The sequence below is a fragment of the Haemorhous mexicanus genome, chromosome 5, assembly GCF_027477595.1.
Source record: "Haemorhous mexicanus isolate bHaeMex1 chromosome 5, bHaeMex1.pri, whole genome shotgun sequence".
NCBI lineage: Eukaryota > Metazoa > Chordata > Aves > Passeriformes > Fringillidae > Haemorhous > Haemorhous mexicanus.
Genome location: NC_082345.1, coordinates 44,620,180 through 44,764,358, shown reverse-complemented (window position 1 = coordinate 44,764,358; position 144,179 = coordinate 44,620,180). Strand labels below are relative to the sequence as shown.

The following is a 144,179-nucleotide window of genomic DNA, read 5'->3' as shown; positions in this document are numbered from 1 at the left end:
AACTGGCAGTGTAAATTGAAATAGCAGGAGGTAATGCTATGAGAATAAATATTGGAAAAACAACTAGGAAACTGGATGCAGGCAACTGATTTTAAATCCTTTCTCCTCTGCAAATATAAAAGCCTGGAGTCACCCATCTCTAATGCACATAGGTTAAACCTTCCCAGTTACTCGATACAGGTGCTGTTGGAAATGCACTGTGAAAAACCAAGTGATTCAGAAAGTAAATGTGAGAAATAATGAAAAATGTTTTGAGACAGACATGTTTTAGCAGGTCAAATGTCAATGCTAGTAACTGGCTTTATCCCAGTAATCTAGCGAAGTTTGAAGTTCCCAATCTCTCTAAAAGCTACCATCCCTGGGATCTGCTGAGATTCTTTGAGGCACCACAACCACATAATTTCCTAGGCTATATGTCTGTTGCAGTGGGCTGAATGGAATTAATGGGGAAGGAGTGTCAATAACAAGTTTTACACCATACTACCTGCCATACTAAAGATGCTGTAATAAGCCACAGTGATGAAAGTACGTTTTAGTTTCATTCCCAACAGATTGCAAAGATTCATGTAACTAACATTGTCTTCAGATGTATTCAAAATCCCTATCCCAAAAAATTAGGTACTCTGAATTTATGGACAGCAAAAATGTCGAGTAGAACTCCACTCACATGGGAAGAATCCTTTGTGAATTGGTGGAATTTCTAATTGTAATGGCTTAATGGCTCTTCTGTCACTCTTATAAGTAAAACTGATTGTAAATAAAAAAAAAAAGAAAAATAAAACAAAGATATTCAACAATATCTGTAGCTCCCCCTCCCCAAATTGGTAAGACTTCTGCTGCTCTGGAATCCAGCGTATTCATTCATAAGGAGTCATTACAAAGATGTATCTTATTGTCTGAAAGTATTTCACAGACATCTGCTAATACCACTCCCTCCTAATACATATCAGGTACGTTTTATGCTGTGTGAGATCTCCATTGGTGAAATCTTTCACCTGAGATCAATCCAACTGAGAAGAAACCCCACATTAAAAACTGAAATTCAGGTTTAAATACTGAATGTTTGAACCAACTTTAATTATAAGGAGAAAAAAGTGTGAAAAGAGAAGTTATGCTTCAACAGCTGATGTTATTTCTGCTTGAAAGCTTAGGGTAAAAATGCAAAGCAAAGGGAAAAAAAACCCAAACAGTTTTTAAGTCAAAGTCTGATTCTCTAGATTACAATGAAATGTTGCACACTACCATTCTTGAGTTCAAGGAGAAAAGGATCCCAGCTTTGTAAATTAATCCAGTGGTATGATCAGACATGCAGTAGAATCATATGATTGGAAAGATTAGATGATACAAATAGCAAATGAGGTAAAGCATAGCAGAAATGGAAGAAAAAAATCCAATATATATCTCCTTTGAAAATTCATCATTTATGAGTAATGAACTAATAGCCTCCGACCCATAATAAGCAGGCAAAACAATGATGAAGGAAGAGAAGAAGATGACAAGAATCAGAAATAGTTAGAAATGTGCTGAATGAAAGTTTTGCAACTGGAAGGCCAAAAAGTGTCTTTAGCTATGACATCATCCAGCCCCTCAGACAATCCATAGTTACTCAGTGTAAAAGCTTTTGTACAAAACTGTAGTGTACACATTCCTAGACAGAGAGAGGTGCCTATACCAGTATGCCATAAGTGCTGCTAGACACAACATGAATGGGAGCACTTCAGCAGTGACACTCAGGGACTGCATTCATGAGCTGGGAAAAACTACAGCTGAAGGCAAATTACAATTTGAAGGCATGCCCATTGCTCCCTTGGCTCCAGCTCCATGATCCAAGCTGTGAGGGAGGATTGAAATTAAATAAAAGACCCACAAGCCAAAGGTACAAATGCTTCATTAGTTTTTCAGGCAAACCCAAGTCTCATACTAATCTCAAACACTTTCTGTGAGAGAAAGGATCTTGACCTGGCTAGGGAATTAAGAATTACAATGATGTGGGTTTTTTTGAAGCCTGCACTTATTACCCACAGAAAGGATGCATAATCAAGATCAGTAAAGTGCAGGGCTGAAAGAGTCAGTGCGCTGCAGGAAGTAGTACAACATTAAACAGAAATCTGCCATGAAGACAAACACCTACCAGAGATATCTAGCACACAAGGAGCTGCGTAAGCTGCCAGCTTTTCGAATGGATGGAATTTTCTTTTTCCCACCTACAGTGCCTTCCGTAAATAACTTCCTCATGATGTTAAAGCTGCCATGGAGCTGCACACTGGGAATCTCTGCCAGAAGAAAGGATAACTTGAAGTGATTCTGTACACTTTTAGTACCTGTTTTAACACTGGCATTTGATACACGTCTTTTCCTTTTGACCTTCAGACTAGCCGAACGGGTGCAGGGCTCAGCAAGGGATGGCTGCTCCCTCAAGGCTGAGAAGCCAGAGTCACATCACTCCCAGTGGTTGCTCTGCTCTGTGTTGGGGTTGCAAATAGAGCCTTCAGACAGTCACAGGCAAAGCACGTGATGAACTAGGAAACTCTTGGGCTGGAGCCTGTATAGGGGATCCAGCCAGGAGACAAAGCCAGAAGAAGGTCGTAACACAAGCAAACTATGTCATACCTTAAATCAGGATTGCCAGCCTGAACTGAAATGGGACTCCTGGGCAAGGCCCTAGCTGAGGATGGGTAGGGCATCTTAGTGCTCTCGGGGGCCTGGCAGCACCTATAGAATGCAGTGGGGTTAATAATAACTTTCCAGAGGAAACAAAGATTCCTAGCAGATTTGAATTTTTCACAGCTTCCGACCAGCCAGGGAAGGTGTCAGATCTGTGGGGCAGCTTACTGTGCTCAGTCCCTTCATACCTTCAGAGTGACATGAAGTGATAGATAGAGTGATAAATAGACCATATGTTCTTTCATAGCTTCTGCAGTGAGTCATGGGCTCAGCAATGGGCTCATATAACCTAAATGTAAACTAAAGTGATGGAATCACTAAATGAAAAGTCAGATTTTCCATTTAGCAAATTTCACCATCAGGAAAGTAGGAGTGGGATTGCACAGATGCTAGAACTAGAAAAAATAAAAGGGAATCTGCCTCTTCAGAGGCTGTGGTACATCCTGCTTCTCCAGCCTGCAAGAAATATGGAGGAGGATGTCTAAGCATTGACCTAAAAGAGGAGACAAGATCCAAGTCCTAGGCTCATCGAGGAAAAATGGGAACAAAGAAGTGGATGATAGAGCAGACTGTGGTACAGATCTTTTAGAGACTGAAAAATATCCCAAGTGAATTATAGAAAACAAGGAGAAAATGACTGGCAATTAGCAGGGCTTCAGGGAACAGAGCGGGTGAGCAGAGAAGAGTACATTTGGTAATGAAACAGAAGAAATAATACAGGTGCTGTCAGATTAGGTTCATTAGAACTGGACCAAAAATTAAGGATTAGACTAAGCAGTCAGAAACTGGGCAGCCGCCAGGGGAAAGTAATGTTGTTAAGTGTTAATGTCTCTAACCATTAATGCTTCTGACTAAGCACTGGCCCTGAAGGGATGGTGTGCCCCATTGCTCACTCCAAGTTCTCATTTTCCCCAGTGCATATCCAAGACAAGACCTTGTGACACAGCAGACACATCTTGGTTCCCCTGACAGCAACGCCGGCCACCTCAGCCGGGCAGGAGCTGCAGTGGACACAACAGCTTTCGGTGGCCTTCACAGATACAGGAACCAGCCCTGAACGTGCAGCTTTTCTGTAAGTAGCAAAATTTCTGGACTAATTTCTAAGGCAAATCTCTGTTATTCATCAAGCAAGCTACAAATATTTTTCTAAGATCTCAGAAGGAAGAGGGAAGGTCTGCAGACGTCCTTGAATCCAAATTGGCTCTCCTTGTGTACAGATACCAAACCAGTTTTACAAGAATGTTCCAGAGGTGTTGCCTTGCAACACTAAGTTACTCATTACTTGCCCTTCAACAGCCCTTTACAAAGAGACAATGCACACTACTACATATTTGCTCTGTGTCTAGTACCTTGGCACCTCCTTTGATCCTTTTCACTCTCTAGCTTTTTCTTTTTTAGAAGAGAGGCATTCAGGGTCCACCTCTTTCCTGTCTTCTCTTGATGAAGGCTCTGAAAATATTTTCCAATCTTCAGAAAGTTGCTTTTGCTTATGTACCACTTGCCCAGAATAAGGCAAAATTCTTCAAAGCTCCCTATTTTTTTTTGCCCCTATTCTTATGTGTTATTTGAATTTCAATAACAAGCACATAAACCCGGTTCTATGGTGTTAAGAGAATTTATATATTGAGCCTAAGTGTCTCTGCCTATCTTTATCCCCCTTCCCTATATATGCTCATATATCTCTACAGCATTCCCCACCCAATGTTCTATAGTATTTACAACACCATACAGTAGTGTTATTTTGGCTAAAGGCTTTAAGGGTCTGATTTCTGATTTGACTTGAGCACTGGAACAGGTGAAAGGATCAGATTGAAGGACACTACTCTGTACTTTAACCACAAACTTAGCTGACCCAAGTCTGTGTTTAGCATTTGTGTTTCTGGCACTACCATATGTAGAAAATTACAACCAGAAATCAACACAGAATAAAGTCTGTTTTTCTTAAACACAGTATAATCTGTGTCAGAAATATCTGCTTCAAAGTTGTTATAAGGGCAAGATATTAATAACCATCACAATGTTTGGCAGCTTGATTTCATGTTGTGGCTTCTGCAGTGACAGATCATATCCTCTGAGAGAGGACTTGTCACACCTTTTTTCTGAACAGGCTCACCCAGTTCCAGTAACACACCTTCATATCTTCCTACCTCATTTCTATCCCGTGCTTAAAACAAGCTTCCTGTTCCCACAAAGTCTCTTCCTCTTCCATCTCTGTAAATTGTACCACTGAAACTGCAAGTTTCTAAAATTCAGAAGCCTTTTTTAACTTCTTCTTTGCAGTCATCTTTCAAAACTCACAAACCTTTTCTATTAAAACTGGTCTCCCTCAGGAAAAAGAAGGAACATATATCCTTCCTTGCATGCAGTAAAGCTAGAGATCCTTTTTCTGTTTTGGCACACCACTGCTCAGTCAGTCCATGGTTTGGAAATCTGCTCAAGTCTCAAGTGATTGTTCTGCCTTTGTGCAAGTTGCCCTGAGGCCCTACTTACAAGCATCAGGTGACAGCTTTGTCTGGCACTTACTGCGCCTGAATGTTAGGACAGCTGTCTTCTGCTGGAATTGTGTGAGAATGGCAAGCTTCTTGGTTTGATGAAATCTCTTCCCTGTTCTGAACTTTTACTTACTAAGAAAGGTCCTTAATAAAGCAACTGAATAGGTAAAAACTTTTCCCAAAACATCTTTCCAGAAATTTTTGGACATAATTTTCTTTCTGTGGAAAGAATCAATTCTACTCTATTGACACATCCCACCAGACACTTCTTCCTAATTATATGCCTTATTTAGTCTTTGTTGTTGTCTTCTAAATCTGCTACATTACCTAATTTCACACTTACCAGAGTGTTTAGTTATGTTCTCATATTGTTCCATCTTATACTATCCTCTGTGTTATACCTTAATAATCTGAACAGCTTCAACTGTATTATTTGGGACTGTACTTCAGGTACAAAGCTAAGTTCAAATGTAAGCCAGCAAAGCCACAGTTCTCCAAGAAAAACAAAAATTTCTTTTCAAAGGAAAAAATTCTCAATCACTACAGAATATTGCACATACATTTCTTTGCCACAAAATCTCTACTTCAGTACCTAGAGGGTGATATATTTTTAGCATAGTTGGACAAATTCTATGTAACCATCTCCTCCCAGTGAAATCTAGCTACTGAACTTCTTAGAATGCTAGATGCCACAGATCTACCTAAATTATCATTGAGCTTTCTTTTGAGCATGGCACTATTTTTATTACATGTATTCCAGAAAAATTACATTCTCTCCTCTGTGTCATAATCTGCTGATAATTTACCTCTTCTATTAATGGTGTCTTGGAAAGATATCTTTGTGTCTCTAAGGATTTTTGTCCTACAGTAGAGCAGCTTTTTTAAAGAAACACAAAATCCAAACCAAAACACACCCCCTAGCCAAAGTCACCCAAAACCACAACCAAAATGCGTGTGCCTGATCCACTGGCATCCGTATTTCATGTTCCCAAATAATTATGAAACCTATCTTATAAATATCTGATTTGTCTTCACACAAAGACAAAAATCGCCCAAAGTAGGAACGATTCTCCAGGTCCCCAGTCTGAATCTTTGCATGCTGATAAAGACCAGGGTTACTCCTCACCTTACTTACTGTGTCTTCAGACAGAGCAACAGGTGGCTTTCCTATATATGTTAAAAGTAATGTTCAATTTTGGAAATATATCTTTCTTGAGTAGTCTCTGCCAGTAAAATTGTTGTTTTCTCCTGCTGCTCCTCCTTTCATGCAGAAGGGGAGCATTTCACTACCTTGTAGATAAGTGGTGGGTTCCACTAAGCTCTTGGGGATGGTGCTGTGCAGGCCCAGGAGGTAGACTCCATGATCCTTGTTGGTCCCTTCCAACTCAGTTTATTCTGTGATTCTGTGAGAACTTGAGTACATCTCAGCTGGCACTGCAGTAGCCTACCATGCTTAATAGGCAGAATTAGAATCACATCACTCCTTTTATGGCCACATAAAAAGAATAATGAGAATGGCTCAATTTTAAGAAAAGGGTTGAAGAGCCTGCTGACCCAAGAAAACACAGAATCTGTTAAGAAGATCATGAATCCTGTGCTTCATCTCATATGGGCATCAATAATTATTTCCTTAGATGGACTAAATAGGAAGACAATTGAAACATTGGACACTTTCTATTATTTCCTACTCCTATTTCCTATTTTTCTTTAACTCCTGAAAACAGGATGTAGATACCTGGTTTAAGACTGGACCCTTCTCTGGGAAGGCTAAATGTTCTGTGTTTGAGAGAGAAAAAAAAAGAAAAGAAAATTCAAAGAGTGTCTGAAGGAAAACTACTTATTTCATAGCTTCGAGTGTGTAACTCCCAGTTCTGCTGCATGTCCTCTGCTAACTCTAAAGTTTTTGAGGCCCCATTTAATGACAAAAATGGCAGGAAAACAGTAGTGTAACCCAAATAAATGTAAAAATCTTTCTCACACATTAATTCCATTAACAGTGTGGGTTAAAAAACAATCAATAAAACAAACAAAAAGCCAATAAACCAGCACCATGATGCAGATGGGACATGCAGTCTAAAGTCAGGAAACAGGAATTAGATAAACTTATCTACAATATCAGACCCCACCTTCAGTGAACTAGACCTTTTCTGCAGATGTGTTTCTCCCTCCCTTTACCTAATATGGAATTTAAATTATTGCTTTATCACTATTTATCACTTTATCACTATTATTGCTTTATCAGTATGTACTAGAGCTTTTGCACAGCATGCTGATTCATTGGGAAGGCAGAAAACTGGATAACAATTTTATCATAAACACTACCTCAAAATCCACACACAATCTAAATAAGGTTAAACAGATAAACAGAAATGACATTCATCAAATTTTTGAGTGGCCAGTTTTACAATCTTTAAAACATTTTCTTCAGTAATTGCCAGTCTGTAATAAATGAGTAGACATGCCTGGACTCTTTCAAGGAATTTTGAAAAAACAAAAAAAGTTATTAAAACACTAAAAGCTAAATAAAATTATTGCGAGCTGTCTTAGATGTTTAGGATGCCTGTTACTTATTTGATTTAGTTAAAATGCAAGTAAAGTTACCTTGAAGAACACTGCAGAGAAAAGAACCACAGTAAGCTGCCCTGTGTGGACAGAGATGTTGAATCTAAAAGTTTGCCTGTTAATTGTTAATTTTGGATAAAACCTATTTATCTAATTATTTTCATTTTCATGACAAAGTATTGTTTTTTGTTCCACTACCACACCTGTCTCTGACATCTTCTCTTGCATCTCCACTTCTGGCATTCCTCATTTGCTTCAGCAGACCCCTGGAGATTAATTTACATTGTAGTCGTGAACACCCCGCTCAAGGAAGATAAGGCACTGCTAGTGCATTAGACACTGCTAATCTTCTCTCTGCTGACCAGGATAGGACCCAAGGAATGGCTGGAAGCTGCACTGGGTAGAGGGGTGGTGATGGGAGGGGCAGTTAGATCAGGCATTAGAAAAAGGCTCTTTGCCCAGAGGGTGGTTGGGCACTCAAACAGGCTCCCCAGGGAGGAGGTTACAGCACTAAGGCTGACAGAGTTCAAGAAACATATGGACAGCACTCTCAGGCACATGGTGTGAATCTTAGGGTGGTCCTGTGCAGGGCCAGGAGTTCAGATTTAATGAAACTAGTGGGTATTCCATGGCTATTCCATGATTCTATGAATGACTTACCCATAGCACTCCTCACCAGGCTACAATAGCTGGAAACAGCTAGAAATTTGCCTAAATTAATATACATGCACAAACTGCTATGTAGATAAGGAATTAGAACCTGGAACATGTTGGGTTTATTTTCTTTCAGGGCACAAAGAGCAATGTGCAAGAAAAGTCAGTAGAGCCCATGCTTCTCTCTTCCTATGGCTGCTTGCCCAAAGGATAAATAGTTGCTGTCATATATGAGAAGAGTGGGTAAGAGTGGGGGGATCCTGAGATATATTAAATTTTAAAACCTATGTATTGCTTTGAAAAGGGGTGTGACCAGTTCATATTCATTATAGTTAATCTTCTGAAAATGAGTGATTACTGACAAGATATTTCCAAAAGACTTTTGCCTTTTATACATCTGTTGCCTGAACAGGCTGAGTTCCTCAGTATGAGGAGGCTGACTGAAGCACAGTTTACAGTGTAAGCAAGCTCAGTTTCATAATGGTGTAACACACCTTGATTAAGAGTTTGCTCTAATGTAGATAGGTGCTAAAACACAGATCCCTGACTTTGCCAAGTCCTTCATTTCCTGAAAAGGGCTTTTCAGAAGAAAGCCTTCTTTGTTCAAAACAGATAAATGAGATTCACCACATAGGCTGGGCTTTCTATTCCTCTCTTTAATGCACTGCTGGTTCCATTTTATTTTGGTTATTTGATTCTGATCACACATGATGCACAACCAGACCAAATGGATCACCTAATCTTTGATAACCTCTAGATATAACTCCCATACTACACAGGGAAAAGCTAATTTAAAGGAGCAAATTGCACATTCTCTTGGCATTCACGCTTTCCCTGGAGGTGCCAGCAATGAGTCTCAGTTTGCTGAGGCTAACTCTCTTTATAGTACTGTTGATTATTTACAAATCCCTATACAACCATAATCCATTTTATTTTAGCAGCTGTTATCACCCTATTGTCCATGAAGATACACTCAATTCTGAAAACTGCTAGTCTGTGGGTAATTGTGAAAAGTAATCTAAGATCAGTAGGTGCCTGGGTTTTAGTTTCTGCTTTTTCTTCCATGATTTAAGACCTTTAGGATTCTTTCTTTGAAATTAATAATAAATAGTACTTGTCATTGTTAAAAGATTTTTAAATTCTAACCAATAAAAGTTGAATTGTTAAGAGTTTTCTTTTGTTTTGTTTTTGGTTTTGTTTTGTTTTAAGTAATAAAATGTAGTATTTCAGAGTTTAAAGATATTCCCTAGTTTTTATATTATGTTATTATTCCTTAGGTGCTATTGTAACACAGATACAGTATAAACAAAGATCTTAATGGGAAAAATGCATATTTTTAAGCAGCTTTTTACATAATTTAGAGCCCATAACAGAAATGCTTCATAAAACGTATGATGCCAAAACCCACTTCCTTCTGCTCATACTTGCTAATGGTTAGGAAAATTATTTATTAATGACTTTGTAGTAAGTCATATCTGTTGTATACTTTAATGAAGCTTAAGTACTGGCTAAATTTTCTAAATGGAACAATACTTAAAGATAACATAAGCAATATGAATTCAAAGATTATTTATTCTTATAGGAAAATTTGAACATGTCCATGTTTTCTAAAAATAAACAGAACAGATTTTTCTTTATTGTCAACACTGAAAAATGCCATTAAGGAGTTATTTCAGATTTGAAGAAAGTAAAGAAGAAATAAAACTTCAAGCCTGGCATGCAACACAAAAGCATAAGCACAAAGTACCATTCATATTAGCAATGGATACTGTAAAGTCAGGAGAAGTTTTTAGAGGGTGCATATTCTTAGAAGCGTGTTTTTGCTTCATTCAGATTTTAAATGAGAGATAATGTTAGAAACAAGAAAAATAGGGTTTTTTTTATATTTTAGGTAAAGTACATTTGATGAGTAGCCATTCTTTAAGATAAAAAAGATCCCAGGATTAATCTGAAATCCTTTTCTTGTGAGTGAGGAAGGTGTCATTTGAATACTGATGATAATGGCCTACTAAAAAATAACTATAGTATGAGAAGGATAGTTTACATGAGAAAGGATAAACACATAGACTGTGTAATGAAAACTTTATTTCAAAGACATAAGTTGTTGAGGATGCAAACTTCATGAGTTCATCTGAGACAGCGGTCTTCATTACTGCGGTACGCGGCGTTACCCAGATCAGAAATTGTGTCACAATCCGGCAATCCTGAGTATCCTCAGGCACCAGAAGTTGGTCATAGTTATTCTGTGCAGCACCACTATTCCAATCACACAGTTAAACACCCACAATAGCAATCTAGCTCTACAGTCAGCTCCCTAAATACAGATGGAGAAATATTGTATTCACATGTAATCTCTGTGCTACAGTAAAAAAGACAGTATTAAAAGTCTGATATTGCTGGATTTTATTACTTTTTCAGATTCACGCTATTATCCACCATGCACTTCTAAAACTCTGTGGAAAAAAAATGTTATTAGAGGGTTATTCTGTGAGATCTAGAACTCTGAAGATTTTGTCTGAAGTCAAATTAATGTTTAAACATCTGTGGGTTTTGTTTACACTTATTATTTTCCCTTTCTTCTCTCTTTCTTACAGCCAGAAGTTTTATCAGCTAGAGCCATTCTCAACTATTTATCTTTAGAATTTATTACTTATTGTTAATTATAGTTGTGTAATTTCAGTAGCTGTCTCTGTAGATAAAAACTGAGGATTTATTTGTAATTATCCTGCAGCATGAAAATACCTACCTTGTATCTTATGATCCAAACTATGTGGCAATCTGCCATTTCATTTTCATGTTATAAAATTTTAAAACTTAAGCACATTCATAGTTGGATTTAAAAAAAAAAGCTTAGTTTTGTTTTTTTTGTTTTTTTTTTTAACTAGTGAGTCTCCTTCCAAGGTGAAAGTCAGAGCATTATTTTGTTGAGGGAAAGGAACAAGGAACTGATTTGATTTCATGCTTAGAAATTTTTTCCTAAAGGAAACCTTGCATAACAGTTTGAACAGCGAAATGTTTCTAAAGATACTCCTTTTTGATGAATCATGTGTTTGTGACTTTCCTTGGATATATTTATTCATGGCTTCCTACTGGCTTTTATCACCTCATCAGTAATCATCTCTTGTACAATGTCATTGCATGAGTGTAGCTGCTGCAGAGATGAATGATGCATTTTCTCTAACATTTATTCTGGTTTTGCTTCCTTGGGCCCTACTGGATCCTTGATGAGTTATCGTAGTCTCTTTTCATATTTTGCTGGGTGACTGGTGGTTTGGCAGTATTTTTCTCTCCCAAGTCCCAGATTTCTAGGACAAACAGAGAACAAAGCTGTTCATTTTTCCTATACAAAACAATGCCACAGACATCACCCAATTCAAAAGAAATCCATTAAACTGTATTTTACTTTTGGGCTAAACCGTCTCCTGAAATTCTTGCAGATTCTGTTCTTGATCCTGTTCCCTCTGGTATTCATAATGCCTCTGTTTCCTACTGCTTAGTCCCAGGGCACCTATAATCACTGCCAGCAGCAAGCACTACAGAGAAACCCTTTTTGTCTGTTATCTACTTCAGATCCCAACTCCAGGGTTTTAAATCAAGAAAATATCATCTGACCTTACCTTATTTTTCTTACTGAATCCCGTGCATTCTTTTTACTTCACTGTATTCCACAAACTTTTTTCATGACCTCAAGAATTTACAGCAGCTCCTAACAGCTACATAATCCCTCCTCCCTATTTTTCCACACTCTCTGTAAAACATTTCTTGGCAACTTACCTTGGCATGCAGTAAAATCGTATTTGTTTGGATCTGAAGCGCGTGGTACATAACAAATGTCTGACAAAAATGTCTTTTACCAGGATCTAACATATCAGTTGTGTTCCTCCCCAGAATGTTTAATCCAGTGACTTTCAGATATCTGAAAGCCAGGAAACAAGGAGTTGATGTATATGTAACTTAAATTTGTGAATATCTAGAAACAGAATGCTAAAATATGAGAGTGAAATATTGATTGTATTCTTCTTCCCTTTGCTGGCAAAAATCCATATGAATTTCAACTGGATTCACTGTGCTAAGTGCAGGGATATTGAATAGTGAAGGGATTAGTTGGAGAAGCTTGGCAGTGTAAGGAGATCTGGGTCTGAGCCTGTACTGCCTTTATTCAAGGAAAGAGATACGTGTGTGTGTCTTAATCCAGTATCAAAAAAAATCAAGCCATCCCTTGACATAGATCTTTCAGTGCTGTGAGAGTAAAAAATCCAGCAGAAAAATCAACTTAATTTATGGAAATATATAAAAGGATTGTAAAGCATTGCCTATTTAGGGTTACTTCCTAGGTGTAGCCCACTGTTACAGCTTTGGGGATAGCTTCAACCCTCTGTGGTTCACTTAGCCACACTTTCACCTCTGAAAAATAAAAAAAAAAATTAGATATCATTCTGTTTGTTCTCAAATCAACCTCGCTGGCCAAGACTAGGTGTGAGTCTGTATAACTGTGGACTTCTAAAGACATTGCTCAAAGATGGCAGATTAACAACTCCATGTCCTACAATTTGGAATTTTCTGATTTTAAAATGTTACATTTCACTGACTTTAATTCTTAGGTAGGGCACAAATACATGGGCAATCTTAACCCAAATTTAATGAAAAACTTTCTTTTGTCAGAGAATGTCTGCAGTGAATTGAGCGTCCTTTTAAAATACAAACATGGCACCTGTTTAAAAGAAATTGAAGTTGCACCTGCCTGTAAATCCATCTGTGACAGAAATGTGGTTAGGTAACTGCTGCCATTCTTTTCAACATTCAGAAAAATCTTTCCATTGGGAAATCTCACCACAAATTTACCTATGAGCAGAACTGTGAGTAGATTTCAGTCATTATCCAATACCGCTATTGATCAATTTCGTAATGATTTATGCTTATCTTGTGATTGCATCTGCATGCTTAAAAGATGTACAGTAATGGGAAATTTGGATAGAACCAGAAGGGATGTGTGACAGAAATCAACTTTATTCCTGTGCCGTAGATTATATAGACATTAATTAAGAGTTTCAGGGAAAATATGGACAGAGATTAACTGACAATACAAAAACTCTATCCAAATTCCCAGGTAGTAGTAGCCTATCTTTTGTACTAAGCATATCAGATGGAAAAGCCATGAGGTTTCACAGTTTGTCCGAAAGAGAAGGTCCTGTTTGTGGAATGTTCTTTTTTTTTGAAGTGAAGGGGTCTCTGATACAGACATTAGAGCAGAACACTCGGAAGTATTTTAAAGTCTTGTCTAGATCATCTGTCTCTTATCAGCTCTTATCAGTTTGTTTCAGGGGTCAGCTTTTAATTTTTAAGGTACTGCAAGCACATTTTTTGCACAAGCTGAAACCTGCAAAAATAGTTGGAAAAATACTATCTGAGACCCTTGTAAAAAGTATTTTCCTAAATTGTGGAGCTCAGTGCTAAAATGCCCCCTCCTGAATTTTTTGGTCAAAATACAACTAAATATAATATGTGAAACCTTGTACTTTGATGTGCAAAACAGGAGAAAGTCCAAGGGTCTAAGTAACAAGGTATGTTAGTATGGGTTAAACAATGCTCAGATAAGGAACTAACCAAACTGGGTCTCTCAAAACACATTTGGTTATTCCTGCATGATATTGCACCATGCACATAAATCTATCAAAATATCTTCAGGGGAGAAAGCCTCCTCATGGATGCTCTGTGGCATATTTCCAGTGGTCCTAGAAAATGGGTTGTCAGTTGTGTGTAACCACATTTAGATGTAAACACAGAAAAATAAAAACAAATTAGAGTGAAGTATTATATTAAGTTTCCCATAAAATATCAGAAGAATTAAGCCTCTAGTCATTAACTTGCGGAAAAGACCCAGGGAAAAATATTAAAATAAGCTTGGCAAATATCCTTTATTCATAATGCTTCTATTTATCCACCATGATTTTTGGGTTTTTTTCAGAGAGGTGTATGAAAAATACTGATGTGCAGGACCTGCAAGTGATTAAGAAACTGCAGGTAGTGCAAGACTGAAGAGATAAGTAACCTTCATGCTGCCAAAGGTTCTGACCTGACAAAACCCTGAAAGTTCTATTACTCTTGTCACTCAAATCCACATGCAACCTTTAGCCAGTCTCCTTCATTCCTATCTTGCCAGCTTAGCCTCTTGTACTATGCTGAGGATGCTTTTAATCTTTTTAATAACAACTGTGTTATCAAGTAAAAAAGCGATTAGTTTTCAAATCCTTGGACCAAAATTTATCCATCATTATTTTTCATAATGTGAAATTCGACTTGGACCAAGCCATATTTTGCAACCTGTACTCACACAAACTGATCATTGCAACAGCTTTCACACTATTTGTGGAAATTAATCACACTTTTCCCTGTTTAACACAGAAATCTCTGTATGGAAGCCCCAGGCAACATGATGTAATGTTTTTAGATGCATTTCAAAAGCTTTCAAGTTTATCTTTTTTATTCCCCAGATTTTTTTAAAGCAGAACATTCAACTGTGAATTAGAAACTGCCAAGTCATAAACTTTAATGACAGTTCCCCTCAGTTTATAAAGCTGGATTATAATGGCAGAGATGCCATCAATATTTGACTACTATTAATCCAAATTCTACTACCCAGGATCAAGGAACATATTTCAGTTGAAAGGATGATGTTCAAAAAATCAAAACCATTGGTCATGTCCTTCAATTACTACGATACCCACACTTTGGACAGCCTTGTTTTCTGATTTGCTCCCTTGCCTCAGATTAGGGTGTTGATTGCAAATGTTGATTCATAAATTACTTACTGCAAAATTGTTCAATTTAAAAAAACCCAGCGAACCACATTTCTCTTTGCACCCTGTTATCCTGCTAATCCTGATGGCCTTGATCATTGTGTAACTCAAACCTCTCCCTGCTGAGCCATTCCTCTAGATACCATCTCTAAACGTGCCTGTTTCTCTACAGACACTGTACCTAATGAAGTCCTGTGGTCTCCAGTCCTGTCAGCAGGAGACCCACACTTCACCTGACAGCTTTGAAATTCTTGGTCGAAACACAAAAAAATTTGTGATTCTGAATCTGGTTACCCAAACTGGAATTTAAATAAGTTGATATATCAAAATATGTTACACCATGATATTTACATAGAAAAGTTTTGTAACGCCTTTCTGAGCTCTAACATCTTATACTTTAAAAGGATACTGCAATAATCTAGTAGGAAATTTGGTGTTGAACTGTATTATTTACTTTTGCCTGAGGACAGAAATTAAGAACAAAAAAAGGAATTAAAAATTTATTCTCGGTCAAGCTCTTGATATAATTCTTAATTCTTAATTATAAATTATACCATGAAAATGCATAGAATGCAAGATGGTCTACAATACTTTGCTGCTTGAAAGATGGCCTAGTCTTCACTTATGAGAGACAATAACAATAACGGTAGCAATATTTTGATAAAAATTATTTCAACAACAAAATCCAATGCATTTGACTTTCATATCTCCTATGGAACCCAGTGATATTGCCAAGAGATGAGGCTGCTTTTATTGAAAAGGGAATTTTAGGGGAGCCTGCTATGCAGTGGCTATGGCTGCTAACTGGGTTAATTTCATACTGGTCCCCTAGGAAACTCATGATGGAAACAGACACTGACTCCACTATATTTTCTTTTGCCAGAATAGATATCCTCATTAGCATCAGAGTTACTCTTCCTCTTGCTAAGGAATGTCTGTAAGGGAAAAACCCCCAACAAACAACTCACTAAAAAAAAAAACCAAAAAAAAAACCACACCAAAACCCCACAAACAAACAAACAAACAAACCAACAAACAAACAAACCAAAAACCCACAAAATAAAGCTTGATATGTTAAAACATGTTTCTCTGGAGTGACTTTTTTCCCTGTACTTATGCTCTTAATAGAGCATACGGAGTTCTGTCATAGCTTACAGCTTTATCAGCAATAAATTGACACTATCACAATCTCTCCCACTCACTAAGAGGGAGGATGCTATGTAAATGTAAATGTCTTCCAACTATTCCAGACCATCTCAATGAAAAACATAATTAATATTTCCCCTGTAAAATATCTCTTGACCTGTGTAAACATTTATCCTTTTAAATGCAATGTTTTCCTATGAATAAAAAAGCCACCAAACCTTTTTAGAGGAATGGATGTATTCCTTTATAAGAACATGTAGACACAAAACCCAATTGCTTAGAAATTTTGCAGATCCATGTAATCTCTATAAGAATATGGCATTCAACATCCAGAACTGGAAAGAAGAAGAATTACTTTCATGATGGCAAAAGGCTAAATATTCTATGAGGCACAGTTTTTCCTCTGTGATTATACCAGCCTGCTTGAAGTGCTTGCCTGTCTTGTTGGTTTACAGAAATTCTGTTCATCTGCAGTGGCTGCTCTAAAATAGCATTGATGTTTAATCACTGCTGCATGATTTTTCTTACTCATTCAAGCATATGCTTCCTAGAGTCTTACATGAGGAAGGAACATAAGGGTTTCCTTTCTTTTTTACTTCTGTATCTCTCCTTTGGTCTGCTTCTGAGCTCTACACATAGTGATTCCATGGTTACCTAAAAACTTACTGCATTCATTTCTTTGACAGCACTTCCATAGAATGGTGAGATTATGAAAGATTGAAGAAGTATATAAAGCTACATTGCAAAGGGGACCTTGTCTCTGTAACTTAATATTTGAAATAGTAATCTTTTCACTGTAAAGAAAAGTTCTTATAATCATCATAAGTCTGTATATTGAGTCTTTTTTGCAACAAGAATTCCTTGCTCTGTTTGTAGTATGATTTAATAATTCAAATTGGCAGACTCAAAACTGTAGAAAAGTAGATATGAATATATGTATGCTTATACATGTATGAATGTGTGTATGTAAATCTATAACAGGAAAACCATGTTCTGATTGAATATTTCTAGGGAAAAAATGAAAAAGTATCACTTGGAATGGAAATAGATCTTCTGATAATATGAACTATTTATTCATAGAAATGTCATAATAGGCATAGCAGTAATACCAGCATGCTAAGAGAAAATTATATTTAGGAGCAAGTCTGACCTTATTTGTCACAGACTCATTTTTTGCTTTCAGTTTTGCTAATAATAATTTTCAGGAAAACAGAGGAAAAATTGATGTTCAAAAGCTAGGGAACTGAATATTAAAGACAACTATTATTTCTTACTGAAACTACCTGTGTGTCCTGTGTTAGGAAATATGTGACAGAACAAAAGGTTTTTAAAGCAGGCACTGTTCTTTTGTAACAGGTACACACACACCCACACCCACGCCCCAAGACAAGAAGCAGAGCTATGGACTCCATGTCTCTCCAAGCTGTTTAAGTTCCTCTTTAACTCAAGACTAGAGCTGTAAACTTCCTTCTGAAGAGAGGGTTTGCAAATTATGCTCCTCTCTTGCCTGTCCTTTTCCTTGGAAGGAGAAGAAACACCTACCAACCAACTTTTGTTCATGTCCATGCTGTGAAGCACATGCATTTCAGTATGACGTAGAGATGGAGCAATCTGTCAAGGACAGGAAGAAATTATTAAGATTCAATTAAGGGTAACTTAATTCAAGTAAGGGTAATTGCCTGTTTAACCCAGGACCTGGGAGAAAACTGATTTGGATCAGTTTGGTTTTTCAATGGGTATTTTAGGCTTATTTGCATGATGGGAAGTTGAAGAATGGTGGCCATACAGAGGTTATATGGATATGAAAAAAAAAGGCTTGAAAAAGAAGTGGAAATGTCAGGTGTTCAGAAAAAACTCCTAAAAAATTAAGAAAATAAAGATCCCAGGAAAAGTTTAAGTATCCTGAACTTAGAAGATGAAGAAATTCAGCATAAGCTATGCCACCCAGCCTATGGACTCTTGACAAAGTGCTGAACATTGGGAAGTTGTGGACAATCTGCCTGAAAAGGGATTCTTAGATTTAAGAACCTGTCTGATATTTACTGAAAATGTGCAGACTTTTCTGAAATCAGCTGCACTTTGTACATACCAGGTGATTGTCTAAAACATCAACATCTCCATGTAGTTGCTTCTCTTCACATAAATGACATATAAAATCTTGCTAGAGAGAAGAAAACTAAGTGCTCTGCAACTAAAATTCACCCCTGCGAAGAATCACAGTAAAGGTGAATGTTCTTCTTCAGTTATTATCTATATCTATGTGGAAAATTAATTGCAGCAGGAGATGTGAAGACAGACCTTTTCTGCTTGTACAGTTTTCTCATGTTTTGGGTATTAATTTGAGAGAAGAGCCAATACGATTAAGAAAATATTAGTTAATTAAATAAATATTAGTTAAATTAAATAAATATTAGTTAATTAGTTAATTAATTTAAAAAATAGAGCATGTAAAGGTCTCACCTTGGAAAAGAAAAACACTTCCATGAGGAAAAATCTGGATAGTATGTTATTTCAAATTATTTTCATTGATTTGAAATTGGGAATAAACTGTTTCCTCAGAATGATCCTCTTCTGTTCTGCTGAGTGCCCAAATTTTAGTTCTGAATTCATGACAGTGCACTAGCTTCTTGGAAGAGAAAAAAATTAATTTTCTTTTTTTGTTTTCTCCAACTCCAGTGTTGATGTCATATGGACTGACACAGTACTAATAATGTCACACAAAAAAACCCAAAACTATAATGTTCTGTAATAACCTCAAGACAGAGAAGTTCCAGAAAGAACAATGTTAAATAGGACAGGATTCTACTGACAAAACTTACAACCAAATTTGCTGTGGAAGGCATTTTGTCTCATTAGAAAGTAAACTGCAAGATTTTTGTTAAGATGAAAGACAATCTTTCTTACTTAATAAAAACCAAATATAATAGTTTCCATATCAAAAGGGACACTCCAAGAGTGAAATTACTACATATTTCATATTTCTAATTCTACCATAAACATAACATTTCTTTTATAAAATGCAAATCACTGTACATTTTCCACAGTTCATGCTGGATACAGACAATAATAATGGCCTGGAATAAAATAACTCTTATATTCAGTGCTTAAGAATAAAAGCATAATGTTCATTAATTCTACTGAATAGTCTTCTGTATCTAAATCTGCACTTAGTCCTGATACCTTTATTTTTCTCCTTTAATATATGAGTATGCTTTCACTGAACCACATCAAACTCGTGTATTTTTAAGGTGGACTTGTGCTACTAAACATAGAAAGTTCAGTTTGCCACCTTACTGTCTTATGCACAAGCATACAAGAAAAGCCTTTTTATGCACCTCATTTCACATCAGCCTCAATGCTAAGCAAAAAATAGTAAGAAAAAAACCCATAAAATAAGGCCACATGGAAAAAAAACGCACAACTTTTCTGTCCAAATGTTGCAAGGTGATATTTCTGACTGGCAAACAGCTGACAGTTAAATACCTCACAGTGTTTTCATTAGGAATATGCAAATTGTTAATACAAAAATTTTCCAGACCATTGAGCATGCTAAAGTCAACAATGATTTTATTAAATCATCCCAAAAACTGACAGGAAGGTTATGCAGTGTCTGAAGGACAAATCTTATGTGCTTACAATGGGTGAGCACTGTCATGAGTAAACTATACTGGAAATAGATTTCTCAGGTGGAAATACCACAGCCTTAACTGATAAAATAATGCAGAAAATTCCTATAAATATATACAATGCAATATTTTGGCTACAACTGGCTTTGAAACCTAATTACATCTTTACAAACAATTCCTTGCCATCAGATTTAAGCATTCTGATTTTTCCAAGGGTAGGAAAACCAGCATAATCTGCAAGGAAACTTAAAAACTATTTCACTAACTCATGACCTGTTAGCTATTATTAGTATTTCATGTGTTCCCATTCCATTCAATCATCACACTCCACTGAAAATTTGTTTTCTTCTGTAATTACTAACTACTCCTGGAACAGCAGAAGCTTTGCAATAAGTGTATGTTGCAGAGAGGCAGGCAGTGATGCAGCATGCAAACTCTCCTCCCTCCTTGCTAGTGCTTGCACTAGAAGTTTGTTCCATCAGCAGCCCCAACTGATTGCTATGGGGCTTTTTCAGGCTTTTCTTTTCTAAACTGCTAACTGGTTGATTACTCCTCAGTTAAAGACTTGTATGATAAAGTAATGGCCAACAGACTGTGACAAGTTAGCTATCCCAGAAGTGAAGTGAAAGCTGATCAACCTTCCATCGTTATAGAGGATTTCTTCAGGTCAGAGGTGCCAGAAACAGGTATGGCAGAAATGCCAGTAGCACATTACTGTAGCTGAGTTAGAAAAACCATCTTTAAAATGTATAGATGAAACTAGACACCTCAAGGACAACCCACTTGAGCAATTTTGGATCACTATATTAAGGTGAGCTGAACATTTTCTGTAGTGTTTATTTTTCCTGGTTGATTAGATGGTGTAGCTAAGGTGGATTGCTAAGACTCAATTTAGTATCTAGTTTTCAAAAAACTTTTTAAAAAAAATACATTCAATCCTAAAGAGCATTCTGGAATATACTAAATTATCTGTCCTTATGATAAAAACATGCCAAGCACATGCTCTGGAAATAACATATCTGAAGGCAAAGCAATCAGAGTTTGAAACACAAAAAAATCCTAATTTGATTTTCCACTTGTCCTAAGCAGTTTTTTACCTCATTATGCCCTTCTCTGTGCTTTTTGCAGTTTTGGAGGTTTTATATGTTTGTATTGTATTTATATGTTTGTATTTTCAGAAATTAACAAAATAGTTACTATCTGCACATACCACTTTTACACATTAGTATATTTATGTTCCCTGATTTGCTCTATACCAAACTCAGGTTGTCGGGAACTGACCACAAAAACCTCCCTAGATCTCTTTTCATGTAGAAACAGCAACCCTGATGCATGAGATTGTATCTATAGCTAAGATTGGCTTTTCTTTCTATGTGCATTTCTGTCTGTGCTATAATCAGTCTTGAATTGCATCTGCAGTTTTTCAACATTCATTCACCTACAAGTGTGAGCTTTTATTGTGTGGAAATACTTCACAAACAAAAATTGGAAAAATGGGTTTGAATTGTTTATTTAAATTCAGTACTATGTAAACTTTTATTTCAGAGATATTTCTATCCAAGCACCTGTCCCTTGGTTTGATTTTTGTTTGTTTGGTTTGGTTTGGGTTTTGTGATTTTTGTTTGAGTTTGTTTGTTTGTTTAATTACCCATCTGGCATAATGCTAATTTTATGATTACCAAGCTCCGTTTCCATATTACAAAGTATACTTATAAAAAGATATACCATAAAATATAGAGCTTAACACGGAACTTTACATTCACCAAGTTTACAATATATAATTATTTCGTTAGCATAGTTTATAGTGATAGAAATTACAACCTTGGGAATCAATATTGTTACTGGTTAATCAGAAAAATCAGGCACTTCTTGGATATAAATTACTGGTTTTTTAGTTTTCAAAATGTATTCAATAAATGTGGGTTCATCTGTTACTAATCCCATACACTTTTTCCTTAAAAATGAAATTAATATTTAAATTAAAAAATAAGTTCTAGAAGATAATGGTAAATTTATTATCTCTGAGGCAAAAATCAAGGCTGTTTATAGAATGTAGTTATCTTACTGAAGAAACAAACAAAAGTTTTGCCTTACATTTCTGAAGTCATGATGGCCACTCCTTTTTTTACTGAGAGACATCCATTGAAATGCTTTCCTTGGGTATGACCATAAACTATTAAAAACCCTGTTATGTGCAATGGATTGTTCAGCTGATTTACCAGCTAACAAAAGAATGCTACAAGAATCCAGCCACAACAGTAGGAAAAATGCCAGTTTGTTTACCACAACTACTTGGAAATTAGGCATGAAACATTTAAGTCATCATGGAAAATATCTGCATTCCAATATTCATTCCCAGTAACTTGGAAATATGGCAGTTACTTAAATAAACTACAGCCTACTGCATAACCAGGCTTATTTACACAATTATACATAATACCAATTTCACTTCATTGTTGTTACTCAAAATGGGATATCAGCTCTTAAATGCAGAATGAGACCAGCATTTTAATTTCTGCTCTAAATAACACAGAAGAGGACAACACTGAATGTGGCTCTCTGCCTCTCAGAGAAACATTTCTCTGATGTTGAGCTGTTCCTTTCCTTTTTATTCTTCTCTCACAAAAATGATTCACACTTGTCTTGATGAGGGATTCACAGTCTCCCAAACATCCTGGATCAATGTGCTGTACAAAGTGTGTGCTTTCCTCAGAGAAGAGGATTAGTGCAAAGCAAATGTTGTCACCAAAGCTTACAGCAATCCCTTCCAGTCCTTCTCAGTGCATTTTGCCCTGCTCAATTCATCCACAGTCATATTTGTATACTTCATCTGAACATGTTCCCTGCCTTTTAAGGTGCAAGGACAGAGAAGATTTTTCCAGTTTCACTGCCAAATAATCCCACCTATAGAGAGTGCCTGGTTACAGTACAGGGCAGCCTCTCTTGCTATCTGAAAATATCACATAAGCCCAACAACAACAACAGAAAAAACAACTCTGGCAGCAAGATGTTTAGTTCCAATATGGATAAAATTTCATATAAAATTGAAAAAAAAAAGGTGGTTTTACAGCATATAGGGTCAATATTTGTCACTGTTGAATGAGGTAGAGAACTGAAGACAGTTGAGAAAATAATTTTGTTTCCTCAGGATTTAGAGTCTCCAGGACAGCAACTCACAGAACAGTAGCAAGCAGAATCTGGACAAAATCCATACTCTTAATAAATTTCTTGACTGCATGGCTAAGGCTGATCATCATCATCTCATCTATGCAGATCTGAGATAATTTTGAGCCAGACATTTTAAAAACTTTTATTACAGTATATACACAGTCTACTTAAGTTTATTGGGATTTGTGCTTGTAGCTGGCCATTGGAAGGTGCAATACAGCATCTTTTCTTCTAGTCACAAAGGAGATGTGGATTTCTCAGGCTCATCAGGACGTGATTGCAGCCCTTTGGGCTTTGTTCTGAAAGAGAAATCCTTACAGTACAAAGCCCTCATGGCAGATTTGTTTTCAGATCTTCATCTTTAGATGGTAATGCAGAGCATAGAGCTGTCGTTCAACATTTTCCCACTGTCAACTTTGCTAGTAAATAATGTACTTGATTCAGTACCTTTGCAGCTTTATATGGCTGTCATTGCACTAAAAAATAACAGGTTAGTGCTCCTGCCAGAAGTAAGAGAGAGTTATAGTGGGGGATCATCAAAGGAATCAAGTGTGTTACAGTTATATCTTATGCCTTTCTCCCAACCTGGGATCTTGATTTCTCTGCAAACATTTCTTACAGATTTGCTTATCCCCTTGAAAAATTAGAAATAATATTTCTCAGAGAGACACTATAAAGCCACGTCCATGAGATTCTAAAACCAGCAGGCTGATGATTTACTTTTCAATGACAAAAGCCTTGATCAGCTTTTCTTCACTTCAGGCTATTATTCTGTGAAGTACCTCTCATTCTGTCTCAAAGTCATACTGAAACTAAAATGTAAAAGCACTTCCTAGAGAATGACTGCCAGTTCAGCCCTTTACAGATCCACATCTCTACTGCAGTCCATGCACTTGGCTGAGGATGTAGTCACAGCATTAAATTTGTCTTTTTGAAATAAATAGTGTAAGTATGTAATGAGATGATCACCTATAATGTTTTAAAAAGTTTTTTAACATTCCTTTAAATAAATTCATCACAAAACCATCAGCATGGAGTGTTGTGAGGAAATTACAATAAAAGAAAATTTTTCAAGAAGCAACAACAGTGTTCTGTATTTTAAAAGCACTATTACAAATAAATTGTAATATAATTATAATTAATTGAAATTAATGCAGTTAGAATTTTTTTCTTTATGTATCATTAGTTTCAGAAACCTGCCAGCTGCAAAATCTCTTGTTGTTTCTGTTGCCCTTACAAACTTGACTACAGTAATTTTCAGCCAAAGACTCACAAATTATACTGATGGTAGAAATTTGAGTAAATTTGAAAGCTACAAAATTATAATTTAGAATTAGGTAATAATATAAAAAATCTTTAAAGAATGAACTAAATAGCAATATTTCCATGCTTATATTTTGAATGTGTCTGTGTGTTTCTCATTTTATTGTACTTTATATGTATACTGTCTCAAAATGTTTCAAAAGATGATGTCCACTTTAATATTTTTAAAGAGAAATAGATTTGGGTGCCAGGGTTGTCCAAAGATGTATCAGTTCCTCTTTAAAATGCAAGAAGCTGTTCTGTTTTACTAATGTATCTCTAGAATTATTTATTACTTGGAACTGCTATTTAAAACAAATACCTGAAAAAAATGTGATACCATAGGAGTGACATCAATAGTGCTTCCAAAGATCTGTTGTGGTCCTAGGATGAAAGTGTCATTGCAATCTGTTGTATTTATGAAAGTCCTGTTTAAATTTTCTCTTTGCTCACTCCTGTAGTTCTGGGTTATAACACATTCATAGCTCTTTCATTGCACCTCTATTATCTGGTTCCCTCTTCTAATTTCCATTTCTGCTCTGGTGTCCCTGCAGCATTCCCATTCTAAAAAAAATCTGCTAACCGTGTATGTGTAGTAGAGAGTAAAAGAAAAGTTTACTTCAGCTGTGAAGGGGAAAACCAAGCCTTTTGTGCAACCTTTGCCCAGTCCTTGTTATTGACATCAGCCTGGCGTTATCTGTTTCTATCTCCTTACCTACTAATGTTTGAACATCTTTTGGATTAGGGGAAAACGACCCCAGCAGTAAAACCTTATCTCATTTTTCTATGTCTACACTGCTGAATAAAGGACTAGAGAGCAAGCTCAAACCCCTAACCCAACCATTCTGCTTAATAATTTACATACTCTCTGGCATGGTTTTCACGTGTACCCTCCTACTTTTCTGGAAAATGCTTGGCATTGCAAGAACCAAGGGCCATTCCCCCACCCAAAGCTCTCTCCACCCTGCAATCCCCTGCAAACCTGCTATCACCTCCAGCACTATTCCAGCAAGCCTTCCACCTTGAATACACCCGCAAGTCCTGTCTATGACTCAGAACCTGTAACAGATGCCCTCAGTAACAAGCTCTGAAAACGACATTCTGGGCTTCAACATGCTTTCATTATTTCAAACATAATAACTGACAAATAAAGAAAATGAAAATTCATTACTGTATCTTTGGATCCAAGGATACTGCCCCAGGCACAGGCCCAAGGCTAAGAAAATTACATGGCTGTGGCCAGTCTGTGTCAGTAGTCCTCAGAGCTGAAGAGAGTTCCCTGGCTGTTACAAGCAAGAGGTGTCACCAGTCGTTGCAGGGGTGAAGATGCAGGTCAACATTACTGCTGATACAGAAAGTCACTGACCTTGTCAAGGCTTAACTGTTTATGGGTCATGCATTCTTAGTATGAGGACCTGGAGGGAAGTAGAGTTTATGTGAAGTTTTTTTGTTTTGTTTTGTTTTGTTTTGTTTTGTTTTGTTTTGTTTTTTTAATCTAAAGAGACTTCACTAAACATTTTGGATTCAGGTGCTAAATTCTTTCCTCAGGCTAAACACATAAACAATCAAGAAGGGCTCAACTTTTTTAAAGCACATCAGATGCTACCCTTTGAGTGTAGCTCACTATACAAATATCTTGCAGAGCATTATGTCTTTCCCTTCAACTCCAACAAGCTTAAATCAACAGCTTTCATATCTCAAGCAAACTGCCTCCCAATAAAACTGTAGCTTAGCTGGGGCTCACAGTGATATCCTAAGCATCCAGCTAAAAATGTTAGCTTTGGATAGGCTTCATAGTGGGTGAATAATGTTGTTGGCATTATTATTTTGTTTTAATCCCACACTAAATGTGATGTGCATAAATTATATTGGGAGAGTTTAAATCTATGTATAATGCCTTTCACCAGGAAGCACCAACCTCTAAGCAGTGTGACAAGTGAATGCACCCCAGTAATCACATTTTTTCAGGCAACAGTTTATGGAGGGAGCACTTGTGTCTTGTCATAGATTGAACTCTCTCTTGCCAGTTCATGAGACTGTCCAACAAGCAGTTTCTGTATTGGATCTTTTGGGAAATGGTCTTTAGGTTTCTAAAACATAATGGTGTTCAAATTTTTCAAGACAAAGTAATTCTGCAATCGTATACATTACTACAAAGCTCTAGACAGAAAAAGAGGGGCTCATTACATACAGACATCTCCAGAATCAGAGTTGCAGAATAGTATGTGTCTTCTGAAACATTTTGATCAGTTTCAGGTATGGAAAGCATAGAACCAAAAATTCAATATGTGTGCATGACAGAAAATCACTTTTAAAGGTCTTAGCAAAAGACATTGTTCCATAAAAATAATAAAAAGGCTACTATCTGAATTAGAATAGCTGTAGGGAGTAGGGAACTCATTGCTGAAGGTGTTAAGAATTATACTCCTTTTTGAGTAGGAAGTTGAAGGGGAAAGAAGCAAGGAGAGAATCTGCCCAGCCTCTGTAAATGGAGCAAAAAAATGATCAGCTTCAGAGAGGATAACTACTTGTCTTTCAGCAAAATTATTATGGTGTGTTTCAAAAATTGTTCTCTGCATGAGACATCCCAAGATTATTGTTAAATCAATGGTTGCCTACTGTTGTGAACGGCCTCAATTAAGATCCAGGGTAAACTTCATAGATTGATGAAAATACTTGTGTCAATACACTTCTTAATGGACAGCTTTATCTAACTACATAGTGCAGTGAAAGAAAATATTTCACCTATAAATTTACATCATGAGTTCTTTGAATGAATAAGTTTGATCCTTTCTTGAGTCAATACATAGCTAATAGGTCAATAACTACAGGGAGCAATTTGAAGCTTGAATTAAAAAAGAAGACATATAATCAAAAAGAAAAGTTAATTCAGAGCTTAATTTTAAGGCAATGTCAAAATAAGGTAAAGATAAGTATGTGAGAAAGGAGAGTAAACAGAAACCTTGGATGTGGCTAATACTGCATCACATTTCAGTAGAAAGAGATCATAACACTTATCAGATAAGTGAAGCTCTAAAATACATCCATTTGGTGTGAGGAGCTTTGGGAAGAAAATATTGAGGAACTCCGGGAAGAAAAGTTCATTTTAATGTAGATGTCCAAAATGATTGGAACAACCTAGCCAGAAATAGGAGAACATTGAACTTGATTGCCAAAAAGTTCCCTTGAAATCCTCTTTCTGAGACTTACAGAAAGAAGCCGCTGATAGCACTGTGCATGCATACTTCCTCTCCAAGAAATTTTAGATTCTCAGTAAGACACTTTCATGACTTCCCTAGAAACTTCAAAACTGCATAATCAAGAGTAACTTTAGTTTAAACAAATATAATTCACATCATTCATGTTCTTTCAAAAAAAATGTTTATATAGCGCTAATAGGTTAAAATGGTGTCTTGTTTCCTCATACTAACTTAGATTTAATTTAGGCTGTCATCCACAAACTAAGACCATAAGATTAGGAGTACTCATTTACTCTAAATTTTCTGTGTGGAAGTGTATGTTTGAAGGTGGGACAGAAAGAAAAAGACTTTTGTATGAAGAAGGTAAAGTAATAATGGCAGGAAACAGGATCTGCTGTAATTCTGATTGATGTTCCTTTCTTCAGTCTACAAAATACTGAGATACATGACAAAGAAAACAAAATCTGTCCAAATAGAGTTATGTAAGTCACTACACTCCATAAGCATAGGAATAGAGGGAGCTGCCGCTGCATTTGTAAATTGCCCTTTTTCATACAGTCATGTTCCAAATTTGCAATGCATCAGTATATTTTTTTTTTCCTGAGTCTGAATTTAAGCTTTTCAATTCTTAAAGTCAAATGTATTTATTCTGTAAGTCCAACACTTGGTGCATTTGACAAACTAGAAATAGTTCTTCCCCCCTTACCTGTAGCTGCAACAATTCAGTAATATGATGCAAAATGAAACACACTCCATATCAAATACCCTTATTGTGCTAAGTGTTCCCAATGGTACCTTTTATTTCTGCCCTGTCTTCATCCATTGAAGGACTGCAGCTAAAGCTGATGTCAAAGGAGACATGAGTAGAGATGATGGTGATGATGATGATGATGATAATTTGACAAAGTATAAATTCTTCCACAAAATGCATTTTCAGACCCTTCAAAACGATGTGAGCGCAAGCCAAATGTGCTCATAACCAGAATTTTCAAAATTTCAGTACATACACACAAATGTAGGGCTATGATTATGCCTATTTAATCTCTTGCTCCTGACATTCATACAAAATATGGCAGTACATTAATCAATTCTCAGCTTTCTCACAGATCCTAGGTAAGCATCTTAACTTCAGGGTACCAAACAGAAATGGGAGAGCATTTTTAGCTTTAACTCTGTTGTATTTTATTAGTGCTTTTAAAGCCAGTGGTTCTGGACAGGTTTTCTGAACCACATATTATCAAGCTATTGCTCTCTTTGACTCAGTGATGTCTCATATAAAACAGAGTATCCCCAAGATGTGGATATCCTATCCATAAATTTCCCAGCCTTCACACTCTCCACATCCCACCTCATATGGTTCTTGCCTGAGCTCAGGTTTGTTCCCTTTCTGACTGAGGATAGGAATGTGAAACAGTTTATTTCATAGTTTAAATTATTAATTTCTCCTGGGGCTATAGATATTCTGACAATAATGCAGAGAAGAGAGGAGATGAGGCTTCTCTTAATTCTGGTAGAACTGTCCTCTTTTCAAAACCATTAACAACTTGGCATTTAGGATCAAAGAAGTTTAAGATTTAATTCCTGTAAGCTGAACTGAAAACTAAATCTAAGGTGCACAGTGTAAATGGATGTTATAACACTCAAACAGAAAGAAAGATTTTGGCTTTCTCCAGCAGCTTTGTCTGGATCTGGTCCATCTTCTTTGTTTTTTCTCACCTGTGCTTCAAGAAAATTGTTAATAGAAGACCACAAGATATTTTAGTGTCAAACTAAGTGGTTCTTTTTTCATTACTCTTGGAACTAAAGTGGATAAATAAAACTCCAACTGAAAAACACTTGTTTTTTAGAATAAAAATTATTTATATTGCTTAATTTGGAAGCTAAATTAAAAAATCAATTCTTTGCACAGCCATACATATAACAAGTCTCATTGACATTAATTCCCTTAAGTACACAAATTAATTGAAAACTATATTCCTCTGTTATTGCTGAGATCTGTCACAAATAATTTTAGAATCACTTATTGATCTTTCATTATAAGATTTAGAAAAGCACTCATTTGCTAATCTGAACACTTCTGAGTTCATTCTCAATAAAAATAATTACAATATCCATAGCAAAATAAAATACTCAGAAAAAACACCAATAAATTAAGCCAAATATTACTCCAATATATAAAGAGATTTCCTCCATCAGAATTTTGGATTTTTTTTTTTTTTTGGAGGGTGAGCTGCTTGTTTGGGTGGCCTTTTAAAAATGTTTTTAAGACACAATATCTTCACCCCTTTTATTCAGGATAATGACAGAAATGTACGACAAAAGTACTAAATAACACACTTCTCTAAGACAAAAAAATAACTGTATAGTCATATATGCATAACAAAACATGAGTGTTGGTTTATAAACAAGAAATCAGTCTCATTGTGTTTACTGAAAACATGACTATAATTTTCCAACTTTCTCTCCTTTAAAAATTCTCACTGAGAAATGAATGGAAATTGAATTCATTATATATGCATCCAATTTTCCTTATACATCCTTGGGGCATCATTGCCTTATTTTATCTGACAATTCTAAATGATCCATATCACTACAAGAAGATTGGTAGGCGGGGTTTTTAAATGAATATTACTTCTTTTACTGTGTTTTTGTAACTCTGGTTAGCTAATATTTTGTGAAGTCTATACGAAACTGAGACTATAGCTATAGCTGTTGTACGTGGGAGAAAAAGCTCACTGAACACCAATATTTCCTATCAAAGCAGAAAATAGCTGAGCATTGAGTATTTCTACCTGTACCAAGTCTGAACACACTTAGCAAAGAGATGCTACACACATAAAAAAAAATCTTCTCCATGAATATCCCAGCTCAGCTGCCAGCTGAGGGCGGGTCTGCAGTAGCTGCATTGCTGGCCTGGGTTCATTAGCCATAGCTTTAAGCTTGTCAATGAATAAAGCACTCCTGTTCCTGCAAAGCTTTATGGGGGTTCTCAGCATCTGTAAGAAGAGTCTTTATAACTTACACAAAATACAAGTACAGCAAAATTGTGCTATTTTTTAGCATCTTCTGGATATTATATGTCACAGTGAGGGAGGCTCAGGATGCTCAATATGAGAATTAGCAAGCTTCGTTTATTGATAAGAGCATCAGACTTTTATGCACCACAAGTAATAAGCTCATGCATATTCTGTAAGCTAAGCAATCTATTGGTTATACTATAAATATCAGTTCTCTTCTTACTTCCTCATTCTTTACGACTTACATCTTCTTTTTCTCATGTCTCTCTCTCTCAACTACAGCATCTTGTTATCATAATACAGCTATGCTCAAGGCCACAGTGTCCTTGCAGGTGCAGGGGCTCAGATTAGCTGGGTCCAGTACTTTTCCAATTTTTGGTCAGCTATCCAGAGCATGTCTACATGGCCTTTGTCATGTAACCAGCTCTCTACAATTATATCCATTCTATAGGATCCTTTCAAAGCACACTTTTCAAATGGAGCCCATTAACAACTTTGGAGTATTTTAGCAACCTGCAGTTAAGTGAAGTGACCAACAAAGTTTTGTCTTTATGTTTAGGTGCATACATTGGTGGGCAGGCAGGACCAGGCTGAAATTTCTCTCATTGCATCTCAAATAAAATCAGGGAAGATATTGCAAGCCTCATCTTTTCCATTCTTGCCACTGTTCAATGTTGAAGAAAGTCTATTACCCTGGAAGTTCATAAGTTAACATACATAACATGGCTTTTTGGTTTTATTTTCTTCAGCTTAGTGAAAAATGTGCTTATCTAATGCAGAAATATCACCCAAAATTTGAAGTCTGTTGCCAGTTATTGTACTATAGGATATAGGGTGGATATAACAAACTATTGAGCAGTCAAAAATCAGCTAAAGGCATTATGATAAATCTGTTTTGAGTCCACTGATTGCTTTTCACACAAAAAAAGGATGGAAATATGCAAATGAGGGAAAAGTCAAAAATAAATTTCATTTACCTTTAGATTTTTAAACTGCTGCGTTTTATGCTTCTACCAACACACTGGCTTGTCTTTATAGTCAGGAGAGACAAATGGGTAGTTCCAGAAGACAATTTCATCCACCCCTTTTAGACCTTTTTGATGAAATTAACTGTGGCCTTCAGGTGCCTATTTCTAATCACTGAGAATACGCCAAGATGCTTAGCTCCAGTGTAGCTACTACTTTGCAAGTTTCATCAGGTTTTATGAATCAAACCTAGAGTAACTGAAATTCCAAATGCCACTGGCAAAGGCTCCTGCCCATGATGAAACTCTTTAATGTGGAATGTTTGTGACCTTGCTGAACTTTCCTGTGACCTTGCTGCACACACAGAACACTTTAAGCCCTTTGGAAGGGGCTGCTATATTTCACTGTGTCTATCACCACAACTCATCACTGTTTGAAAGATAAAGGATAGGAAGAGTAGCTTGCAGTCAGAGATGACAGGTCCTCTTAGCCATTCCTTTGTCCTCAGCCAAGAGCAGGTATATTTTCTATCAGATTTGTCAAATTGTACTTTTCTATGAAAATAGTTGAATGATTTTATGAACTATTACTGAAAAAAATAAAACCAAACCATAGCAGGAAACCTAACTCTGATATTCAGCTACCACAGATTTGTGAATAGGCAGGCTCTTGAGAATAAAAATCCTGACAAAGCTTTATTCAAATGTATGGTTATTTTTGGCCATTCTAACTGCAGTAGTGGTAAAATGTTCCTACATTCCATTGTATGGCCATGATGATTTTATATAAAACCGATACCCATTATTCCAGTGATTTGTATGGGACAGAAATATCTGTAGATCTAGATGGTTAATGTGCAAGTTAATGGGAGCTACAGGGTAATAGTCTGTCCTTAATTCACTGACTTCTTTCAAAGATCCAGCTCTCTGTGCAGCCTATTAATCTACTAATGACTCAAACCATTTCTAAAGTATACATGCATCAATTCCAGCCTTGCAAGAATTTGTTTGCATCTCACTGGTTTTCTTCAATGTCAAAGCACTATCCTCAGCATCAAGCTAGTCTATTTTAAGAAGTGCTTTCAGAAAAGATGTCCTTATCGGGAATTTTTTTTTTATTTAATAGGAACATAAAATATACAAAATATACAGCACAGATGAACTAAAATTTAATGAAAAATATTCTATTGACATAAAAAAAAATTTCCCAAACTATTTGTTTCATATCCAATACCACACCACAGTTCTACAGGATATTTTCATACTGGAAAATTGAAAAGGTTTAGAGGACTGGTTCTGACATCATTTGTCTCTATAGCTAATCCTGAGCACTACCTACACAGAGTAATGGGGAGGGCTGCAGACAGCTATGGGTTCTCTGCATACATCTTTTTGAATTGCATTTCTTTTCTTCCTTTTTTGAGCAATTTAATTGCCTTGTTTTCAATTGCCATATTTTTGTTTCAGGGTCTGCAACTATCCCATAAAGCAATAATATCCTTTATAAATAGAATGGGAAAAATATATGATATTTCTATGATAATTTCTACTTGAAAAGTTGCAAAAGGGACTTCAAGGACTTTGTTTCCAGCTAGCTGTTCTAGTTCTTTTCTGGGTATGTAAGGTTCTTATATAGCTCGTTCATTCTATATTAGAGTAACTAATATCTGAGATTTAAGTCCTCCTCCTCTTGGCCTCATCTTCATCTGTTCAGGCATCCTGGCTGGCTGCCACTGCTCTGCAGCTGTCTAGGCTCTGTCTCTGTAGCTGAGGCAGTAGCCACACTCTGTAACCTTAGTTTGACCATAACTTGGACTGTGTTTTTGCTATTGCTTTCTGATCTTATTTTATAGTTGGATTCCAACCTACTCCATAGTATATTAGCTGGAGATCTTCAGATTAACCCAATGGTCTAAAAAACCCTGTGGGGTTGATGTTATGAGAAGTGAAAATCTCTAGGATAGGGGATAAATGACTCCACAGTAGACAGAATCACTACAAAGGAAACGAAAAACTATGTTTAAAGTATTTTATTCATATGGAACTCTAAGGTAAGACATTTGGACACAAAATTTGGAATAATCTTGTGCATCAATAAATGCAATGTCAGATTATTTCAGGTTACCAACTCAAGTAATCCTGTTAATATCTTAAATGCATTGAATAAGCCTGAGAGATCCAAGATGCACATAGATAAACATTTTCAGAACAAAAGCACACAAAGATATCCGAGATTGCTTTACCTGGTCAATAGCTTCGGGTACTGTTGTATGATGTGCACGAGTCACAGCAAACAACAAGAGAAGAACCAACAATTTTATGGAATCCTGATTTGTCTTTGGGAGAAACTCAGGAAAGTTCTTTTCACTATTTTTGTCAGGAACTTAGTGATATAAAAATATATTTTAAATGTATTTTTCCAGTTTCTGGGAATTTCATCCCGTAGAGAACTGCAAGAAAGAAACTGACAGTACATTTCACATGATGCCATAATTTTTGTCTGTGTTCAGATGGAGCTTAGAGAACAACTCAGTTCCCTCTGAAACATCTGCAAAGCAGTTCATCAGCAGACAAGGCACCAAGAAGGGTCCACAGGTTGCATTCACTCTTGTCTAGAGCAAGAGTTTACATATATAGTTTACACCTGAGCCCTTCCATATAGATGCCGACGATGTCTCAATTTGCACTTAAGTCTCACCCTAGACCACAATAAATTGTTGAATTCAAGCTACTTGATAAGAAGTAGATATTTGAATACCAATTCGGTATCAGACTTGTGCATCCAAAGACATTACTGACAATGAGACAACGACTGATAAAAAAATGTAAATGGAAAAAAATAAACTATTATTACTGATTTTGTGGAATAAACAAAACAAAACAGTGTGATCCTGGGGCACTTGCAGAAGTTACATCAGGCCTTATTGTTAAAGAACAAGAAAGTCACAGAAAAGTAATGGAAATATGTGAATACCTGTAAACACATTGCCATTGCCATTTGTTGGGAAAAAAGGGTTTGGGTTAGCAATCTGAGACCTTCCCCAAATAGAAAGTTGACTTCTGCTTCCTTATAGTGCACTTTAGAACCACACACGTAAATATTGTGTGTTTTCTTCTTCAAAAGTCTCCTGGTGTTGATTTGTGTGTTAGGAGAAGAACTTGTTTGGTATGTGTCCCCTCAAATGTAGACACACATTTTTTACCTAATCAGCAAAGAAAGTAAATACATTATATACTGATGATTTTTAAGCATGCCCAGCACTAGTATTCCAACCATACTTCTATTTCTAAAGTTTTACCCACTCGGTAAAGATGTGATTATCCCAGAAAAGTAAACCAAGATTATAATAATAAGTCATAATGACATGAAGTGAAAGGTTTTCATGTATGATTTTGATCATATACTCCAGTGCTTTCATCACAATGAATAACAAGTGAAGTACTGTAGATTACTTCAATGTACTCATGGTATTCAAGAAATTCATTACATTCTGTGAGCTTGTTCAGGAATGTCATGTTTTCTTGAGTGCAGAATATGATCCCATCAGAGTATGCTCATTGATGCTTTACATTTCTGCAAACCTATCTACACTCAAGGGCCTTATTCAGAGTATTATAGCAGCAGGAGGGTTCACATGTAGTTCCTTAGGCAGCCAGCTCTCAAATAAGCAGGCGTTTAAGTGATGAAATTCAGAACCCTTTGGGGGAAGCCTTTTCCTTTTTCCTGATGGTAGAGCAAAGAGCTTTGGAAACACTTAGGCATGATGTTTTTCTGAACAGTTAATCTAAGTAATGTGCCTGTATAAAACAGACACCTTCATCCCCCGAGATTTAGAGCACTGACTTAATATTTGAGCACAACCAGATAACAAAGGATCTCTCCCTTCATGCACAATTAGAGAACTTGACTACAGAGAGTTTCTAAGACCTTCCTCTGTTCAGATCTCCTACAGTAGAGCCTAAATCTCAGTTGTATATTGTGAGCCTGAGCTGAACTATTTATTCTTCACTTTTCCTGAATCTGGATCGCAGCACAGTAAAAGACTGAAATACTCAAAGGATTCATAAGGGAGAGAAAAAAGTAAAATAGATCTGTTTCTATCCTAATTATAAGGATGCTTCCCTCTGAGTGATGCTTTCTTACTTCTGACTCTGCATATTATTCTAAGTATTATTTGCAGTGTTTACAACAGCATGTTGCCAACATCTTTTTAGATTATAGTTATTGCTATATTGGATTCTTGTATAATAAATACTTAGGCAGATTCTGGAATTTTACTTAAAAAGTAATTTTTTGGCTGTTTCATTTCACCTTCTTTTAGAAGAAAATAAAAATAAGTAAGTCAGGAAGAAAATTCTCCTGGTACCTAAGAAGTTTTGTAATCTAATGAAGTTAGACATATCTTACAACACAATGGTAATTTACAATTGTACACTTTTGTCTAAACTGAGAAACTGATATGAAAAATGGCTCTAGACTCTAGTCTATCACTAGGATTATAATGGAAAGATTAAACAGCAAATGGCAATTTAAAATTTTTCATGCATTAGTAAACTTTAAAGCTTTGCCTTTTTTTTTTTGTTTTAGCACTCATATAATGAGATATGAAAGGAAAACATGCTCAACAGTCAACACATAGAAGCAGAATTTACATATGCACACAACTAATTCATGTCCTGTACCATAGTAAAACAGATATTCGAAAAATACCTAAAAAATAAAAACAGCAGTTACTTTTTAAGATTTACAGAGACCGTTCAAATAAATCACATTATTTCTGCAGCCAGCAACATGGACACATGCAAATTTTTCATTTAAGGATTTTGAGAATTTAATATGTTGCTTTCCTAGCTACTGTACTGTAGCAACTGATACTGTAACTGCCACTGTAATTGGAGCAACTAGTACAGTAAAAAACTTTGATGCATGTGTTTTGCTCTATGCTCTTTCAGCGCAAATGCACGGAATTTTTTAGACAGAATTTTTGGAAACAGATTTTTAACAGCATCTTTCTAAGTAAATTGAACAGCAAAAGTCTTCCCTTTTTTCTTTTTTGTTTTTGTTTTGTTTTGTTGGTTGTTTGGGGTTTTTTGTTTGTTTGTTTTGTTCACCTCCACAAGAATTATTACACTGGCAGCAGTTATTTCCTGTGATCCACCTGAATGGTTTAACAAAATAGACAGGTGCCAGTGGATCAATTCAAGAACTTCTCTGGTGGAAAGATGCCGCTTTCTTTTTTGAAAAAGGCCAAAAACTTATTTTTTTGTGCCCACTCTCACAAAAATATCTCATGTTCCTTCCCTACAATCAGTATAGTTCTACAAGAGATCAGAACCTAGCAAGAGGAGTTACCAAATGGTATCAGTTTCCTTGCATGTTACTGTAAGATTTCACACTCCCTGTAGTCAGAAATTTGAGAATCATTAGAGTGACTTGAACAGAAAAACTCTTTAGGACTCTTTTAAAATGCAGCTACTAAGATCAACACATTCTTTCACTCATAGACATTGGCTTTTCCCCTCCATTCTCTGTGCTCATGGTAAATAAAACAAAAATAGTTCCATTGTCTTAATATAAATATAAATTTCACAAAAAAAGAAGTCACTTGCCCCACAAACAACCATGGTCAGTGTGGCAAAAATATACTGCAGGGCAGTATAAACAAAGTAGCACGGAGAGTAAAAAGTGTGTGCAACTAGTTTTCTATTTTGGCAACTGTAATTTTACAAAGGACCATGTTGCTCCCGGGATTTTGGTCACCCGTCTTTTAGCAGTACAATCCTTTTTCACTCTATTGCAATAATGATTTGTATAACTGAATATGCCAAACTGCCTTTCCAACAACAACTTCAATACTACTTCAGAACTGACAGCCATGAACTGCTGCTGTATTTTCAGTGTTATTAGGCAAAGCACTGATCTGGGAGTTGAGTTCATCTGTGACCTACCTGAGTTGTTACCTCACTTCTAGAAGAGAGGCTTATTATCTCTCCCAGGTTTCCAGATGGCTTTTCAATTATCTATTTATCTTGTTCAGTTCTACTGACTAACTGCTTCAGCTGATAGCTGCCAGCTGCCTCAAATTCTCTGTGATGCCTGATAGAGATCTTTCACAGTCGAGTCTGCTCCTGTAGTGACAATGTGCTGTGTTCTGTGTCACTTTGAGCTGCAAAAGAAAACAATTTGATTGGGGCATGGTTGATGGTTACAGAGAAAACGAACCTCAATGGAAAAACATGCTCTGGCTATATGTTATCATAGAATTCTATGTTCTAGTTATATTTATATGAATTTTATCACAAAACTTGAAGTACATGTATCTCTTTCACTTACAGAACTAGCATTAAATGTTATGCTAGTGACAGAGCTACCTGTGTGTATGAATGAAGGTGGAGTGAGACACAGGCTGACAATTACTAGCAGTTGATATAAAGCTTACAGAAGGTGGCCTAGATGATTTGCCAATATAATACTCATGTTATTATCCTGTGTATCACTTGGAGATGACAAGAATACACACCACACCAGCCTGCTTACGGACATGAGAGAAGTTTGAGATGTGTATTTATGGAACCAAAATCAGTGCAGGAAAAATAGAACATAATCAGAATGCAACCTGACGTGGGCCAGAACAACACATGATTGTAAACATGCTTCCTTTAGATTCAGACTCTGGGACAAGAAGACATAACCTGTAATGTAGCAGAGAAGTTCTAAGCTTAGAAGAGGACCTGTAAAATTCTGGATTCAGCTAAAACTGTTTGACAAGTGGAATGTGGGGAAAAGGGACTATTCCAGTAGGGGACTTACCCAAAGAGTTAGTGGATAGACTTACAGAAAGTACCATCAAATATTCAACATTTCTCAAGTGAAAAAAAAATAGTATTTAAAAGTCTTTTATGTTAATATCACTAAAAAAACCCTCAAGTTGTTACAACCAAAACATAAAAGTGTTTAACATGCAACCTCACAAAAATCTATCTATCAACTGGACACAAAATTAACAACCAGAGATGTGGCTCTTTTCATACACATATTAGTTGATTTAATTTCTTCTTAACAATTAGTTCACTGAAAAATACAGAATGCCACACTCCCATACACAGACACACACACATGCACACAGAGCTCTGAACGTTTAGTAGCTTCTTAAAATTCCCTCAAAAATTATTAATTTCTACCTTTCATTAAACTTCTTAAATTTAAATAATGGGCTTCCTACAGCAAAGGTGCACCAAGACTGGAAAGATGCAGAATGCCAACAGGGTTTTTCAATCTACAACTGAGAACCAAACCACTTCAGAGCCTTCACTCTACAGTCACTTACAGAGGAGTGTATTCACTTAAAACCATGATATCACTGCAATCAAAATCCAAGAAAACAATTAATTCATACATCAACTTCTAGTCTGAAGGCTCATGGTAATCTTTGTGCCTTTAAGCAGGCTGGACACAGCATGCTGTATCTGAACTTGTGCCAACTGTAGGCCAGAATCCCACACTGTTACACCTGCAGCTAGCTTATGTTCTGACACTGCCTTGCACTAGAAAACACCAAATGCAATGGAGCACACAGCAACAGTGAGTCAATTAAGATCACCTTTCCTACAGAGAGTGTCTGAAAATAGGCATTGAAAGAAGCTGCATGAGGCACATAGGTATATACATAATATGTTTATGTAATGGTTCACATATGATAATACAATCTGCTATTTCTATATAGATGTTAATATATGCAGTATAATATAAATACAAATTTATTTACAAGCACAGAATACATCAACTTGCACTGTATGTAGCACTGTGTTAATACAGCACGCAGTATGTACTATGTGGTACAGCAAAGACTGCCTGTTGATACACCTTATCACATATAAGTGTAAAATTATAAATTTTACACTGTGTAAATTTATTGTGTATATCATATAGTACACATTTATAAATTAAAAATACATATTTATATTTATATATAAATATATTTATTTTAGTTATGGCATATAATTACGGAAGAAATAGAAGTATGCAATGAAAACCAGGTATCATTTCTATCTTCATGTTTTTATTTTTCAGCTCTCTTTGAAAATGACTTTCCTAAAATGATATAAAACAGCATGCAAACTTTTTACTATTTTATTGTAAAGGGCAATGTAGACATGCTTTGCATTTCACAGGAACTGTCTGAGGTCCTATATGGCCTACAGTTTTCTTCAGGGCATAAAAAGTGTTTGAATATGGCACACAGCTTTAGACTGCTGTAATGTCATGTACACAACTTTGATTTCAGCACTGGAAGCTTTTTTTAACAAAAGATTTTACATCCAATTTCATACTAATTTCAACATTTTTACCCTGTAATTGTGGGCTTGCCTGGAAGAGTTTGATCATGGCCATCAGTACCCAAGCTGTCTTTGCTTGCATGCCCAAGAGTCATGGCTTAGTGTCTGTTCTTCCCTCCAACAGGCTTAGTGGGCTCCTCATGGGTCCTTGGTCTTCCAAAGCCTGTAGGGCAGCCTGCTGCCAGGACAGACACTGTGACTGTGAGTGAGCTGGGCACAGGCTCCTTTGACACACTTGCACAAGAGATGACTGATATTGCTACCTAAGTAATGCAACTGTGACTTCCACTTGCTGTCCTGGCAGTCACCGTGTTTGCTCCTAAAAATGCCCCTGGACTCAGATATATAACTCAAGTACTACTTAGCTTATGCAATGTCACAAATTGACTCCACGCTGCTCAGTTTGTTTCAGGAAGAACAGTGTTTGCCCTCTCTACCAGTGAACTACTTACTGCTCCTTATGAGTACAATGCCAGAATCTGCCCAGAGACTGTAGAGAGCTGGCTGCTTTACAGACATGTGACAAAGTATTCCCTCCTGAATCTGAAAAACTTGGCCTGGAAATGGATGATACATAAATAATAACAATAACATCCTAAAGAATGAAGGAATGCTTAAATGTTACATTACTGATCTTTCCAGATCTGTATCTTCTGATTTAATGGTTACAGTTTAAAACATAGAAAAGTTCCTAACATTTCTCACATAAAAGCAAATCAATTATTAAGAAATGTAGACAAAGAAACCTGATTTCTATTAATTTGAGCTTCAGACAGCAGTTGTCTGTGGATGGATTCTTTCATGTAATTGACATTCATGACGCTGGTTTTTTGAGGGGTGATATGCTCCTTTCCAGATTATTTTTCAAAACTTTTTGATATTTGTGGCTGATTCTAGCTAAGGGATTCAAATGCTATTATTGCAAAATAAACAGACAAAAATAAACTGCACAAGTTCAAGTCTTTCCTTCCTTTACTAGCAGCTCAGGAAACTGCATTACTCCCAATCAGCCCAAGTTCTCCTCCTGTCCATGCACAGGCAGTCTCAGTTCCTAACATGCCTGTAATGATCCTGATCCTAAAGCTCTAACAAAGTGCTTGAAATCAAGTTTTTTTTTTTTTTTTTTAATATGATATTAACATTTCCTTCTGTACATTTCACAACACAATGCCAACAACTATAACTTCTCAGTCTCCTCACAGTACTCAAGTACTGCACCTAATGTGCAACCTTTAGACAAGAATAGGTAATATGGTAAAGGCTTTAATTATGCAATTAATTATGATTATGTTTACCTATTTCCTTACAGGATTTTAGCCTTAAAGACAGGATTTCTGGATAATTTAGCGGTCACTTCCATAAATATGTTTACCATACGTACAAAACACTTCTCATAACTTTTTTTTTCTTAAGGAGACAAAAAGACGGCAAATGCTGAGGTGACCAAGATTTTCATCAGCAACTCGATGCTGACGAGCCAAATTTCAGTTCCCGTTTCAGAAGGCGAAGGTCCTGCGTTGAGCACAAAACGAATTCGGTTAATTTACTTTTTATTTTTTCCCTAACACGAGGAAACCGATATACTTTTAGACTTTCGGTGGAACAGAGAGCGCGAACTGCCTTTAATGTAAAATACTTGGCACTCAGTGCTGAAGAGGAGATCGGGGTGGGACGGGGGGGATGGACGCGTTTCGCGCTGACAGAAGTGAGGTGCCCTCCCGTCCCCCGGCCCAGCTCCGCTCGAGGGGGCTCCGGGTGCGGCGGGGCGGGCAGGTGGGCGGGGAGCGCTCACGGCTGGCCCCAGGGACACAGGGCCCGGCGCTGCCCGCCCGCCCCAGCCCAGTACATCCCGTCCTGTCCCACCTCCCGCACTGGCTCTGGCTCCATCCCCTTCTCCCCGGGCCGGGCGCCGCGCCCCCGCCAGCCCCGCGGAGCCGGGTTGGGCAGCCCGGGAGGCGTCTCCTCTGCAGCCCCCGCCCCCCCGCGCCGGTGCTGAACGCCTCGGCCGCTCCCCGGCAGCACCCCCGGGACAGCAGCACCCGGGCCTCCCTCCCTGCCGCCCGGCCCGGGCTCTCCCGCCGCTACTCCGCTGCAGAGGACACCTCATGGAAAATAAATAAATTAATTCCCCCACTCACCCCCGCGGCCGGGAGACGAGCCGGCGGCGGCCGCGGGATTAGATCCAGTCCGAGCTAGAGACCAGGTAATGTAACCTACCCGCCAGGAGGGAGGAGGAGGAGGACGAGCAGCGAGGCCGCTGAGGTTGTCCCCACCGGGGAGGGCTCCGGGGGACGGAGAAGTGGCTGCCGCAGCCGGGGCGCGCCGGCGTGGCCCCGGCGGGCTGAGTGCGAGCGGCTGCCCCCGCGCTGTGCGCGCCTCCCTGTCAGTCACACACACACACGAGCCGCCGCCCACTCAGGGATGGATGGATGGATGGATGGATGGATGGATGGATGGATGGATGGATGGATGGATGGATGAAAGGACGGACGGACGGAAGGACACGGCGTGGGATGCAGCTGTCGTCCCCCAGTACCAAAGCAGCCACCGCAGGGAGACGCCGCACACCCCGCCGTGCCCCGCTGCCACGCGGGCGGGCGGGCGGCTCTGACAGCGGGGCAGGGAGGGAGGCGGGCGGCGGGGCCGGGCCGAGGCCGCAGCTCTGGGGGGAGCGAGGCGCGATCCCGCCCCCGCGCCGCTGCGCGCATCCCCGCGGGGCGCCGAGCCTGCCAGCGCGCCCACCCCGAGCAGAGCCGCGGCCCCCGCCCCGGCGAGCTCCGCCGGGAAGTGTGGGCGGAGAGCAGCGGAACACGAGCCGTGCCGCCGCGCTTGCCGTCATCAGGCACGGGCCTGCAAGAAGCTCTGAGCGAGGTGACCTTGGAGAAGGTGGATCTGGATGGGGCCACTATTGCTCCGTGCCAGCTGCTGTTCCGTGCTCTGGGCTGCTCCGAGTTCCGCGACTCTGGCGTTATTATCTCGAAACGCTGCTGGCTTTAGTGAATGGTTGTGTACAGAGGTCCCGGTATAAGTAGTAACAGAGCCACGAAAATAGTCCTCCATAATTCTCTTTACTTGACCACTGCTAGCACACAGTCCTTGGGAAGGTCTGAAGAGGAATGGTCTGAAGAGTCTCCCTGGCAGGGAGCAATCGTTCAGGGTTCATCATTGTTGATGAAGTGGCCCCTAAAAGGCAGTAAGTCTTAGGAGAGTCTGAGGAGTTGCCCTGTTCACGTTTCAGAGACCAAAGTGTCCCCTGGTACTTCTGGGAAAGCACATTACCTTTCAGTCCTGCAGGGTCACAGAACAGACACAAATTCTCCACTGCTTTTCCAGTGAGGTCCATAGGAAAACAAAACAAAGCAGAAAAACGTTTGCAGATACCTGGATTTTCCAGTGCCAGCCTGAGCTTTCAATAAAGGAGTCTTACAGAAATTGTTGTTGAAAGCTGTTTTGGTAAAAAGAGAGAAGCTAAAGAAAGCTGGTACCTCATGAAGACGTCCATTCTAGCTTTGTTGGTCTCCATAATAATTGCTTGTTTCCATAGTGGTTCCCATCTGTGGCTCTCAAGTTACTGATCAAATAGTAATGAAAAGGTGTTTGTGGCTTCCAGTGCAGGAATGGGGCCATAAACTTAATCACACACCAACTGAGCCAACAACTCGAGAGCTTTATCTCTGTCTAGATGAATCATGACAGAAAAGTTAGTCATTGAGACAGAGGGATGTACACATATTTAAAAGAAGGAGGAAACTGGCAAATAATTCAATAAAAGTGAGATATACTTTTAAGTACAAGTAGTAAATATGGGAATAATGCATAAATGATTCCCTTTTTATTTTTAAATTGGCTCTCTCCTCTCTCCTTGCATTATTGTCTACTAACCTTGAATAGTGTACTTGATCCTGAGTGCTGAACTCCTTCTACATGATGGAATACATTCAGAGAAGAGATTATACTTGAGATGTTTCTATTATTTGTGCAATTCATTACAGAGCTGTAACTCCATGTGTCTGCAAGGGCCGACCTAGCTTAGTTTGCAGCATAGTGTATGCAGTGTAAGTGGCTTCAAAACAAAACAGCTGATCATTTTGAATAGGCAGAGGGGTGGCTGGAGGTTATGGTTTTTATTTTATTGCAGCTTTAAATAATTTTGGTAGTGAAAACCTGATTTTATTTATATTATGGAGATGTTGAATAGCCTAAATATGAACTGTGGTCTTCATGGAACGTCTTTATGCATGGTGGAAAACCAAATTCACGCATTTTATAGATAGGAAAACTCTTTGGATTGTGTTGTGATCTCAGCAGGTATTTTACATGTAAAGGGGGAGACTTTGAAATATTACAAAAGGAAATATCAAAAAGAAACCAGAGTGTAGTTAAATATTGTGGCTTTGCAGCTGCAGTAAGGAGTGAAGGAATTCTTTTTCAGCAATTTTCATTGTAAATAAATGCATTGTTATAGTATATTTAAAAAGCTTCCTTCCAGCTCTTTAACCTAATTTCATCTGTCATTTCTCTGTAGTGTGTATTGTATTTAAGGTCACTCAGCTCTTGCTATGTCAGGATTCTTATTCTAGAATCCAAGTTTTATCTGGACAGGAGATCTTTGGGCAGCCTAAATTTATGGACAGGCAAGTTAAGGGAGAGAAAAAAAACATTTCTTGAATCACGAGCTAGTGTTTTTTAAAAATGTTTTTCTTTCATTACTCTTCTTTCTTGGATGTGGTTCACTACATCATACTTCTATCATACTTCTATTTCTTGTTTTTTTTTTTTCCTGGAACTCAGTGCTTTTTTTTTTTTCCCCTCAATTTTAGAAAAAAGTTCTCACTTGTATCCTTTGTTTCTTAAGTAAATTATCTTGTCTTCTTTTTGCAATGAAGAGGTGGCTTTATTTCCAGTAAATATGGTTATTATTGGACCCATTTTAAGTCAAGAAAAGAGGCTATGATTTACCTGATTTTATTTCCCATTGCAGAATCACATGACGCTTTTGAAGAGTTGCATTTTTCTTGAGGACAAGTTTGCTTTAGCAAGGATAGTGCCTGAGTATAATTCTCAATTAAATTGTATCCCTTAACACCATTTGCCAGAATTTAAGCTGACAATTTTCTTGTGTGAGAATCAAGAAGGTTCTTGGGCCATGCTAATAATCTGTGTTGTTAAATGAATTTTATGTTTCAAGGTTGATATAATTGCAAAAAATGTAATTATCTTTTGAGTTTTATTAAGATGGTTAGGTCATAGCTATGAATCATTGATAAGAAGGTTACCAGTTTCTGTGTCTGTTTGTGTAATATATATATGGCATAATGTTTGCCCAGCCCCAAGAAGGAGGTTAGATTGGAAAATATGATGTCATTGACCAACTGTTTTATGTGTCAAATGAACACGAGGATCTGGCTGAGTCCCACACACGCGTCTCAGTCCAGACCTGCATTCCTTGACTCACATGTATTTGTGATCTGTTGGGCCAGCTTCTCTAATTTTATTGTGAATCTTGGAACATTTGAAGAAAAGTTTGCAATATTCAAACAAAAGTAATTTGCCTACAGGAGTAAGGAGACAACATTGCATGACTTAAGGAGTAGAAGATATTGGACAAACTGACTGTGCAGCTATATTTGGCTTTACAATCTATCCAATATCTTTTTGTGTTTCTTGGTCTTATGATCAAGCAATAAAAATCTTGTTAAACTCTAATTGGAGAGCAAAGGGTTATCTAACTAGGTCACAGTGGCTGATGAACTAGAAAGAGGCACAGTCTTTGTTGCTTGATTTTTATCTTTGCAATCTTAAGGTTTTTAATTCATAGTATTTTTTGGGGGTTTGGGGGGTGGTGATAGTGAGGAGGCAGATTCATCATCATTAGCTCCTTTTGTTGATTTTAGTTTTGGTTTATGTGTTGTCTTTAAGTAGTTCCTTTATTTGTATGTTTTCAAGGTCAAGCTTCCAGTTCCATGCTAATATTTTTTTTGTTTTTGGATCACAGTGCTCTTCTGTCTTATGACTTTTATGAAGAGCATGATATAAATGAAGAGGTTTCCATGAAGAGCTGATAAAAATGAATAAGCATTTCCAAAAGGATATGAACATGACTAGGCCGCTTTAGAAGGTTTCCAGAAGTGAAGGAGGAAAATAATGGAAAGGAATTGAACCTTACCACAATATACTCTTTTCCTTTGTAGTTGTAAGACTTAAGATCTTAAGAAATGGAATTAATTTTAATTCATAAAGGCGGGGAGCACTAGAGAACAAACTTAAGCCAGGTTTTTGTTTTTGTTTTTGTTTTGTTTTTTTTTAATTAGTGCTGATGCATTTTCTTTCAGCTTGGTGTCATGATAATTGAATGTTAGCTATTGAATGTGTTTTAGTTTCACCCAACAAAAAAAGCAGTGCCTGTAATAATAGTGTAAATCTTATAAAATTTGCTATGAATTTTATACTGTAGGAAACTTGTACTTTTTAGTTTCCTGTCAACAAACCATGGGATGTCTAAATATTGGAGAAGTTGGAATATTTGAGAATAGGTGGATTTGACATTATTTTCATATGGTTAATATGAAAGATAAAGACAGTATCAAACGCCGCAAAAAACAGTCAAAGTATAAAACTGTGCAGACTAGAGTTGCCCAAACATGCAAGTTAAAAAGTGTTTTTCTTTCAGCATGAATATTTGCATCCCCCAAAAGAACACTTTCCAGTTGTTTTGACCACAATCTTGGTAGTTTGATCTTTCTTTAAGGTTTTCCAGTGAAAGACTCGTGTAGGTGATGATCAAGGTTCAGAAAGCGTGTTGCACAGAAGATGACTCAGAATGATTGTATTTCATAGCTTTTTTTATTTATATATTTTTAAAGTCAGTCCTGGTCCTTCAGAGTAGCTCATCTTCCCATACCTGCAAGCTGACTCCTGCTGCAGCTTCAGGCATGACCATTGTGTAGTGCCCTTCCATCATGTGGCCTCAGGATTAGCAAACCATTGGCAACGTTCCCAAGTTTGGCACCCAGGGGCAGCACATACAACAAGGAGTTGTAATGGTGTTCAAGATGTTCTTGGCATCAAAGAACTTCAGCATTTCTGTCACTTCAGTGGTGATAATGATAGTGCAACAAGGTGCATTGCCTTTTCCACATGGTCTACAGTTTTAATCAAAATTAGTAAAATCAGTCACAAAACACCAGCACATCATCCCAAAAGATACAATCTTTTTCTTTTTTCCCCATAGAAATAGGTTGATTAAGGTTTTAACATTCATGCTTGCCATTCAGCACTTCAACACTCTTGGAGTCTATGGTACAAGCAAAAAAGAGACAAAAAAAGATGAAATCTCAATTGATCCATCGTGTGAGTTTTAACTTCCTAGTGTCACCTTTGGAGCTTTACTTTTCGGTTTGTGTGTTCTGAAATCAAGAAATACTGATTGGAACAAGTATGTCTTTTAAAGTACTAAAAACATGTGAAGAAAGAAACCAAAAAGAAATCCCCATTTATTGTGCTGGCAAAAATGGTGAAAGTATATATGCAAAATGCATATTTGATTTTTTTTAACATATCTAATTCCTACTACAATGTATTTGATTAGTATTTCAGACAGAGAAATGAGCATATGCTTAATTCCAGCATATGCTTTTGTAATTAGTTTTATTAGAGTGGTTTTTAAACATTACAAATTAGGTTCTGTGTGGTATTCTTTTCAAATTTCTGTAATAACAATGAATGATGATGAAAATGAAAAGTTTTGGAGTGTTATAGACTGTGCTCAAACTACCAGCTTTAACAATCTGACTTCTGAGATACATAGCTGATTTTCTTTGCTGATCTTATTGAGAGATAGAAATTGGATAAAAATATGGGATATTTCAACAATTACTTGTGCTATTGAATTAAAATGCCAGAGGAGTTGTCATTACTAGATTGAGCTCCTATGGTTTGCATTTTTGATATGGCCCTCAGGGCAGGTTCACAAAAGAAGCCAAGAAAAGAACAACTTAATGATGCAAATCAACTCCCCTTGGCAATGTAAGTGTCTGATTTCTTAACAATTGGAATTTTATATGCTAAATTCCTTGATAATTCAGCCTTTGCTGAGTATACTTTCCACTGAACAGATCTTTTCTAGAGTTTAATTGCTTTTGCATGCACTGCTGGGGGTGGGTTTGGGTCTGAACCTGGGTTGTGGACCCTGTGTTCCCAGCAGTGCCTCCTGCTGTCGGCAGAAATGAAAGTTTTTGAGATATATACTGCGAACTAGAACTGGAGACTGGTTTCGAAGACAGAAGAAAGTGTGCCTGGGACAAGGATTCAAGGAGGCTGAGCAAGGGGGTTGCATCTGAGAGCAGGTGGAGAGAGCTGAATAGACTATGGAAGGAAATTGCTGCTGGAAGTTGAAGGTGGCAATGGGCCTATCATCTTATTACCAGCCCCTTTTCAGAATGTACATCTTTAAAATACTTTGTACATAGTACTAAACTAAAGGATTCCTTTCTGCCCTGAGGAATTTTTAAGAGCTCTACTCATATTATCACACAGGGGTCCTAACTCCTTATCTTCCATTAGGCAGCCTCTTTCCCTTCTTCACACCAACACTACAAAAGGGGAATCAGGGGACTCAATAGCACATGATTGGAAACCACAACAACATATTTTAGCAAGGATTGGAAAAAGCTTTTGTATTTTTTGACTTCTAGGTTGTATATATAAAGAATATAGGTAGAAAAGAATATGCTGTAATAGCCTGTATTTACAGAGTGTGAAGTATGCTCTGTATTTGGGAAGAGTAGGAAAAAAGAGAACCTGTTTTCTTATTCTTGTGCAGATACAATTATGTTGGCTAGAGGCATAAGGTAGGGGCTTTTTCTCATGTTTTTCTCATGTAGTTATTCAAAAAGAGATGTTTTGTTGTAGTTTTGCTGGAAATAGGGGTGCATTATTTCAATTTAGTTCATTTCCTCATTCATACAAAATAACACTAGAACATTATGAGTGCCTTGCATGGCCTGTGATCTGTTTCAGTTTTAGCTTCATGAAAATAATGAAAGTGATTTTTAAGCTAATGAATATAAAGGCCAAGATCACATGAGGCAGAGAAATCCAGGAAGGGCATTTTTCAGTGACACCTAAAAGCACCGTGGTGATTGCTCTCAGTCAATTAATATGTCAGTGTTGCTTGATTGGCATTTCCTCTCTTTCTGTGACTCCAGGTCCATGCTTGAGCTCCCTTCCTGTGGTGTAGTTCTCCTGTGTTATAAGGAATTGCTCACAGTTTACACTCTGTAATGGCTGAAGAGACTCTGACTGCTTCTTAAGACTCTGTTATGTGGTCTTTTTGATCGCCTGCTTTGACTTGCCTGATTAGGTTAAATGGAAATTATTTCTCATAGTGATTACCAAAATGATGTCTCTATTTCCAAATAAGTTCTTTAATGTGTCCATCTTCTCTGCCATTCCTGTTTTTATTTTGGTCAGAACTTTTTCCTTCTCCCCATTTATTAGAAACCAAGAGACAGTAACAAGTTAGTGTTCTACTCTTCTCATCCTACTGCATACTGGGTTTTCCACGCTAAAACAAACTGCCAGTGGCAGTTGTCACTTGTAGGACACCTTTCATAGGATACAGATGATGCTCCTCCAGAGTTACCAGTACTGATGTTTTGCTATGCTGTTTTTATATGCAGAGTTACATATGTTTGCAGTCTTTATCCTTACGGCTTTTAATTCTGCCTTTCCAGTGTCATTATTAGGGTACAGAGAAAATGTAGCATTGGAAGAATGACACGTTGGAAGGTGAAAACAGAGTGGATGGGAGAACACATTAACCTGAAGAAATAGTGTTTTGAGGAGTTTCACAGAGGCAGATATTTTCAACCTAGCAGAAGTGGAATGACATGTCATGTTTTCAGTCAGAGCAAGTTTTAGTTGTATTTTGATTTTTTAATTTTAAATTTTTTGAGAAAGGAATAGAGAGTCTATTGCCCTTTGCTTTTGTGATTTCTTTATTCTAATTGTAGGTCATAGGAAGGTTTTTGTTGTTGATGAATAGTATAGTAATAGGATACAGATGCCTATCCCTTCCACAATTAAAATAAATTCTTCTTTTGAGTGTAATAGCATAGACAGGGGTTAATGAAATGTTGTTGCTTAATTGGGTAATGAGCATGCAGTTCTGGATACACTTAAGCATTGCTGAAATATTGTATATGTAAAGTGGTGACTTAAATTGTATTGTTCTCAATGAAAATGTATTTTAGCTATGAAGCCATGATTTTTTTTTTCTGGTATGTATTTCCTGAAAAATTTCAAAACTGTAGTAGTTTTCATATCCAAGCTTACTTTGTTTTACATAAATTGATAGTTTAATTGCACTGAATTATATGTTTTATTAAGTATCCAGGATATGTTTTTAACTTTAATAAAGTAGTTGCAAATTTCTTCTATTTTAAATTTTTTTTTCTTGTCCCCCATTTACCAGTTTTATCCCAGATATATAAATGCAACAATTTTTAATGCAGGACTATACTCTTGTGATACCTAAATTAGCCACCTAAATTAGGCTCTCTAATTTTTGTGTTAGTGGATCCTGGCTAAGTAGGTTGTTATCTCTTAATAACTGAAGCTTAAATCCTACTTTTAGATCAATTCCATCTACTAATGAACATATACTGGATGAAAACAGAAGTTATAACTGTGTGTTGAATACCCTGTCCTTTAAGTACTTTGAACAGCAGTTATAGCTGTTTTATATGCAGAGAATCTTGCATTCTGGTGTAGTCTGAAAGAAGCATTTACTTCTCATTATGGCAGCTGAATATACATGAGTGAGTAGATAGTTTTCCAATAGTAGTAATTGTATCTATATACACAAATACACAAGGTGATGTGAAAATAGGAAGAACTATGCAACATGTTGCATACTAGGAGATGAAGTGGGGAAATGAAGAAAGCCCTGGAAGGCTGCAATTACATTGCTTTGGTGATTTGGGAAGTTCTAGTGTTGCAGTATGGTATTTACAGCCTGTAGTAAGCAGCCATAAATACCATATATACATGTGTATGTATTTTCCACACGATCCTCTTGACCTCTTTGGAACCTTTATGACCAGGTGCACAGAAGAAGTAGTGGGTGCTGATGGGTGATGTTGGCAGTACAGGAGTGTGAGGAGATGCAGAATTTGGACTGGCTACGAAAACAACAGAATCAAATGCCTGGAGGAGACATTTCAATGCCAATACTTTGACTTGGCATGTGAGCAGTCAGAACTGAATGGATGAATCTTTAGTTGGCATTTAATAATAAATTTAGCTCCTCATTTTAGAATGGAGGACTTCTGTAATGAAGGAAGTTTTTAGTCACCCAACCAAAGCAGAGCAGGTTCTGTTTTCCTGTGCCAAGAGGCTAAGGCTGCTTGCTTCTTAGCTGTTTGCACTGTTCCAAAGGGGAGTTTGAACTGTTGGGTCAATCCCTGCTGCGTTCATTAACTTGGTGTGTTTGTTTCTGTTACCCCATTGAGAAGGGAGCGGTTTGTGTTTGTGTTCCTAAAAGTTTGGACCTGATTTGTTTAACGAAACCCCACTGAGCACAGAACCTTTTATATTTGGTTGAACTCATGCTCCCAGGTGCATTTTATTCTGCTTCTGTGATTTTGACAGAGGGAATCCTTCTTTGTTTCTTAATTTGGTAGAGCTGCTTATCTGGGCCCTGCTGAGCAGAGAAATGGGCTGCCTACTTTCTTCTGCAAACAGGAACCAAGAAACACTTTTGTCCTAAAGAGAGAAAAGCATATTCAAGATGGTTTCTAAGTATTTTTTTTTTTTTTTTTTTTATTTCTCAGAGAATTGATAATATCCAGAGGGTCTTGCAGTGATTCCTTAAGCAGGAAGGATTTTCACAGCAGTGAAAAGACACAAGATCTTGAAGGTAGCAGAAGAAGGAGGGAATGATATAAACTGTCAGGTTACTGAGCTTTAATTCTCGGGCAGTCCAGCAATGCAATATTCTGCTTTTGAGGAAAGCCATGGCAGCATGAGCTACCTAAAATGCATACTGTGCCTCAAAGTGGAGGCTGTCAAAGCACTGCCTTTAATGTCAATCCTAAAATGCTGCAGCATAAGTAGAATAGATGGAGCTGTGGACATTGGGCTGGCCTTTGGGAGGTGGTTTGTGTTACTGCTAAGGTTACCAGGACACCATCTCTAAAATAACCTGTTGCTGCAGAGCTACAGTGAAACTGTACAGTGATCTGCATCCTTCTCCTGTGGCAGTTAAAAATGTTGTATTTATCTCAAATAGACCTACTTGGGGTGGCTTGGAAGGAAGTGATTAGTCCAGAGCGCAAAAAAGAAAAGTGAGCTGTAAGGGAAAGTTGCTCTGTTGTTGCAGTGCTCAGGCCAGCTGGGAGTTGCATAAAATTTTCTGTCTTCTGAGTACCCTCAGTTGTCAGGAATTGTGTGGATTTTTGCCTATTTAAAAAATCTGCTTTAGCTTTGTAGATGCTACAGTCAAGAGCTGATCCTGCAGGAGTGAAAACTTCTGCCAGCATAGCTGCCCTTTAAGGCAAAGTAGAAATACATTATATTGCACCCTTTAATCAGTTTGAGTTGTATCTCCTTCTTATCTACCAACAAAACTACTTCTTCAATTGCTGAATATTTTTGTCTCTATGCTTGTCTGTTTTAGTAATATATACCTAAGTACTACTGTAATTTTCTCTATTTTCTCTATTTTTTACTATAGCATATACCTACACTTTCTTCTTACTTGTTTTAAATGCCTCTCTTAATAAGGGTCCAAATCCAGATGCAAATCTGAGTGAACCTTCAACAAATATAGTGCATATTTACCAACTTATATATCTGTACATAAATCATAAACTTTCAAGCTGGAGAACATCTTGCATTTTCTTACAGGTGAGAAACAAGTATTTTTTGCTTAACATTATAATTGTGCAATGACAAAGATTGCTGAGTTAAAAGTAAGAGGTACAGGCTTTCAAAAGATGTATACCATTAAAAATTGCAATGCTAGTAAAGGCAATAGTACTGTTTCATTCAAGCTCATTAACCTTTTCACTTTTATTTTGCAATGTCCTTACAGCATCCTCTCCCCTCTGAAAAACACCCTTTAGTTTCTAATACTCAGTCTCCTGTACACACTCAGTTCCACTGAATTAGGCTCACATACATTATCGGATCTGACTAGAAAAAAGATTTTATACTCTAAAAATTACTATCTCCCACAAATAATTTGTAAAAGACAAAGAAAAGGATTTCATATAAGCATTTTAAATGACCTGATCAAAAGAGGAAAATTACCAACATATATTAATGAGTTGAACATATTTGGTCTTCATGAGCTACTGCAGCATTAAAAAAAAGTAAGAATGTTAGTGGCTAAGTTTATACTTCTTTATTTAAGGCAGAAAGTGATATTCAAATAATCACAGCAAAACTATGCCCTGAAGAGTAGCCTTAAAATTTACTTCTAAGGTATTGCATTCTTTTATTTTGTGCATGATTATCTATGCATTTGTACAGATACATTTAAATACAAGATAGTGGGGACAACTGAAGGGAAGTCAAGGAACCAGGGAAACCTAAAGTACCAGTTTTGTGATGAAGAAGCTGTAAGTCATTTGTAGAGTAGTTTTTCCTTACCTTGGACTTTGTTTGCTGGCATGTTTTTGAGCTACTAGAGCTGTTACAGCAAGGAGGGATGAGACAGCTGGGTGAAGCTGGGGGATTAGGGAGGAAGAGTGGAGGGAGGGCAGTGGGCAATCTGTGGAGCAGTCTGAAGCAGTGTCTGTAGATGAAGAGGGCTGGGAAACTGAAACCAGTTTGAGGGGCTGGTGGGGGAGTTTCATCACAGTACCATTGCAGCGAGCATTAATGTACTGGTGGGTGAGAAGGAAACCACTGATATTTCTCTTTAACCTCTGTGTTTTTGACTTGTGCACAGGTGGTTTTTAACCCATCAGTGTGTCTAGCTCATTTGAAAGGGTGCTGTGGAGCAACCAAAGAGCTGGGACATTGGGCAATGTGATGTGCAATATACCTTTCAGATTTGTATTTCCTTCATACGTAACACACTCAAACTTGTGTACTGGCACACCCTATGGCATGTCTCATTACTCAAGATCTTGTGTACCTGCAGTTATCCAAGCCAACAAAAATTCAGGCTGCATTATAATGCTTTTCAAATAATTCACTGAGAGTAGTTTTTAAATTAGCATTGCTTTTTGGTTTTTTTTTGTTCTGCAGAGGGATCTTCTATGGAATTCTTGGACTTATTCAAAAAGATTTGGCAGTATCTTGAGCAAACACTAAGTTGTTTTTTGGTTTTTTTTTTTTTTTTGAGTTTTGAGCAGTCCCTGATGCATATTTGGTATCTACATCATCAGAGACAGCCTGTTTTGTTGCCTGAATCAAATCTATTCTGCTGCCTCTATTTCACATTTGGAAGAAATTGTATTTAATACCAAGTACTTTTATAGAACTGTAGAATGCCACATATTCAGATATTATAAAATACAATCTCACAAAATGTCACAAAAATATGAGACATTATAAAAATTGATGTCTTGTTAGCAATTTAATCAGTGCAGTCACAAATTGGCTCTAAAAATGATGCCTCCAATTCTGTGGATCTGGGCAAGTGTCCAGCCTTTACATAAGGTAAGCTGTCCTCTGTGTTGTTCTGTAAAGCATTGAACATTCTTTCAAGTTTTAATTTAGTGGTTTATCCAGTGACTTTATTGAGTAAATTGTCAATTAAAATTGCACATATGAAATTTGTCACTATTTTGCTTAACATGGCAGTGTTTTTCTTTCTTAGGCTTTTTTGCATAAGGCTTGACTTGAAGATTTACTTTCAAAAAGATAGTTGTATGTGGTATGCAAAGCACAAGATAGTTTGTCTGCACCTTCCATAAATTGTCTTCTATGAAGCCATGACAACCACAAAAATATTTGTGATGCAACAGTCCTGAGTTGCACATTTTATAAACACAGAGACAAAATATGGGTCTTGCAGCGCATGCTTTTCAGAGACACAATACTCAGCTAAACTGGACATATTTTTCTCAACAGTACAGAAAAGATTGCAGAATGTCAGATTTCAACATCATGCTGTTAAGCTGTGGATCAGTTTCAAAGAAGATGGAAAGAACATCTTTAGAATCTAGAGCATACATTTTTCATTTTCTTATTTTGTAAGAGCTAAATAAACCAACCGGATAACCCTTGTCCTACCACCCTCAACATACTTAAGATTAAAAATTCTGAAATGGAAGAAGGGACTGGGTCACTTTTTTTCAGTCCACTGCCATACCAAAAATTGTATTACAACTTTTTATATAGGGCTGGATTCATCCAAGCACAGACTTCAGTAGGATATGCATCTATAATTGAACAACTTTTCCAGATGTACTTTAAATAATGGAGAGATATAGGCACTTGTAGGCCACATTTCATTTCATTATAGCTTATATGTTTAAAACAGGTCAGGGAGAGATATCCCAGAACTTTGTTTCTGCCCACTGATTTTAAGAGAAACCTACATATCCAGATCACATGCAGATGTCAACACTCTTAATGTCAAAATATTGTTGTGATGGATTGCTCCCTTAAATGAGAAAACGTCAAATTATGTGTAAGTCAAAGAATATCTTGCAGATCTATATCACAAGCTTAAATCTTCTCCAAAATGTGTAGATCTTGAGTATATACTAGTAGGAGAGAAGAAGATTTTTACCTAGAACCTTAGGTCTTGCAGGGAGTTATAAAAATAAATTAAAAAAAAAAGTAAAAATTCACACCAAAAGAAAACAATTTGTGACCAAACATCCATTATTAGAACAAGCTGCTATATCGTTTTAGGTTTTATTGCCACGGATAATGTAGGGCATTCTTTCAAGAAGGCTTGGATTGGGACAGAAGGAAAAATTGTGCTGCAGTATAAATGGTAGCACTTGACCGTATGCAGCAAAGATTATTTCTTTTCAAGTGCCTGTTACTAAAAAGAAGTAGTGAAGCAGATGTTAGTGTGTAGAATACCTGAGCTGAAGTTCACATCAGCAGCCAGACTAAATGGTTATGATGAGTTTACTTCAATTTTAACAGTTTAATCTGAAGATGCCAAAAGAAATTCTTCTTTTGGTGTCTGGCTCTCTTCCAGGGAGGAATAGTTACATTTAATATGTGCCTATGTGTGAAGGGGCAGCAAGGTGCAGTAACTGAGCGAGCTCTTGGCACCCTTCTCAGAGGAGCTCTCAAGTAGCTGGATTTGTATTAGATGTAAAATTCTACTGGCGTTACTATTCACAAAATACACTGCTGGATACAGTCTCATATGGTGAGCTGAGTAACAGCCCTCTTGATATTGATATGTTTTTATATAGACAGTTGTCCAAGACTGTATTAACATTTGTTTTTGTCAAGCTCAGGCTGACAGTGGACTGCAGATCAGCTGTCTGTCACTGGCATGCCCTTGCCAATTAGCTCTATCACTTAGAAGTACACTTTAGTGGTAATTCTGACCCTCTACCTCGCGTTCTGTTCCCTGAATTAAAAAAGCCCAGCCACGGGATTGGCACAGATTTTAGTCCTCATTGCTCTCTGAAGTCAATGGACAAAAGGCAGCTGTGGTCCCCCACAGTGATGCCAAGCTGGTACTGTGCTGTGCTTGCTCATGTGGCCTTTGTGGTCAGCATCCCTAGAGACATTGCAGTGGTGTCTGCTGTTAATCCATCTTTCTGTGGCTGCTTCTCATGGGTGCAGAAATCTTGGGGCCAGAGGTGATTTTCTCTTCCCCTGCCTGAGGAGGGGCGAGGATGCTGTGGAAGGAAGGGGCTGCCACCAATGGGCACAGTGGGGGTGAGCAGCTTTGCTGACACAAGTGAGAAGCTGTACCTGGGACTAAACACAAGCTGTCAAAATGTAACAGAAGGTGTCCAGCAGTAACAATGCCTCCCTTCCTACTTCACTCCAATTATAGGAAATGTGGTATTGTTGTCACTGCAGAGTTCACCAAGCCATGTTTGCTTCCTTTGTTGTCCCGTTCTTGTGTGCTTGTGTCAGCAAACATGTTCCCTTCCTGCTGTTGTCCTCAGTGATGAGATGAACAACCCTTGCAAGTGTCCTCCTCACAGTTTGGCATTAGAGGCTCACCTATCACTGCCAAGTATTATCTCCAGTATGTTTTATTCTTCCCAAAAGAACTGTTTCAGATACAAATTAAAGTTTTAAACAATACAGAGATCAATTAAATTATAATATTTTCTCATGATTAGGCTGGTCTTTTCTTTAAGCAAGTCTCCTATTGGGTTAGCTTTCAGTAATTCTAGACCTTGTTTCACTTTTCATGTGAGATTGCCACACGTCCTAGAAGTGCAGATCGTCATTAGCGCCATTATTTTCAGATAAATTAAGAAATTTATTCTGAGAATTGCTTTCTTGACTTTGAACATTTGAAGTGGTGGGCAGTGAAAGTAACAGCAGTTTGCCCATAAAATCTCTCCCAGAGGCAGCCAGAAATTCCCAAACAAAGCACTTCAAAGAGCTTTGAGTCTTTAACATCAGCTGCTTGGTGAATATCTAGGACAAGAGAAAGTTTTAATTTTTTTTCCAGCCTGAGTCATCACATTGTTTTTCTGTTTCTTTTGGCCAGGCAGTTTCATCCTTTCCACCATTTTTTGGGTCAAAGCAAGTATGGTGTGTGAGACTGATAAAAAAATAACTGTTGTGGGGACATACACACCTTGTTGCCTGGTTTTCCAGCAATATAGTTAAGAACATTTTTTGCATTTACAAAGAAAGGGCTTTTGATGTGAACTTTGAAAAGCATTTTGCTCAGAGATTTTAAGTGAAGGTAGGATCCTGTCTTAGGTACAACCTACCTTGTAATATATTTATTCTATCATCAGTTCTACAGATGATTCAATTTTTTTCCTATATAAAAATAGTTTTAAATTTAAGAGATAATGGAAAATCATTTTTGGAGCTCTTCAGCAAATTCTGCATTATCTCCAGCAAAACACAGCTTTTTAAATATTGTCCTGGCTTATTAATACAAAGTTTCTAATTACTGTATAAAGCCTTATGCAGTATTTTATACTTTCACAGTTAATTGGGCAGTCTAAAAACATCTAAGTTAATTGCACACTTACTGTTAATTGCTGGGCAATTTTGTCCAAATGAGAAAAAATTGGATTTTTGTAACATGATAGTTGCATTAAGTGCCTCTTATTTTCCTTTTAAGCTTTTACTGATGATCTTTAGAGCATTTTTATTAGACTTTTTATCCATTAAACAAAATGATATTAATGTTGATCTTAGTGTGTGTAATAAGAGGCAGTTTCCCAACCAGCTTCACCATATATTGCTGAACTCCTAGAGCATTAGACACAAACTCTGTTAAGTGTCCCCAGACATTAGCACTCATTTAAAAGGCTACATATAACACCTAAATAGAATTTTGAAACTGAACAGAGGTTGTTTAGGAAAAATCCTTCATGTCAGACAAAGAAGCTGTGAAAGAAACCCTAAACAGGTGATGGAATGTTAATAAACCAAGGATATCCTTCTGAGGGATTGTGTTCTGATTGTTGAGCTTCTCCATAACCTCTTGTGCCTCAGTAATTTGAGATGCTTGTTGGTTTGGCCATTGGTCACACAAAATAAACTGTCCAAACATCATGTGTGTTAATCAGCCAATCAGGTCTCCAAAGAGTCTTTAAATGTTCAAACTGAACAAAGGCTCTGTATCTCTCAAGTTCTGATTATTGTTTTGGACAGCAGCTCTCTGCCAGGTAATGTGCTGTTTTTCTATTTCCTTTTAGCTTTATTTAGTAGCAATAGGTAGTTTCAGATTACTGTGGTAATCCATGCAAAACTAATTGACTAATTAAATGCAAGACAAGTCAGTGCACCAGCACATGTTGCACAGTATTTGCTGTTGGCTTTTTAATCATTATCTAACATGTATTGACAAAACAGTGTGAAGCACTTCAAAGAAGAAATATTCTTATGCTCTGTCTAGTCCTGAAAGGTTATAACAAGGATTAACAACTGAATGGTGACAATTCCCAGTATAACCAAACTCTATGGATTTGATGGACATATTTGTTCATATGGGTTGCCAAAATTTCTGAGAAAATAAAGACTTCAAAGATGAGTTTCTAAAGAGAAACTTAAAAGAAGGGGAAGCATCAGTGTAGCGTAGGTGAGATAGGGAGAATTAATGCCATGTGTTTTGATTTTTATCAAATGCAACACCAATGCATTTATCAATGCAACATCAATTTTACTTACAAGAAAAGTCTTCATGATAAAGATCTTATTTTCTTAAGAATTTAGGAGGGAAGCAATAATATAATCCCCGTGCATGAAACCAAGTGTTGGAATGAAGGTTATTCATCCTCACTGAGCACTTAGACAGACAGTTCTTCTTTAACACCAGAGATTTTTATAATAAAGGTTGAGGGGTTGCTTTAAAGCAAACAATATGGGGGTGTATTTTACTGACACAAGTAACTCTGTTTCAGTCCTTTGCAATGTCAGAACTCAGTGTTGTATGCCTCATTTCAGATATAGGTGCTTAAAAACTGTTAGATTCCTTAGAATCAAGTGCAGAAATAATTTCCAATTAGGTTTTTTTCCATTATAAAAATCTCTTTTAAATCTCCGGCCAACCTAAACAGTTTTGCAAATATTCCACGAGCTTTAGAATGGCTGATTATACATAATTTTGAAGAAAAATTTGCTGAGTTTATTTCATGGAGATAACCTGGTGATTTTTGGGGCTGTTTTTTGTCATCCCTGTTATCAAAGCTTAAAGTCTAAATCCTTGTTTACTGAGCTCAAAACTGAGTTTAAAGCTGTCTTTGATTTCACCAGAGTAGGCTGGTGGCTTAGAGGCTGGAGTTTTGGCTGTCATCTTCACAACTCTTCTGATGTCAGAAGCATTGTAGGGGCTTACCACACACTAAGGCTGTGAACTTAAGTGGGTCAAATTCTAAAAAAGAAAAATGACAAAACTCCTCAATGGAGTCCTCAAACATTTCCAATGGATATTTTACACCTTGCTTTATATTTTTTTTTCATTTGTGTTTGCTTATTTTATAATTCTCAGTAAATCTGCATGAAATATAATTTGTAAAAAGTTTCTAAAAATTAGTTGGGAGATTGAAAAAGAAGTAGGATTTTGGTTTTTATCAGTGGTTGAGATTTCAGTGTATATTCTCAAAGTCCCACTCTCATGTAGATCTGATGTGCTGTAGCACTCCAACACTAAAAATGTTGCCTTGACTATCAGCAAAACCAGGAGAAAACAGAAAGGTATTGCTACAGGGTAATAGTAGAGAGGTCCCCAAGTCCTTATGTACAGGAGCCATGCTTGAACAAATGACTTTTCATGATGCTGCGTGCAACCTTAGTGAAGTTTCAATATGAAGAAAATCCCTTTTGCTCTAACTTTTCTCCTAAAAACCTGGAGTTTTTTTCAGATTTTCACGCAAAATTTATTTACAACTCCCTATCCTGTTAAACAGCTACAAGAAGGAAAGAAATTGAGTGGGGGGAAAAAATCCAAATCAGCCTGACTCTTCTCCCCAGAGTCCCAGAGAAGAGGAAGCACTGTGTTTGACCCATGTAACAGAGGAAAGCGGGAGAGTGACAGATGTGTGTGCAGTGGAGTAACAGACAGAAAACAATCACTGCCTGATGTTTAAACATTGCTTTATGGTGTTTCCACCGAGATACCTCATTAGTATGTGAGGATAATGAATCATGGTTGTTCTTCACTGAGAGCTCTTGCCATGACTACATACATTTCTGATTTTTTTTTTCTTCCTGTGGAATGCACATGGAAACAAGGGAGAGAAATTATTTGAAGAACATAACCAGAATGGAAGCTGCGAAATTACAATGCAGCTTAGAAATGGACAAACTTTTCAGCACATTTTTATTTTGTTTTGTCAATATTATTTTATTCAAGCTAGAAGTGCAGCTTTAAATATAGTCTTGTGGATAATGTGAGAGAATTCTTTTAAAAATGTCCCTGGTCAGGGCAGTGCATATGTGTTGACAAAAGTGTGTGTGGGGGGGTTTACTCCTTTTTTTTTCCCACTTCTGTAGACATAGCTTGTCTACAGCAACTAATTTGAGAAAGAATATTTTCAGTTAAAGAGAGGGATTGAAACAAGACAAGTGCTTCTTTTCTGGTAAAGATCTCAAAATCTAAGCAACATCTCAGTTCAGCTGGAAATGTTTGTCCCAGATCTAACTCCTACATGCTCAGAGAGTAACTCTTAAGAGTAGGGAGAAGTGCCATCTGGTGATTCACAGCAAAAAATGATGGAATCAATTTGTAGGAGATGACAAATGGACGCGGTCATCAACAGCAGATAAAATTTCCATCTGTGATGTTTGGTTCTAAAGATTCTTAAAACTGACAAAACACTCCACTATCTCCATCTTCAGATATCCATTTAAATTGTTATTCTTTCATTGTTCTGCAGCAAATTAATATTATATGTTTAGCAACAGTAGGTCATAAGTAATGCATTGCAGTAATCACAAAAATGTCAGTGTATATGATATCTGCTGATACAAAAGCTATATACACTATGTGCACCAATTGTATGAATTATAGAAATTATGCATGTATACCTATATGTGTCCTTTTACATTAAATTTTGAACTGTGATATATGATTTGTCATTTGCATTAATATTTTAGCTCATGGTTGTAAAACAATAACAATAATATCTGATATGTGAAGAAATTAGAGAGAATATTAGGTTAGAATAATTCTAATTCCTTTCATAATAATTTAAAAATATTTGACAGTTGATGAGCTGTTGGTGCTCTGTAGATCTCAAATTTCAGAGTGGGGAGACCATTAAAAAGGAAAAAGGTTGGCTCTGAGGTTGCAGAAAAAGAGAAAACATTAAACTAGCAGTATTTAATTCAGCAAGTTCAGCTTTTTTTTCTGAGTAGAACTATATCATATTAATGTTCTGGTTTGTGCTGAAGACAAATTAGTGGCTTAGAGAGTGAGTTAAACTCCATTCTAGCTTGCTGCATTTGTTTAGGGTTCATATTTGTAAACATTTAGACTGAATATTATTTTATTCATGTGAGTACTCAGAGTATCCAGGTGCTTTTTTTTTGTAGAGCATATTATGCAAAGTTATGTCTCTTTTTCATCAAAACCCTCTCTAAAGCTCAGCAGAGTGAAATGTATTGCTGTGGGGTCTAGTAAGAATATGCTCAGGTACTAAAATGCTGTGTATAAGTATTCACAAGAATTGCTCCCTTAGTTTGAATACTGAAATACTTGTTGAGAATGAGGAAGAAACCGTAAAACATTGATGATTGTTCTTAGGCAGATATTCTTTGAAGTCAGGAGACATTTCAAAATGTCAGACTGTGTATGTATTTCTGTGAACTGATCTTTTAGTCTAAAAGAAGGGAAATACATAATACAGAAATGTTATTTAATGAATATGAGACCATACCCGTTTTCCTAATTTGTAATTTGTGTGCTTAAAAAGCATTTACTACAGAGTTGTTTGTACATCACTGTTAATATGTTATAATTTTTACTTGAAAGCCTTTTGAAAAGAGAAAAGGAAAAATTATGCTATTGAACACTTATGTATATGTATAGAATTGTACAGGCACTGTTTGCATAGAAATTCTAATCATCTGCAAAGTATGAACTCAAGGTGTCTTGTTGTACCCTGCGAACTTGTATCACTTTGTACGCAGTGCCACCATTGATAATGCAAAAAAGCAATATTTCTCAACCAAATCCTATTTTGTAATCCCCTTTAACCTGCTTTTCCGTTAATTTATATTAGTGTCTCGTAAGTTAACCCCTGGTTTGAATCTAGCACTACAAATGAATACTGTCTTTTATGGTATAGATAACCTTATCCACAACAATAGCTCTATTTTTAGGAGATGATATGATAATTCTTTACATTAACACACAATGACTAGTTGGGTCAGGGTGAGTTTGCATAATGGAATGAGCTCCCTACAGTTGTTTCCAGACACCTTGATAATGAGAAGTGGCATGAATGTTTAATATATTCATTTCTTTCCACTCAGAAGGTCAGAATGAACTGGTTTCTTAATTTCTGTTTCTCAAAGTTTTTAACTGAGTTTAACTTTTTTTGTTTTCAAGTAATATTTAATTTGAAACATCAAAAAACAAAATTAAATACTCGGTGTTAAGAGAATGAATGAAAGATAAATGAATTACCTTGTAAATTGCAACAACAACAGTCTAATTTTAATGCAGCTTAACTATTTTAGAAGTCACTTGGTGGTCAAAACTAATGTTACCATAAAGCAGAATGAGCAAAAGCAAAAATCCTCGTAGTGACTGCAACTGATGATGACCTTTTTGCATCTATCATCTTATTAGAAAATTAAATAATTTTCTTCTTCAAAGGCAAAAAATTTTTAGCTGTCAACAGTTACATCAAGTTCTGGTCATAAAACCTTTCACCTTAAAACAAGCAAAAATAATTAAAAGAACTGACTAATTAATTTTCAACACAGACAACAGATCTGAACTATAAATGACTGAACTGTTTAAGGAGTTGGTAGACAATTTAAGAAGTTCTTTGAATTCTAGGACTTGACTGTGGCTTAAAGCCAGGCCTCCTTTGGAAGACGGGTGCTGCATTAGAATTAGAATTCCTTCTGGACAGCATGTGCTGCAACAGGAAGTCTACCAACCTGTGAGCTAGAACAGCATATTCCCATCTGTTGCTGGCCAGCTGTCCTGTACATACCCCTCCTTTTCATGAGATCAGCCTGACAGCAGTAGTTATGCTCTTGAGCCATCATGCAGCTGAGCTGCAAACATTCATCACAAGGGGTAGGTGCACTTCACAGTCACTTTCCTGTCTAAAATTCAGTCCTTGGGTGTGTTGGGCTTTGACCCAGAAAAATATTTAGTGTGTGTTTGTGTCACTGAATCATTGAGGAGTCTTTTCCTAGAGAGAAGAATAAAGGCCTTGTTAGGACTTCATCATGAGATTGGTTTTTGAGGTTTGTTATGAGGAATATTTTTAGAAGAAATCAGTGCTTTCTTGGTAAGCACTCATTTAAAATGCTGGGTAGTTAACCAACTGTTTTATATTTCATCAAATATACTATTGCCTTGTGTCAAGAGACATAACTGTCTCTAAGGACTTACTCCCACATTTGCAAATAATAATTACTCTCCCTTTTACAAAATGGTTAATTTTGCAATATAATCAGGAAATGCTCTGACAATGACTGCAAAAGGGCAATTCACAGTGACTTCTGAAATTTAGACCTGTGGAAGCAGGATAAAATACCATGAAAACACCCCTTTAATGTTTGTTTTGAAAGAAAAGAATGTTGACGTGGCTGTTAGGATTATTTGAGGAGTTGGATTTCTAAGGAATGGGTGATAGTTTTTTGTTTGGTTCCCCCCTCACCCCCCCATTAGGTTTTAGGCAAGGTTCAAAGTTTATTTTGGGAAATATAATGAAATATAATTCAATCTTCATAGCTTTATCTAAAAACATGCATCATTAAAGAATTTGCCTTATCATTTATTTGAGTAGCTCATCATCCTTGTATTGTGAGAAATAGCACATAGTTGTCACCTACTATCCTTCTCTACATCATTGTGTTTTTACTGTGTCACTGACATTGAACAGCAAGAGTACATGATCGATGTCATTACATCATCTTTAGCTTGAGTGTGAGGAGCTTTTTCATGTATTTCACTTTATTCTGGGTATCTGTTTGTGGTGGCTGTATCAAGTGTTAATTCATTTTTCCACCCTCCCTCACTGCTTTCAGATTTGTTAAAGCTGAAGCGCTTTCCGCAGTTGACAGCGAACGCCGGGTATTTGTGAAAGAAGAGTATGATAGAAATGTGATTGCAATATGTGATCTTGCAAAAGAACCTGATACTCATTAGATAACGTAGTGGGTTTGACTTGTATGTTTGCTTTGCAGCCTGCACTTCCTTGAGAAGGCAGAGGTAGAGATCTGCTGGTGCAGATGGCCTGGGTGCCCGGGTTTGTGGTAGAAGGAAAGCCCCTGGCAGGCTGTGCACTGCAGCCAGCACTTCTAGAACTTAGGAGGTAACTCACAGGAGGTCTCTGCTGCTGGCTAGGCCCTGAATGAAAGCATCTGATTTTGTGCACCAGAAAAGGAGAAACTTAACCTAAACGGAAAATGGCAGGTTCATATAACTTCAGCCTGAGGTCATTGTAACTTCAGCTGAGTGCCTGATGGTGGTGTGCAGCTCAAGCAGTATGTGCTGAGAGTGCGTTAGGTCAAGAGAAGGGGGCAGAAAAGCAAAACTATGACAGCTGATCTGGGAAAGAAGGTCTTTTTGAGCCCCTTAGGATGGGCTCTTTTGCTTAAAAGGAGTGATGGAAGACATGAAGTCAGGTGGAATCTTGAAACATGCAGTTAAAAGGCAAAAGAACTGAGGAGGTAACTGGTATGAATTATGTGATATATATCATGAAGAATGCTCCGTGAAAAGCAGCCAAAAATCCCTTCCTATTGTTGTTTTCTGGATTAGGACAAAGGGATGGGACTACAAGATAAAAACCCAGCTTTTTTGGAGCATGGTTAGCCAAGTTTAGCCATTTCAATGCAGAAATCCTTAAGCTGCAAGAGGGAAAGCCATCACCCTTCTCCCTTTTACTAAAATCGCTCATCTTAAGGCTAAAAGTCAAATTGAAAACATTTATTTTTTCAGGACAAAATTACACCTTGTGCAAATCAGAAGAATAAACGTAGTATGAGGAAGAAGCAGTTTTTCATTTCATTCTCCTTCATGCCCACCAAAGAGGTACTTTAGGATATTGAGTAAAGAAATAAAGAAAAATGGAAAAGAGAAATTCCCACCTGCTGGAATTGGGAATCTTTAAAGAGCATTTTAACCAAACATGGCATTACAGACACTTTAAATCACTAATCACAAGTAGACCATTGCTGTACTGAAATAGGGATATAGTAAAACAACCATTTTGGGCTGTCTGAGCTTTTGGGTGTCCAATTCTGTAAGTTAAATGGCTTGAAATCTTTGTTTAATATTTTATCTCTGACTTATGAGGAAAACTTTCTATAATGTATGAAAATATTAAAACTAATTACAGTCTATTAAAAAAAGTGTTGTGGGATGCATTGCAAACTTCACATAAAACATGTTGTTTTCTGTCCCTTGGTAAGTATTTTATTTGTTCTAAACTATCCCATGATATTAATTTTTAAGTTGGCAAGAATGATATAGATCAACAGTATGTACTAACATCTGGCCACATAATGCAGCTGAGTTAGTTGTGTGAGAGAAGTAAGAGAAGAAAATGGCATGCAGATACACATAATTTTAGGCTCAAGTGCCCAGTATTCTTGTGTAATGCTGATTAAACAGACTGACAAAGCAGAAACATTTTATATATGGGAGAATACCATTAGTTCCTAAATAAAAGTTAGTGTAATTTAAGGAGTTGATGCAAACAGAGGAAAATAGTGCTGCTAGCCCTGTGTGCAATAAAATCATGCTGTAAGGCTCATATTTGGCAAGTATTGTAGGATTGAAAGAGAAGATTTGAAGAGAAATTAGAAGCCCTTCCTAAATAGAAGCCACAGTGAAATAGAACAATGACAGAAATGCAGCTTCATTAGTTATTGCATCTGTACCTGATGAGGCACCAAATCACTTCTAAAACCTGGGGTAACCGTTGATATCTATTCTTGGGGAACATTTAATTTCTAGCAGGTTGCTGAAGGGAAATTCAGACTTAAGTTCACAGAAAAGTAGGTATGCATTAATTTTGTTAGGTTACATGGGAAATGTAGTTTTTTAGCTACATATAAAGTTCTCATCCTTCTTTTCCCGCTACCCATAACATTTAAGAAGTTTAAAGTATTTTTCTGTATGAATAACTGTCCTTATGTCTGTATCCTGATGGCCACAGATAATGGGGCATCACACAAAAAATATTGCAGATTAATCTGAGGGTAATTTTAAACCAGTGAGCTAGATCTTGGTTTGTGAGATACCTCATTGTGGTATCTCAAAAGGGCAGGCAAGAGAGAGTTGTTCTTTCACACAAAGGCTTGCTTCCAATATTTCCTCATTTCTTACAAGGACAGTATCTGAACTTGCTTTGAAAGCTCTGCTTGCTTACTGTTTCATGGTGAGTACCATTATTTCTGAAGTATGTTTGACTCTATAATGAACTGGAAAGAGGATTTTTCTTAACCTGGAGCCTGATTTAGAAGTGCTTCGGTACTGGCATTTAGCCACTTGTTAATCTTTTCTTTTGTTGCGTGGTATGAGCAGTACAAACATGATTCTGCCTGTTCAGAACTGAAAAGGTATGTCCAACATTAGAAGGGCTAGATTTCTATAGGCAGTGATTTTGGGAGGAGATGACAGGAAGAAGTGTTGAAAGCATTACAAGTTATAAAAGTTATTTGGATTACATTTATATTGCCACAAAGCTCCCTGTTGTTACATCAACACATATCCTCAAAAACTTTTTGTACTTATTTTAATCTTTTTTTCTCCTCTTCTTTATTGATTTATTTTCACCTTGATTTCTTTTGCATCAAATTTCCACATCTCTGTATTAAAAATCAGAAATGCCTTACCTGTTTAAACAGTTAGTAGGATAAAATTTGTCTTTGAAGTCTCAAGGGCATATATAACTTTTTTCAGTTTTTGATCATCTCAGAATATTTATGAATAGAGAAACAACATTTTTTCTTATTTACGCCCTGTAAGTGAGGATGAAGTCCATTAAGGATAATGGACTGATGCTATAATATCAATCAATTGTCACTACATTTTTGAGCCTAAAGCTTGCTTTACAAATTTCTCATTTCAGCATTTAACATGATGTGCATACCTGTTAATAAAAATTATTTCATTGTAGAATTATTGCAATCTATAGAATAACCAGCAGTCATGAAATTAATTAAAAGAATTGCAGTAAGCCCAGATTCAGGGAAGCAATTATTTACTGTGACTTTCCTTTCAACTTTTGTCACATGTGGTTTTCACAAGGTTTCTTTTATTACCCCATGCAGTTGCCATAATAACAACATGTCTGTTGTTGGAAACCTCAGGCTGTATTTGTCCCAGGCATACCATGCAAGTAGGAAAATTGTACTTAAGCTATGCTGTAGTACAGCATGCCTTAGTTCAATTGTCTGGATTCAGGCAGCTGAGAGTGGTTCAGCATGTTTCCTGTTAGTATAAAATTTACTTCCACGCCATTTTTGATGGATCATTAATTATTCTTGTCAGGTAGCAGCAAATAGTTTTGTACTTGAAGTCCTGCAGCAGGTTTTGTAAGATGTAGAGTTATTGCTGGGCTTATGTGGAACAGAAGTAAAATAAGTCTGGTTTTTATTTGCTTTTATACCTTTTAACATAATTTTCAATGTTTCTCACTGTGCTTTATTTTCCTTGTTGCTCATGTTTCAAAAAATACTACATACCGTGCTTAAATTACTACATGAGATGCTTAAATTGGTTTTGGTACATATAAAACAATGTGTTGGATAGTAAATACTCTGATCCTATTCTTCATTTGCATTATCAAGATTAAGTTTCTTAAAATGAAAATTTCAGTTTTGAAATTGGAAATTTAAATGAGCTTCATTGCTACTTAATGATTTCTGATTTAAGAGATAATTTCAAAATACTTGTTCAGTGTCTTGCATACATGGAATCATGTTTCTATTGCCTTACATCCTAATTATACCATGTTACTTTGCAGAATGTGTTTTCTACAGTTTCTGAAAGTAAGTCTTTTCTTTGGCATGACATGAGTTGAACATTGAGAAATTGGGATTCATTAAATAACTGGTGAATTTAAAAAATAATTTCTGAGTCCTCATTGAAACCTAAACAGTTGAAAGATATTCTCTTTTCTAGAGAAGCTTCTTTTACCATTTGTACGCACAGATGAGACAGACATGCATCAAATAGAGAATGAAACTGGAGAATTCATTCAACAGGTTTTAAAATCATATTTGTTTTTGGTTTAACTATTTCATTCAACTTTTATTTTCACCTACTTTGGCATCAACATTAATGTTTCATGTAAGTTTTGTCTCTGACATATTGGTGAAAAAAATCCACAGCCCAAGCTTCACATAGGTTTAATTGTTGGACACTGCTATTAAAAGAATCTGTGAAAAGTTTTACTTTTTTTTTTTTTTTTTTTTTTGGTTGGTTTGCTGCCCTCTTTGTCCCCCTGCCCTACATTTTAGACTTCTGAAACTAAGGGAAGGAAAAAAGGTTTATAGTAGATATTTCTCTCCTCTGGCCCTAGCTATTAACTCCTTTTGATGTTCCTCCCTAATTTGGTTCAGGATCTGATTGTGCTTTCTTCATTGTAGCTATGGCTGTGCTCATGCTACTCTGTTGGCCAGCAGTGTTTTGGAGAGGCCCATGCATCTGTATTTCTAGCAAGAAATAACAAATCTGAGAACTGTAAACAAGGAACTGGGTATATGCTGGATGCCAGGAAACAAAGAGTAAGAAAACTGTTGCAGAGAATAAAAACTACCTAAATCAAGTTTTTATTCATACCACTTGATGAAAGTATCAACTATGAAATATCCCTGAAATTCTGTGTTTGTAAATTATGTCAAATAAAAGCCATCTGTTTTGCCCAGTTGGCTGTATTGTTTCCTATATCTGTTGAATGATTTCACAGTTGAAGGCTTTCTGGCATGGCAGTTCTTCTCCAGAATTGGCATGTTGTTCTGTGCTGGTCAACTGAGGTGAGAATGGCTATTGGAAAAAGTGCTTCAGGGTGTCAGCAAGCCACAAATAGTTCTCTAAAATATCTGTGACTGTGCCATAGAGTACAAAAGAAAGATGCCTTTAATTTTGTGTGAAAGCACAGGATTTGTATCTGGCTTGACTAGAAAAGGACAGAAAGAAAATGACAACTGACCACAGAGACATGCAAACCATGCTGAGAGGGGAGAGTCGAGTGCTTCTTTTCTAAGAAGTGCATAAGGTTATACATGTTACTGAGCCTGCCCACATTTTCTTGCATAACCCTTTCCACCTCCTTGCATGACTTAACTCAGAATATAGTACAGGCAGGGTCAGTGAGGGTGAGCCAAAAGCTCTGGTCATGAGACTAAAAGGTGACCTTGTTTTGCTGTGGTGCCAATCTCAGCTGAGGCCTCCTAAGAGATCCTTGAGTTGTGAGCACAAATACTAAAATATTGGAGAAATAAGAGACTGTTTAAATAAGATCAATGTGATGAAGAAACCAAGTCTTCAAAAAATGTTATGTATGCAATGCTAATCTCTCATAATGCTTTCCTGTTTTGTTCATGACAATTTTTTTTTCTTTTTTATGAGTAAATTCTACTTTGGAAGAGAAAAGTGCTAATCTGCTCCTCTTTCTCTGTGTGTGTCTTGTTAAGAAGGACTTGCTCATGCTGCAAGATACAAACAGGCAATAGCTTGATTAGTGCTGAATATGTGGACTTTGCATGTATAGTTTCAGCTAAGTGATGTGTAACACCAAAGCCAGCATTGGTTTCAATTTTTCCAATAAATGAGTAGATTTCAGGATGAATACTGGACTTTTTTTACGGATTGCTTCTTTCATTTGCAATATATAAAAAGAAAGGATTCTTGCTACATTTTTATTCCAGATTTTCAAAATCAAGGTGTCATATTTTTCCAGTAAAATGACTTGAATATTGGATTTCCACTTGGCCCGCTGAAGATGGAATTTGTTGTATTCAGAATAATCAAGAATATATATTTCTTTTCCTAGGAAAAATAATGTGGGATGAACAGCACAGCAGAGGGACTGTTGCTAGCATACAGTCAACAAATTACACTGCTACGAGGCTTCATTTGCTTCCAATTAAAAATATGATGGGCATTGATATCACCAAGATTGTACTGAAGACAAAGGGGAATATTTTTTCAAAAACAGGAGTATTAGCTTTAATCTGCAATGGTTTCACATATCACTAAAACTTCTCATCTGAATGTTTGCTTTTATGATTTTTTTTTTGTCTCTTTTTCAGCCAAAAACAGAGTTGTTCACCCTGCAAATTATATGCATCTATAAATCTTAAAGGAGTGTACTAAACAGAAAGACAAAGCTGCATTAAAAAAGGGGAGTTTTATGATTTTTTTTGGGGGGGAAGGAAGTTTGCATGTTTTTTGTAGATTTTATTTTATTTTAATTTTTGTTTTATCTCATTTCATTTTGGAAGAGAGAGAAGTTTCTGAAATAACCTTTTCTCCATTGAGGTAAGGTTATTTGTATAAACAAAGCACTGATGGTTTTTTCGTGAATAAGGGAAAATAAATACATGACAAAAAATGTGAAATTTGGGATTCCCCTCTACCACTCTCATTTTGGAAAGTTTTGTGCAGAACCTTTTTTTCATGTTGCCCTTGATTGTTCAAGAGAAACTTCGTGGTCTTACAGTGTTCTGAACACATAGATTCCCCTGCCTACCTGCAGACAGTCTGCCTGCTGATTTTTAATTGTTGGCACCACTCTGGTGGCAGTGCCACAGTGATAAACACTTTAAAAATGCAGATAGGTTAAGTAAGTATTGACAGTGATCTGTGCAAAAGGCAGCTTCAAAGGGCAAAAATGATACAGTGTTAGGGACCTTTCATTGAGTAGAATACATAGGCTCTCACTGAAAACTGAATAAGGAAAGAAGAAGATGATAGACAATATATTAATGGCCAGAACAAAGATATCTACACCAATAACATATATATATATATATATATATATATATATATATATATATACACATATATATATACACACACACACACACACACACACATATATATATATATATATATATACACACACACACACACACATATATACAGAGAGAGAGAGGCACTTAAACTGTGAGGTTTTCATAGTTGGAGAAAATGATCTTGTTTGCCATTTGCTTTGGAGACGTATTTGACCAGATCTCATTGTCCTTTAATTCACTATGATAAAGTTTGATACAGAAAGGAGTATAAGTTTCATATGTAAGCTTGGTATATGATAATAAAAATAAGCATATGTATAAACTCTAGTAACACCAGAACATCAAAGAACTGCTGTATAATAGTGAGGTCTCTTAAATTTCTTTTCATAGTTGGCTTAAATGGCTATGCTTCTAGCATGGTCAGAAATGCCCCAGCTTTTATTATGATGGATGTTTTGCTCCCATTGGGTATATTAAGTAAACAACATGAGGTAATTTTTTAGCTCTGGACTGTTCTACATTTTAGACATTACTTGTTAAATAGTGTGCCCCACTTGGTTTTGTTAAGTGACACGGGTAATTCCTTTTTTAGGCACTTGGACAGGAATTAGGACATTTCTTAATGTTTAAGTTTGCTTTCTATGCAGGAAGATTCTAGCCAACATTTGTTCCCTTTCAGGAGAGAATTTTAATTCTGAGACTATTCAGGGGGATGTTGTCAGTTGATCTTGATAAAATTGTTCTATTTTGAAGAAAATGCTCTCATGTTCCTTGGCTTCTAAAAATACAAGTACTAACAGAATGTACTCTGGGCAGGAGAAGTTGCCACTTTGGAGGTGGATATGTAGACTTTAGGTTTTCCTGAAGTGTCTGTCTTTCCTCTAGAGGCGTTAGACTGTAATCAACAACCAGCTTGCAAAGGTCTTGAGCCTAAATGTTTTGTTTGAAATACAAATGGATATATGCACATTATTAAGCTCATTGTGGAATTGAGAGATGAATGTCTTGCCTAAAAATACAAGAAAAGTTTGATGCAGAATGAGAGAATGGGTCCAGGTCACCAGAAACCCAAGTCATTGCCTTGATTGGAAGACTGTTCTTATATGTCAGGCATATAATTGAAAGTTTTCAGGTGTGTACTTAATATTATTGGTACACTCACAAGTACAGATAATGAAAAGTTAATCATTAAGATAAAAGAATAAATACAGTGTAATCTATAAAAAAGCAAGAATTTTCAAAAAAAGAGGAATTAAATGTGTCAATCAACTTGGTACAAACCAATCAACTCATACTGAAGTGGAAACATGTTACAAAAAGAAAGAGCTGATGTACACTTTCAAAGATTTTGTATATCTCTCTGCTCCATGTGTCCAGTGCTGGGTACATTAGGCTATTTGTAAAATAAACTTTGTAATTCAGAAAGGCTGCATATTTTTCACTTTCAGCTCCTCAGCATTGATATCCAGATAAAACAAAAATCTAGGACTAATTATTATATTAAATTATATTATATTTACCTGTCTGCACATTCTTCTGTGAAGTGTAATATCCTGGAATACAGATAATAATTCTATTTTTGATAATGCTTTGTTAATAAAATACATCTTTTCTGTGTGAATGATAGGGATAAAGACTCCATCTGGAATTGTTAGGGAGCCATTTTATGTCAGTCTCATGATGCAAATATGCCCTAGAGCCATCTTTGCTGTGCTTAAATAAGCACTTTATTTCAAATGCTTTATTGGCAATTACCAATGATTTTGTAGTTATTTGGCAGCACATGGCAGGGTGATGGTACATTATTTCACATCAGAGCAGGTATGTAGAATATATTAAAGTTAATAAACCATCACTTTGCTCTCTTACCAGATAAAAAAAAATTATTGAAGTAAGGTGTGAGTGTGCATAGGTTAATCATAAAGACTTTTACATATATTGGGAATGTGAACTATGTGATGGTAAGCTATTTTTTCCTTATGTTATTATGAGGGAGGCCTAATTACAACCTTTTCTTTTAGCTTATGTCAGCATCATTACTATGGCTAAGTAATTTTCACAATTTTGAGTGATTTTTTTGATATTATATAATCATTATCGACATGGGATATTGTCCTGTTATGCTCTCTTAGGTTTTTAGAGGAAGATACTGTTTGTAAAGATTTTCTTTCAAACTATGTTAACTTGTAAATATGTTTTTATTATAATCACCAAATAAACAAGCCACTAAATAATTCCACAGTGTCTGCATTAACATATTTTCCAATGAACTTTGGACACATTCCTTATGCAGAAGCCAAAATACAGTGAATTTCAGTGAATGATATAAAAGTGTTGCACCGGGTGAACATGAGTGACTCAAGGCTCAGAAAATGGACTTTTCCAAAACTTACTTAGAAACAACCCATAGTGATGAAAAATGAAGATAGATGTAGTATATTTTTCCTGGAGATTTTTTTCTTGGTATTTTAAGAAATCAGGATGAACCAGAGCATTTCATAAAAGAAAAAATTATGTTAGGCGATTCTGCCACTGGTCTGAAATGCATCTGCTTAGCACTAAGTAATGAGTAATCACTCAGTCTTAATCTTAACCTTAAATCTACTGAAGTATTGCTTTAGCTTTACATGTGGTTTTTGTCCTAAGTGCCTCAAAGGAGATTCTTTGTTTTATGTATTTTTTCCTGAATCACAAAAGGCACGCAACTTTATATGACAAGAGTGCTTGTTGATTTGGTTTTGCATTTATGTCTTCTTACAGTGCTTCTGGTCACAGTTTTGGTGAAGTATTCTTATTAAGAACTATATTGTAGTTCTGTGTTTGGCTTTTCTAATAATACAAATTCAGTATAGCAGTATAAATATTTTGAGTGCAAAATTTCAATCTATTAATTTTATATCTAAGAACAATTCAATTATTAGTGTACCTGTTCTTTCTTAAGAAGGTTTTGTCTTTGTTTTTGTGAGACAGCCTTCCAGATCAGAATTGATTGTCAAATCCAAATGAAGTTCAAGGTAGCTTTTTGTTTTCAAACTTCAGTGAGCACTCATGCTTTATTTTGCAGGAGGTAGATACATAAGCATCCACTTGTTAGAAACCCCCACTTACCTGCATGTTCAAATGTGGGATGTGAAAAGTATCAAAAGTACTTAAAAGTTTGCCATCGTTCAAAATCAGATTTTTGCATTACATGTTATTGCTTTTCTGCTCTGTTATTGTACTAATGTGTAAGGTATGGAATCCTCACTCTGTCTTTTCTAGAACTTTGAATGAAGAAGTCTGTATTAGAAAACATTTTATTCACTTACATCCAGAAGTTGTACATCATTACATTTCTATTTTTTTTACCTTTTAATGGTTGTAAAAAAATCATTGAACTGGCATATGAAAGATTATTTAGGGACGGTACTAGAAAAAGGTTGTGCTTTTCTTAAGATTGGTGGAAATAAAATAGTACTTTGTGTTAATGTACCATTTTAAATATTCCCAGCTGCCATGAGTAGTAGTAATAGTTATTTTGTTAATGTATATGAACTGGAAATGTATTCAAGACTTCAGCTAACCCTACACAGCAGGTTTGGGTCTGTTGCAGAACAGATAGAAGGCAAAGCCAATTGAAAGACTCAAATAGCCAGAGCCAGATAACATCTCATGTGCTCCCACCTCAAAACCCTGTTTTGTTTTGCAGAGGAGTTAGAGCTTTATTCACATTTTGAAGATGAAAACAACACTCTACTTCATGTTTTTGCTCTCTGATACTTGCTCTGGAAATCATACATTCTATTACTGTCTGTTTTATGTTCCTAAAAATTCAAGATTTATCAGTTCTGTGTCTTTTAACAGTCATCTTTATTATGCAGAGACCAGTCACACTTTTTCCTACAAAGGCCAAATAAAAAACTCTGTGCATTGAAATGTCATTCCATAGGTACTATTATCTACATACATTGTACCATTTCCTGATATACACAGGCACAAACCCCCAACTTATGTATGTTTTTCCATCATATGCTTTTTACATCATGTAAAGGCTGCAGTAAATGTGTGTGACATTTTACAGACATGATTTTTGAATCAGTAAGTTATATTAGGGAAAAAGGAAAGAAACAATCCATGCTTTTTCTATACATAAAAGCTGTACAGATTTATTTGGTGCTCATTAGGGCAGAGTTTGCTTTAACCAATGCTTCTTTTTTCATATAAACATTTTGTTGAGTGATGGATCTCACAATGTTTAGCTTCAAGGGAAGAAAAGAAAAAGGACAAACCCAAATTCCATGTTTCATATTCAAATTGCAAAATATAATGAAACTGAAATAATAATGCTAGGATTGAATAGAAAATAGATTTTACGCTTGAATCAGATTACAAGAATGACTTGCCCTCAGGAACACCTCACAGTGTATCTAGTAATATTTTGCAAAGTAAGAGAAATATTGAAAAGTGTGTTTGGAGAAAAATCTGCAGAGGAACAAAATTGTAATTAAACCCAGTCATCCCAGGAGGTGCTGGCTGTTTCATCTGCAGCTATTGACTGGGAAAGGATCTAGCTAAATAAAACTTGAATGGAGTCCAAATCAATTTACTCCTCTTTGGAGTCAGTTGGGCTGTATGTGAAAGGTTGTGTATAGGAAGTGTATGCACAGTCTATGCATATCTATGCATAGGTAGATAATAGTTTAGGACTTCAGTGAAAATAATTAAAAGAGGTGTCTTTAAAGGCTTTAGAAAAACACACAAACTCCAGAGTTGTTTTGTACACAAAGAAGAATATTACTGTCTTGAAGACTGCAAGTGGCCTTCAGGGGACTATAATGCTTAGGCTCTGAATCCCAGCATTGTATTGCTTTTCAAAGAAAAGCCTTGAGACTTACACAACTTCTCTACCACTTCTTTGTCTTGTTATCAAGACAAAATGAATAGGTGTGTGGAGTGTGCTGTACATGTTTCTATGTGTTGCAAACAATTTTGCATATATGAAAGTTTGTCTAAACTCCTCTGAGTACATGGGCCTTCAGCAGAGTTCATGAATAACCAAATGTGTACATATATCTACTTTTTACAAGGAAAAATACAGCTCAGTGTTTTGCCTCTGAACTGATTAAATGTCTGTCCTGAAAGGGACAACAGACTCATTACTTAGATTGATATGCTTGTTGCCCTACATTGGATATGGTTTAGTCTTGATTTATTAAGCTTCCTGGTAAATATGACTTAACTAGTCCCTCCTGTGAATATTTTTCTTGTGCCCTTTTGCTAATTGCAAGGATGAAAATGCCACAGAGATCTTTATATTTCTTGTCTCATTTGCTATATATTTTTGTAAATTCTACTACTGTTTCTATGTAGCTATTATAGTCAAATTTTGAGGCTCTGAATTGTATTGTTCTAGATTCTCAATAGTAAGATGTTATGTATTATGTTATCTCAGTTTGCAGAAAAATAATCTGAAGTATAAAGCTTTTCTTGTGTTGATGCAGAAATTAAAGAGCTGATGCTTGTGAAACTGTTTACATAGGTATGGCTTTGGCAAAGAGGGGTTATGTAGAGCAAAGCACTTTGGGATGTGGGAAAAGTTTCACAGTTAAGAGTCCAGCATAACTCAAGAAAAATGAATCTTGTGGTGGATTTATCAGGTTGCTTTTGAGCAATGAAGCAGTGCTACCCCATATTCTCTGTCAAGGAAAGTAAGACATTTGCCAGCTAAAACACAGCTAATGCATGAGCATGTTCATATTCCATAATTAACAGGCTGTGGTACTTCAGGGCTTCAGCATTCAGGTCTACCTTTTGAGTGTGCCACCCAGGCAGTGGCCTGTGGATTGCCCAGAGGAAGAAAAAGAGTTCCTCTTGCTTTAACGTTTGAAAGAAGCACTTTCTTACCAGGCTGAGATAGCTGGTAAGTTCTGGTAAAAAAGCTTGTGTTCCAAAAGGCTTTTGTTTCTCATTGCAAGTGATGTGGAAAATGGATGGCATTAACTTAACCCATAGTGCTGGGATTAAATGGGGATTCAAATATGGAAAATATGACCAAAAAAATGGGAAAAAATTGCTTTCTAGATTCTTCAGAAATTCTTGATGTCAGCATGAGAAGGGAGGGTTTTCAGAAAGGTCTAGCACTTCTCACAAATCCTTCACTGGTTGGTCATCTCCTTGAGTGTATTACAAAGCACCAAACAGCATTTCAGTACCACTGTGCCAGAGCAGAGCCATGGGCTTCATGCATATATTCTGGGTATTCTATGAGGAGTTAGTATGTGGCAGAGTAAAAAAGTTACAAATGAGAATGTATAAACAATTAGATTTACATAAAACCATTGATAAGTTCTAAAGCTTGCTGAAAATTGGTTGAAGATTGTTTTTGCTGTCGCACTGTAGAACTGTTCTCTAAGAGGTACAGCAATATATTGTACTCTTTGGATGTTGTGTACTTTCTGTGTTAGGAAAAAGTGTCCTCTGTAATAATCAAGAGAGGTTTTTTGATCTCCCCATGCTCAATTCTTACAATGGATGGAGGAGTACGTGTCAGAATTTGATTAAACCATCTTGGTCTTTAATGTTGTTTTGTATATACACCAGCAGGTCATCTCATTAACACTTGGACAAAGTACATAGTAAGTTTGTAATTAAACATCCTCTTCCTTCCCATGGAAATCAAATACAATCACAAATTCTTCCTTCCCTGTATTTGTTTATGTTAGAGCATTGCCGCTGCCTAAATTATGTTAGTTTTGGTGCATACTTCAAATGAATTTTTTATCATTATGTTCCAGACTGGGCAAATAAACATCATACGTGTACTTATTTTATGTAGCACCATGCCATGATACTCAAACAGAGCTAAGTTCCCTCAATGGGATACTGAGCTAACACAGCTCTTCTGTTCCTACTAGCCATGTTTAGTCCTCAAGAGATAGCGAGTGTGTCTGTGTAGTACTACACTGTCCCATGTAAATGTATGCCTCCCCATTTGTTTAGCTGTTTGCTCAAAGTTGTGGGTTATTAAATAGGAATAGACTTTCTTTTGTGATCTCTTACCAGCATAAATATCAGCATAAGAAAAACAGAAAGTTGAGAGGGCTGGACATAGCTATAATGATAGGTGGTTAGAGAAGTTAAATTCCCCTGCACAGTCCTCAAGGTGCTATTAACATCTGATTTCTGCACTTAAGAAATGGCAAGTGCATCTTCAGGCATGGCCCCTGGTTGGTCCCAAGCATAAGCACTTTGTCAGTATACCTGGCATGATACTGTGTGATTATGTGTTTGCCGGAACTGGAAACTGTTGGAGAGGGGAACAAAACTTGCTGTCACATTTTGCTTTTTCAGAGCTATGGCTATCACTGGTCATGAGATGAAAATTAATTAAATTTAGTGCCTCTGATTTGAAAAAAACTTTTGGTTAGTTGTCTCTGTGAGATTAACGTTGACATTCCAAAATTCTTCCACTTTGTTTTGCAAAGTCACATTGATTTAGTTCTAAAACTCCTTTTTTATAAATGCATAAAAAATTTCATCTCTTCTAAATTCTGTAAGTGGGGAAAATCGATCTTTCTTTCTTTCTTTCTTTCTTTCTTTCTTTCTGTCTTTTTTTTTCTCTCTCTCTTCCATTCTTCCTCTCTTTCTCTCTCTCTCTCATTTCTTCTTTCCCTCTTTCTCTCTTTCTTTTTTCTAACCTAATATGTAACCTAATATGTTTTAGTAATTCCAGAATGACTTTTGGATTAATTTACATTTTGGCTATAGTGTGTTTGGAATCAGTGGCTCACATTTTAACTCTTGCTGGCAGAAAGAGCTCATGCATCAAGCTTTTAAAGGCAGAGTTGAATCAATTGCATTTTGCAATTTCAATTATCTATATGTTTTTAGTTTTATTTCAGACAAATAGATGGCTTACTTCCTCTACTCTCACACAACTTTTAAAATCCATATGAACTAAACAGCTTCTTGCTTATTACCTAAGTTCTGGGGAGGTTTTCATACTGGATATCCAGAATTGCAGAAGTTTTGCTGGTTTTTGAACATGCAGTGGTCCCCAAGTAATTCTTTTAAAAGGTCTTTTCCTCACTGTAAGCTTTGATAGTTTTGCCCTTTTCCTTCTTGCCTTATTTACTTATTTCTCTATAAAGTATGTAAGATAACTGTAGCTTTGCAAAAAGGTGATTTATCATTCATTAGCTTTCCTAGTTCACACTTCTAAAAGACTTTATCATCAGAAGCATTCCTAAGTTTGTCCATTTTATTAGTAATCGAGAAAAATATCTTAAACTGGTAACAGTTTCCATACTGGCAGAAATAAACGAAAAGTGAATCCTGTATAAACTTCTGCAGTCTGGAGTTGTTTTCCAGCCTTGGCCCTTTATATATTGCCTGTCATATGCTCTTAGGGACAGAATGCAGATCAGTTTACTTCCTATTACATAATCTGAGTAGTTGTCGCTGAGACTTAAACATTAGTAACTATTTCCACCCATGGGAATCATGTGTTGTGTGAGGATAGAAGAAAAATATTTTCCCAGTATGTGAGAGATCATTCTTTTGGGCTGGGATTGAAATGAGTGGTAGGAGATATACAAAAAATATGCTGGGCCATAATACTGGAGCAGAGAAGACAGCCAATTCTGATTGGGTTCAATCTTGGCTCCAGTTCTTGGATCCAATTCAATTGGATCCAATTCTTGGATTCTGATCGCAAGAGGCCAGACTGACTTTTGTAAAGTTTAAAAAATTTATTATCAGCAGAATTTCGGTCGGAATCTATTGCATCTTCCTAATGCCAAATATTCAGCTCATAGATGAATGTGAATATTATCTTCAGCGATAAATGAATTAAATATTACCACTTCCAAATAACATGTTTATGTAAAAAGATAAAAATTTAGATTTTGAAAATATTAACTAGTGGTGCAGCCTAAGAACAGGCTAGCTTTTCCCATGATTGATATTTTTTCCTGCAGCTTAGTATTGAAAGAATGGTATTAAAATGAATATCTGTTATTATTGATAATGGAAAATCTGCTGCTTTAGAAAGATTATGCTATTTATTTTTCGAGCAATGTTCAGCAGCTGTGCAGATAACTCCATTAGCACTGACTTAAAACCTTAGTTTTTGCCATTTAAAAAATATTGCAATTGCATGAATCTATAACTCCCTGTTTCCAAACATCAGAATTCTTCAAATACATATAAAACAAACAGCTCCAAATTTACATGACTTCTGTTATTCTGGGAAGTCTTCTTTTTAAAACATTTATTCCGTGTGAGTTTTAGAGAAGATATGAGTGTGCTGATGTAGTTGAAAGGCTAATGCTACCAATGTTGTTCAATATTGGTCTAAAAAGAGTTAAAATATCAAGCATCTGTAAGTTGTCAAGCTGGTAACCACCATACTTAAATATGAGGGTTATTAATTTAAGAGTGGTTAGAAATTAATTAATTTAAGAGTGGTTAGAAATTAATTAATAAGTTTATCAGTACTCTTGCAGTGTAGGGAGATAAAACTGACTTTTAAAGGGTTTAGCTAAGCTTATTAAAACTAGTTATTTATTGGTAGAAGAAAGTTTTGGGTTTGGGTTTTTTTGAAAAGTTGATTAGTTTGGTTGTTTGTTTTTTTCAGGTCTGCAGAATTTTTCATCAACTTCAATCAACTTATTGTTAAATCTGATTAATTCTTCAGACTGGATCACTGGCATTTTCAATTTAACCATCAACAGTTCATTTCAGTGCACTTCAATTTGGGCGGAGTGACAACCTCTTTAGGTTAGATATTCTATTGACTGTCTTTTTGAAGTAATTAAAACAGAATTGCAATCACTGTGGTTGGAATTCATTTCACTTAACTCTAGTTATGTAGGTGTTTAGTCATCCAGAGTAAGCCAGTCATATAGGTTTCCCTTAAAAACAGTGGAAAAATGTAGTAACAGAAGAGATGATGAATAGAAGTCCAACTCATGACTGTGACTGTGAATGCAGATAATGGATTCCCAGGAGAATGTGGTAGTACAACATATGAAGTTTAAAATAAAAAACAACTAAAAAACCAAACCCAGCAACAAAAATCAAATTAATTAAAAATACTGCATTAATATTAGTTTTGACACATTATGTTAGTCATCTCACTACTGACTTAGCAATGCTCCAAATCTGATTTCAATGTTATAACAGCTCCAATATATTTACAATATAATTTTCCCAGATGGAGGTTCCAGTACTGTAAAAAAACCTCACTTTAGTTACTTATCTAGTAATAACTTTTGGCTGTAGTGCAAATGGAATTTTAATTACACTAACAGCATAATTTATACGTTTTTGCTTTTTATAGGGCAGTATCTTTCAGGACTCACTTCTGTGTCAGTAATCCTATTTTGAGTCTTCTAAGGGGAAGAAAGGAATTCTTCTTGGTCAAACTGAATTAGACCTTCAAATACACTCTGCACTGGTGTGGTTTCAGCTTGATTATTGTGTGCAGTTTTGGTCACCACAATATAAAAGAGACATTAAACTATTAGAGAGTGTCCAGAGGAGGGTAACAAAAATGGTGAAAGGCTTTGAGGGGATGATGTGTGAGGAGTGGCCAAGGTCACCTGGTTTGCTCAGCCTGGAGAAGAGGAGACTGAGGGGAGACCTCTGTGCTCTGCAAGTTCCTAGTGAGGAAGAGGAGGGGCAGACACTGATCTTTTCTCTGTGGCGACCAGTGAAAGACAGAGGGAAGGGCCTGAAGTTGTGTCAGGGGAAGTTTAGGTTGAATATTAGAAAATGGTTCTTCACCTAGAGGGTGGCTGGGCGCTGGAGCAGGCTCCCCAGGGCAGTGGTCACAGCACCAGCCTGAGGGAGTTCAAGTAGTATTTGCACAAAAATCTCAGGTGCGTGGTGTGACTCTTGGGGTGTCGTGTGCAGAGGTAAGAGTTGGAGTTGATTATCCTTGTGGGTCCTTTCCAGCTCAGCAAATTCTGTGAATATTCCCACAGCCATTGGGAGCTCAGATCTGTGATTATCCTAGTATAGCTCAGCAAACAGTTTTTGCTGTAAGATCCAATTATCAGCCCAGTCGATGCTGTTCCTAAGAATCAGTCCAGACCCTAAGAAGAAAGAAAGTTAGGGGGATTTCTCATTTAATTTTTTTTTACAGCATGAGCTTTTTCCCTCTTTTCTGCTTCCCTCCATGAAGCCTGCCTCTGCCAACCTCCTAGACAGTTGGAACAATGATCTGCAAATGTCTGCTTTGGATGTGTGAGGGGCTCTCATGTTCCCACACTGCTTCAAGCACTAGATTTGTTACTGCTTCAGTGGGATGACAAGTACACAACAATACAGATTTTGAGCTGCAAATAATTACATTTTTGTTTCATAGATACAAATATTTAGAACTAGTTCCTTCATCTGCTCTTCAAGAAGAAACAAAATGTTTTGTTTCCCAATAAGCTAGTGATGTAGACTTAAACTACCTGTAGATATATTTTTAAGAATGAAGTGAAATAGGCTTAAGTAACAATGGTGATTTTGGGATTATTTTTGCTTAGACTTTTAGCAAGAATAGCAAACGCCAACGTTAGGCCTGTAAGTACAATTTAGTGTAATATATTATATGTAAGTTATTTTATTGTCACATAGAAGTCTGGAAAGCATTTACAGACATGACCCTTAGATTCAAGCCTGTAGGAGAAACTTTACAAAACCCAACATCTTTCGAAACTGCTCTCTAGCCTGGGCACACTTTTAGTATTCTTGGTCTCACACAAGGTATATTTGTCCTGAAGATTAAACCCTAGTGGAAAAAAGGCAGTGAGTTCTGACTCTGAGTGCATCTTTCATCTACCTTGGTTTTATTTATCACATACCCCTTAGCCTCTGAACACAGACAAAAAAGGAGACTATTTTCCCATTTCAGGGTAATGTGCCTGTTCTTTAATGCTAGTTACCAGAGCTCCTCAGGAGCTACTTTGCCTCCAGATCTGAGCAGTTAGAACTAAAAGCAGAGAACAGACTTTGTTGCTACCTTACAGTCTTTGACCATCTTCTCTTTCTTAAGAAAAAAACCAAAAAACACCATCACAAGTAGGAGCAAAGCCTTGTCACAAAACTAACAAGATATGTTTTTTCTTCAAAGGCTCAAAATTGTTTGCAAGATTATGACAATAACTTATAGAAGTTGGTGAGGAAACACCATTTGATGAGATGGTACCTGCTAGTCTGCCATCCTGCTTAGAACTCATTAAAGAGGGGTTAATGAAAATTGAAAAGCTTACAGCATTTAAGCAAGAATCTTTGATAAGAGTATAATTCTTAACTCACTATGTTCTAATGCTTCTACAAAGTAATTTATTTCAACTACAGCAGTGTAATTAACATGTATTACGGGCAAGTTGGAGCAGCAGACTATTCAAACCTATAGAGCAAACATTGTACCCCACCTGAGCTCCTAGCTCTAGTATTAAGCGGTACAAATAATCTGCAATGGCTACTTAATGAGATTCTAAAATACACACATATTTAAAGATCTCAGTCATAACTCATGTCCTATTTGGGCATTAGTCTATGTGCCAGCTCTGACACTGATCTTTGGACATGAGGCTTAGGTCACTCAGTCTGTTATCACATTTTTTTCCCACGTCTAAAAGTGGATTATATTTCTCAGCCACCTCACAGGGATGTTATAAGACTGATTTTGCTTAAGTTTGCAAAGCTTTTTGCAATTCTTGGCTTACTGTTTGAAACTGGAGGGCAGTACACAAATGCAAAGTATTTCTACTATCCTAACAGCAGCTGGGGACAGATTTTTCACATGCCAGTTCTTATACTCTGGGACATGTGGCTGCTGAGTCAAGTGATGATGGGGCACATTAAGGACAAGGCAGACAAAATGCAAGCAGGAAAAGAAATAGTTACTCTAACTTTGCAGAAAAACAAAACTAAAATGCCCAGTAAAATCTGAGTCTTAGTAAACAAGAGAACGATATAAACCCTTCTCAGAAGGGTCTTTGACAAGCTGTTGTATTGATAGCTGATTCTGGCAGCTGGCAACTGCAGAATATTAATGAAGCATTGCTAGGCACATGAGCACTTTAAACAGGTTGATTATAACTGACTGAAGGCTACAATGCATGGTATCAAGATACATTGTTGGTAGCATTTGCTCTTAGTTTGACCTTGCTTGCTTGGTACTTTTTTCCTTTTTTCTTTCTCCCTTTTTTCCTTCCTTTCACATCCATCCTTTTTCCCTTCCTCCTCCTTCCTATTTTTTCTTTGTCTCTTTTATTCACTAGTTCTCATATCCCTAGTTAAGTTCAAATGTGATGAAAATGGCAATAAAAATGTCGCTTATCATATGTTATAAAAGTGTCCTCTTGTTCTCTCCTGTTATTTGTTAGCAGACACATGCAGCTCCTATCACAGTAAACTGCATGCTTGTTCACTGCTTACATAGATGGGATTTATACAGGGGAACTAGAAAGAGCTTAGGAGAAAATCCTTGTGCACGTCTGACTCAGGGTATGTAAAGGCTGAGGAATCTCTGTGTATTTGACAGCGAGAAGTGAGATTGATGGCTTCACTCAGGACCCACTCCAGTCACTATTCCCCTGCTGCTTCCCTGGGAGGGGGCAGGCAGTGTTCCTCGCCCACTGCTTGCCTATAAAGGCATAGGTACGGGCAATGCTCTCTTGCTAGCTTTAAGCACAGCACATGACAGAATTCATATGACTGACTAAGAGCACTGCTGGTGTTCTTTATTTACTCAAGTACTGTTTCTTTTTTTCTTAATTTGGTCTAGTACTGTGTCCTTCATGTGAACATCATCACACATACTTGTTCTTACGATTTCTGCCATATTTCTTTTTATTCTTCACAGCCCATAATAACCTATAAGAGTTTCTGAAAAGGCATTTTGATTATCACTGCTTCATTCCTCCATCTTTTGCTTCTTCCTTTATCAACATTTGTGTCTACTAATGTAAAATCCTGGTATTTTTTGGGTGCTGATGGATTTTACACTTGTCATAATACTACCTGTATTACTCAATTACTAGTTAGACTTATGTCAGAGCTTGGTATATTAACGGGTTAGATTTCTTTAGGAGGGATTAAATTTCAGATATTGCAGGAGGACTTTAAATGCAGATTTTACAGGAGAATACCACTTTGGGTCCTGAGCATGTATGAGATGTTGGATCTAATGTTTGTGAGAAAACGAACCCTTATTTTCCCCTTGGTACGAATGTGTTGGTTTTTTTTTTTCCTCTTCACTTTTCATTGACTGGAGCTAATATTGGCCATGATGATCATAAAGGAATATCAGGGAAGCTATTCTTAGCTCTACCTTGTGGAATAAACAGGAGGTGTGAGATACTATGATCCAGGCTCTTCTTTGTGACAGCATAATGCCCACTGTAGGGTGGCAGACAGGACGGTGCAGTGGCCTTTGCACCAATTTGCCTCTAGGCTATGGCACAGGAGCAGCCAATGTCCCTTGGCTTGTCTCCTTAATGCTCCTGTAATTTACTGTGAAGGTTTTAAAGGGAGGAAAGCACTAAACTGTCAGAGCCTGCTCTTCTACCCTAAAGGGGTGGATATAGTGGGATCTCTCCAAACTATTAGTGACATTCAGGAAGCTTCAGCATTCTTTTAACTAATGTGGTGGCTGTGACTTTTCAAAGTGCTTTTGTATTATTTTTAGGAAAAGGAGTGCTTCCTCAGTAAATCGATAAGCCCGTTCCATTTTTATGAAGAGCAATGTGTTGATGTTGTTTGCTATCACAAAAATTCATAATAGCGATAGAAGTGTTGTCATGTGAATATTAAATATGAAAACAAATATGCTCAAGCCTTTGAAGTGTAAGAAAACAATAGTTAACCTTTTTTCATGAAACAACCAAAAGTTTTCTCAGATGAGCAGAACAACAGCTTTTCTGGGATAGATGGCAAACTCTCATTCTTTACTTCCACGGCAAACTCTCATTCTTTACTTCCACTTAACTCACAGAAATAGAATACTGCTTTTTATGGCAAATTTAAGGTTTTGTGCTCTTGAACAGGCAGTTGATCACTTTTATTTGTGCTCTAAGTTACAGTGGGCTTTCTGAGATACTCTTCCTTCTAATGTATCTCTATTAGCAAAAAGAAAGTAGTGTTTAACAGTGTTCAAAAAGTTAAGTCTCAGCAATCAGAATTGTTTCTGTTTGTCCAACTTGTTCTAGTGACAGGCCCAGGTTTTCCTCTCTGAGTTTTCTCAGTGAACTAACATTAAACTGAGACTGGGATAAGCAGAATCAAAGTACATACCAGAGGTTCTTTCTGGACATGCATATAAAAAGATTTATATGCTCTGTATACAGAGCAATCGATACCTATTGCTGCCAGCAGGAAATCTCTGTTCTATGGTGCAGGAGCCAAACTACCCGGGCTTTTAAAATTTTGCCTTAAAGTCTGATGTTTTAGTCATAGATTTAGCTTTCTTCAGAGGTGTGCCAGCTAATGAGATTGTAGCTGCTGTCTCCAGTCAGCTTCAGTGAACTGGAGAATCAAAAGTACACTGGGTTTCTATCACAGGGCTAGCCTAGTAGTAGGTAATCTTAAAAACAATATTTTGCTTGTTTTGTGGCATATATAGCATGCAGTGCTACATGGCATTTACCCTAAAAGTACTTCAGGCACTATCCCAAGACATAAGTATAAGCTGACACAGTTGGGTTTTTTCATTTTTGTCACTCCTACTGCTAATGCAGTTTACTGTGAGAAATTGGAATTTCTCTGTGCTGATTTCTTCTGTGCTGTAAGTGGCACAGAAGAAATCATGTAGAGGCTTGCTGGTAATCATAAGCATAACAGCAACCTACTCACTGTTATCATCCACAGTTTTGGATACTAGTATGGCAGGAGACCAGTCAAGAGTAATCAGTTGCCTAAATGCCCAAGAAATAAACAGGGAGGAAAGAAGAATTTGCAGTTCGTGCTGTATGTGTAGGCTGAAGAAACCACAGTGGACTCTAGTTCAGTGTTTAATTATTATTATTATGGGATTTGTTAGTGGAAACAATCTCAGAAATGAAAAATGGATTTTCACCGCTACATATTTTCTAGAAAAGGTAATGAAGAATGTAAAAAAGGTAAAGTTTCAGATATCAGGATGAAATTAGCAATATGAAATTTATTTCAGGCCTTAGAAGTTTTGTGTGGATTTGGGCTGCCTGAATGTGTTGGCTACACCTCTTAGAACCACTGTAAAGTATCATTTTGGTGGCAGCTCTTAAGATCAACTCTAAATTATAGAAGAGCTGCGGAAAGCTTCCTGATGTCTTCTAATATGTGGAAACAACAAAATTAATACCATCAAGCTCCACCTTGTTCCTCAAGTAATATCAACATCAAAATATCAAAATCTGAAGAGTAAAAGATGGAATTTTAATATTAGGTATTTATTTTATGGATACACAGGGAATTTTAAATCTCTGCTTAGATCTCTGCTTTTCAGATGTTCGCAATTTGTTCCTCTCTGTTGTTGATGATGATTTTGCTGCGGTACCAATAAATCTCACTAACACTTATTTATACCATTTAGTTATAATTTAGGTGTAGCTTTTTCCCATTGTTTCTTCACTGCACTGAAGATTGCAGAGCTACATAAATTAACCCACACAAACTAGTCACTTTGCAATAAGTGACTAATTGCAAATACAACTTCAGTGACTGAGATGAGTGATTTTTAACAATTGCCACATATTGACTAGGCTATTGGAAATATTCTTGCCACAAGTGTTTTTGCAGAACAGCTTTTGCTTCTAAAATCAGGTACTCTTGTTCTGTGGTCCCATGAAAGCTGGAAATCGCTCTTTCCTCCAAGGGTTTTTTGTGTTCCCTGCAGATGACTATTGAATAATGTAGTTTGATATGAAAAAAACAACAAAAAAAAAATTGACAATCTGTTTCTTTCCTTGTTTTTCAGTCTAATTGGAGAAGAGACAACGACCAAAAATGCCACCTGCAACAGGAGCGCCAGATTACCCACCTCCTGATGGGGGCTGGGGATGGGTTGTGGTCTTTGGGGCTTTTATCTCCATTGGATTTTCGTATGCCTTCCCCAAAGCCATCACAGTGTTCTTCAAAGAAATACAAGAGATCTTCCACACATCATATAGTGAGATAGCTTGGATATCATCAATAATGCTTGCAGTCATGTACGCAGGAGGTAAGACATTCTTGAAATTAATAAATAACTTTGCTTGGTTGTTTTCTTCATATGGTCTGAAAGCATTTTTTTTTTCCTTTGGGCCTTTTCTTTGTTCCTCTACCTAAGATTTAGGTAATTTGGATAAAAAAAGATTTTGCAATCTTTCCCTAAATTCACAATTTTTGAGAGTATAATTTCCCAACAAATCAATGCCCAAATAATTTATTCTGGGTCTAGGGGTAAATTTGGTCAGTTTCCACTGCCTTGGTGAGATTTCTCAGTTCATCCAATGATGAAGCCTAATCACAGAAAATTATTACAGCAATGAGGATTCATTCATGAGACACAGATATTCCTCTGTAGACAGGGGGTTTATATCTGGTCCATATTTGTCTCAAGAGTGATGTTTTAGACATGCCATTTGTATGACAGCTAAGATGCAGACAGTCTTGTTCTTGGGACTGAACAGTGAGCATAAATTCTCTGATACCTTTTTTCTTGTAAGCAAGCAAGCAAAGAACAAGACAGATGTAAAAGGATTTTAAAGTATAAAGCTATGTTTAAGAACTAAGTGTCAAATCTGCTTTGACAGGCTTTGTGTCTATCAACCCCGGAGACTAACTTGTTAAATTCTGCATGGTTTCTTCATTTTATCAGAAATTTTTTCTTCTTTAAGTACGGGTGAGAGCTAGCTGCTGCTTAGGCAAAACACTTAGAGAGTTCAAAGGTGTGAATTCTGTTAATTCAGGCAACAGATCCAGTATTTCCCTTTCTTTTAAAGTTAAGAGTTAACCACCTGGAGCATCTGACTATTTGCACTGATGGAGCAATTAAATGCATATATTTACAAACATGGGTTTATGTGTATGTACATATGTGTGAATGTATAGACATAGAGACTGAAAACACTGTGCTGATAGCACACAGATACTGAAACTCTAATCACTGAAGAGTGTCACTCCAGTATTTTTCAGAATACTCTTACTTGTGTCTGTGTAATAGTAAAGTACAATGTTGTCAGGTCCAGCAAGTTATCTATTGAGGGGTGAATGAAGTGTCATTTCCAGCATGGTAGTTTTTTTTTTTATTTCTTATTTCATCTTCCCTAAGCTCTGATGCATGAATGGCCCTACCTTACTTAGCAGTCAGGGAAGTAAGGAGCATGCCTACAAAGAGGATCAGGCTATCTGGATTGCTCTCTCCAACTACCTCTTTTTCCCTGTCTGACTACAATCATGAAGCTGGAGCCATCATAACATTAGCTTTTGCACCTCAGTTGATGGGATGGAAAAATGGGTCTTTTTTCAAATTTTTCAATCACAGAGACCTAATGAAGATGTCTTGACAAATGGTATCAGTATCAACAAAAGTATGCTATTGACATATTTTGATACTATTTTTATTCATATACTAATAGAAAATTGTGAGTTACTCACAAGCTGGTGGAGAAATTTAAAGGATTTTATAGGACCAGTGACAGTAGTCAAGTGAATTCACCAAAATTCACCAGATGAAGAAATAACCTGAAGCATTCAAGAGTGGAATGAAAGAGGGTATATCTCCTCACATTCAAGTCCCCCCTAATGGAGCACTTTCTTAAAGGTGCATGAGTACTTGCACTGTGGAGTGTACCTGAGTAACTGTGGAAACCCTTGAACAAGTGTTGAACCCATCTTCCCATCTGTATGGGAAGAACACAGGTGTTGAAAAGCTGGATATTTTTTTTGCTTTCTGTATGCTATGACTTGCTGACCCTGAGCTCCTTTAACAATGTGAAGCAGGTTTGCTCTATAGTGCAGGTGCTGCTGTGTTGTGTTCTCTGTATAGCATTTCACTTATGTCATTTCTGTCAGGTCAAAGTTCACTCAGGTTACATTAACAGTGCACGTACAAATCTCAGGACATTTAGCTGTGGTCATTTTTATCTGTGAGGTTCAATGTGCACAACTTTTCCTATTAAATACAAAAGATTCAGTATTTCTGCCTTTTCTCGAATACTACTTTGACTGTTCTGATTACCAGTTACTAACTGGTAACAAAAGTTTTTGCTATTCATTCTGCTAACACATATCCCATTTACTACAAAAATTATCAGCACAGGAACAGTAAGCAGAGTTGTTTAGACATCTTGTTACAGACTCTTGGTTTTAAAATGCTAGGAATGACAACCCTGCCTGATATAAACACTCTTTGAAGCCAAAGCTTCTCTAGGACCACTTCCTAAAAACTAGGCCATTTAAACAATCACTGGCAGAATATGAAATAGCAATCCGGAAAAACATTTCTGAAGGAAATCACTTCATTGTTTTTACTGTCAGAAGGTGGTTTGATTCTTCCTTCACATTTGATGTGCTGTAATGGGAAATACACGTTCAGGGCACAAGTACAAGGTGTGTTGTTTACTATGAAGTGTGATACGTGCACCTGCGATGAACACTGTTCATCATGCTACTAATGAAGGTAACCTGAAAACATCTAAGATCTGTCATCCTCATTACAGCATAGCATTCAACCTATTAATCATCACTGTGGGGTCAGTGAATAAGTTAGACTATGTGCAGACACTTTTTGCTTTGGAGGTTACAGCCTCTTGCAGTAATTAGCAGGCATCTGTGTTTCTGCAACAAGGTATTAACTTACCTTTCAATGCCTCAGAAAAAAGCTCCAGTAAGGAGCTAAAAGAATGTTAATTATATTTATCACTTACTTCATACTTAGAATAAATGGCATTAAATTATAGCAGACCATCTGGCAATCCATATGGTCTCCTGCAGTCCTGGTTAATTCCAGCAAATAGGTCAAGCACAGCATTCACCCTGTTAGGAAAGCATCAGGCAGAGGTGACAAATCTGATAAATCAAATCAATATGAAACTAATTTTCTCTCTCAATCTGGCACAATATGCAGTTTCATACTGTTTTCTGTTGTGTTTTAGAGGGTTGGTTTGTCTGTTTTGTTAAGCTCTCTATTCCTTCTTCCCCCACCCCCCAACCTTTTGATGTTTGTTAGAGTTTACTAAAAAAGCATCCCAAAAAGCAAGATCCAGTGATGTGATTAAGGTTACAAGTATTGCACAGCCTCTACTGTTCAGGCCGTGCTTGATAAAAGCATCCTCTGGAGAAGAGCAGTCGTTCAGTCTCCATGGTAACTCCTTCTTCTGCCTCTCTTGAGCAGAGACTGTCAATTGCATTAAATTAAGGGTGATGGGTTTGTGATGGATTCCTACACCCAAGGGACTGAGATTGGGACCACCAGACTTTGGTTACTGGAGGACGGAAGCTGGGATAAAGTGGACTTAGTTGAGTTATCCTGACAGCACAATCTGCGTTCCTGCATGTGTATGAACAGATATGCGTATAAAATATATGTGCATGTATGTATTCTTATGTATATAAAATAAATATATGTATGCATATACTTACAGAGTCATTTTTCTGCTCTAACACACAGAGAAATTAAGGGATTAAAGAAAAAGATCAAGTACATTTGACCTCAAGTTCTCTTAGTTCATTCTTCTCTTTTTCAAAACTTTACCTCTCACTTTGTGCAGCGTTATCAGCCAAAGGTGATTAAGGAGCTTCTTATCAAAGTTTGATCTGTTTCCAGTAAAAATGTTTTCATTGCTTTCAGTGTGGGTTTGATAGGAGCCACAGTGGCAGCTATGAAAGCCATGTGACAGGTCTGGTGATTTCAGACAGAGCTGACCTTGAGTTTTAGATTTCCTCAGGGAAAAAGCAGTTTGTTCACTCGCTGGTCCTTAACTCTTTTTCTGTTATTTTTCCAAGGACAGTTTCAGTTTGCGGTTTTTGTTTCTTTTGTTTGTTTGTTTGTTTTTTTTCTCAAAAAGAACTTTTTGGGTGTAACATTGGGTTATGAAGATTAGCTTGAGAGCCGATAAATCCTTCAGGCCATACCCAGCTTGAAGGGTTTATTACCCATCCACTGAAATGTGGGACTGTCTTGCTGATCTGAAGTTCAGAAAACATTAAAGCTTCATTTAAATTCTGGATAATGTTTCTGAGCAAATAGTTGAAAATATATCTTTAGACTGCTTTTGAAGAAAGATGCTATATAAGTGTATGGAGTGGCCATTAAAATTTTTCAAAACATGCTTATTCTTTAAAAGTGTAGCACTTAATATCTTCCCTTCTCTTCTGTACTGCATAAGATATTCAAGTCTGAAGTTAAGTGTTTCCAAACAATAACTAAGCCTTGAAGGATTTTTCATGTGACAGCACAAAAGTAACCTATAGACAAGTCCTCATTTTGACTTTGTCTAATATTAATTTGGAAAATAACGTATCATATGGAATGTTCAAAATATTTGTGATTTTATCTCAGTGGGTGTTTTCGTGATATTGCTGTGAAGATGAAATGGCGTGCACAGTGGAGATGACAGTTGTGAAATCCATGTAACACAAACAACAGATGGTTATGGATTTTTACTTTTGGGCAGAACCTGGGTTCCTACACTTTTCTTCCTTCCTGATAACATTTCTAATTTCAGTATTACAAATACTGGCACAAGGAATTCAGTGGCCATCAATATGGAGATTGAGAAGCTTTCTTGAATTGACCTATCTCCTTTGTTGTCAGGGGCAAATGTTTTTCCCCATCAGAATATGCAAAGTGTTGCATTTTAATAACCTCATTTAGAGTGCCCTCCTTGAAAGCAGAACTTACTAACTTTCTGAGTTCCTCATGGGCATAAGGGAATACTTCACATTTAGCCTGAGATATATGAAAAACATCTATGTCAAGTTAATTTGAGACTCCCAGATAAAGGAAAAGGAGTTGTAATGAGGTTTCATAAGAACAGAGCATTTTGACTCTTAGTAGCAAATGGAGATAAGAGTAACAAAATATTATAAATATACATTAGTTCGGTTCTTAAAAAACAAGACCTGAATGCTAAAGCCTGTGAAGGGTAATACAGCCAGGTCTTGTATTTCTTGCAAGGCTTTGAGTTTTAGTAAAACTGGACGTTGTAGGGTAGTGTTCTGCAGAAGCAATGCATGTTTTAAACAGAGATGTTTTGAACAGAGATGTCTTCCTAGATGTTTAGAAAACACTCTAAAATGGTCAAGGGAAGAAAGGTGAAAAAAACCCAAAAGCGTATCTGTTGTAGATGGTTTTATACATTTTCTTTTCAAGCAGGTTTGTCATCTTATGTACGGGAACAAGATGGTTTTTTTAGTCTGTGACTTGTTACATTTTGCTGAACAGATAACACCTAATTGCTAAATATTCAGTGCCTTTTGGGGATCCAGTTTTGTCAAGTTTTCATGAAAAAAGGGTTTTGCTGGGATCTGGATACACTTAGGAAGCCAGTCTCAAGGCTAAGGACGTGCTTCCACTGAGAGAAATAAGGAGGTTTTTATCTTTTATTGTATGTTTGTGTTAATTTTGAGTAATTGTCAGAAAGATGTTACATGATACAGAGTTCCCACTGTGTTTCTACAAACTTCTTTTGATGTTCCAACCATAGGGTATTGGTCATGGTTTGATACACACGATCACCTGGGGTGTGCTTTAGAGGTGAACATGGCAGTGCTCAGTTAATGAATGTACTTGGTGATCTTGGAGGTCTTTTCCAAGCCTAACAATTCCATGATTCTATAGAAATATTTGTGGTAACTTAAATTTAAATAACTTGAGCCTTTTACTAAAACAGGTCTCATTTACATACAAGTAGGCAATGTGGATTACATAATGAACATTAATTAATAACTCTCCCTTTGTAAGACTTTGTCTTGATCTTAATTTGGTTTTACAGACAGGGATTTCAATGAGTAAATAAGTATTGACAGCTTTTTTTATCTGCGAAAATGATGCTTTTTTGATTTCCACTTAGTTTCAATTTATAGGTCAAAGTCTAACAATAATAAATAACATGCGTCATTTTCTAAGGGTCTAAAACTTTGGGTTTGTTTAAGAAAGGTATCAAGGGACAAACTGAGGCCTTTGATATGTTCATTGAGCTTGCAAAACTTTGAGGAAAGAATGCTTATTTTGTGAGCACTGCAAATGTTGGATTAGTTCCCATATAGTTTTTCAGTGGATCATACAATGGCTGTGTTCGTGATGTGTGTTGGGTAATTCAAAGGTAGTGAAACAATGGTCTAACACAACTGGGAACCATGAGACATTTATGCAGATCCCAGAGAAGAACTGTGGGGAAGGAAAAGTCTGTGTATACCACTGTAGTCACCCAGCACTTCAAATGAAAGAATAAACCCAGCACTTTACAAAGAACTTATTATAGAAATTTACTGGTCCATTGTTTTGGAATGTCTAAGAACTATTCCCTTGTTTATTTTGGAGAGTATATTCAAGGAAAACAGAGTTGTACTGATATGTTTAGAAGATATTCTAAGCCAGTATCAAATGGCAACAGCTGAGACATACTGTGATTCATAAAGATACATAGTTCTGCAGTCATTAGCAGAGGTGAGTGTGCCAGAGACTTTGTGACAGGTTTATGGTGATGCCAGAGGAACAGCAGAAATAAAAAAAAGTGATGGTTTAGAATGTTTTTTATGATTGTATTAAGTACTCTTTAAATTGATTTACTAATTTTGAAGATTTTTGCAAAGACCGCATGACAAATGTGTTTAAATGTGTAAACAATATGAAACATTTTTTAGGAGTCAAAAACCTTTTAATCTAATAGTGAGATTCTATTGAGACTCTGTACATCCAAGAATACAAAAAAATGCATCTTTAGTAGGTAATACATGTTTTGTTGGTGTATATAAGCAAAAGAAAATCTTAGTTTTCTTTTCCACAAATTTTGGCAGGTATTTTTTCATTGTCAAGAAACAGCTAAGTGTTTACATTGCAGTTCTGCCTGATTTTTGTTTGGGGGAATATCTACTATGACATGACATCCAAATGAAAGAATGTGATTAAAACAGGAACTCTACTGTGAAATAAGACATTGATTTCCTCATATAGTTCAAACACATCTTTTAGCAGTTTCTCACTGATGATGGGAATGTGTGCCCATTTGGTTTTCTATGCATAATACTTCGAAACATGTACCGTTAAGAGGTTTAACTTTTAGAAAACTTCCAAGAAAGTAATGGTATCCTTACAGCTTTTTAGCAATAGTAGCTGAAGATAATATGAACAGGATTCATGTGTTTCAGCAAAGGCACTTACATCTGATCAGTTCTCTAGACATCTTTGTTGTCAGTCAATAAAGATGGGTATTTCTGATTCATTCCTTCTGAAGCTAAATGTCCAAAACACATCAAATACAAAGACTTCTTTGGCTTTTGAGTGCTAAAAGAATCTAGAGGTAAAGTTGAAATTTTGCACAAATCTGAGTTGATGTCACCCTAATGATTGTTGCCCTATACTAATGTGATTGTTGCCCTACACAATGTGATTGTTGCCCTACACTAATACATTATATTTTGCTACCTAGAGACCTTGAAATCTAAGAACATTCTTATTAGAGATACACACCTGCTGTTAGGGGTGTTAAGCTTGTTGTGTTTAAGGTTTGATTTTTCTTTAATCTTCTTGTATGTTGAATGAGTTATAATTCTCCCAAGTTCCAGTGACACTGACTCAGTTGCACTGCTTTTAATCCTATTAAAAATACCTGGTCATTTTAACAGTTCCTTTGAGCTTGTAAATCTTCTCTTACCTTGCAATGACTTTCCTCATGCCTGTAATTCCCTTTCTTCTATAAGCAGATAAGAAAAAAACACAACTGGCTTGTCTAATGATTGTCTAGGTTTACATTCTTCTGTAGTTGATTATAAGCTGATAGAAATCTGTAGATCTGTTATATTTTCTTATGCTCTGTGAATGATTTAAAAATTAAATACAGTTCAATCTCTTTGGAACAAGATCCCCAAACACTTCCCTTATCAGTATCAGCTGGCAGCACCAACTTTGTCATGCTGCAAACCTTACTCATGCTGCTTTCCTATGGAGGAATCCTTTGCTTTTCCTGGAATAGAACTTACCTGACTGAAATTTGTAGTTCTTTTAAAAGGATTGTTGTGGATGAGTTTCTCTGTCCCACATGTATTGCTTCCAGATTTGCAGGATTTCCCAAGAACTCTGCACCAGCTTTCAAGATTGGACTGGCACAAGAGAAGGCAGCAAATGTCCTATTTGGCCTTCCCTAGAAGGTGGGGTAATTTTATGTCCTTGGGAGTAAAATTTCACTCAGAAAAGCTTCTAGAGCAGTGCTACTCTAAATTATTTTAATTACTGGCATGTCCCAACTTGCAAAATTAATCTCTCCATCTTGTGGCATTGCTAAGCTTTAAGTGTATTTATTAAAATGAATGAGTCTTTTATTACTTGCCTCATCAGAATAGTTGTAATTTTCAGAGCAGCAAGTAAATAAACAAAGTGCAGGAGGTTTTACTTCTCGATATTCAACTTAAAGACTGTCTTTAGAGGAACTATACAATCCATAAGAAACCAAGACTCCATGGGTACCAAGAATGGGTACCATGGAACTTTTGATTAAGGAACATAAAGGTTTAAAGCTGGAGAGAAGGAACACCTTCCTTGATGCTGTTACTCTCTTGTCAGAGACATCTAAAATAACTGCCTGGGACTCCATTCCAAGTATGGGCATTGGTGCTTATCCTGCAAGAAATACTTCATTTTAAATACCTTAGTGATCTCATAAAGTTCTAATTTAAATTAATTTTTTTTCACCTACCTTATGTCAACATATAAACATGTTTATATATTTATGCAAATGTGTTCCTCGTTAGGTGTGTTTGCAACATCAAGATTTCTTGACAGTGTACTTTCAATGTCTTATGTGATTTCAGAGGCATTCATTAAAATCTTATTTCTATTTATATTCACCTTAAAAAGACATGATTCATAAATGATTAATATCTTTTCCCTCAAACAAAATATAAATAAAATATAGAATACTAGCTTTGAAGATTTACAGGATTTGAGCAAAGCTGGTGGTATTCACTTTATTGAAGTAATCATTGGATAAAACTTCTGACTTTTTTGTTAGTAAGCTGATATCTGCTTTGTAAATGGAAAACAAAAATCTAAGGACACAGTACAATTTGACCTTAAGTATGAATCCCCTAACTTTGATTTTAATTTATTGGATTCCACAGAGCTCCAGTGCTGCAAAGTTCTCTGAGAAAACAAGAATCAGGGACTGTGACTGTAAGGATTATTCACTGAAACAACAGATTCCGTAACAAAACATTTCCAGGTAGTGAGCTGAAATTGTATGAGCTCACATGGGAAAAGAATGTAGTCAACCCTGGAAATGTTGACATTGGAGCCTGTCATGTAAGGGGCTCAAGCCCCCTTACATGAACAATCACTCAGGGGACTACACCTCACAGAATGAGATATGGCAGTTCATCTCAGAGAGGGCCTCAGTGTGTGTTAGGTGACTGCATATACAGTAATAAACACCACTTTGGGCTTATACTAAAATAAGAAACTGTAGAGTTGCAAGTTCCCTATGACTGTTTGGTAATGATATGCAATATGATACCTAATAACCATGGAAAAAATGTTTGTAATTATTTTGAGCTAAGAGGAAGAGTTAGTTCCTGGTAATGCCACACAGTTATATTTTTAATTTGTTTATTTATATGGCAGAACACACTGGAGATATTTCAGAGTGAGTTTTTTGAAGAGTTTTAATTTAACTGAAAATTCTGAGGCTTGAAATTTTTATTTCAGCTTGGGAATAAAATTCATGTTAAAGCATAAAGTTGGTTCATGCAATGCTTTTTTAATTTTCCGTATTGTTCCTTAAAAATCAACTAGCATGCCACATAATATATGTGGGAGTGATTCTCTTGTCTTTGACACAGCACCATAGTTTATACCTGTGGAAAGAGTGTGCAAGGTTACATTTGCCGCTGTGATTTAGAAGCTCTTCATATTTACTTACTCAAATGTAAACAGTAAGCTGAGTGCAAAGCACTTGACCCTATGCTCAGAGAGCCAGAGCTGAAGTGGCAAATGGGGTTAAGACAAGAACAAATTTGTATTTTGGAATTTCTTCCAGATTATTTCACCTGATGTTGTAAAAAAATTACCTGACGGGGTGTTCAGATATACACATTGCCTAGATCAAAGTTCTGACCAATTGCTTTCCAGTAAGAAGTATTAAAACTTACTAAAAGAAACATAGTTCCTCTTGTAGGAAGAAACATTACTTTCCTCAGTAAACCTCAGTAATATTCTCCTCACAGGCACACATGGTAAATCTTTGCAGAACTAGGTATATTTCATTGGATTATTTTAATATGTTTTTGCTGAAAAATGTCAGCATAATTCTTTAGTGGAAAGGTGGCTCCAGAAATGCATGATGCTCTGGCAGTATCTGTAATACAAATGATGAAAAGCCTGTATTTTAATGGGCACTAATTTATTTTGAATTTATGATGCATCACAGTCATTAGAAGGAAGCTGCTTTACATTACTAGATGGAGAAGAAGGTTTCTGCCAGTGGCAGGTTGTTTTATTTCTTCACAGCAGGTAAAAAAACCCTCCTTGTTCAAAAGCCACACAAATATTATCTCCAAGTGCAAGAGGACGGGACTAGGTCACCAAGCCCCTTCATGTTGCTTTTTGAAGCAGAGCTCAAATACTCCTTTTTCATATAAGCAGGGCTGATCTAGACTTTCCCACCCACACACTTTCAGAAAATCTTGTCTATGGAGGTGCATCCTCTGCTGCTACAAGGGAAAGAACTATCTAGACTGTGTGAAGAATGCTATGAACTTTTTTTCCTCTCTAGTCCAGACAAAATGCAAACACCATAACAGCCTTTGTCCAACTCCCTCATAATATATTTCTTTTCCACCGTCCAAGTCTCAGGCTTTTTCTACTATTTTTTCCTGACACTTTCACATCTAACTTGGTCATATTTTATTCTAATTTTGATTGAGTCCACAAAATAAATGGCATGTGACTCTACACAGAGAACAATTTAAAAATTTGAAACTGCATCAAGTAAAGCTTTTTGTAAAGCAGATGGAAATCTAAAAGTGACAGTTCAATGGCAAATTCAGCTCTGACGAGAAAATGTATGTGAGATGGGTATGGGAATATGCAAAGGTAAACTGACATCTACTCAGATATAAAGATTTAAGAAATGTATCTGATTTCTCCATCAACCTCATTGCATAGAGTTATTCTGAGGCATGTATTTGTCCATAAAAGGCTAGAGAGATGCAAGGAAAATAGAATGAGAAGTTTTTAGAAACCACTCTTAAATTTTTGATTATTCAGTAAATATTTTACTTAATATTATTTCTAGAAAGCAGAAAACCCCATTTTAGAAAGCCCATTTAAATATGGGTTGTTTTAAATTTAAGCAAATTGGAAATCATAGGCTCATGGAATGGTTGGGTTTGGACACTTTCAGAATTTTGTACATGTTGACTGAGTTGTCTTCGAAATTTCCACTTCTTTTAAGTTTTATTAAAGGCTACTAATTTGAGCACAGCTGAAATGAAAATGCATTGAAAAAATGAAAAACATCACATAAATCTTGTTATTGTTCTTGATCAAGAGTTATTTTGATAACTTTAGGCTGTTCGTTATTCTAATTTTGATTTTCTTTTCTTCATGTTTCTAGGCATTTAACCTTATTGCTTTTAGTCGTTTTGACCAGGAAGACAAATAGTCAGTGTTTTTTTACTTTACATATAATTCTATAATTTAACAGATTCTTTTCAGTATAAGCATGTGATATTTTTTTCACTTGTCTGAAAACAAGGGAAAAAAACAAAGCAAATGAAGCTCCACAAAAGGTCTCAGTTTTAATTGGCAACTGAATGTATTTTGAAAAACAGTGGGGAAAATGCAAATTCTGTGTTTAGTATGATCCTATTAATACACTGCCCCTGTCCCCATTTACACTCTAAATAGGTGCCAAAAACTAATGAGAATGCTTAGTTCCCATTTTATATGGTATCTTTAAAACACAGATAAATTCCCTTCCCCCTTCTGTTTCTTTTGTCCTTTCTCTTCCCCTCACTCTTCCCTTTTGCCTTTTCCCTTTTCCTTTCATGTTCCCATTCCCTCAGCTCGTTGGGAGCGTGTATTATTAAATATTTATATTATTACTAAATATAATGTTTATTATAATATCAAATTATTTAGAAATTATCTAATTTATGGTTTGTAAAGGAGTTTGGGAAACTGACACACTTAGGCTTCTAAATGTTAGAACTTAAAGATGCCATATGCATTTTACCGGATATTAATAAAAAAAATTTAATTAAAATGATAAAATAATGCTTTAGGCTTTTTTTTTTCCCTATAAAATAGAGTTTTAGCATGATGATACTAATGTGTTAAGTGCATTTGGAAATAATCTTGCAATATTATTTACAATGACCTAAATACGGTGACTTGTATGGACACTTCCAAGTTATAAATACGTACATCCAAATTTATACTTCTCATCACATTTACTCTAAGTATGTAGATGAGATTTAATGATCCACTCACCATCCATAATTCACAGTAACAGGTCCACAGACACACATAGGTAATAGATTTCAGTATTTTTAATTTGAAGTTTAATTATACGGTGCAAAACTGAGAGCAGAAAGGAATATGATAAAGGAGCAACTGAAACTGAGAGGAAGCAAGTGTCCTGTGCTTTCTCTGAAATTACATATTATTGCCTGCAACAGTATATAGGGAATAATTTCTAAGTTGAGTTAGTCATAATATTATTCTGGAAGAAAACAAATAAACTGTAGGATGGGGTGCAGGATGGGAATGGGATATTGCATGAACTTTAATATGATAGGCAATTTGTAGAAGACAGAGAAATCCAAATGACAGTATTAATCTTAACTGAAGTTGGCTGGATTTTCAGTGTAAATGCATTATCTGAAAAATTTATTGGTTTGAGTTGGAGAGAATACATTCCTAAGAACTACTCAATAGCCTGGGCTATTGTATTTGTTATGACTTTTTCCTCTCTAAAATTCTGGTAGGCAGAATTGACAAAGTATTATTCTGCTTCCAGGAAAAGTAGCCAGGGATTTTTTAAGGGTCATAAAAATAGTGAATGATAATAGGGAATAATAAATAGAAGGTGGTGAGTAATGAGCATCTACAATTATTGTGTTCACATGGGCATGCACACAGAATTTTAGAAAAGGCAGCCCTTCCTCAATGAGGAAGGAAGAAAGAAAAAAAGGAAAGCATTTGTAACTATACAATAACATGGTTCAGGAAAAATGCCTATGAAGAAATAAAATAAATATTTGCATGAACTCTTCAGTTTGATGGGTTTTCTGGTTTTTTTTTTTTTTTTTTTGGGAGGTGGGTGGAGGGAGGGGGTGTGTCTTTTTTAGTTCCCAAAAGTTATCTCTTAGAATAACTACATATCTCTTATTTTCAATTTGCTATAATTCTAATTTTTACAGTGGTACAGTGTAACCTCTGTCTTTTTTTTTCTTTAGTTTTTTATCTGCAGAAAAGTGCTGCCCCTAGGTAACAGCAGAATATACAGAACTTGTTTGGCAATCTGGTTCATAGTCTGGTTCATAGTTAATAAACTGTAAAGACAAGTTTGATAGCTTAAAATTGTAATCTGCTTTGGAAAGGCAAAAAGTACTAAACACTGAGTCTTCAATTAGAAATTTTTTATTTCTTTGAAAGTGAAAGAGTGAGTTCAGAAGGTTTCAGGTGAAAAATATTTATAAATGGGATAAGTACCTTCTATTATCTCTGGAAAAAAAATGTTTTTATTATTGAGTCCATCAATCAGATGAGGGAAAGCAGTGGGGTTTTTTGTTTTGTATTTGTGTGAGTATGTAATCTCCATGTCTCGGCCTAGAAGTTTTTAAATAAGATTATTTTTGAGACAGAAAAACTATTAGATAGAAATTCTGGTTAGTTATAAATAAACCTCTAGTTTCTGAGTAGTACTAATTTCCCTTTGTGCCCTCAAAGTAAACCTATTAGGATTTATTTTAAATATTCAGAAATGGGATACTTTCAGTTAACGTACTCAAACACAGATATTGCAAAATTGAGCTTAGCCTGTCATTTCAGCCAACTACAGAGACAGAAGGATAACACTCCAAAGATGATACCTCTTAAAAAAAACCTACTACACATTTTATGAGAGCATTTGAGTTATGCCTCATGAAATTTCAAATGAATCCCTGAAAGAAATGGAAATTTAATTTATTATTACCTTGTATAGTGTATACTGTTGTAGATAATTACATTTACTAATATTTATATATTATTATTATTATCTTTACTGTATTTCCAGGGGGGGATAGTGAATAAGTCCTTGTTTGGTTTTTCATTTGAAGAACAAGTAGCTTGTAATGGCACAGGTTTATTGTACATTTAACAGTAATATTATTTAAGTGAGATCCCCAACATATTTTTTGAGTCAGAAAAGCTGTTTTAACTTTAGATTCATGCAAGCCTATGACATCCTGAGGACTTAATTGCTGTTAAATACTTAGCTTGAAAATTCATTGTCTTTTATTCTGCAGAAAACTTTCATTAATTTTTCCCAGTACCTCATTATTTGCCACTGAATTTTCTAATGTTCATGTTGGTACACTACATGCTCAATTTACAATCTGGTTGCTTTGGTTTTCTGTGAAGAAATGAGCATTTTTCTGAGAAGATTACTTTCAATGCACATATCATGCACTGATGCTATTTCGCTTTACAGAGGCATGCAGGATGTTTTTGAAAAAAATATGTGCTTGGTGTTACAGGGTCGCTGTTAAAATACAACTTTCTTACAGGTGCTTGTGTTCCATCTCATTGTTAACTTGTTCCCTCCTTTCTTCTTTATTGTTTATTACCTTTTTCTAAGTTGAAAGTAGTTTTTGAAAATATCTATGCATGGGCTTCACTCTACTCCGCGATGCTGAAGGTAACAGGAAACCAAATATAAGGAAACTTTTAAAAAATGCTGAAATATTTTTCTGCATCTTATCTTTTTTCATGATAAAGGTGTCAGTATGAAATTTGGGCAGTTAATTTTAGGCCAAAGCTTTTTTAGTCAGTGATCATCTATGTTTCTGAAATCTGCTGAGTGTTCAGTAACTCATAAAATTACACTAATTTCCTATTAAATATGATGAAGTTTGATATTGCTCATTTCAAAAGAAATGTCATAATTTATCTTAAAGTCTTCTGCATTGTGATCAAGTGTTTTAGCCTTTCATGAAAAAAATTCTGCAGCAGAGCATGCAAAACATAATTAATATAAAGCATTGATACATATCCATGTAAATAATAATCAGCATGGCTACTCCTTGATTAAAAACTGGGCATTTTTCCAGCTTTTTAAAATTCATAGTTATAGAGCAATTTTCAAACTTGAAGACATTTTCTAAATTACATGGTCCATAACTCCATACACATTTGCGCCCTAACAAACAAGAAAAAAACTTGCAAGCCAAACAAGAGCTTTAATCAAAATATGTAAAGCCCGTGATTCGTGTCTCTGATGTATCGCCAGAAAAGCACAAACACCAAAGCAGATCAAGTGATGCCTCCATAAAAGCAATACATTTAGAGCAAGTACCAGCACCACTGATCACTTATTTTTTTTCTCCTGAACATCTCAGGAAAAGGCAGCTTATATTTGCAGTCAGACATATGTGTTTCTGACTTCAGCACTTCACTTCAAAACTTTCAGGTGTAACCTTTTTGGGAGGAGAACCGCGAGGAAGAAGCCAGAGTTGAGCCCTCTTCCATCAGTCAGGATGCTATGTGTTACCACACACACAATTACTGCATTCCTTATAAACCTCCAAGGAATAGATGAAGGTCAAATTAATGTTCATTAGAGATCAAAAGATAAAAGCTTGATGGAATACAAGGCTCCTTCAGGACACCAGTGAGAATGTGAGCATTCAGAGTAATGACACTGAGGAAATGCAGCTAAGAGCAGGGGAAGTGGAGAGCCAAGTGTGATGGATGCTTGAGCAGCTGACTGCGTCTTCCCTGGCAGGTTGAGCTTTTAGCTGCTGAGCTCTCCTATCTCATAGTTTAACAACCTTAACTCGTTGCTACACATTTCTGTTTGGTGGTATTTACTGCAAGAGCATATTTTCTCATTGCTTTTTATCAAGGTTACTGTATTATCTAGGTTTATGGAATCGGTGCAGCCAGTTGTAAATGTTATATGAAACAGGAAAAAAAAATGCTGCCAAATGCAGAGGAACTACTGAGAAAACTTTCCAAAGATTCTCAAACTAATTTACTTCACTTCTGTTACACGAGCACATGGGATGTGTCAGAAATGCAAGTTACCATTCCCAGAAACATGATAAAGAATACAAATGTAAAAAATAATGCAAAATTAGTTGCGTGACTTTTTTAATATTTTTAACTTTTTCTGTCTAAAGCCTGTCCAAGAGTACTAAAAGAATTTAGCAAAAGGCTTTTCAATGAGAGATTAAACTGTTACAGAATGCATAATATTTTATCTTAGTCCTACTTGAGCAAAACAGCATATTTTGAAAGTATTTTCCAAGTTAATTAACAGGTTTTAAGCATTTCGAGTTGTTTTTCCTCTGAATACCAGAGATAGGATTCCATTAGCAGTACTAAGAACTTGCTTAAAGCCTTTGTTATTGAATGAGTTTTCTTTAGTGGACTTCATATTAAAAAAAAAAAAAAGGAAAGAAAAAGTTGGACTGATCTTAGCAAATAGTTTATACTAATATTAATTCTTGGAGCTCCTTGGGCTTTTCCAGCCTTGTAGGAAGCAGAAATAAAAGATAAACCTTGACTGGAAAGACAGCTGCATTGACTCTGCAGAGCAGATGGCTGCAAATGTGTTTGAACCACTTGACAGGGTGCAATCTACAATGTAGCATTAGTGTAATTTGAAATATTACTACATTTATTTTCAACTACTTTCAAAAATTCACTTCATTTAAATAAATGTTATATTGTTCAGACTGAGTCATTTCATGTTGCTTTGGGTTGATAGCACTGTGAACACTGTAATGTCATTGTCAGTATATGTTAAAAAAAATTACCTTTTTATCAGGAAAGTTTATCTCTAGTTCCATACTAAAATTAATGGAGGCAGCAAAATAAAAAGCAAGAATGCCCTGGCAGTGTGTGAGAGAAATGACAGAGTGCTCTCTAATTATATCACTGTATTACAGCAGTGAGAAATCAAACTAGGACTAGAACAGCTCCTCCTAGAAGCTATGCTAAGGGACAACAGAGGTGATTCAGGACAGCCAGCACAGCTGCCTGAAGGGCAGGCCCTGCCTGACCAACCTGTTGCCCTTCTATGATGGAGTCACCATATCAGTGGTTAGGGGAAGGTTTACAGATGTCATCTCTCTGGATTTCTGTAAATCCTTTGACCTGACCCCTGCATCCTTGTCTCTAAATTGGAGAGAGATGGACTTGATGAGTGGACTCTTAGCTAAATAAGGAATTGGTCAGCCACATCCAGAGGATTGTGGTCAATGTCTCAGAGTCCTGATGGACATCTGTGACACATGGTGTCTCTCAGGGGTCTGCACTGGGACTTTATTTTTTATGATAATAAATTATAGTATCATCATTAATAGCAGGAATGAAGGGATCTAGTGCTGTCTCAGCAAGTTCACAGATGACACTGAGCTGAGTGGTGCAGATGACGTAAGAGTGGTGGAGGTGACACAGGATGCCATCCAGAGGGACCTGGACAGACCTGAGCCGTGGGCCCATGGGAATCTCATGGGTTTGGCAAGGCCAAGTGCTGGGTGCTGCACCTGGGTTGGGGCAAACCCTGGTATCAGCACAGGCTGGGCATGGACAGATGGAGAACAGCCCTGCTGAGAAGGACTCAGGGGTGCTGGGGGAGGAGAGGCTGGACATGATCCAGCCATGGGCACTCCCAGCACAGAGAGCCAGACATGTCCTGGGATGTATCCAAAGCAGTGTGGGCAGCAGGGCCAGGAGGGGATTCCTCTCTGCTCTGCTCTGTACTGCCCCTATATTCTGCAAGCTGCAGTGCTGCATCTCTCTGTGAGACCCCCAGCACAGAAAGAACATTGACCTGTTAGGTCAAGTCCAGAGGAGGCCACCAAGATGATTAGAGGGATGCAGCATCTTTCCTGTGAGGAAGGATTTAGAGAATTGGGATTGTTCAGCCTGGAAAAGAGAGGGCTGTGGGGTAACCTAATTGTGGCCTCCCACCACCTGAAGGGAGCCTCCAAGAACGATGGAGAGACACTTTTTGCAAATGACCTTAAAGGGTTTGAAACTAGTTGACCTTTAAAGTCCCTTCCAGCCCATACCAATCTATGACTGATGGTATGATTTAGTTCCACCCCACTGCCATGGACAGGACACCTGCCAGTAGACCAGATTGTTCAGAGCCACATCCAGCCTGGCCTAGAGCACTTACGGGGGTGGGATGGCCACAGCTTCTCTCGGCAGCCCCTTCCAGGACCTAACCAGCCTCACAGGGAAGATTTTCTTCATGACATCTAATCTAAATGTGCTCCTAGCATCCACAACTTCTTTGTGGACAACTGCAAGTAAATGCTCTTTTGAGCCAATGAAACAGAACATAGGTGTCTCAGTATCATAGACTTTGTATGAAACCTCATAAACTGCTCCAAAATGCATGATCCCATCTCTGCTCACACAGCTGAAATGACTTTTGCTACTTTTCCCTTGGCATAATGACAAACAATGTGAAAAGCAGCTCTCTTTTCTTGTCTTGTAAAGCACAGCCCTTCCTGAAACTGTTTTTCAGTGGTGCTGGTTACAGTTGCTGTCTCACAGCCTGGTCCTTTGCCTGAAACAGAAAGATATAAAACAAAAATACAGCTGTGAGAGTGTTAGCATATTACGATTATGGTCTTAAATTTGCTTTAGGGAGTATATAATCTTTTGTGGCTGATGGTTTGTGGGTGTTAAGGGAGAGAGACCAGAGTAAATATTCTTGTGGGTCTCCTGATTTAACGTCTGTTACACAGTTACTTCAGGCTTTGGGTAAGTAGATTCAGAGATCCTGAAGTCCTTTAATGCATTAATATATATTAATGTATAACAAGGTTTCGGCAGTGTAATAGTATTTAAACAGCTTAACCTTCCTTTGTCTAAAAAGAAAGAATATGCAAGGAATATAGACCTATGCTGGCATGTGAACATTACTTAAATAATTGTAGAAGATGTTACATGTGACATGAAATTTGTACAAGGCTATAAAACATATGATGCAGGCAAACAGCTGGAATTTATGTAGAAACATCTATGTTAAGGTATGAAAATGCATTATTTTATGAGATTTCATAACAAAGTGTATGCACAGATGTCAGAATAAAATGTTTAACCTACTTATCACATTGCAAGAGTGTCCTAGATAATTTAGGGAGCTTAAACTAACTTTGTGGCTTGTACAACAGTTAATATTTCCCACATGCACAAATTTTAAATTAAAATACTGCAATATATGTAAAGAAAACCTCAAATTAAGTGGAGGTGTGGTGGTAAGTACTCAACATTAACTTAAAGAAAACAGCTCAAAGGGAGTATTATATTTAAAGGATTTTTAAATTCACAATACATTCCAAATGTATCTAAAATGAAAGTATAGAGTCAGGCCCAGACAACCTATCTGAATTAATATATCCATATTTGAGCTCAGCTATTAGGTCTTGTAGGTGAAGCTAACATTACGTGCTTTGATCTGGAAAGCTGTAACCTAAAGTCCCAGCCTAACTGCTACAGTGAAGATCTGCAGAGATGCAGTTTTCCTGTTCCTGGTAAGGAACTGTCTGTTAGCAAATACTAAACAAATTTTTCGTTTTCAATTTTGTAAATAATTCCATCTCATCACAGGAAGAAGAACTGGGAAATTTTTTTAAAAAAATATTTGTTTTGATATGTCTTAAGTGAATACTGTTACTGTGTTTAGCAATAACAACAACTACGGTTTTTTATTTGCCTTAGATTTATTTATTTTCAAACTAATAGCTATTATTTGATACTGGGATGAAACTTTTTGCTTTGAGTTAAAAAGAGATTTCCAGTAAAAAGGGTCTTTTTTTCACTCTGAGAAATTATTTCTGTTGTTTGAATATTTCAAAAGGGCTTGCTTTCTAACTCAGACGCAAGCCGAACCAGGAATTTTCCAAACATAGCTTTTTAAATAAAAAAAAATTGTGTTCTTCCATGTTTCACTACTTTCTTCATATGGTCTCAAAGGGGAAAGCCTTGCTTGTCACAGTTCTGCTTGGTGCTCCCCTCAAATGGAAATAAAGAAATGTTAGTTATGTCATTGTATCAGCTGTCAGTTAAATGTTTTGGTGCTTCATAAGTGTTCTAAAGTCTTTTAATAAATCCCTGGGCTGTTGTCTATTTGGGTGTCCATTCCATGCTGTGGATGTCTAAGTCTGTTGGCTTCAATATACAGTTATGCTTAAGACTCCTTGTGACTCAAGCTGTTTAATGAATACACAAACTAAGATTCAAATATCACTCAAATCTTTGCTTTCCCATCAAGTTAATTTCAAGTCGATCTCTGAATTAACGAGCTATTAGAAAAGACAGGCAGGCACAGGGCAACTCTATTGTAGAAGCTTATTTCCATAAGGAAGTAAGGTAAAAATTGATCATTTGGCATATTTTTAAAACTTCTGTTGTGCGTATGCAAATAGTAATTAACATTTTCAGCCTATCAAAAATAATACTCGAATACATTTAAGGTAATTCAAAGATTGGAGTCCAAAATATAACTTTGCCTATGAAAGCACACTCCTAAATTTCATTTATTTGGCTTTTCACTGCCTGAATTTTCTGGCATTTATTCCTTTAGATATTCATAAAAACCAAGACTTAAAACTGTTACCAGTATAGTGAATAACTTGCAGCAAACTCAGATGCAAATCAAGGCATTCCACTTTGTGCTAGGTACCTGCTCTGTCTTCGGTTTGAAATGATGCTTTCTATGATGTTGGGGTTTTTTGGGTTCTTTGCTTTTATTTTTTTAAATTTTAGTCTTGGATAACTTCCATTATTGCAAGAGCAAGACTGTTTGTAATGGTTTGGACCAAATATAGTGCAACCAGATGCTATGCAGGTTTACCTAAAGAGCTTTGACAACCTCTTAGTCTTGATATGTAGCACACCATCTATTCTAGCCATGGTTGTTCAAAAACATATAATGTATGTCATGCTAAATTGCACACTAGCTGTTTGGTTAGTATGGATGTAATTATACCATAAACTGAACTGCAGCTGAAACTGAAAAACGGACCTAGAGCAATATTTTTAAATTTTATAGGTTTTTATGCTAAACCACATTTTAGATTTTCCCAGACAGTCTATAGTTATCTTACTGTGCATTAATACTCCCCTCCTGATGAGGTAAGGGAAAGAAAGCCTTGGGGACCAGAGATTTATGTTCTGATTTGACAATATTTTTAAGTCTGTGTGTGGTTCTATGTAGGGGTGCAGGCCATACTGCAGTTTTAAGTAATTTTAGTTTGCTTGCCTGGAGGTTCCTCTTGCTCTGTGGAGTTTTGATACGTCTCATGCTTGAAATTCTTCAGTCCTTGCACTTTCAAAACTTTCATTGACCGATCTTGGTATTGATTGTTTGTGAACTCTAACAATCCCTCTTGCTTGTCTGATGTCTTTAATCTTTTTATCCATCTTCATAACTAATCAATATTTATATTGTCATGGAGGCAGTATATCCACTCTAGTCTTGTGTCTGCAAACTCACAGAGTGTTTGTAAGACAGATTGGTATAGAAACAGTTTAACATTTTCTGGAATGGAAGAGGAAAGCATTCCAACATGTTGTAAATAAAAAAATGGAGTTACCTGTTACCTGAAATTGCATTTTCTTTCTACCAACAGGTCCCATAAGCAGCATTTTGGTGAATAAGTATGGTAGCCGGCCTGTGATGATAGCAGGGGGTATCCTCTGTTCTTTTGGAATGATTGCATCCTCTTTCTGCAATAGTGTCCTTGAGCTCTATATATGTATCGGTGTGGTTGGAGGTAAGAGTCCTGTTTTAAAGGGTATATTATGTTATGTTTTATGTTATGTTATGTTATGTTATGTTATGTTATGTTATGTTATGTTATGTTATGTTATGTTATATCAAACTATTTCTAATATTGTTCTACAAATGAGCCTCACTGATCAAAAATTTTCTGTCTACAGATGCAATCCAAGCAGGTAGTAAGATCAGTTAATTTCAGCTATCTAATCCTTTAAATTAACTGGCATGATAATAAATAATTTCTTAGGACAATTCAGAAACAACTGATGAATTTATTCAATAAATGCTGTATGTACTTTTCCACATTGCACTATAATTGTGGTATAAAAATTGATTGGCTCATGACAGCACTTATTACAGTCATTGTGTACAATTTCACATTCGTTGTTTTAGCTTTCAATCATGTTGCACTGCAAACAGGGTGGCAGAGGCTAGCCAAATTCTAGTAGAATTGTGAAAGCTTGTACCATATTTCTGTAGTTTTTTTGCATACACATAATCTCACAGAAAAGTCTAACAACTTTCAGTTCAATGGTTTCTTGTTTAAAATCGCCAAGGGTCAATCACCATATAAAATTATTCATAATCATCTGTCACAGGCGTAGATATCACCTAAAGCAATGACTTAAACTCATTGTAATGCCAGTAAATGAAAGAATCTCATTAAAAGTTGTGAGGTTTCTTTAACTCCCTTCTCTGAATAAGGAAGGAGAGGTGAAATATTGCAGGTAATAAATGAATGAGATAATACCTGTATATTCAGGCTCATCTTCCTTTATATTTAGACTAAAGGAGTTTGGTTTTATTCAGTGATTAATCCTTAAAAGTCTTATTTTTGACATTGTAAACTTGGCACCTACTGAAAGAGATATGTCGGAATCTGGGAATGGGCCTGTCAAGGAAGAGAGTTTCTCTCCAATACCATCAAGCAGAGGCATGTTAGAGTTTATGGCTTTGATGTCTTAATACAGACAGAAGGCCCAGAAGTTCAGCTTTGGGTTCAGCTTATACACTCAGCTGATCTGGGTGGGTGGTCTGCTCCCACGTGTGTCCTTTACAACTCCTTAATAGTGACCAGGGGAAGGAGAGCTGAATGTGCTGGAAAATAATTTGCCATTTTATGCTCCAGTTTTACAGACAAGTTGGATCTTAATTAGGGTTGGAAATAGGAAATTAGGACATTTATGCATTTAAATAAACCCTACATTCATTGTAGCTGAGGTGACATTTAATAACTTTTGTTAAATGAGCCAGGAGAGAATTGTATTATAGTTTAGCAAATAAAAAAAATGGTGAGTGAAGGCACAGATACCATCATTCTTCTGTATGTGATTCCCCTGTCTCTATCATTGCTGAAACACAAAAAGGAGTTTTGGCTTTCAATGCAGTGCTGCAGGGGAAAATGACCAAATGCCACAGTCTTGGTATGAACACTCATAGGCATCAGTGAGGTTGTATTTCATTCTCTGATGCTAGTTGGTTTCAGTATTGAGAATCACTCAATTGGATACTGGTCATTTTAAAAATAACTTGAAAGAGCTGGGATATGTTTTTCACTGCATGTTCTGCAATAATACTGTCTTTTATGTGTTGTTTAGGTCTGGGTTTAGCATTCAACTTGCAGCCTGCCTTGACCATGATTGGCAAGTATTTCTATAAGAAGCGTCCCATCGCTAATGGATTGGCAATGGCTGGAAGTCCAGTGTTTCTGAGCACATTGGCACCTCTCAATCAATTCCTCTTTAATGCTTTTGGCTGGAAAGGAAGCTTTCTTATTCTGGGAGGACTTCTTTTGAACTGCTGTGTGGCTGGGTCACTTATGAGACCTGTTGGACCAAAAAAAGTCCCTCCTGTGAAAAAAGATGTTGAAAAAGGCGCAGGAGATTCTGCCTTGCACAAAAACAACAAGAAGTCTTGTTGGCAAACTATGAATAAGTATCTAGATCTGTCCCTTTTCAAACACAGAGGGTTTCTGATATATTTGTCAGGAAATGTCATTATGTTTATTGGTTTCTTTGCTCCAATAGTATTCTTGGCTCCTTACGCCAAGCACAAGGGAATTGATGAATATTCTGCTGCTTTTTTGCTCTCTATCTTAGCCTTTGTAGACATGTTTGCTAGGCCTTCCATGGGACTTGTAGCAAACTCCAGGTTTATCCGGCCAAAGATTCAGTATTTTTTTAGTTTTGCAGTCTTGTACAATGGAGTCTGTCATATCTTGTGCCCTCTGGCAAAAAATTACACTGGCTTGGTGATATATGCTGTATTTTTTGGGTTTGCATTTGGAATGGTTAGCAGTGTTCTTTTTGAGACATTGATGGACCTTGTTGGAGCTGCCAGATTTTCCAGTGCAGTGGGACTTGTCACCATCGTGGAATGTTGCCCTGTGCTCATAGGCCCTCCTCTAGGAGGTAAGAATCTATTTCTTTCCATTTAATATAAATGTTGAATTAATATAAGCAATGTTCTTAATTAATATAAAACATTGTTCTTAATGTTTTCACTGTTACTAGAATTGTACCATAACAGCCTGATAGTAAAATATAACTGCATCAGTTACTTTTCTCCAACCTAGGGGCAGCCTGATGAGTGCTCACTTGCACTTGCTTAAACAACTTTAGTTTATCTAAACTGAGAGAATGGGCGTTTCCAGAGAGGAAAAACTAACAGGAAAGTGTCAGAAGAAACACAGCCCTGCTCAGCATTTTAGGCAGGGTGCACACATGGTGGGATTCCATCAGGGTGCTGTGGAGCATTGTGCCCTGGCATGATTTCACACCCCAGCTCTGCTGACAGCCAGCCCTTTAGCCTGTTTCTGTAGCCAATACATGGGGCCAAGGCAGTGCAGAGGGTGAACTGACTGAAAGATGTTAGTGTCACCAACTTCTCTTTTCAAGTGTAAGGGGAGCTTAAAGGGAGCCTAGGCATATCACTTAGACTATATTCATAAAACTTGGGCTTCTAGCAGCAAAAGTGAACAGTATTTTCAGAAAGTATTTTCTGTTTGCTATCTTTTTTTCTCAGTATTCAGAAATGCTGATTGTAAGCTTTAAATCATTGAGATTTCTGATGATATAAGAGATCTAAAAAAATAGATGCTCTAATTTTATTGAGAAGCATTGCTGTGTATCTTGGTGTGTGTAGTGCAATAAAAGCCAAACAGTATGAGAATAAAAAGATAGTGAGATTGCCAGCCTAATTAACATTAGCATTGTACCCACATTAGCACTGCCTTAGAAGTCAGCAAGGTTGTGTGCCTGAAAGCATTTATATGTACTGAAATACTTCAGATTACTGTCAGTATCTCTATGAAAATAGCATTGTTGAGTGCAAGTCTGAATATGCCAAAACAGTTCCACTCACTTCAGTAAAATGTTATTTATACAACTAAATTTTTAATACAACTAAAAGCATTCCATATTTTTCTTATCATTTAACATACAAATCCACTTTGGCAAAGGTAGAGCAAAATATATCCTCACACAGACTCTTTCTATGCCACCTAGTGGGGGGTCTAAGCCTGTAACCACTGGAGTCCAGCCTTTCCAGTCAGGTTGTGAAATCAGTATCAACTCAAAAGATATTAAATCCAATATTTTTGGAGCAGTAGCTTACACAGTTATTTGTTTTTCAGTATATAAACTTTTCAGGAGTTTTGGAAAGCATTTTTTTTTGTGTTATACCACCATGAATAATTGATTTAATTTGTTAAACAGGGGCAACAAAGGGGATGAATATATGGAAAAGCTAAGCTCCAGTTTTGACTAGTTCATATGTTTTAAAATAGTATGCTGAAGCATTGCTAATTCAGAATTTTGTTTTTAAGTATATTTTTATGAGAGTGCTCATTGATAAAAAATCATCAAATTGCATTATTTACACTAATAAGTGAATTTTACACTTGCACTGCTATTTGAGTTTGTCCTAATACTAGGTTTGTGAAAACAAAAAAAAAAATTCTGGAATAATTTCATGGCTTGTAACCATGTATCAGGTGAATAGGCTGGCATCATGTTTTTAGCCCAGTAAAAGCATCTAAATCCATACTAAATTGAAGTGTGCAGCTCACCCTGTGAGTTTCAATTATAGTGTAGGAAAGTTCAGAGCTAAATACTTGGATACGTAGAAGTGTTAATTTGGGAATTGGGAAAATTTAGAGGGAATGTCTCATAAATTGGAAGAACTGTTATATTTTCCTCTCCTTGTCATAAAGACATTTAATCTCAGAGGTCTGAATGTAAGTTTTAGGTACAAGGTTCAGAGTTTAAAACTCAGCAGTTGAGCTGAAGGCTGAAGGGAGAAGCCTTTCTATGTCTTTCACCAGTCAGAGGAAAGTAAAAGTGAAAAGCAGGCAGCTGATGCACAGAGACAGCAGCCTAAAAAGGCACATACCTCTTCATCCTATTGTCTTTATGCAGCCTCAGTGAGTGTCAGACTGTCACTCCAAACAATAAGAAAACACAATTAGGAGGTGAATAAAATAATAAGGTAATGAAAGAATGAAAATAAAAGAGCTGAAAAACTGTCATTATTCATTAAGCTTTACTTACTTTGTTCTTCAACATTTTATTATTTTCAGTGTCCTCAAAGGCAATTGCTATCTTGATTAATACAGGAGTTTTTTAAGAGTTCCACTGTCTGTGAAAGACAGCTTTAACATGTTGAAAATGCATTTCTGCTCCAACTTCAAAATGAAAAAATATATAGATATTTTTGCCAAGGGATAGATGTGGATTTTATTTGGTATCCTAGTCTAAATACTCTTTTTCTCTCTTCTTATCTTTGTATTTCAGGTTGGTTAGTAGATGTTACTGGGGAATATCAGTACATGTATTTTGTCTGCGGTGTGATTGTGACTGTGGCCAGTATCTGGTTGTTCATTGGCAATGCCATCAACTACAGGCTTTTGGCAAAAGAAAAGAAGTTAGAAGATGAGAAACAGAAAGCACAGAAGAACGCTGACCCAAAGGAAGCAGAACCATTAACAAACAATGAGAATGAAGATGCTTCCAGCAGAGCTGATAAAGCTCTTGAAGATCCATCAGAAAGAGAAACCAATATTTAATCTGAAAAATAGCTCAGAAGGCAACATTTATGACTTCCATTAGGAATATGTCTTCAAGACACAGGCCAGGTTTTGTGGTAATAATGATCAGTCACAATATTGGATGGGAACAGATTTTTGCCCTATGGCAAGACTCAAAGCTAAATTACTATCTACAGTTAATTTGTTTCAGTGATACAAAATCATGATTACAGAGCTAGTGACTCAATGCAAATGAGTCTATTGAATTTTGACTCTGGACAATCAAGAGTCAGATAAACCAGGCTATAAAGCCTTCCAATGACAAAGAGTTTTGTTTCAGAAGTGTATGTAGTGCAAGAATATCTTCTACTCTTATTTGGGAAGATACTTGCATTCATCTTTACGATGTGGTTAAAGTCTTTTGAAATAATCTGTCCAAATTCTACTTACCGTCAATATTAAAGAGAACATAAAGATTTGTTTCAAAAGAGTCATAATACCTGACTGTAGCATACTGAAATATTTTTCTCTTTTGTACACCCACTAGATAAAAAATATGTCTGTGTAAGCAATTATGGATATAAAAGTTAAGTGTAGGAGACAAATAATTGGTAAACACGCCTCTAAAATGCAATAAAAAGCTGATTTATAATATAATCCAGAAGTAGTTTCCTCCAGTGATAGCTGATTACATAGTACTTCAACATATACATTTGAATTCAAAGTATATTCACACCTTGCTAATTCAAACTAGCTAAAATCTGCCTGTACATAAAAGGTTTAAACCCAAGATTTACATTTCTAACAAGAGTGGCAATCAGTTTTTTTGACTTTGTATTCCTGTGTAGCTGAAGGGTCTGGATCAGACTGTGAAGTCATTTTCCTAAAGGGACTAAATTCACAATCTGCTGATGTTAAAAGGATACTAACCCTTGGCTTTTGTGGCCTTAATGAGTTTCATGACAATGACTTCAAAGTAGATGCTTGGCTTTATTGACAAGTCCTTAGTTGTTTGATGGTTTCTTGAGAGGAGATTTAAGATCTAACTTCAGATCTTTGCAGATGGGTAGCTTCCCTGTTCCCACTTCCCTTTCCCAGGAATTTAGTGAAAAGCTACTTCTTTTTCTGTAGTGCTGCTTTGAGCAAAAATGCTGCAAGGCACATTGACAATGCCAGTCTGGAAGCTTTGTACTGACACATCAGTTTTATGCAGGATGTTTAGTCTTGTGTCTACAATTTCGTGCAGACCATCATATAAATAAAAATGTACACAATTGTTTCTCTTCCTTTAGACAAAACAAGGCATAAACCTACAATTTTACTTTACACAAATTATTTAGTACTGCTTTGAAAGTTAAAAGTGCAAGCTTCTGAAGATAATACGTGAAATCATTTCTGTTCTATTTCTAGGTAAGGAAAGGTGCTATTCATTTTGGAGGGATGCTTATAAATGCCTCAAAAATTGTGAAAATTAAGGGTCTGATTCATAAAACATTTATGCACTGTTTATGCAGGATACACCTACACTCAATTCCAGGAAAAGAAAATTATTCATTTTAGTCCTCTTCTAAATCTCAGAAAGTTGGAAATATCTTGGACAGAGAGGTAACTGTGATAAACACACTTTGAAGTGCCAATAACAAAATTAAAAACTCAACAGTAAAATCTTGTGGATATGGGAGGGCTTTGAAGAAAGTAATTTCTTAATATTTTTATGTTCAATATTATTTTAATTTTTCTTCTAAACATGTTGAAAGTGCTTGCTTCTGTTTTACTGGTTTATCATTTTATAAAGTTCCATAGCAATGCTGATTTTTTTTAATTTTCTCATCACTGTTTTGGGGAGAAATATGAATCTACTCTCATCATGGTACAGAATTTAATACCTACTTTTTACCTAGTTATATTCAGGAAAACCAAACTTCTCCAACAAATCCTGTACATTTTTAGGAGCATCAGCATCAAAATATGTGCATTTCAGAGTTTTGGGATAAAATATGGATTGCATGTTCAGACTCGAGCCGTGTGCTTCCTAAAGAGGAATGATTCAGTCCCAGTAAAATTACAGTTCTCTCCCAAGCCTCAGCTTCAGAGAGGAAGTAAATACATTGCACCTCCGTCTGAACCTTAGCCTTGCCAGCACCCCATGACATGAAACATTGCTCTCTTTTTGGCTGTACAAACATACTGAGTGAATTCCAGGAGCTGTGAAGGCCCTGCGTGCCCATAACCAGAAAGGGATGAGTTTCATAGACACTAAGCTTTCCTACAGTGAGCATTATCAGTTATAAATACTGGATTGTGAAAGATGAACTGAAATTTTTGCTGAAAATCCTACCAGACACTCTGAAGAGTGGTCATCAGGAATATCACTCTGCTCTCAATAGTCACTGATAGAAATGCAGAGATTATTTGAAAAGAGATTAATACAGGAACTGAACCAAAATGTCTGAGGTAAAATTGTAGGTTGTCTCTTTGCAATAAAGGAGCATGATTAAGAATAACGGTAGAATACAAGGAGTGTCAGCTTTTGACTGAAGCTTTTTTACTTTTGTTGAGTAAATAAGGGATTCAGAAAAATGATGTTTAAAAAAAGTCTCTCAGGAAATATGCAGGCAACTTGCCTGTTCTATGCAGGATCTCAGAATACAAAACAACATGGCATAGGAAATAAGGGAAAAAGAAAGTTCCTCGAGCCACAGACACATCTGACCACTAGTAGCAAAAAATTATCTCACTATCTCAGAGGAAATAAAAATTTCTATAAACACTCTACAGAAATGCTACTCCTTCATCTCTGGTCCATTATGTTAAAAGGTAATAGGAGTGCAAGGTCTGCTTTACCACCACTCACCAATGTGCAGTTTTTAATCCCATAAGGCAAAATGATGTGGCAGGCAACTAGAGCAATATAAAGTAGGAAAAGCCAAGTTAAGCATTTCCTTATACCCCTTTCATTACTCTTTCTCTTAATAATAGCAACAAAATAAAACCCATCAGCATACTCTTGATATTACTGAATATTAAAGAAGTTAAAACCCAGAAGTGAGTGAAGAAAATTGGAACTGTATCTATGCAAAAACTGCCTCAAATTAAAAACCCGTTTCTTCCAAATAACAGGTCCTAAAGGGGCAATTGCCTAGTATAGGTAGCTCTTATTTCTAAAAGTAGTGATAATAATAAATTGCCTTGAATCAACTTTATTCTGAACATCTAAGCAGTGAAATTAGTGTAACTTGCCTTCAAACTCCTGAATATCACTCCTACTTGCACTGACCTGTAATTTGTACTATAAATCATTTCATCGCTACATTTCTGCTTTTGAGATTAGACCCGGGTATATACATAATTTCTCTGAATTGCTCTGGTTTCTCTTAATTACCTCACCCTCAGTTTGAACCACTGAAGGGTCAGGACTAAGACATTCCCCTGATCAGTGATGAAGAAATGTACTCCAACTTTCTAGCACATGTGTCTCTTATGCACTCTGAGAATCTGTAGTCTCAGTCAGTGCAAGCAAATCCTTAACTGGTCTTCTTCTCATTTATACTCATGTATACTTCAATCTTTTAATTTCTCTACTGCAGTATTGCTAAGCCTGATTGCCTTTTTTCTCTTCTAGAAAAAATAGTGTGAAAATTTTAAAACTAGTAGGAAGTATTTTCCCCAATTTCATATCAGATTAAATTTCAAGTTTTTTTAAAGTACACATCCAGATACTTCTCTCTCTTTTGGGTTTTTTTATGTCACATACTCTATTAGCTGGAGAATTCTCCTGTATTGCCCTTTCCAACTACAGAGAAAGACTCTTCACTAATAATTCTCAGCACTATTTCAGAAGCATATCAAAATTTCACCCCTCCCATCCCTCCCCATTGAACTGTGGTTGCAATTGTTGTTGATTCTGTATTTCCATGAAGTTCAGAAAAGCATAATTTTATATGAAAGACTAGAATGCTTTTATTTCAGGAGTGTGTTTTGTGAACTGCTTTGACAGAGCTAAGGAAAATTTTACTTCATCTTCAAATAGATTTTTTTAAGCAATGCTGATCCTTATTGAGAGGAGGTACAGCTTTACTTACTGCTGAAGTGAATTGCAGCAATTTCACTGACATGGATGGAAAATTCACATGAATTTTAATGGCCATGTTGCATATCAGCATCCACTGTGCTTAAAAAACATTTGGCAATGTGTACATGATTGTTCCTCCCAGAGATTTCTCATTCCTTTAAACGTTCTCCACCTCCACCACCCCATACTTCATTTTGATGTAACAACAATTTTGGACTGGGTATGTAGTGACTTATCCTTAATTATTTCTTGGTTTTTTCCTGAAATGACACATTTTCTATGTTGCCAAATGCAACATTTTCACTTCCTTCTTTCATGTCTGGTTGTGAATATTAGTGGAGAGATATTACTGGGATACTTAAGTTAAAGATACCACATGTAGCCAGATTTTGGACTGCCATCATGATTTCACTAAACAAAGCCAGTCACCACTTTTATAGATGAACATGCTATAATTGACACTGTAAATTTTGCCTATAACAAAATTGAATCAGGCAATTTTTGTTAGTTTCTCTATAGATGACTATTTTTCTACTCACAGAGAGGAATATAAAGGGAATTTTAAAATAATTATTTTCAGAGATGGCTTACCAGTTTTAATAAGGCTGTTTGGAATTTTTTTGGGGGTGGGTGCACTTCTGATATTTGTGCGAATATATATATAAAATGAAAGTGCTTGCATGTGCTATCACATTTTTGATCAGAATTTGCAAAAGCATTGCTGTGTGATTTCAACATAATTTGCATGTTGTAGTTTTGCAGTTCAAATTTTTCTCATCATCTACCTCTCAGTTGAACTTTGGAGACTTGCACAACCCTGGAAGAATAGATTTAACAAAATGCATAATGGTAAAACCTGTACAGACTATTAGAAAGTCTCCCAAATATTTAAAGCTGCTTACACTTCTGTTTTCAAGGCAGGGCATATTTGTGTCCACATCTTTGTATCAGTTCACATATCTTTAATCTTAACCCTAACCTGTGAAGTTTTTGCATCACTGATCTGGTTTAAAAACTCAGTGTGTCATTTAGGTATCCAAAGTCTAATGGTCTTTCTGTGAGATGCTGACCCGCTATTCTTTTTTGTTTTCTTACAATTTCTGAGTTAGGGAAATGAACAAAGTTAATATACCCAAACAGTTTATAAAATTATTACAGAACATTTTGCATCCCTGGAAAAAAAAAAAAAGTGTTTCTGGTTTAGAAATAATAGCAAATTTTAGCTTGCTTTTCCTTTTATTGGGCAGTTGAAGGAAGTAGTCACAAAATATTAGATTGGGGTCAAGGAATGATGATTATTCTTCATATGCTCTTTACAAAACCAGAGATGATTGTTCCTTCAAAGATATTCTTCAAACCCTTCTTGCCTTCTAGGACCTAGTACATAGTCCAACAAAGCGAACAGAAAAATACCAATCAAAGAGCTTTACATTGGAGGTGATGTGGCTTCAGTGGAGATTTCAGCCTTATTTTCTCCATTCCAAATCTCAGGACCATCAGATATAACACAGCAAACACAGAATTTGTTACAGCTGGCAAATTTTCTATGCCTGCATAATATTCCTAATGAATCAGTCCCTAAATTAACGCACAATATCTATTATTTTAATGGTCTTTGTAAATAAATTGAAAAAAAAAATCCCACCACACACTCTGAATGTAGATTATAAAATACAGAGGATATATTTGAATAAATATCCAGGCAAGTCTGTTAACCCCAAAGGAAATTATCTATTTCCTTTCAAGCCTTCTTTGAGCAGTTTATAACCTTCATTTTTCTTATTTCCAGAGAAAATGGTTTATGTCGTCTGTGAATGTATATATGGACATATATAAGGGAATATATATGCAGATGTGGTATGTGTGTATATATGTATTCCCCTATATATAAAACTCTAATTTATATATATTATATATATTTATGTATATATAAAATATATATAATATTTTAGAGTAAGTTGCATATTGTGCCTGATAAATGAAACATAATTGTAAGCAAATAAAAAACTTCCACGAATGGCAGAAAAATTTGAAGCTTTTTTGTAAGAGCATATGCTATTTTTTGGTTTCTGCTAGATTTATTTATAGTAGAAAATACTTCAAAAAGTTGCAGTATTACGTAACACTGGTTTCCAACCACGACTCAGTTCAAAGCAGCCTAAGATCACTGAGAATGTTCATTGAGGTAGATGGCAAAACCTGCATTGTTGGTGAACTTGTTGGTGGGGTGTCATTGCGGTGGAAGTTTTAACTAAATGGTCTCTGAACAGACTGCAACCAACATACTGAGTTTACAGCTAATGTGATTTGTATGACCAGTTCATACAAAATATTGGTGGACATGATATTTTTTGTAACAAGTATGGAAAGTGAGAATATTCAAGCCCCTGCAAACAATATTCTTGTTAGATTAATATGTGAAATTCTCCAGAACAGCAGTCATTAAAAAAAAAGACAATATATCGCACGTTTTACAGGTTTTGGTGGTTTTAATTTGTCTGCAAGTAGGCAAGCCCATGAAAAGTCTACATTTGGCTCTCACTCTATAAAAAAGTTATACCTTAAAATTGCTGGGAGATTTTTCAGAGTGGTACATAAGTCATTTACATAAATTCCCTTCCTTGAAGAGTGATACAGATGCATTTTCCACTTACAGCCTACTTGGAAAGTTCACCACATCTGCAGTTTACCAACAGAACCTGGTATTGCTATGCAATAATTAAACATGCAGTAACCATTGTTGTTGACTAATAAAGTTGTTTCTTCCTTTCTGTATTTTGCAATACTGTATGGTTTTTACTTGAATATATTGGCTAGATTTTTTTTTTGACAATCATTTATTAGCTAGAGGTGCTATTTATGTTCCAAAGAGATATGAGTGAATGATAACTTTCTAGATGCCAAATCCTTTTTTTTGACCTGACAAAATTCATTGTTCATAATGTATATTAACCCTGTAAAGTGCTTAAGCATTGCATTAAATTGTATTTAAATGCATTTCTGTTCATTAACTTCTATTCCAGGCTTGTACTACTGTGTAATATGTCAAGTTTGTCCATATATATTTATGGGAAATTACAATGAAAATTGTGTATAATAAGCAATTGGGTGGAAAAAAAAAAAGAAAAATGAAAATAAAATTTCCATGTAAAGTTTTTTCTGAAAGGATGTAAATTCTATTTTCTTAGTCTTCTTAAGAGTATAATAGTTACACCTTCAGAGTGTGCAAATATTCATAGATACTTAGATTGATTCACTATTCAGTTGTAGCAAAGATCTCAAAATCACTTCTTGTTGCATACAGAAACAGAACTTCAAGATTTCCTGTGGAGAAAAGCTACTGCTAGTAACAGAGCATTGTACCAACCCCTTGCTATTCCTAATTTCACCATAATTAGGATTTATTATCATACATAACTCAAATGCCATCTGGAAACCAGGGTTTCTTTTCCCGTTACTTGGACTTGGATGTGTTCCTATATTCCATGTAAATGGAATGTTATTCCTTAGTCACCAATACTTATTTTGCTACAGAAGAGAAATTTATCCACGTCTTGAAGTAGTGTACGTAGATAAGTCTTACTTTGTATCCTCTGAATGTTATCTGTTTCTATGTTTTTGTAAATTGACTTCAGTCCATGATTGCTTGCCCCACTTGAGTTGTTATTTACAGAATGTGATTGGATAATTAAAATTAAGGTACTATGGGAGGTGTTAGAGACACTATTATGATCACCTTTGCATACTACCTACACACCTTTTAGGGAGATGAACAGTCGGCTACTAGAAAACAAAGCTATAAAAGATGAACTATCAAATAACAAAGAAATAACTTTATCAAAGCAAATGATTGTTATTTTTCTAATAACTGTAAAATCTATTTTCATTAGACATATAATCTTCTTGATACATAAGTTTTGATTCAGCTACCAAAATATGTTTAGATTTTGTTTTGATTATGGACCCTTGTATTATTTGCATATCTGACTGCTTTAATTATTTTAAAAAATCCATTTTCAGGCATTGACCAAACAAAAGACCAAAAAAAAAGTTTAAAAAATCTAGTAGTAAAATTGTCCCTTTGAAACAATGAACAAGATATGATATTTAACCCTGCTCAGAGACACAACTGATATCACTTGCATGCCTAAGGATACGTTGCCTCACTGAATCTAAATGCATGACTAAAATACATTGCTGAGAAATAGATACTGATTTCAGAAAAATCATTCCTATAACTAAAGTTTTGTATTTGATAGTGTAGTGGCAAGATAAATGGAGACCTCCGTCTGTAGTCTGTTTCTAATATCAGCTGTTACTGTTTATCAACAAATGTTATTTTATTCTAGTAATGAGCCCTTGTAACTCTGCTAGTTATTCCAAGTCAAGTAAATAGATTGCATTGCCATTGCAATTCAACATTAATAGCTTCCACAGTTTTATTCCTCTGATCAGGACATTAAAAACATTATTCTTCATTGAAGTTCCTAATCTATAACATGCAGTCAACCCTGAATTTGTGTGGGATCTGCTGTGCCAGCTGGTTCCCTGAAGGTCTATGGGACATGATGGGATTAACCTGAGAATACTCATTGCAAGACCTCTAGCAACTGTTTTTCAACACTCTTGGGAATCTGAAGAGGACGCAGGTGGCTAGAGGATCTGCATTTGCCATAGCACATTATGTCTTGCTTCATCTTCTTACATTACAGATAGAGATCAGAGGTACCAGCAGTGTTTTTTAAATATAAAGTCTGAATCAAAAGTCAAAGAAAATTAAGTTATAAATAAAGTGTATTAACAAGAGTCACATAATTGGTGATTGTGATCCACTGGTTGAATAAGTAGCTCCTTTTCATTAGGTGACTTGTAATTACCCATACCTGGTGACATCAAACTGTAAGTCTGTCTTAGTTAAAATATATCCAGTCGATGAAGGCCTGGTTTTGTCATGGAAGCTTCTTACGGCATCCTGTTGTATAACATAATGATGTTCTCACCTCAAAACTTACATGTGAGAGTATGATTCTGTTCTTTTTTTGACTAGCATGAGACCTCAGTCTTGCTGTTTTTTCTGTACAAAGGAACTCTTGACCTAATCCAAAATTTCACTTTTTTTTTCTCACAAGATATAAAAGATGATAGACCTGGACAAAATCCAGAAACACCGAGTCAGATTTATATTTTTAGGACATTTTACCCACTTTTTATCAGCACAAATGGATGTTAAAACATCTTGGACTCTACTGTCTTGAATTCAGTTAAAAATGTTATCGTCTCAGATTTCATGTATTATTTGCAAATTACCTCAAATCAATATTTCACATTAATATATGAGAATTAAAAGTAGTTTGTCAAAAATAATATTCATCTTAGATTATTTTCTTTTCTGGGATTTAGTCAGAATTTAAAGTAAATGGTCCTGGGAAGAAATTAATTTTCTTCCTTTCTTTCATATGTTCTTCTCCTCCTAACTTTGTCACTGATACTGGTCATGCAAATGCCAAAGACTGAATCAATGATTAATGTTTTAAACATTGTCAAGATCATCGAAGCACCTTTGTCCACTGTAGGGACTACTGTCCACTGAAGGCCACCCCTCCCCAAATATGCCTCCAGGCAGGAATTTGGACTCTGATGGGAACTTGAGATAAGATAAAGGTGGTACTTTTTGGCCAAATATCTTTGGTCTAAGGAGAAGTAAACAGGCTGAGGGAGAAGAATGAATTCACTAGGGAAGCCAAACTCAGCAGGTGTGCTGAAAATCATCTCTGCCTGGGTTCATGGTGGGGGAGAGCACAGCCCACAGGCTCATCTACTGAGGCCAGGTTTGTACATACTAGCCCTGCTGCTCAGGGAGAGGAAGAGAGTTTTTGGGGGTGTGATGGAAGGAGTGAACACCCATACACCAACTGTCTGTAACATCTCCCAACAACAACAACAGTAAGGAAAAAAAAAAACAACCCACAAACAAAAAAAAAAAAACAAACCACAACAAAAAAACCCAACCTGAACAACAAAACACAAAAATAAACTTCTTTTCCAACAGTTTGGACCTTATATGATAAAAAGGACCTCTGAGAAATTTCCTGGGAATTTTGAAGTCTCCAAAAAGAAAAAATGAATCAAAATGTATGCCCAGAGGGGACACTGCTCAACATTTACAGATATCATCCTAAAATCCTGATAATATTATTTCAATTTAAGATCAAATTAGATTTTATTACCTGCAAATTGTCAGTTTTAATTTGAGTGCTTATAAGCGTAATATCTATACAAGGATTTATTTTGTTTCATTAAAAAACACCTATGAACCATTTTCTTCTATGTATTTCTTTTTTCAGAATTTAATTATAATTTTTTACCTCTGAAAATTGTGTAAACATAGTTAATCAAGCAATGAATGTTTATATATAAATGTATAAACTTATAAACTGACAGCAGAATAATTTTCATGCCTTGTATATCAACTATATAGAGTTGAAGTCAATTCTTACTGCTGTTCCTACTTCCCCTTCATATCATTTTTCATAAGCTGGAAATGTGCATGGTCTATTTGAATACTTTAATGCTTAGGAAATTGGAATGGAAAATTTGCTAATGCTGCTTTACTTGTTTCTTAATTTAAGACAAGCAGAAGTTTATCAGCACAATCTGTTTCTGTTTTATCATCCTCGTGAAAGTTCATGAAGACCTACAAACTACATAAGCATTTAATTAAACTTTTATATGGCATTAAATTCTCAGCACAAAATTAGTGTGAAATATTTAGGAAAATGTGTTATGAAAACATAAAAGTACTCTCAAAGCTTTCTTTTGAAATAGTTTTTACTGAATACTAAAATAAAACATCTATCCTAGATAATCTAGTTCAGATATTGCTAAACTTGTTTGTGCTTGTATTTTACACAAAATAAATATTTTCAGAAATGGTCCTGTAGAACCCTAAAGCTGTCGCTAGGTACCAAAAGAAATGGCAACATTTTTTGATATATCATACATATATCAGTTTTCACTTACAAAGAGTTTATTTTGGAGGAACACTAATTCATTTTGCCAACCATCATAATATACTTTGATTAATAACAGCAATTCCAGTTTGGCCTGAATGATAAATGAATAGCTGTTAGGCACCATAGTTTTTCAGCTCAAGCATTGAACTGAATAATTGGGGGAAAATGGTTGAGGATGAAATGAAGAGGGGTTTTTTTCCCTCTCAGAAAAAGTGCTTATTTGCCTTAATTACAAAACAAAGATTTTCAATTCCATTTTGAACCTTCTTAATGGACATAAAAGGAAAATTGGATTCAATTTATGAAACAACAGAGTTTAGCAATGATCACATTATTCATCAGACATACTGAGAGACAGATTCAGTTCTGGCTGACATGAATGACCCCATGATTCCCTCTTCTAAAGCTGCTGGGGATTCAGGACCAAGTTTCTCTCCTACTCATATTTTTTCCTGCTGCAGAAGTGAGCAATCTTTTATTGCAGTTTGCATAGTGACACTCTACTATCTGTACTATATGTCTTCCAACATAAAATATTTTATGCAAATTGAAGGAACACCAGTAAAAATAATTGCTAGTACACAAAAAATTGCTTTTGCACAGCAAAAATCCCCATGTGGATTCACAATTCCCTGAGTGTCTCACAGCAAATGCATTGCTTTGAAAAGTCACAATACCCACAGCATTTAAAAGACTGGGAAAAAAAGGTAGATTGACATTGATAATCTATTTCTTTTTACTCAGGCATGTCCACTGCAAATAATAAAAAGGCCTTGTTGTTGGGTATTAATAAAATCCATAGGGGTTTTTTTGTGTGTGTTTACTTTGGATTGGACATTTGATTTATTGTAATTGTTTGAGGTACAATTTCACAAAGGGACCCACAAGGGTCATCAGGTTCAACCCATTGAGTTCCAGCCCCGGAAAAGACACCATGTGCCTGAGAGTGTTGTCCAAATGATTTTTGGACTCTGTCAGGCTTGGTGTGTGACCACTTCCCTGGGGAGCCCCTTCCAGTGCCCAGCCACCCCTTCGATGAAGAATCTTTTTTTAATACCCAACCTAAACATCCCCTGACAACTTCAGGCCATTTCCCAAGGACCTGTCACTGGTCACCACAAAGAAGAGAACAGTGCCTGCACCTCCTCTTGTCCTCATAAGGAAGTTGCAGACAGCTGTGAGCTCTCCCCTCAGTCTCCTTTTCACCAGGCTGAACAGACCATATGACATCAGCCTCTACTCAAGGCTTCCTGCCCACACACTTCACCATCTCTGTTGCCCTTCTTTGGGCACTCTCCAATAGCTTTATATCCTTAGCACCCCAAACTGCACACAATGTTCAAGGTGAGGCCACACCAGTGCAGAGCAAAGCAGGACTTGCTCAGTTGGTGATGCTGTGCCTGATGCACTCCGGGACACAGCTGGCCCTCCTGGCTGCCTGGCCACACTGCTAATTGAAAATGACTGCTGCACAGAACTAGGTATTTTTCTTCCCACCCACAAACCCAGAGGCATAAAAATTTCATCTGGATACAAAAGGCTACTGAAAATGAGAAATTGCCTCAAAGTAGCAATTATTTTCTAAGGGTGTTAATCTTTCTGGCAATGTTATTCCCACAAGTAACAGTGTCATTAAATGGTCTTAATTCTGGGTTCCCAGGTTTATTAAAGCAAAATTTTTCTCTTAAAATTAATCAAGGGAAACATATTAAATCTAATTTTTAAGTTCTGTCTTTGTAACAGCAGCAGCAGCAGCAACCTGGAGACTCAGTGCATCTGGCAAAGGGTTGCAAGTGGGCTGTTAGCAGATGTAGTCCTAAGTATGAAAGTGTGATATACTTCATTGTTCTTAAGAGTAACACTAACAGGAGTTTACAATCAGAGAACTGTTATAAGTACTTCAGTTGGTGTGGGGCATCAACAACAAGCATGAATCACCCTGAAGCCATTTACAACCCCTGTTTGAATATCTGTTAATAACTTACTCCCACACCTGTGTCCTCAGACTCAGCAATGTGTTTTCTGTTTATTGAAGCAACAGTCACTGCTAGGCATCCAGGACAACCTTTCTCTCACCTTCCCCGGAGTGCTGACAAGAGAGCTGACTGTAGAGCCTGAAGTGGAAATTGCTGGCCTCACACTTTTTGCACATTCCCCAGAATACAGCTAACCATCCACAATACACGGCTGAGCAATGCCTTGCTTCAGCGCTGCAAGGTGCTCAGGTCAGGGCCTTGTCTCAGGGGTTGCATCAAGAAGTACCTGTTTTAAGCACAGTCCAGACTCTTCCTCACCCTGCCCCAAACCCTGCCAAGGGATGATCACAAAACTTTCAGGCTAAATAGTTTGCGTGCTTCTTTTGCGTTTGTAAGCTTAAGTGGGGATGAACGTAATAGACCGGGAAAAAGTAAGGTTTTTAATTTGGGGGATTGTCTTTCTGATATGTTTTACCAAAAGCATGAAAAAACTCACATGAATCAATCAAAGGTCTTTGTGAATATGTTCTTGCAGATAAGGGTGCCTGTACCTAAGAGAGTTCCTCTGCTAAGTGTATGGTCACCTTATGGAAAAATACATTCTTGGTCAAAAATTTTTTGACCAACACAAGTGACTGGGAAAATTCTTAGCAATCACATGCTGGAATTACCTTAGGCTGGGTGGAAGGAACAAAAGACAAGTTTCAACTGTAACAAAATCACAGAAGAACACCTCCATAGATCTCTCTTCCACTCCTTAAAAAAAGTTGTGGGTTTTTTTTTTATACGTACTTTAGGGATACTTTATACTTTTAGAAAATTGTCCTTTTGAATAGAATCACAGTATAAATGAAAAGAAATTAAAATGCAAGATAATTAAAATTTGTTTCATATCTATACTATGAATTATTACAGGAAATTTCCAAGCAACTTTCTAGGCCCATTTTCCTACCTTTATAAGTATACAAGAAGTCGTGGCTAGAGACCTCAGTAAAGAAAGGTGAAACCTGTGAATTCAAGGGATAATATCAGTAATCACTAATATTTTTATGCTCTCAGAACACATACTGTTTTCCATGTCACCTTTTAGCAGCTGAAGAACCACTTCCTCTGTTACAGAATTGCAGGCAATAAGTTCTCAGCATGAAATTGCTACATCCCTGAAGAAAATGTATAACACAGCTACTCACTTTCTAACACCTCTGGCCTGAAAAGATCTTCATAGTTCAGGAAAAAATCAGATAAATTTAAAGACATTTCTCTATTCATGTGCCTTTTTTTTTTTTTTTTTAATGGGGCTTATTACTGTATTACTTTTTCATTGTTCCTAGTCTAGAGACAAGATGCAACAAAGGGGAAAATCTCTGCTTTCCCATTAATATGTGAGTAATATCTAAGCTAAAAGCAGGTAAGTGGATTCTATGAGCTGGTCTTTTCCTGGCTAGTTCTTCTCTCACATTTTTTTTTCACAGGGACTTTCAAAATGCACTGTTGTGTCTCTCAAAATGGTTTCTAACTAAAAATATATGTGATTACTGCTGAGTAGCATTCTTACAGCATTGCCTCTGCATGACAGGTTGTTATGCATTATGTTGTAGTCACTCAGTGAAATATTTATGTCACAGTAGCCACTTGCTTCAAGATAGAGAAACAGATAACCTAAAATAGAGAAACAGATTATCTCTGTTTAAGTATCATCTGCACCGTCTCTGTTCTGCCATTCCTAAGCCTGGCTATCCACATCAGCAAGCAAATAGCTCTCAAAACCACACATTGTTTTTGCTATTTGCATTTTCCTGAAAGCAGCTCTGAACAGGCTGTGTGTGTGAGGAGGATGGACTGATGAGCAGCACTCCAAACTAGCTTTGTTAGTAAGACTGTTAGGTGAGCAGAGAGAGTGAGGAGGTCTTCCAGAGCCACATGCTGTTGTTGTTTCAGCTTCTCCAGCCCTGTGAGACAATCATAAAAGAGTTGTGGGTTGGAACACTACAATTAAAATGCCCGTGTCCCCCCAGGATTAGCGTGTCTGTTCTCCAAGGCCTTGATTTCAAACACACAAATAAAAGAAAGAAGGAGGAAGGAAACAATGAGTGCAATCCCCAGAGGACACGCTCAGCTCTGTTTCTTAGTTAATGTCTGATTTATGAAGTGTAAAGTGTCGCAGTCACTGAATCAGTTAATAGTGTTTCTGAAACATTTTATGAACTAATGGAGATCACAATTTGCCTCCTGCCTTCAGTTGCAATACATGACAGAGACTTACAGGTTAAATGCAGAGTTTATGCCTGCTGTGGTGCAATTCTGAATGTCACTTTTTATTTGCAATATGGTTTCAATTACATTATAGAAGAGTTGAAACAAATAGACCTTTAATAAGATTGCTTGTGGCCTTCTATAGTTAAGCTTTTAATACAGAGCAAGAATGAACATGCCTATTGTGGTGTTCACCCAAAGCATTGGATTTACTGAATTTCTGAATACATATGAAAACCGAGAGTCTTCTCAGAGCTCTGGAAGAGCTCAGAGTTGTTCAACAGGGTTTTTTGCTTGATTGCAACTTGATTTAAATGAGTTGATGTCTCTCAGCTGGAGATGTCAGGAGTAGCTTTCAAACTACCAGCATATATTTCTTTGAGTAAATCTTACCATTAAAATCTGTCAGCTGTTGTGCAGGTAGCAGTTCTGGAAATTGACTGTGACTGCAGAGAATTTCAATTTTTAAATTAATCCCCAGGAATACTATGTGTATATCAATATGTATATAATAAACACAAACATTAAAAATTATTAATTTGCTTCAGAAAGCAAATACTTGACAGAGCTATTTACCTGATCTCTTTACATTTAAAGAAAATAGGAATGTAAAAAGAGTCAGTCAAGTTCACTCATCACTAACAAAAAAAAAAAATTCTCATCCCAATCAAGTAATTTAAAATCTCCATTCTGAATACAGCTTTTATCTCTTCACTTTCATTTTCCCTAGCATGTATGCACAAAGTTCCATAAGAATCTGCTATACTAAATATATGATTTCTATGGAGCTCTCCAGGTAACTTTCAGCTGAACTTCCATTTGATTCCCTTCAATTTAAAATATTAATCATTAAAAAAGTTTCGTATTTCAACTTCTAAAGCTTTTCTGCTCATAGGGAACAATCCTCATTTAATTCAGGCAGTTTTTCTATATTCATAATTAACTGTCTATTTTATATTTCATCTACTTAAGTTCTTCTGTTAGGAAGATTATATATGAAAGTGTCAGAAACTTCATCTGCTTGCACGGATCAGTAAATGAGATCTATCTTTATAATCTGAGTCATCAAGAGAATCTTCTCAGAAGATTAAAGAAATGGCCCTGAAACGTTCTGGCAATCAAAGTTGTGTAAAGTCAAAAAGCATACTTGCTGCTCTGTTCATGAAATCCATACTTTCACAAAAGAAATGAAAGGCATCTTTGTCCTTCTCAAACTTCAAAACTGCAGCTTAAAATTGAGTTCAGGAGAATAGAAATTTGGTTTTAAATCTTTAAAGAGTGATGCAAGTCGTCTTGTAAGAAGTCCAGTCGGGACTCTCTACATCTTTTTAAGTAGTTTCAAGAGGTCTACTAAAGTACAGCCAATTGTATGCATTAAAAAAAAAAAAAAAAAAAAAAAAAAAAAAAAAAAAAAGGCTCATCAAAGACCAGGTTAATGTGCTGAAGCAACTCTTTATGTAAAAATATGAGAATTTTCAATTTTATGGCTATCTACAACTTTCTAACCCTCTCTGTTAACGTGGTCTTCTGGTGTGCTGCCCATTGTATTGCAGTAAATACTTGTGCAGAGGAAGTAGTCTTTCTGTATTTTTCCACAGCATTATGAAAAATGTCATAGTCATGACTCTCATTTAGTAAAAGTTTCTTTCCACTCCAGAGGCAAAGCAGTTTCCATGAAGTTTCTTGGCTTATTTCTGGAAGATATTTGTCCTCAACATAGGTATTTGTATGCAACACTATGAGAAGAAAAAAGTTGCTGACAGAATGCAAGAAATAGTTAAGATTACCCTCCCAGAATCAAATGAGATTTTCCTACTGTATAAAAGAGCTATATCAACTGACATTTGACCATTTGAGGAACTGACTGTTTAAGTCATACATCATATAAAGCACTACAAGCCTGGTGCTAAAAGCTGTCAATTTGTCATAAATAATTTGGGAAAAAATGAGAGGATTTGATATGTCACATGCTAAACTGTGAAAGTGATTGAGTATATACAGAAAAGATCAACAGATGTTTTAAGTAAAAATAGATTCAAGTAAAACTGTATTCATAGCTTGATTAAGTAATGGCATTTGAGAACTCAGATCTTTGTCTGATGTAAATCAGCACTATTACTACAATTCTGCACAGCACAAGCACAATGTATTTATTTTTAAATTTTTTTCTCCCACATAATAATTACACCTAGCTAGCAAGAAAAAGAGGAAAGTTTACAGCACAGGTTTTATGAAGTTTGAAGAAGTCATAGTGGAAAGCATTCCAACAAAATAAATGGAGCTTCTAATTCCCATGAGCTCTGTAACTAAATAGAACATTTTCACTAGAAATGCATTGGCTACATGATAGCTCTGACATTGTAACCCTATTAACAATAAACCTAATGGATATTTATGGATGTATTCTGTAACTGAACTAGTTTTACACTATTTGGAAGTATCTCTCAACTAGTATACTGCTACTATTTGATACCTCAGCCATTTAACACATCAAGTCAATTTTCTCTTTGTTGTCATAGATTCTAGAAGAGGATTCCTGCTGTCCTCAGAGGTCTAAGCAACTTACTTTTCAAGATGCCTGTCTCCTCCTGCACACTGTGACTGTGGAATATCTGTCCCAGTCCCTATCCCTCTCCGTGTCCCTGTCCTTCTCCCTTTCCTTCACCCTAACTAATTTTCTTTCTGTAAAATTTAGGTTTTCTTCAGAGTGTTCAGATTTCATTAAAAAGAAAAAAAAAATGGTTTTGTGAGTCATCAACAACAACAACAACAACAACAACAACAACAAAATCAACAAAGTTATCAAAGCAAAAAGTCTGTTAAGACCTATTTATTTATCAAGCAGTAGAATTCAGTATTACAAACCCAGTTTACCCTGTGGTAGGATGAGGTCAGGCTGAGGTTCATAAATTTATATTTCACAGAACCCTGCCCCTGATGATGTTTTGCAAATAACAGTCTTCCTGAACTGTTTTTTTATCTCTTCAGGAACTGTCTAATGGATTTCATAGTGCAGTGGTCACCAGCACACGAGTGATAACAGAAATTTGGTCTAGTAGAATTTTTCCCTATAATGTTAGCAACAATGGAAATTATGTAGTAACCTTCACATTCCTCTGTATTTATTTAGATCATCATGTTTCAGTTCTTAGTTTTTTCTTGACCTTAACTAGATTCAATACTAATATTCATCTGGCCAAGAGGAAAATATGATATTTGATGCATGATCTGATCTGATATGGTATGATATGATGATATACTTACTAATTCCTGTTGAAATAATAAACTGAAATATCAAGTTTGTTAGCAAGCTTTCTATTGTCCATAACTACCAGAGAAAGGGATGGCTGTAGATTCCTTATCTTTTTACAAATAACATGATAGAACTTTAAAATACAGAAATGAAAAGCTTTGAAAAAAATAAATCAAGCGAGAATTCATTCATCACTTCCACATAGTAAGAGAAAAATGTGTACCTTTTCTAACGGTGTTGCTGGCTCTATCTTAGATAAACAATACATTGTTTACATAGAAAATTTCTGTTGATAAAGCCAATTAAAGCAATCACAGTTAGGAACATTTAGACCTGGACTTTGAGCTGACAATCCACTTCACTGACTTTGTCCCCTTTTTTTAAACTGAGCAACAGATGATACGGCTCGACAGTCAGCCAACATATTCCAGCTGGGCTGGGGTAGCTAATAAAGTTCCTAACATTTTTAAAAACTAGAGTAGCTGCAAGTGAACTAATACATTGATGATTTAGGGACAAAACCATTAGCACAGCTATCCAAGAGTCAATAAATGAGAGCTGCTGCATCCCGTGTGTTTTGAAACTGATCTGCCTAATTGGCTCCTGGAGTCTCACTTCAAAGGTGCACTTTTGTTTTCTGACAAAAGAGATGTAATTGGGAAGTGTGAGATTGGGTCAGCCTTGATGAGGAACAGAAAGAAAACCAAAATGGCTTGCCACCCTATCTAGTCTCTGTCACTAAAGAAATGACCAGAATCTGTGTGACTTTTTTCAATCTTTTCAAGTTTGCAAAGATTCTTCCTCCTCTCCCAGTCGTGTTTTCCTGTCACTTCTCTTTTTCTGTATTTTTGAACTTCATTTTTAAAACTCTACAGGTATGTGCTGGTTTTTACTACCGTATCTGAGACATGAAAGAGAAGTAATAGTAATTGTTGTTTCCTCCTGGTCATTGTTAAGAATCAGATTCTGCTGAAGCAAGTATAAGAGTATAATCAAATCTAAAACAATACAGGAATTGACTCATATACGAATCTTTAAATCGAACTCAAGATCTTTAATTTTTTAGTTGCAAGGTTTTCCTTCTAGTTGCTAATTTTTTTCTCAGTTTATTCTAGAAATTCTTTCTAGATCCTCTGTCCCACTGAAATGATTTTGTCAGCAGTAAGTGATGTTTTATAGGGTATAGAGATATTATGGTTTCTTGGTTTTTTTTCCTTTCCTTTTTTGAATGGGGCATCATAAAAGACAAATCATAGAATTCACTTCAGCCACATTTACAAATTCAAAGGGAATAAAAACCCTTTTGTTTTCCCTAGTTCCTAATTCTTTCTCACTTGTTAATGGCACATATAAATGACTGCAGTGTGGGCAAGGGTTGAGGGGTTAGAGAAGACAGAACAAGGGTAACTGCCATCCATGTACCAAACTTGAATCTCTACATTAACAGTTGAAAAGCACTTCCCACCACTGGTCTTTGCATCACCCCTCATAATTTATCCAATTCAAAACAAAAAAAAATAAGTAATAAATAATTCTTTGTATGACTTAATGGAATATGTGCTTACAAAATATAATTTGCTTTCCCTTTGTAATAACCAGAAAGAATTAAATCTGAAATTATTACAGAATAACATGTGGATGAACTATACTGTTTATTTAAAAAGAAACAAGTATTTCTAAATAAACCATCGAGAGATGACCTTTCCTTATGATTAGTATGAATAATGGAACATTATCTTGGATGTTTTTCTCCAAAAAATCCTAAGCAACATCTCCTACACAAAAATACTTTTAGTATAAAATGCCTTTTTTCAGGTAATTATTAAATAAGAGATCAGGTTATTGCTTTAATGTTAGTGAACTATAGTTATACAAAAATGGCTGTTGCTTTATGCTTCATCTTTTCTCACCTATTTGCTCAACCTTAATCTATAATTATATTTCAATATTGTTTTCTTTTTTCTTTTTTTATGGAGTTTTTTAGCTGTTCTTTTCTCTCTTCCTAATTATTATTGTTGACTCTAATGAGACCCTGAAACTTTTGATCAACATAGTGACGTATACATATTTAATGGAAACTGACTGCTTTTGCTTTTCAGTGTTAGTAAGAACATAAAACACTCTAAGAATACATCATGGCATACAGGTAAAATATGTATATGCCAGAATTGAAAAGTTTATTTAAAAAAAAATGTTTCAGCTAAAAATCTGTAAAGAACTGTTCTTATCTGACACTTCAAAGAATAGGCTAATGTAAAATAGAGGCAAAAAAGAATGTTAGTGTTTCTAGGAGCACTCTTTTCTGTCCCAGTAGGGCTCCACGTACACTCTAAAACATAAAATCTTTGTTTACTTTGAGAAATGCAGTCTCACTAGTTGTGTTTGATGGGATTGAGAAAATTACTTTGAAGACAGGAAAAGAATATTGCATTTACAAACTGTATTTCTTCTTTTAACTAATCCAAGAAGACTGTGTGTAAAGGGTAAGGCATAGATATATCTGTACTTGTTAGCCAAATTGATTTGTGGAATGATAATGAGATCTCAAATCTGAGAAAAGGGAGTCTTTAATCTTTACGGAATCACCTGGAATTGTACCCCCCTCAGTTTGGAGGATGGAAGAAAAATTGAGGTTTTGTGGTACCATTCTTTGAGTGCTTCTGCAGACCCTGCTTATGTTAACCACAAGGTATGCTAAAAGACCCAATTTTTGACCCAGAAATAGCAGAGAAATGTCATGATGGACAGATCTCAATGCCCCAGTCAGAGGCAGGAGCTCTTGCCCTGGCTTCAGAACTGCTCTGCCACTTTGAGAGATTGTTGGCAAATTCTGTCACACTTTGTGTTTTGGAGTGTCTGCAGAATCTTCTGACTTGCATTTGTAAAATTTACTGTTATAATGAAAAATAAATTCCCTTTGTAGGTGTTTAATATTAATTTATGTGCCCTGCAGCCATATGACAGTGTACTGCCATCCTGTCAGATCTTATAACTAATCTGTGGGTGAATGGAAAGGTGAAGTCATTCAGTCTGGAGACTATCAAGGAAAATATGCATGATCCAGGAATTAGTGCTGGCAGTTATTAAATGATACATTTTCTTTGAGTCAAAGCATAAAATAATCTCCACTTGATGCTGAATAAAATGGAAAAGAGAAATAATTTTCTCAAAATAGTAAGGGATAGTAACTTGAGCAACCTATCAGTTAAGGTAGTACCAATTTTTTGTTCAGTTGTGTTTGTCCCTTACATGTAAGCAGAGATGGTTACAAGATTGTCCTGCAAATATCTTCCTAGACAAGATCCGATTAAATGCTTAGGTGCTTTCAAGTTAAACAGGCAGTTACTGAGCCTTTAAACTCTTCTTCCTTTCCAGAGTTATGATCAGACTCTGAGCTACTCATCGGGCTCCTGAGCACTACTCTACTGTATGTCAAGCATTAAAACTACTGCTTAGAAACTGGAGTCTGAAATTCAGAGTATTGCTGCTTAGAATGCATCTGTTGGGTTTTTCGTTTGGTTTTTGGGGGGGTTTTTGTTGTTATTGTTGTGGTTTTTGGGGGGTATATTTGGGTTTTGTTTTTGGGAGTTTCCTTAGTGTTGGTGTTTTCTTCTTTGGTTTTTGGTTTTTTGGGAGTTTTTTGTTTTGTTTTGTTTTTATGGAAATGGTACAAGAAGTTTGGGGGTTTCTTGTACTTTTCATATTAATTAAATGGTTGTTAATGAGAGTGATACCCTGGTTCAGCATTCCAGGGGAAACTAGGATTCAAAGTTCTGCATGCTAAGAAAGTTCCTTAACTTACAGCAGAAAGACTATTAAGCAACTCAGAATGTTTTATCTCTCTCCTGTGTAATTGCTGAGATGATGGATCCTTGTCCTACAGGCAGTAGATGAGAAAAAAATTCTATGGTTTTATATTTAACTTTCCCTGCCAAAGGGATTTTTGGTCTGCCAGTATTTTGTTATTGTTGCTGTTGTTGTTGCTGCTGCTGTTGCTGTTGTTGGTTCATTCAATAGCAGTATAAAGCAAACTGAAGAAGGGCTTGAGGAGTTGTGCTTAGTAACGTTGAAGACAGATAGTAGTCTAACAATTAAACTGCAGTTTTTCATACTATTTCCTGAGGAGGAGGCTATTCATCCTACTAAACCTTTTTCTGTAAGAAATACAGAAATTGCAGAAATATAATTTTAGAACTTTCCATCCCCCTTCAAGGCAGCAAAATAAATATATACTTAATACTGTGAGAGTCTAATCACTAAGGTGTGTAGGCTGTGTAGTATCAAGAACCTGTGCCTTCCATTCATGAATGCCTCATTCCTGTTAGTATCATTTGACATGAGGAAAAGGTGTCAGTGTACAACCCAAGTGACCTTTGGGTTATTCCTATAGTCTTTGGAATTCACTGATGCTTAAGCAAAAGTCAACTTCACAAGTCCAGATGCATGCACCAGAACCAGGTGTGCAGAAATCAGAGGAACTCTCATGTCAAAAAGCATCTGCAAAAAACATTGTCATGTAAGCAGCTGCCATATACAGTTTCATTTCAGTGATAACTTTGGACTTTTGTAAGTCACCTAATTGTTTTTCTTTTCCTATAATGATTAATATTATGTACATGTCCAGTTGACAAAATGGTATAAGCACAGGATCATCCTTTTTGTTTGTTTGTTTGGTTTTTTTGTTTATTTTAAGATAATGACCTGGTATTGGATGCAAGAATTCCAATTTACCTTCTTGAAAGTTGTTCTTTAAAGCTGAAAGCAATACAAAACAAATTCTGGAATTTTTATCTTAGTAAGTATGGTTTTCAATAATGCAGAAAATTGTGGTCAATATTACCCTACTAATGTTTGCATATCAAAAATTACTATGAATACATAAAAAAGTTTTGTCTTTACTGCTAAATGTTTATATGAAATTCATCCTGCATTTCTTCATTTCTTCAGTTTAATTGAACATCACAAACTGTAAAGCTTCTCTTGTGTGGGGGGCCATCTCTTGTCATGTTACCTAATGGGACACTTCACAACTGGAGTGAATCAGAATTAGATGAACATACTTCTCAGTACAGAATTGTCTGTGATAATATTGTCACAAATATGTGCTGGGAAAAATCCTGTAGAAATTCCCATTGTCACAGAGAGTTATGAAAGTCAAACTTTCTTAGTCAATTTGCCAACTGCTCGGTGATTCAACAGCTCTAACTCTATTGAGTTACTCTGTTGAGTAAACTCTATTTACTTATTTTTACTCTAAGAGACTGAATGTTTATAATCATAAATATATTCTTCAAGTCAAGGCGTGTGGAATATGAGGTACTAATGATGCTTTTAGCCAACACATCTCACTTAATCTCTGAAAGCCTTTGTTTATAAAGGAAAATGAGAGAGATAAGTGTTTTTAACTTAATCATTTCCCACAGCCATTCCAATAGACTTGGAGAGGATATTTGTGAATGTTAGCCTTTTGCTGCTGCGTGTCCCAAAGAGGAATCACATGCCAGTTCCTAGAACAGACTCCTGTGGTTATCTGCAGCAATGCTTGCACTGTGCACCAATGGGCATTGTCAAACTTGTTGAAATTTATTTTCAATTCCATTTTAAAACCACTGACATTAGAAGTCTAATAGTAAAAAAATACAACTTTCTTTTTCCAGAAACCTAATTTCATTAAGAACCAGCACTTTCGTGGTTAAATATGATTAAATGCAGCTAAATTAATTGTAGAATTTTTAGAGTACAGATTATGCCAAAGATAAATGTTCCTGAAAGTCACTGTATTGAACTTGAATAAACAAAGTTAATTTCTTGAAAATTATAATTTGACATGTCTCTGAAATTTATAGGAATGGAATCATCTTCAAAACCTCCTAGGAGCTGAAGGAGAAAATTGTATTTGGTGTAATAGGGAACGTTTGTGATTTTTTTGATGCAGAGCAATATGCTCAACATTCTTGCAATCAAGAAACTTGTTCAATCTATCTTCACCTGCCTTTGGGATGACACTTCTGATGACTTTCAAAATGAGAAAAGGTGGCTCTCTAGGAGAGATTAGAAATACTTGTGTGAATACAATGGAAGTCTACTATCTGTTGTGAAGCTTTGCTGGGAAATTAGAAAATTTCCTCTGTAAACATTAATCTGGCTTTCACAAGAAAACATTTTGATTTTGATCAAATTGCATTTATATGCAATTGTGTAACCAACAGGTAAGAATTAAAAAATAAAAAAAAGAACTAAAATTATGTATTTTAAGCAATCTTTCTCCCACAGATTTAGTGGGGTTTTTTAAATTTAATACACCATACTTAAAAGTGGGGTGAAATTAAGACATTTTGCTATGGAGTTCTCTTGCATGTAGATCAAATGTTTTGTAAGTCCATATAGCTATAACCTTTGATTGTTATATTCATGTTTCACATTGTTCCTGAAAATAATTTATGAAAGCATACCTCAGATTTACATTTGAGTAATGTTTCTTTTTTACATTTTGATAAGGTTTCTTTGTAAAAAGGATGACATGTTTGCAGAATAAATGTGGGGGGCTTTTTTCTGTTTATTGAAAAAGTATCTGTACTACAAGGCCATAAACTCATATATGATTTTGCTAAGCTTTGTAAGAGGCTTGCTGGATCTGAATACAAAAAGATTAGCCAATTACATATCTGATTGTCTGTGGTTAGGGTCATTTTTTTCCAAGCAGTTCCAGGTGAAAATATAAAGGGGAAACAGAAATAGAAAAGATGAAGGGTCCCAAATTTTCCTTCATTTCCACAGGAAGTTGCAATACTGATATCTATCCATGAACTAAGGTAGATGAAAGCTGGAATTCACACATTAATGAATTCAATTGCTAATGAACCTCTCTGGAGACTTTGCATCTAGAGAACATCTGCTACACAAAAGAGTGTTTCCTGAAGCTGTGAATGACAGGTCCTGTTCATGAAATATACTGTACTGTTGGTTTCTCCTTTAAGATCTTACCCAGGGACAGAACTTGTAGAACTACTGAGAGAGCTGTCCTGCAAATCATGTCAGTAAAAATGAAACAGGTTCTGTTACATTTATGGTCTTGTTGTTTGTGGTTTTGTTTTTTTTGTTTGCTTGTGGATTCCCTCTCATTTTAACAACATGGCAAATATTAAAATGTAACTATAATGTAATAATATTATGTAATTAAAATGTATTATTATTTTCATGTTAATTTTTTACTTGTCTCCTCAAAAGATTCTGGAATTTCATAGCAAAATTAAGGTTAAAGATATAGAAAAAATAGAGGCAATTTTTTCCATTTATCACCAAGTGGGAAAAAAACACCTCTCAGTTGATCTCACAGATTTAAACATCTGAAAACACCTGTCCTCTTTTCTTAAATTTTGAGTGCTTACAATTCCAAACCTGAATAATATTTTAGAGAGAGTTATCTAGAAGAGTTCTCATCCTTAACATTTGATAAACATAAAATAAATCATGTTAAATAAATATATTACCACAATAAATTGGTGGCTGAGGGAGCTTAGCATATTGTATCCAGGTACTATTAGGGCTATAAATAAAAAGCTATTTATTTTTATAACCTTCTCTATTAATTTAACATTAAATACTTTTTCTCTGATAAAAACATCCAAAATTCCTAGGTAAGTTTTTTGTTAGCTTACTTTTCAAGTTCATGCTCTGTATATTTCACAGGGTTTTTTTTTTGTTCTTTCTCTCTTTTCTCTTCCTCTCTTTTTCTCTCTTTCTCTCTCTCTCTCTTTCTTTTAGATCAGAATTTTTTTTCCAGTCTCCCCTTTTCATTTCATTAATCTTTTAGTTATGCAAGACCAGTGTTCTATGCCCAGCAGAAGGTTTGTGACACCCACCACACCATCTTCTTCATCCTTCTTGTGGTTGTAACTATTTCAGCACCTGCTCTTTCTTCCTGCCTTGGGTGATTATGTATGTGTATTTTCATACACATGCTGTCTTGGTCTATGTTAGTAACAGTAAAGATAAGCCCCAGGTTATATATTCATTACTAAAGAATGAAAAAAGTTTTTCTTTTTAGTTCCTTTTCTGACAGCTGTCTGGACTGGTTATTTCTGGACATACAGAGCATCTCAGCTTCATGGTTGCATCTAACTTTGGTTTAAAAGATAGAAAAGATGCTTGCCTGAAGACATCTAAGAGGACAATAGAAAAGGCATTATTTCTTTGCCCTTTTGTGCCTTCAGTGATGGGTACTCACATCTCTGAAAATAAATTTTAAGGATGGTCATTCTGACATGAAAACTTTGTTTAAAAGTTACAAATATTGTTTTTAAAATTACTATTTGGGAATTAAGTGACCTGCACTTCAGCAGACAAGATGCTAATGAGAACACAGGAGGACAGTGTGATAAAGTATTCAACAGCCTTCATATTATTGGAAGGATGTTGCACAAATCAGAAATAGTGTTATTCTGTTTCCATGGCACCTTTTCTTCTTTTCTTCCTAGTTTTACACTTCCTGAGGAAAGAAGTCTTTGTGCTTTTCCTCCTTTGCATCAGCTTTTGGTTGGATTAGTCAGGAACTCATTACCTTGTGTCAGCACGAGTGCAGTTATACAGAGTTCATGTTGAGCCATGTCCAGTCTTTCAAATTGTCTTATTATCCAACTACATGGTGAACTCTTTGTTTGATGAACAAATGCTCTCCAGCAAAAGACCTTTGTGTGCAAAGGATACTCATATTCCTCCTCCTTACTCATTTTAATTGATTGTTCAGTGGCTTGGAAAACTAACTTCTTTGTCCTGTTGTAACTCATGCATTTCAGACCACCCGAGGCAGGTATAGAGGGGCAAAACCAGTGCTTGTACTATGCTGTGCACAAATTGCAGATAATTATTTGTTTTCCCTGTGAACAAAAATAAAGAACAAAAAAGCATATGGTGTAATGCCAGTGGGATAACTATCAATCTCACAACTGCAGGTAAGTTAAAATAAGAAGCTAATAATTTATGTAATTCTCACAATATCCATACAGCTTTTTACATTTCACTAACCTTCTAAAGAAAAACATTGAGTACTTCGTTCAGCAAAAAATGTCGGGATAAATCTGGGGGTTTTTTAATATTTTTTCCATCTCAATGTATAATTTTCTGCTACCAGAAAATTAAATGCCTGTTTTTCTGTCCCCCACATCAAGACAGCACCAAATTTTGCTTCTCCTTAATTGGCTGAAGAAGGATGCTTATGAAATAATCAAATTTCCCTTGAATCAGCATGTTTCCCAGTTTACTTGCTGCATGAATGAATAAGAATGGAATGATTCCAGGCAAATTGTTCTATTCAACAATGCAGTGGGACACTTTACATGGCTTCATCACTTGCCACAACAGTTTTTGCTGTAGGGATTATTTTTTTAATTCTTTTCAATTTTTTTTTTTTATTATGGAAACTTTAAAGGTTTGGAGACAGGAGGGACCATTTCTTTTCAACCAGAAATAGAGAGGCTCTACAAGAATTCCAAGAGTTTCAGTCATCATTGTTAATTGGAGTTTTGAGCCTTTTTGTATTTTGAGACAATGAAAATTAATGAATGCACTGACATTCAAAATTACACCCTCAATCAAGTATTAGAATTTTGTAAAATAAAACATACCATTTCTAACAGCCCTACTTCAACCTCCAAAACACGTATTGATTTCAAGTCTTTAGCATCATGTGA

General features: G+C 36.3%; 1 protein-coding gene and 2 long non-coding RNA genes across 4 annotated transcripts in view; 1 reads left to right on the top strand and 2 right to left on the bottom strand.

Moving 5' to 3' along the window:
- Positions 1 to 8,113, bottom strand: part of LOC132328115 (uncharacterized) — an 8,615-nt gene extending 502 nt beyond the window's left edge. The window contains exons 1-2 of the long non-coding RNA XR_009486692.1: positions 7,922 to 8,113; positions 2,132 to 2,273 (exon numbers count right to left, since the gene is read on the bottom strand). This is a non-coding gene — a long non-coding RNA (uncharacterized LOC132328115). The remainder of the gene's footprint in view (positions 1 to 2,131; positions 2,274 to 7,921) is intronic.
- Positions 8,114 to 33,608: 25,495 nt separating this feature from the next.
- LOC132327647 (uncharacterized) lies at positions 33,609 to 42,530 on the bottom strand. The gene is made up of 2 exons (XR_009486571.1): positions 42,148 to 42,530; positions 33,609 to 41,442 (listed from the first exon to the last, which is right to left on the bottom strand). It is a non-coding gene; the product is annotated as an uncharacterized LOC132327647 (long non-coding RNA).
- On the top strand, positions 41,915 to 123,160 carry SLC16A7 (solute carrier family 16 member 7). Of its 2 annotated transcripts, XM_059847013.1 has the most exons (6): positions 41,915 to 42,133; positions 81,344 to 81,486; positions 88,664 to 88,906; positions 110,749 to 110,892; positions 112,496 to 113,308; positions 115,691 to 123,160. In XM_059847013.1, exons 3-6 carry the CDS (start codon positions 88,693 to 88,695, stop codon positions 115,960 to 115,962), a joined length of 1,443 nt encoding a protein of 480 aa, XP_059702996.1. In that variant the 5' UTR covers positions 41,915 to 42,133; positions 81,344 to 81,486; positions 88,664 to 88,692; the 3' UTR covers positions 115,963 to 123,160. The 2 variants fall into 2 exon arrangements, with proteins under 2 accessions (XP_059702996.1, XP_059702994.1); XM_059847011.1 differs by lacking the exon at positions 81,344 to 81,486.
- Positions 123,161 to 144,179: the final 21,019 nt, after the last annotated feature.

Coding starts and splice junctions, on each gene's coding strand:
- SLC16A7 (XM_059847011.1), top strand. CDS start 88,693: ATGCCACCTGCAACAGGAGCGCCAGATTACCCACCTCCTGATGGGGGC. Junction 88,907..110,748: donor TGCAGTCATGTACGCAGGAG/GTAAGACATTCT, acceptor TTCTACCAACAG/GTCCCATAAGCAGCATTTTG. Junction 110,893..112,495: donor ATGTATCGGTGTGGTTGGAG/GTAAGAGTCCTG, acceptor TGTGTTGTTTAG/GTCTGGGTTTAGCATTCAAC.